The sequence below is a fragment of the Eretmochelys imbricata genome, chromosome 6 (assembly GCF_965152235.1).
Source record: "Eretmochelys imbricata isolate rEreImb1 chromosome 6, rEreImb1.hap1, whole genome shotgun sequence".
NCBI classification, from domain to species: Eukaryota; Metazoa; Chordata; order Testudines; family Cheloniidae; genus Eretmochelys; species Eretmochelys imbricata.
Genome location: NC_135577.1, coordinates 10352519 through 10478609, shown reverse-complemented (window position 1 = coordinate 10478609; position 126091 = coordinate 10352519). Strand labels below are relative to the sequence as shown.

General features: G+C 48.6%; 1 protein-coding gene across 3 annotated transcripts; it reads left to right on the top strand.

Annotated features, from left to right (window-relative positions):
- The first annotated feature begins 18481 nt into the window (after positions 1-18481).
- CTNND1 (catenin delta 1) lies at positions 18482-78790 on the top strand. Of its 3 annotated transcripts, XM_077820777.1 has the most exons (20): positions 18484-18576; positions 18907-18965; positions 47937-48055; positions 49120-49430; positions 51660-51731; positions 52781-52939; positions 53228-53760; positions 61102-61565; positions 61650-61833; positions 62243-62360; positions 63046-63199; positions 63826-63894; positions 65575-65702; positions 73342-73492; positions 73920-74112; positions 74264-74378; positions 75288-75375; positions 75830-75877; positions 76117-76217; positions 76864-78790. In XM_077820777.1, exons 4-20 carry the CDS (start codon positions 49236-49238, stop codon positions 76873-76875), a joined length of 2784 nt encoding a protein of 927 aa, XP_077676903.1. In that variant the 5' UTR covers positions 18484-18576; positions 18907-18965; positions 47937-48055; positions 49120-49235; the 3' UTR covers positions 76876-78790. The 3 variants fall into 3 exon arrangements, with proteins under 3 accessions (XP_077676905.1, XP_077676902.1, XP_077676903.1); XM_077820779.1 differs by having other exon boundaries at positions 18482-18965; positions 76867-78790; XM_077820776.1 differs by having other exon boundaries at positions 18482-18965.
- Positions 78791-126091: the final 47301 nt, after the last annotated feature.

Below are 126091 nucleotides of genomic sequence, written 5' to 3'. Positions count from 1 at the left end.
CAATTATAATGTAGCCCCAAATTAAGTGAGATTGGTTAGTTTTGAGGGAGGGGAGGTCAGAGTAGTGTTAAAGGTGACCTAGTGGTTATAGCACCAGACTAAGACTCTGAAGACCTTGGCCCTATTTCTGGCTCTGGCATTGCCCTGCTGGGTAACTATGGGCAAATCACTTCCCCTCTATGTGCCTCAGTTTCCCCATCTGCAAAATGGGAATAAAAATATTGCCCTTCTTTGTAAACCACTTTGAGATCTACTCATGACAAGCACTACAGAAGAGCTAGGTATTAATTATTATTATTTCACTTCTAGTTCCAGTCTGTCCAAGATTGACTTTCATCCGGATTTAGCCTCCTGTGTGACTTCAAGAGCTTTTGATAGTAGGAAGTAGGAATTAGGCTCCTAAGTCACTTAGGCACCTTAGAAGATGTTACCGTAAGGCCTTGTCTAAACTCCCAAAGTCCTGTCCCCAGATGCTCTGTGTGTATATAATATCTGCTGCAGTTTCCACGGTATGCATCCGATGAAGTGAGCTGTAGCTCACGAAAGCTCATGCTCAAATAAATTGGTTAGTCTCTAAGGTGCCACAAGTACTCCTTTTCTTTTTGCGAATACAGACTAACACGGCTGTTACTCTGAAACCTGTCTCAAAAGAGTAGTGATTGCATGGGACAGGGTAAAAATATGGTAACACACTGGGACTGTGAAAGGGCATACAAAGGAGTCAGTATGGAACAGAGAGGAAAAGGGCACAGGGGTAACCTGGTTTGTTATTCTAAACACATGGTCCCCCTTTTTTCAGATAATGGGATCCAGAGTGTTTCTAGCCAAGGCCCCTGTCTAGACCTGGAACGGACTTTGGAAAAAGGTGCTTTTTAAAACTGAGTTAGCTAAGGACCTGTTTACACAATGAACTTTCACAGGTTTAGTTATGTCTATTTATTAGGGCTGTCAAGCTATTAAAAAAATTAATCACAATTGTGCAATTAAAAAATTAAATCGTGATTAATCACACGATTAATCGCACTGTTCAACACTAATAGAATACCATTTATTTAAATATTTTATTTCTACATTTTTCAAATATATTGATTTCAATTACAACACAGAATACAAAGTGTACAATGCTCACTTTATATTTATTTTTTGTTAAAAGTATTTGCACTGTAAAAACCCCCAAAAGAAATAGTATTTTTCAATTCACCTAATACAAGTACTCTAGTGTGATCTGTTTATCATGAAAGTTGAACTTACAAATGTAGAATTACGTACAAAAAAACTGCATTCAAAAATAAAACAATATAACATTTTAGAGCCTGCAAGTCCACTCAGTCCTACCTCTTGTTCAGCCAATCGCTCAGAGAAAAAAGTTTGTTTACATTTGCATGAGATAATACTGACCACTTCTTGTTTACAATATCACCTGAAAGTGAGAATAGGCGTTCACTGTTGTAGCCGGCGTTGCAAAATAGTTATGTGCCAGATGCGCTAAAGATTCATATGTCCCTTCATACTTCAACTACAATTCCAGGGGCTATGCGTTCATGCTGATGACAGGTTCTGCTTGATAACAATCCAAAGCAGTGCAGACCGATGCATGTTCATTTTCATTATCTGAGTCAGATGCCACCAGCAGAAAGTTGATTTTATTTTTTGGTCGTTCGCTTTCTGTAGTTTCCGCATTGGAATGTTGCTCTTTTAAGGCTTCTGAAAGCATGCTCCACACTTCATCCCTCTCAGATTCTTAAACCTTGGGTCAAGTGCTGCATCTATCTTTAGAAATCTCACACTGGTACCTTCTTTGGGTTTTGTGAAATCTGCAGTGAAAGCGTTCTTAAAATGAACAACATGTGCTGGGTTATCATCCAAGACTTCTATAACATGCAATATATGGCAGTATGTGAGTAAAACTAAGCAGAAGACATACAATTCTCCCCCAAGGAGTTCAGTCACAAATTTAATTAACACATTTTTTTTTAACGAGCGTTATCAGCATGGAAGCATATCCTCTGGAATGGTGGCTAAAGCATGAAGGGGCATACAAATGTTTAACATATCTGGCACATAAATACCTTGCAATGTCAACTACAAAAGAGCGATGTAAATGCCTGTTCTCACTTTCTGGTGACATTGTAAATAAGAAGAGGGCAGCATTATCTCCTGTAAATGTAAATAAACTTGTTTGTCTTAGCGATTGGCTGAACAAGAAGTAGGACTGAGTGGACTTGTGGACTTGTGTTTTTGAGTGCAGTTATGTAACAAAAAAAGTCTACATTTGTAAATTGCACTTTCATGGCAAAGAGATTGCACTACAGTACTTGTATGAGGTGAATTGAAAAATAGTATTTCTTTTATTTATCATTTTTATAGTGCAAATATTTGTAATAAAAAATATACTCTTTGATTTCAATTACAGCACAGAATACAATATATATGAAAATGTAGAAAAAATCCAAAATATTTAATAAATTTCAATTGGTATTCTATTGTTTAACAGCGTGATTAATTTTTTTAATCACAATTAATTTTTTTGAGTTAATCGTGTGAGTTAACTGTGATTAATCGACAGCCGTACTATTTATCTTAAATCAATAACTTACCGATTTAAGCTAAATTGATACAAATCATTTCTAAACAAAACTACTACAAACCTATGCAATTCTGTGTCTGGACAAGCCCTAATTCACATTAGTTATCTTGATTTGAAATACCATTCATGCTGTAAACTGGGGGAAGCCTAAGGCCTGGTCTAAATTAAAACTTAGGTTGACAAAACTACTGCACTCAGGTGTGAAAAATCCATGCCTCTGAGCATCATGGCTATACTGATCTAACCCCTGGTGTAGATGAATCTAGATCGAGGGAAGAATGCTTCTGTTGACCTAGCTACCATCACTCAGGAAGTTGGTGTTGCTACAGCAATGGAAAAATACCACCCATCATTGTAGGCTGCATTTACATACACTACAGTAGCTACTCGCTGTAGTCCCAGTAGTATAGACATGGTATAGATTACAAATGAACCAGATGACACAATTTTAAAGGTGTTAACTTGTTTCTACACCTTTCTGATTGTTTTAAGCTAACTTGATTGACCTAGTTTGACTGAAAAAAGCACTTTTTGTAGACTTAACCCTACATGCCAAGAGGTGTTTCCAATCATGTTAGCTAATTCAAACTCAATTTATAAGCACCTTTTTTCCTAGACTATTCCCTGTCTAGATAGACCCTAGGTAGGGGCCATGCAGCAAATGAATTGTGGGGTCTCAGTCCCTCCTCGAAAGAACGTGCTTGCTTCTGACACACACCTAAGAGATCTGTCTCTTTTACACATTGGTAAACCTTGTATCAGGCCAAAAAACTATGATTTAATTTGTATTTGTCTAATTCTTAGCAGAGATGTGATCACGTCACAAACACCACAATCATATAATTAATTGTACCCCTGGCTGACACTCTAAAGAGGACAAAGATTGAATGGGCCATGGAAACTCAGAGAAGGGTTGAAGCACATTGCCTGAGAAGTAATAATGTGTGCTCTTGTGTATAAATATATGTATAGGTGAAACTTGAACTGCTATTTCCTTTACAATATCTATTCTGGGAACAAATAAACAACTTTAGATTTCAGGGCTGCTGGTCTAGGAACAATCACCAACACTAAAGGATTTTTTTTATTATTAAATGCATAGAGTAAAAAGAAAAATAATTGGGAAAAGGCCAGACTTTTCAGGGATAGATGTAAATTTGTATATTCCAAAAGTCATTGGTGTTCTTAAGCATGACAACAGCATGATGCAATGTTGTGTTCTTCACCACACAGTCTTGCTTGGTGTTTGTTGCTAGACCTTAAATCCATTTGGGTCTTGGGAGTGAAAACTGGGAGTTTCATGGTTAACTGATGCCACTATGAAAAAAATAGAGGAAGGAGGAAGAAGAAGAAAACCAATAGTCAGAGGCAAGTGAAGGTGGTGTTTTTCATTACAGCCTTGGTGCAGCCTGCAGCCTACTCATGCACTTTAACATTTATTTCACCATTTTATAAAACTTCCATTGTAAAAATATCTGCATCAGTCACTCTGTGCATGCGATCAACAATTATAATAATCCCAGCCCAATTGTCTGAAGATAGTAGCTGTTCTTACAAACAACCAAAGTGTGGGAATAATTAAAGAGTTAATGAAGAATGGAAGTTCAAGTGACACTGTAAATTTGAAATCTATTAAGTTTCCAAAAAATAGTTGAAAGTAATTTCATGCCCTTCAGCTTCCCTCCCATTTTTTTGTGGCATTTTCATGTTTTTACACATTTTACACTTTTTGCTGTGTGAGAAACACCTATAATCAAAAGGGGAAACTGACTGACTTCTTTGTCTTAGCATATGCGCAATGTGCCTCAGGTGGCATGTGACCAGGATTCATCACCAAATTTGGTTCACTGGTTGGATCATTAGCTTCCCTAGCCTGGGCCAAGTACTGATGGGGAGTGGATGTGAATGTTAATCCATGCCCCTCACTGACTGACTGTGGGGTTGAAGCAAAGGCCAGAGAGAGACTTTCTGTTGTCCTCAACGGGTTTTGGATCAGGCCCTAACTAACTACATAGGGGAAGCTGTGAATCTCAGGGCTTGTTTACACTTAAAATGCTGCAATTGCGACACTGCAGTGTAGACAATAACTACACTGATGCTAACGGGAGGGATTTTCCCTGTGGCCTACATGTACCACCGGTCTGTTGGCAGGCGGGATTGAACCTGGGACATCTGAAACTTAGTGCATGAGCCTCTACTGCATGAGCTAAAAACTGGCTGGCTGTTAAGCAGACTCATTAACTCTCTCTCTAAGTGGTCTCGGTGCCCCTAGATGGGACACAACACCACACCCATGAGGTGTGTGGGTTACATAGGTAACCCACCTCCCTGGGGGGCAGTAGCTAGGTCAACAGAAGAATTCTTAATTAGCTCTGTCTAAACAGGGAAGTATGTGAGCTTAACTGTGCCCTTCAGGGGTGTAGACTTTTCACACTTCTGACAGATGTCGTTAAACCAACCTAAAGTTCTAGTGCAGACCAGACCTCACTATACACAAAGTGCTGCCATATGCACAAAATAAGCAGTCTGGGAAAAAAAGAGAGAAAACAATATTTTCACCCCGTAATCTCTTTCAGTTATAGTAATCCTAGGCATTACTTCTAACACTGGACTTCACTGGGAGCTGTTGGGTACTCAGCACTTCTGAAAAACAGGCTACTTATTTAGGTGACTAAATGTGGATTTAGGAAACTATCTGCAGGTTACTATTTTTAAAAATCCCAGCCCAAGTCTCCTTACTCACAGTCCCCTGCTCTAACCACAGAATACACTCCTTATGAAACCACCCACTTCCTTTCTATAAAACTCTCCATATAAAATTCTGGATTGTGTCACTGGATTCAGTCTGGGAAGATTTCCCAGGGCTCTGGTAACTTAGAACAATTCCACTAAACAACTCCTCACTATCCTTTTGAGGAGGTCAAATAAAGGTTGTTGGCCTCTTCATGACTCTCGACAGATAATATGATTGAGCTTGCGGTGACTGATCCTTCATTGGCGCTCCAGTCTTCTTCCTAGCTACTCATAGTCCATTAGGCTTATCCACAAACTAAGGTGAGTCTCCAGACCAATTCGCAGGCAGAGGGGGTACTTATATAATGGGGGACAGAAGAGAAGCTGAAAGGAAATCCCAGTCCTGCCTTGCCAATTAATGTTTAGTAAGGAACTTGGAATCATGGGGGCAGTGACCGTGGAAATAATTGTTGAAATGGTACAGCTGAGCTGGAAGGAAAAGTCAAAAGAGAAATTGAACAAGTTAGTTGTATGTTAAGGTAAATGGTTGCAAAGCCCTGATATCACATGGCAGCCCCCTGAGACCAGGTGACTGATTGGCAGGTGCGGTGATATCACTCACTGGAAAAGTATGAACCCTAGTTATGTTTCCCTTGCTGGGAGGACAATTGATTTGCCTTCCTTGCTTTAAGACTGAACCACATGTAATAGAATTGTCCCTATGAGTAAACACCTGTGCAGAACATATTCATGTATTTCCAGCAGGGGCTGCTGTAGGGAAATATTATTAACTCAACTTTCCACACCTCCATTTGTCTGGTTTGTCCATCTATTGCAGTATTCTCAAACTTTTGTACTGGTGACCCCTTTCATATAGCAAGCCTCTGAGTGCGACCCCCCCCCCAATAAATTAAAAACACTTTTTTATATATTTAACACCACTATAAATGATAGAGGCAAAGCAGGGTTTGGGGTGGAGGTTGACAGCTCACAACCCCCCAGGTAATAACCTCGCGACCCCCTGAGGGGTCCCAACCACCAGTTTGAGAACCCCAGATCTATTGCATTCTGTCTGACAGGTAAAATGAGAACTCTTTGGAAGAGGGGTTCTTTTCTTTGTTATTTGTCTGTGCAGGGTCTAGCACAATGAGGCACTACTGCAATAATAATAATTTATTATTATTGTTTTTATTATTATTATACAATGGCTGTAATTAAGATTCCCATGAATATTTTCTCACCACTCTATGAAATAAGAATTTTCTCCTTTTTCATGTGTCTAGCTTTAAGAAGTTCTGTTCCAGTGTAACTGCTGAGGGCTGCTAGATACTCTATGCCACCTAGCCCAGTGCCACGCTTGGAAACTATTTTGTCAATGGTGATGGACAGCAAACCAGTTATATCGCTGCATTCACCCATCTTGGGAGTGGTCCCAGGGTGAGGCATGGCTCATTTTTCTGCTTTGTTTTATATAGCACAGAGCTGCACGCTGTTGCCACTCAAGCAGGAGTACCAGAAGTTGTAATAATAGTAATGAATAATATGGTTAGTCAGGAAAGGGATGGCTAAAAGCCCAATGGAATTGATCTGACACCATCTATTTGCTAGGGCACACCCTTACAATTTGTCCTCCACCTCCAAGCAGCTGGAGTTCTCTGATTTTTGTCTGCATAATGTAGTGATCAGATCATAATCAGACAGATCATCACAATCATCGGGAGGGTTTAATTCTCAATCAAAATAGAGATTAAAAACATACATACATCTTTCTGTGTGCTCCCTGTAGCCACTTGGCACAAATGTTTTGGAGGCCAGAGGCTCTGTAGACTCATGTGATGACAAAGATGTGCTGTTGTCCACATATGGAGGTTGAAGTCTCTCAGAGCCAAAAATGTAGAGGACATAATTACCAAAGCAGATACCATGCTCTGCATTTCCTCTCATTCATGCTATTGCTCATCTTCATGGTCCTGTAGGCCAGTGAACCCGAAGGCCAGGGTTAAAGAGTGGAACCTAGAGTTAGCAGACTGTTCTCATTGCATTAGCTCCTCATAGCCTACAGGGCCACATCTTGGGAAATGCACCTCCTATGTGGCACAGTTCATAAACATTCCTTTTCCTCTGCTTAGATATTCTGTGGCCGTGTAAAGATGAAAGGCAATGAGTGTATTCTTAGCAGAGGTTTTGAGTTATATTGTCCAGACATTGTGTTGGACATGGCATCATGAAGATAACTGTATCGCATGAAATGTTCTACATATCTTATGATGGTTACTAAAACAGGAAGTCCATCAGCTGCTGTGGAGAAACAGGCTCAAAGAGAGAGTAGGAGTACATCTCATGTGACTCTGTTTGTGAAGTGGTCAGGGCTCTAAAGTACGGTGACTGCTCATCCCTAATTGGGCAGGACAGTCCCAAAATGTACATTTCAAGTCCTGGTCCTGGGCTGAATGACTCTGGTATGGCATTTGTCCTGGATTCTCTGTGGCGCCACTCCACATCTGCCCAAGGCTCAGGGGCGGTGCCAGCCTCTTCCCAGTATGGGGTGAGGAGCTCTGAGGTGGGCCTTAGCCCCCCTCACCACCAGGCCTCACCCCCTGCTCCTCTTCTTTCTCCCAAGGCCTTGCCCCTGGCCAGGCCAGAAGCCGGAGTCGGGCACTTAGGGAGCCCAGGACACATGGGGAGCCCCAGACCCTCCACCTGCCATGGATGGCATGCCACGGGGGGCAGGGCCAGGGGCTGCTCTTGGGCACCCCGCCCAGGGCAGGTGAAGGGTCCAGGGCTCTCCACAGTGGACTGGTCTCCCTGGGTTGCTCTTACCACTGCCCAGCTCTCACTTCCGGCCTGGTGAGGGTGTGGGGCCACAGAGTGGGGCGAGGCTCCTGTATGTGTCCCGTTTTTGAATTTTGAAAAGGTGGTCACTCTATTCCCAAGTCAAAAATCCTCCCTGGAATCCCTTCTGGGAAGGCTGGCAGAGTGGGCCTCTTTGGAATCAGTTTCATTATGATCTTTGTCCCCTGCTGGAAAATGACTTAGAGCAGCCTCTTAACATGTCAGTTTCACATGTCCCCTTCTAGGTGACAACAGCCTCCACTGAAAATCCTGGGTGCAAAACAAATGGTGGACCCTTTGGTTGAAGGGGTCTTTGATATTTCCAACAATATGCAGTTCTAATTCTCCTTACCCCAAAGCCCTGGGGATAATGCCTGCTGAACAACAGAAGCAATAGTCAAGGTGTGAACTACAGCTCCCCTCTCCCTCTTCTATTGTGCTAGCTTGCAGGCCTAGAGGGGTTATTAACATTATTATGCAGCCTGAAAGACAATGGCTTGTCTGGAGACAAGACACTTCCTGTTCTTTTGTTATTGTTTAAACTGTTGTCTTTGCTCTCTCTTAGAACCTTGATTTTTCCAGCAATGGTCTTTTTGTTCTTTATCACTAGACTCCCCCATCCTGCTGCTGGAGAAGGAAGGAGATCGCAGAAGGAGGGGGTTCCTCAGCCTCTCCATTCTTGGAATATTTCAGTTTTTTATTTTGCAGCCTCCCTTCCTCTGTTGCAAAGGGAAGATTGAGGGTTGGGGAGAAGGAGGGGGATGGGAATCAGACCCATGGGTAGGAGGACCTGAAAAGGGGGAGAAGAGTTGAATGAAAAAGGGGATGCATTATAGTAGAGTGGAACAGAAAGGGGAAGAGATTTCTGTCAGTCCTGCAGTCAGTTAGGCATTTGAGCTAAAGGTGTGTGAAAGTTTAATAGAAACTTGAGGCCCCATATAAATGGCTGCTGCCAGCTGATGGTCAGATTTCAAAGGGTTAGCACAGACACGCCTGTGTACCAAGAGAACCGAGGGACAGCAGGAGGTGGCACTGGTAGCTCTGTAGGTGGCACTCTTCCCTCTGAGACTGAGTTGATATTGGCCCCTAGGCCTCAGTAAAGGGGTTGGGGCTGCTGAGCTGCAGGAAGGGTGGTCTTTCAGGTAAGACAGCAAGGTAGCGGTTCTTGTTTCTGTGGATACAGAACACGGCTACCCCTCTGGTACTTGACAAGGTAGTGGTGTTGACTTTGGTGTCCTAGCAAAATTCCAGCTCAGAGTGGCAATGTTGGTCTAGAGTTTAGCACAGAGGACTGGAAGTCAGGTAACCTGGATTCTATTCCTTAGTCTAGCATTGACTTTTGCGATGCTGCTGGACAGGTCTTTTAACCTCTCTGTGCAACAGTTTCTCTATCTGCAAAATGAAAATAATATTACATACCGTACATCACCTTGAAAGGTGCTACAGAAGTGCAAAGTTATTATTATTATTATTATTTATTATTTATTAGTACTTTCATCTTCCTAAATCCCCCCTGCCCTCTTTAGGGGATACAGTATTCTTCTTCACTTCCTATCCTAAACTGTTATACAGTATTGCTCTGTTCTATAAACAGTTGCCTTGCTCCCTTCCAGAGGTGGCTGCATTTCAGTGGTGATGAATAATGCTATGTAAATGTAAATTTTTATAAATTGTTATTAAATAGTATTACTACAAAAAGTTGTAAAATCTCCCCATGATACTAACTACATTTCTTCCAACATTTCCAGACTGCAGTGGGATGGTATTTGTCTGCCATGCTGATAGTTCTCTGAAAACATATGCTCAATGTGTTGTGACAGCCAAAAAAGCTAACAGAATATTAGGAACCACTAGATAATAAGACAGAAAATATCATAATGCCACTATATAAATTCATGGTACACCCACACCTTGAATACTGCATGCAGTTTTGGTCACCTCATCCCAAAAATAAAGACATATTAGAATTGAAAATGGTATAGAGAAAGGCAATGAAAATGGTTAGGGATATGGAACAGCTTCCCCGTGAAAACAGATTAAAAGACTGGGACTGTTCAGCCTAGAAAAGAGAAAACTAAGGGGGGGATATGTTAGAGGGCTGTATAATTATGAAAGGTATGGAAAAAGTGGATAGGGAAGTGTTAGTTTCCCCTTCACGTAACATAAAAACTAGGGGCTATCCCAGGGCTGGGCAAACTATAGCCCACGGGCCGGATCTGGCCCATCAGGACTTTGGATCCGGCCTGCGGGATTGCCACCCCCGTGGCGCCATGGGCCCCGCGCCGTTCCTGGAAGCAGCCGGTACCATGTCCCTGCGGCCCCCGCACGCTGCCCTTGCCTGGAGGCACCACCCCCCGCAGCTCCCATTGGCTGGGAACAGGGAACCATGGCCAGTGGGAGCTTCGAGGGAGGTACCCACAGGAGAGGGCAGCAGGCGGAGCCCTCTGCCCCCTCTCCCTCAGGGGCTGCAGGGATGTGGTGCCCTTTCGGGAGCGGCGCGGGGCCAGGGCAGGCAGGGAGCCTGTTTTAGCCCCACTGTGCGCTGCTGCCACCCAGGAGCTGCTCCAGGAGCCACCTGCACCCCGAACCCCTCCTGCACCCCGCACCCCAACCCCCTGCCCTGAGCCCCCTACCTGCACCCCAAACCCCTGCCACACCCCGCACCCCTCCTGCACCCCCTCCCACACTCCACACCCCCTCCTGCACCCCAACCCCTTTCCCTGAGCACCCTCGTACACCCTGCACCCCTCCTCTGTCCCAACCCCTTGCCCTGAGCCCCTTCCCGCTCACCACACCCGCTCCCACACCCGCACTCCTTCCCACACCCCAACCCCCTCCCCCAGCTCTACATTCATGGCCTTGCATGCAATTTCCCCACCCAGATATGGCCCTCGAGCCAAAAAGTTTGCCCACCCCTTGGTTACCCAATAGCAGGCAGCAAGTTTAAAACAGTCATAAGGAAGTACTTCACACAACACACAGTCAACCTGTGGAACTCGTTACCAGGGGATGTTGTGAAGGCCAAAAGTATAACTGGATTCAAAAAAGAATTAGATAAGTTAATGGAGGACAGATCCCCACCAACGGCTATTAACAAAGATGATTAGGAATGCGAGCCCATGCTCTGGGTGTCCCTAAATCTTTGACTACTGGAAATTGAGACCAGATGGGGATAGATCAATTGAAATTGTCCCGTTCTGTTCATTCTCTCTGAAGCATCTGGTATGGGCCACTGTCAGAAGACAGGATAGTAGGCTAGATAGACCCTTTGTCTGACCCAGTGTGGCCATTCTTATGCTCTTAATATGCTTTAAATGGAGGCATGATCTACGGCTGTAAGAACCGGGGACAGAAAGGGTTACAGTGCTATGATCTATCTGACTCTTGAAAGTAAGCTTGAACTGCTCAGAATCCCATTTGGGCAGTGACAGAACACTATGAAATTATAGAAGGTAGAAATGGAAAAACCTAGTAGGTCCTGTCCAATCCATGGGCCTGATTAAAGGCCATCATTGAATTTATTCCTACTGAAGTAAATTACTTTTAGATCAGGCTCCATCTCACAGCCAGTACAGGATTGTTCTCTATAGTACATTTTGTAGGGTTTCATTCTGTCCACTGTTGCTTTAAAGGATAAATAAATTAAGATTGTGCCATCTTTTGCTAATGTTCTATAAAGAAGGCATTTAAAAAAAAAAAAAAAGAGGGATCTGCTTTTTCTTTACCTTAGAAATTCTTAAAACACCAGGACTTCTCTTCCCTATTTTTGCTGGAGGACTCCTTGCAAGAGAATTGGAGTGCAAGCTTCCTCCGCTTGGTAGAAATGGATGGGGTAGAGGTATGCCAAAACTGTCAGAAGGAAATATGTTCTCCCAACTGTTTGTTTGGTGTTTGAATTACATGTGTCAACAACAACAAACAAACACCAAAGGGCCAGAATCGCAGCTGGTGCAAACCAATGTGGATCTAACGTAAATTAAGTTGATTTAGACACACTGAGGAGCTGGCCCAAAGACTTTTAAAATAGTAGGATTGCAAATTATTCTAATTAGTTATATATTCCTGTATTTATTTATACAGCTCCTCCAAAGTGTGTTAAGTGCTCAAAGGGTAGGTCTCAACACTGATGTCACTTTTCTTAAAAATGACCATCAGGGTGAGTAAATGGCCTGTTTTTTTTAAACTTCAGTGATGTAGATGTCAGGGTCCTGAAGGCTGGCTTCCTGTGAAGGAGAAATCAGTAATGCAGAGTCTGGATATGTATCTTAGTGTAGCTTGTTTATTTACGCTATATAACAAGTCCTGAATCAGATGTAGCCACAAATGGCATGTAGGCAAACTCCTCTTTCAGAGATCTTAGCAGAAACACCAATGTCCATATCTTAGGCAGCCACTCTGCTCCCAGGATTGACTCTAGTTACAAGGCAGAGAGAAAACACTGTGTTTGCAACAGTTCACCTGAAAAGAAAAGAGCATCACAAAATGAACAAAATTACAGCATTTCTTCAGACTGCTCCCACACAAAGAAAATGAACTTGTAAGGTTCTGGGTAACAGTGCCATCTGGTGATGCCCGCCATAACAGGAGCTTACTTTTATGTTAATTTTGCATGTTACGGACCCCTGACTGACCCTCTCGTTTCTCTACCTCAGAGATTCTCAACCAGGGGCCCAAAGCCCCCTGGGGGGCCACAAGCAGGATTTAGGGGGTCCTCCAAAATAAACCAGAGAGCAATGCTGGCGTTAGACTTGCTGGGACTCAGGGCAGAAAGCCAAAGCCCAAGCCCTGCCATGCAGGGCTGAAGCCCAAGCAACTTAGCTTTGCAGGCACCTTGTGGGTTGGGGCCTTGGGCAATTGCTCTGCTTTGCGACCCCCAATGTTGCCCCTGGCTTTTAATCTACTGGATATGCAGAAAAACAGTTGTGGCACAGGTGGGCCATGGCGTTTGTGTAGAATGTTGGGGTGGCCTCAGAAGGAAAAGGGTTGAGAACCCCTGCTCTATCTTGTTCAGGCAGAAACTCCACCCAGATAGAATCTTACATCATCACAGGTTGCTGGGGCCAATTAGAGGAGGAACCGCTCCTGTGCAGCAGTCGTAATACACTGGAGGTGGGGAGAAATGAGGGCACACCTCCCTCTTCTAAGGAAAGACATGGGGGCAGAGGTGTGAGTGGCCAGGAGCACCTATCCTCCCCCACCACCAAGGGATGTAGAGTAAACTGGGGGAGCACGGGGAGAAATATCCCTCCCTTCTGAATGGGACCCACAAATTGAGGTGCAGGGACGGAGGAGCATTTGTTATCCCCCACATAAGAAATTGGAAGTGAGGTGGAGAAGCCGCCTGCCAAGAAAAATGGACCGGGTGGACAGCACTGCATGGGAGGGCTGTACTAAACCAATCCCTGATGTGTTGTTCCCTGAACTCTCCCTCTTGGCTTTTTTTCTGTGAGAGGAGTAATGATGAAACAAAAGCCAGCCAGTGTTTACAGACCACAACCCCAGCGAACACCCTTTCTGCGAGTACTGTCAGAGGGGATGGGGGTGACATCCGCAATGCACCCAATCTTCATTCCAGAATGAGCTAGAGCTCTGAGGGCTGAGTGGGCACCAGGTCCAGGAGTCTTGGTTCTATTTCCACCTGTAGCTTGCAGCTTGATGTGAAGGGCAGTGATGCCCAGCTCCTTGCTGCTGCAGAGCTAACAATGGCCTGCTGCACTCCCCTCTTGGTAGCCCTTTGATTTGGTGCTGGAAGAAAAGGAGGAGGAGAAGGGTGTTCTTAGTTCTCCTCCATAGTGGGATGGGGAGGAATTCACAGGCTCAAAGGCCCAGATCCTCATGGAAGTTTGTGAATCTGCAGCAGATTGGAGTGTTGATTTCAAAATCTCACTGTAGGGAAGTTTTTCCAGATAATTATCCTAAATGCTTCCCTTTTTAATGTCATCCCATTCCCCATTGCTATCCCCCTGTGTACCACTCTCTTTCTTACCCTCATTGGGAATTACTCTCTTCAAATGTTTGCAAGCTGTTATTGTTATCACTTGTTCCTTGCTTAACCAAGCTATACATATTCATCTCTTTTAATCTTTCCCCATAAATCAGTCTCCTCTTCATTCCTCATCTCCTCCAGCTTGTCAATATCTTTCTAGTAACATGGTGCCCAGAACAGAATACATTCACCCCTGATTCTTGGAATCTGGCAGACTTGGAACCAGAGGGTGGGGGTCAAAGTAGCTTTATGTCACCTTTATGTCTAGATTCTGAGGCCAGTCAGGCAGGGTGTAACATTGACCTATGTAGGCTTGGGATTCCCCCTAGGCTTGGGGAATTCCTAGGCAGTTTTTTAATCTGGTATTACAACCCCTTTGTGCTGTGGACCCAAGAATCAACTCCAATATTCCAGATGTGGTTACACCCACATCCACAGATAAGGCTGTCACCTTCCTGTCTTGTGAGGTAATGTACTCAGCCCCAAATCACTACAGCTTCTTTTGCTTCCAGCTCATGTCTACCTTCAGTGATAGCTATTGCTCCTAAGTCTCTGGAAGCCGTAATGCTTCCTCAGTTTCTCCCCTTCATGGAGTATTAGACTTCTTCAAGTGCTTGTTCATGTCTATTCCAATCAGGTGTGTGCGCGCCACGTGCAAGGTCATTGGAAACTTTTTCCTTTAGCAGCCCATGTCGGGTCAGCTAGGGAGCCCCCTGGAGCGGAGCCCTCATGGCGCTCAATATATGACCCTGCCGACCCAACCCCTCTTTAGTTCCTTTTTACCGTCCGTGGCGGTGTTGGAACTGCGTTTTGCTTGCTTGCAAGTGTTCCCTTAGCCTATTACCTAGTCCTACCCAGTTTTTGTTTTAGTAGTCAGTTTATTGTTATCTGTAGTTAGTATAGACTTGGTGGGTGGGATTGTTTCTCCCCTCACCCTGCCTTGGGCTTCGGGGCACGCCTGCATTCTACAGTGAGCGCAAGAAGCCTTTCAGGAAGTTGAACCAACTGTTTGTAGCTTTGGCAGACCTGATGAAGGGGCTTCCGGTCTCCTCACAACGCATTTCTTCCTGGATCACAGACAGCATCCATACCTGCTATGACCTGGCCAAGGTCCCAGCCCCCGCTATTACAGCCCACTCGACACGAGCTCAAGCCTCATCCTCCGCTTTCCTGGCCTAGGTGCCCATCCAGGAGATCTGCAGAGTGGCAACCTGGTCCTCAGTGCACACGTTTACCACGCACTATGCCATCACCCAACATGCTAGAGAGGACACAGCTTTCGGCAGAGCGGTTCTCCAATCAGTGATTCCTTAACTCCGACCCCACCCCTGTGGGAGAGCCTGGGAGTCACCTGATTGGAATTGATGTGAACATGCACTCGAAGAAGAAAAGACGGTTACTCACCTTCGTGTAACTGTTGTTCTTCTAGATGTGTTGTTCACGTCCATTGCATTACCCACCCTCCTTCCCCTCTGTTGGAGTAGCCAGCAAGAAGGAACTGAAGGGGGGTCGGGTTGGCAGGGTCATGTATTGAACACCACGAGGGTGCCACTCCAGAGGGCTCCCTAGCCGAACCAACGGGGGCTGCTGAGGGAAAAAGTTTCCCATGACCGTGCATGCGGCGCTCGCACACCAGATTGGAATGGACGTGAACAACACATCTCGAAGAACAACAGTTACAAGAAGGTGAGTAATTGTCTTTTTGGAAATAGGTGTCTTCAGATGGATTAGCTGTAGTTTTCCAAACCAACCTGTTGTTTTTTCCTGCCAATGTCTCTTGTCTCTCTAGATCCCTTTGTAGTATTTCTCTACACTCAGTGCTGTTTTAAACATTCTCCAGTTAGTGCCTAGTCCTACTTCCCTTGAAGCCAATGGGAGCAGGATTAGACCCCTTTGTGTCATCTGTTGATTTAATTGGCATACTATTTACATCTGACCCCTTCCAGATCTTCATGAAAGATATAATTCGCACAGGGCATAACAGAGATCCCTGCAGCATCCCATTAGATGCCTCCCCAGAAATTGATATTCAATTGTTTATCATTTTCTTTGCTTACAGTTCTTCAGTGTACATGGTCTTGTCATAGTGGGGATTTTCTGAAATCCTTCCACCATTGTGCCTAGTACTGGTGACCTCTACTAGGCAGGGTGGGAGTGCCAGTGTAGGTCAACCACCAGTGATTTTACCACTGTGTCTTCTAGACCTGCTCTGAGCAACGTTAGACAGAACAGTGATGAAAATGTAGCAGATGGCCAGTCTACACTGGTGCTTTGATATTACATAAGCAATATAAGTCAGGTTCTCAACCTTTTTCTCTCTGAGGCCCCCCCAACATATTATAAAAACTCCATGGCCCACCTCTGCCACAACACCTGTTTTTCTGCATATAAAACCCAAGGCTGGCATTAGGGGGTAGCAAGCAGGGCAACTGCCCGGGCCCCATGCCACTGGGGAACCCACAAAGCTAAGTTGCTCAGGCTTCAGGTTCAGCTCTGAGTGGCGGGGCTCAGGGCCCTTGGCTTCAGCCTCATGTGGTGGGGTTTCATCTTTCTGCCCTGGGCCCCAGCAAATCTAATGCTGGCCCCACTTGGCACCCCCCTGAAACCTGCTTACGGCCCCCCAGGGGCCCCCAGACTCCTGGTTGAGAACCACTGATATATGTTGCAGCAGGCAGCCAGAGCTTGTAGGAAAGAGATCTTTATTGAGCATGCATAGTGGCCAGGGTTAGGTGCTAAAAGGCCTATGTTTGTCTGGTAGCAGATTGGCCCAGCTTGCATGCCTGAGCCCCTGGTGTCATACCAAATAAATTTGTTAGTCTCTAAGGTGCCACAAGGACTTCTGGTTGTGTTTACACCAAACTAAAAGTTACTCCTGAAACCTGACCCTCTTTTTTCACTTCCATTCATTGTTCTGCACCCACTGTTGCTAGCCTTGGTGGGAGAATTTCAGGAAATCCTCAGTGTAAAGGCAGTCCATGAGATTGGTGTTCCTTAGCCAGGCTAACAGGAAAAAGATCACATGGGAGGAGTGGTAGCTGGTACGGACAGGTCACTGCTATGAGGAAGCTCACATTGCTGGGACCTGAGTCTCCTCTCACTAATACCAATTGTATACAACTACTGCAGTGAAGATGAGGTAAAATGAGAGGAGTATCAGGTCCCTGGGTGTTGATATGGTACTGCTACAAGGAAGTCCTTGCTTCTGGAATCCCAGTTGGCACTGATGGGGGATTTCTGGCAGAAAGCAGTTCTCAGAAGGGAATGTGGAGAACTCCCTTGGTTTAAAAAACAGAATAAAAGAATTTGCTTTAAAATGACAAATGTGTACGATCTGCCCATTGATTCAGATATATGGCCTGATCTTTCTCAAAAGTATTTAGGCACCTAACTTTCCTGGTGCATTAGATAGCATTAGATATCTTCCAGGTTAACACTCTTTTGCAAATGTAATCAGAGTAAACATCCTTTAGGGCCCTGATGAAGGAAAACTTGTTGAAGCTTTTGTCTCTCTCCTGATTGGTGGTTTGGAATTTACAAACTGTAAATTGGATTAAATTAGTAATACAAAGCAAAAGAGCTGTTTTCTTCAGTGATTTGAGAAGGAGGAAAGTAAATTCCTTACCCACTCTAGACTTTTAAATCAGTTGCTTAATTGCTAGCAAAAGCCACTGACTGAAAGAAAACAAGAGCTGATTGCAAATCCCCCAATCTGGGCTCATATAATTAAAACAAAAACAGCAGAATCAAGGTTGAATTTCAAATCCCAAATTCTCCCTAGATCCAAACATTTCCCCACACATCTTTTGTACCATAGTCTTTCCTCCTTTTCACATGATTCTTGCAAAAATGGAAAACATATAAATAAAAAGCACAGGAGACAAATAAAAATGAAGATATTTATTCTCATTTGCAAACAGGCAGAAGAGGTGAGTGGGAGAAAGAAACATACCGATCAAAAGAAATTGGACTGTGAATTGCATATCACATCAATACGTTTATCATTCTGCCAAGCCTGTTTTAATCTTCTTTCTTGCAATTGATATTTGTAATATATTTTTATTTATTTTGTTCCCCCCCCCCCAAAAAAAAGTTATTTTCTGCCCTCTTCCTTTTGTTGGTTTTTCCCCCTTTTTTCTTTTTTTTCGTTCTTTCTTTTTTTAATATTCTACAATAAAGTTTTCTATTGGATAGTGCCGGTTCCCGCATTGATGTCTGCTTCCCATTGGAGCTTCGCAGAAGCTGACATCACTTAGGGAAAGAGGGGTTGGGCGTTGGGCTTGGTTGGAAAGCTTAGTTTATTACCATCAACCCCGCCAGCTTGTCTTTGGCTGGGTCGGGTGCAACTTCCATTTTAGGTGTTGGATCTGAAAGAGGAGGCGAGGGAGGAAAAAAAAAGCCAGAAAGGAAGAAATAGCAGCAGATCCCAGAGGAGAAAGAGGTGGAGGAAAAAAATCACTACGTTGGCTGCTTTGTTTTTTTTTTTTTTTTAAACCAACACCACATTTTGGCAGGGTTTTGCCACATGTTTTGCCTCTTACATTTCCTTTAGAGATTTGTTGGAAAAGTCCACGTTAGAGTTTTGGGCGTGTGTGTTTGCAAAGAGACCGTAAAAAAGAGTCTCACCCAGGGAAATTTTTGCTGGAGACTGACATTGTCATCCTGAGAGATTAGAAGGGAAGTTATAGGGCAGAGGAACAGCCGCACTGACAACTTTTATTTATTTTTGCTTTTATTTCTTCCCCCGGTACTTAAAAAAAAATCCCACAAGGAGGAGAAGCAAACTTATAGATCTCGCCACTGCAGCTCCTGAGAAGGGAGAAAGCCAGGGTAAGAATCGTGTGGTTTTTGGTTTTTTGTTTTTTTTGTAAATTCATCTCATCTCTTGTTTTAACGCTTGTTGTTCACTTTGGTTTTTTGTTCCTTTTGTACTACAAACTAACAACTTCTGGGCTGAGTTGCTGGGAAGCTGTTGTTTTTTGTGGTGTCTTCTGTGCAGGCTGGGGGAGGAATGTGATTGGGGTTGGAAAGTGGGTTTTTGGTTTTATTTGCTCCCTTTAAGATATTAATTTTAAAACTTTGGGAAACTGAGTTGTAGGGAGGTTTTGCAGTTGATAAAGTATTTGTATTAAGCTGTATTCTGGTTGGGAGTGTTGCGGTCTATTCTCTATGTCTCAGATCCACACTTTCTGCTTGGGTGGATCCCATTTTTTCCCCCAGGTGCAGTTGGGTGGGGACCTTTCACCTTTTAGTCTTCTAAAAAGAATCCACGTTGAGCTAGAACCTCTTTTTAATGCTGAATATGGGGGGGGGGAGTGGGTTAAAAGATTTGGAAAAAGGGGATATTTTTCACAGATTCTAAGTTCTAATCAACAAGTTGAGGCGGGTGAGGAATGACTTCGTCTTAAAGCCTCTATTAAGTGTGGAAATCTAAACCCGGTTCACATTCTACGCCCGAGACTTTGCTTATGTTAAAACTTACTGGAAGAAAGCAAAATTAAAAAAAGCTTTAAGCAAACTTATTTTGAAGCAGTACTTTAGGAACTCCGAGTCTAATAGACTTTTTTGTAGTCTAATGTACTTTTTTTTTTAAAAAAAAAAGTTGTTTCCCTGTAACTTTCCTTAGACTCCTATGTTTAGTCTCTTGGAAGCGTGTTGAGGATTGGGGTTTCTAGATGCTACTAAGAAAGTGCTTATGTAGCCAGCTCACTGGGAACTAGGACGTTGGGCTAGTTTCTAGTCCCGAGAGTCGTCATCTGTAAGCTTAACTCCTCCATTCAAAACAAAACAAAAGCCTGGAATTCGATATGGCACTAATTGCAACAAACTGGGGCGGAGAAACAGTCTGTGCTACTGTTAAAAATTATTATAGGAAGTTTAATTTGTCTCCTAAGCATATTTTTAAAAACATACTTTCTCTTCTCTTTCCCTCACTTTGCTGTGCACAGATTGTGATGTCTTGTTTTATTTAAGGCTCTTGTGGCCAGAGATCCTGGGGGAATATTCCAGGTGGGGGGAAAAAAGCGGCAAGCAGTCTAGTTTCTGGAAACTTGTTAAGACCCATGCCCTGCATCTAAGCACCTGTATCTCTTCTCCCCTCACCTGAGGTTTTGGTCTTGGGTGCATCAGAGCAAGAAAAGAGGGTGTTCTATTTAGAGAGTGGCTAGAGGACAGGTTTGGAAATGGTCTGTGGGTTTCAGTGATGGCTCATGTTCTATTTAGTACCCCTCATAATTCTTCTCTCCCCACTCCTTCCCTATCTGGATTATAAAGGGTTGGTGTAAGAGGGTAGCTGCTGTGAACAACTCATGGTGTTGGCTGTAGTAGCCTTTCACAGCCAGGGAGCCCAGAGGAAGTGCTCTGACAGCTGGCAAAAGAACACGGGTTCTGAAAGTAGATTCAGAATGACTTGATGTCTCTGCTGGGTGGCTGTGAGTGGTGCGACTCTTTGCTGGTACTTCCCACCCCCAAAACTGATTGCAATACCCTGTTCCTATTATCAGTCTTGTGGCCTATCTGTAGGGCCCGGAGTGTGGCCTTGGGCTCACTTATTGCCTTACAGCATTGTCTAACCCCCTCATCCTTCTCCTCTCATGCTAGGAGTTATGTTGGCTGGTTTCTGGGGTGTCTGAGATTTGAGTGAAGCATGTAACCTTGACCTCTCATCCCAACCCCCTCCCCCCCCAAAAAAAGAAAGAAAAAGAAAAAAAGAAGTAATCTTTCTGTGCCAATCTCCTAATTCTGAGCAGGAGCAGGAGAGAGAATGCATCTCTCTTTAGACAGGCATTTAATGTTGGAGTAAGGGGCGGCTAGCATTGCAAATGGTATCCTGCTCTTTCCCCCTGCAACATAGTTCCCTTTGTTAAAGTAAGGGAAGTTGCTTATGTGTGTTAGAAGCAGGGAGTATTTTGGGTGTGGAGGCCTTTCCTGGGGGGTATCCGGGCCCAAGGTTATATGCTGTGATGCCTCCCTAAGATTTTGGCCTGTGGAAGGGGAGAAAGAGTTGGGAATTGGGATTAGGTGTGTGTGAGGAACCCTATGCAGACTAGACTAAAGCTGGCCAGGGCAGATCTCAAACTGTTACCTCTTCCTAGACTCTCCTGTTATCTAATTTGCCTCCTCCTTTGTTCTTGTAGGGAAGGGACTGTGCCTCTAGGGAGGGTCAAAACTGCTAGGTGGAACCCATCTAGCATGCGCTCCCCCCCCCCCCCCAAAAAAAAAACCCACAAGGCCACAGACTCCTGGTAATGTGGCAATTTATTTATTATAATTTAATAATAAAAAAAAAACCCTTTTTCTCTGGCTCAGTCTAACCAGTGACATTGAAATGTCTCCAGTAAAGGAAAAATCCCACAGCAGCCCACTCCCAAGCGTGCTGGGTGCAGCTGGCTATTTTTTTCCCTTGTATCAGAGGGGTAGCTGTGTTAGTCTGTATCCACAAAAATAACGAGTCCGGTGGCACCTTAAAGACAGTTAAACTGTTAAACTAACAAACAGTCTTTAAGGTGCCACCGGACTCCTAGTTGTTTTTTTCCTGCTTTCATTGGCAGCTCTTGTCAGATAGCAGTACATCTCTTCCCTCCCCACCCTGCCCCTTCTGTGCCTCTTGTTCTGAGGGACTGTTGCCATTTATCGTACAAAGCCCTCTTATAGAATTGGGGCTGTCATTTTTTTTTTTTTTTTTTTTTGGTGTGTGTGGGGGAAGTAGTCTTGAAGGGATTCTGTTTTAGGTATTTATATGGCCCACATCACCATATATCTGAGCCTCTTACAATTTTCAATGTATTTTTTTTTTCCTCACTCCCAACCCCCCAGTGAGGTATGGCAGTGCTGTTCTCCATGTTTTACAGAGTCTCTCTGTGCCTCAGCTTCCTAAGTCTATGGCAGAGCAGTGACTTGAATCCTGGTCTTCAAAATCTCAGGCTTATGCTCTACCCACAGGACCATCCTTCCCCTCCAGGAAGGAGTCTGTCGGTCCCTTGAGGTGCCAGGATTCAGCATTCAGGCTCGATAATGTCTGAATACCTTGAATTCCATGGGTTCCTTAATAGTAGGATAGAGGCCTTGAACGCTTCTTCCATCCCCCTCTCTTGCTTTGCTTGTAGTTTTTGGCTGTTGATAGGATGGAGCATCACTGGGCACCTCACTGAGCCCAACCGGAAGCGGGATTCTTGGATCCTTTCTGTGCTTCCTGTTCCAAGTGATGAATTGGACTAGATATGGCTGTAATAATACTTAGCCTTTCCCTACTGTCTTCCATCTGAGGCACTCAAAGCATTTTAGAGACACTAAACTTAGTCTAAGCCCCTCCTCAGTGGCAAGAAAACATGATTGTCCCAAATTTACTGATGGAGAAACTTGAAGTACAGTGATTTCACCAAGGTCCCATGGTGAGGTGGTGGCAGAACTGGGAACAAGTTCTGTGAGTCTTGAATTCCAATCCCTTCTAACTATAGGAATATACATTTTCTGTATTGTCCTTTCCTTCAGCTCCCCAAAGAAGTTGCTGCTTTCCTGTTTATGGTGGAGCAGGGGATTAGAACGGATGCAGACTCTAGTTTTCAGGTCCACTTTCAAATTCAGACTGGGCACAAAGATGAACTTGGGGCTCATCCTGTTCATTTCACCCCCTGCCCCCCAATGCACATGGTTGTGTACATAGCCAAACCACAAAACCTGGTGTAACCAGCTTTCTGCTCAGAGGCACAAGTCTGGAATAGCAAAGGGTAATGCAAGGCAGAACTGAGGTGCATTGAAAGAACTGTTGGTGGGTGAGATAGGAGCTGGACTGGAATAACAGGAGTGCTTTAGGGAAGAGTGGGGAAGCCAGCATGCTGTATGCCCTGCATACAGAGCTGGTTCTAAGCAGATAGCAAAGTAGAGGAGACTGTCACAAATACTTTTGCTCACATGCTTAAAAGCAGTTTTGAAGCTTGTCGTCCTCAATGTCTGATTGAACTTGGTTGGGACCCTGTGCATGCAGATGACTGACCTTTCCTTGTGCGGCGCATTCTTGCGGAAATCTTACAAGGAGCCTTTCTGGAAGGGTAGGAAGAGGAAAACAACTGGCTTGGTGTGTGCTGGACAACTTTGCTTGATTCATGCAGGTTTTCTATGATATGACTAGCTGCCTCCCTTCTGGCTCTGATGCTAGGCCTGGATGCTCTTGTGCAGTTGCTGTGGAGCTCAGGAAGCTTGATCTAGAGGACAGGGCTCAGTCATGAGATTCAAGTTTTATTTCTGGCTTTGTGCAGTCTACCCTAAGGGAAATTGAGGCATAATCTGGAAAAGAGGAGTAGCTCCCTACTTTGTGGGGGTTGTGAGGTTTAACTCAATGTTAGTATAGCAGTTTAAGATCCTTGGACAACAAGTACCATTTGTGGCTGCATCAGTAGATGTGAAGCTCGATGGCTTCAGTGAGCCTTTATCCTGGAAGAAAATGACATCCTTTCCCATATAATTTCTTTAACAGCCTCAGTTGCTAACAGTGATAGATGGAATCAGCCAACAGTTTGGGTTTCTAAATGTACAGGTATGTTAGCTAATGAGATGATAAAACTCAAACCCGTTGGCTAAAATGGGTAGCCTCAGTTGTCCAGTGAAACTGCTCTGTGCCTTTCATAGGGCTTGACTCTCTGAGGTACTCAACTATGGCTTGGAGGACAAGAATGTTTTCTGTAAGCATAATGCTATTGAAAAGGTCGGGATTTATAGCCCCTTATAACCAAAGTCTCCTGGATCCACATGGCAGACACAGGCCTGGCATAGCAGTAAAAGCTACTGCCTTTGTGTCTCGATTCTGGGCTTAGATTGGACAATCCCCCTTCACATGTAGGGGGAACTCTTGGCCCAACTAGTCCTTGGTTAGAAGACCCACAACAACTGGGGCAATGGTGACCAGTTTGTGTGGACACCTGTCTCACTAGGAAATGGGCTGACTCCCACCTGCTTTCACATAGGCCACCAATGTCTACTTTCAGCCACTGCCAGATTGGAACCAGAGCTCCAACAGACTTTTCTGGCCTCTTCCCACAGTGATTCACTTGCCAGTAGTGGTTTAGTGAAGATGGTTGATGTTTCTATTGAATTTTGCTGCCAGGGAGACTTGTCCTGAGTAGAATTGTTGATCTTGTTAACCAAAGCATTTACTAAGTTTCTTGTGTTCCCTTGTGACTGTGTGTCTTGGGTGGGGACAAGGCCTGGGGTTAGATGTGGTTATTGACACCACATGGTCATCAAATCTTGGACAACAGCTTTCGGTTCCTCTTAAAGGAGAAGATGAATTTCCCCATTGGTGATATCACTTCTTATTTAGTGGTCTGTGTCAAACCACACAATGAAGAGGGAGGGAACTGAGGGGGTGGCTGTAGAGGAAGAGAATGGTTGCTTGTGCTGCTTAATTATCAGGCAGTGTGCCAGGAGAGAGGAAGAGACACTGAGCTTTTAATGGGGTGCCATCTGTGCTCCCACCCTTGCCCTTGTGCAAGGAATATGGACAGGTGTCTGTACCCTGATGCTCACAGTGGAAATTCTAGGTGTGAACCCTGGAAGCCAAATGTGACCTTGGTCCTTGACCTCTTAGGCCTGGTCTCAACCTAAAACTTAGGCTGACCTAGCTATGTCACGTACGTGTGTGTGTGTGTGTGTGTGTGTAAAAATTCACCCCTCCTGAGAAACCATAGCTAAGCCAACCTGAACCCCAGTGTAGACACCACTAGGTTGATGGAGGAACAGCCTTTCGAGGTGGTGGATTTACTACAGTGATGGAAGAGGCTCTTCTGCTGGTGTAGCAAATGTCTGTGCTACAGCAGTACTATCATAAGCACTTCTATGTAGACCTACAAACTAAGGGTATATCTGTCTGAGCAAGAATGATGGGAGGTATCCCTTCCCTGCTCTTACGGTTGTCTTAGTAGTGTAGGCAGATCTGGCTCCAACACTGTCCCCCTCATGTTGTTAAAAACAACTATTAACCATATCCTCCACCATGATGGCTGGTGTAGAGGGCCTTGTGTTGGCAGACCCTCCTTGGTGCAGAAACTATTGCTGCTCATGTTGCAAAGACTGGAGTGGTGGTGTAGCACAGCCTTGAAGATGGTGTGGTGGGCATACCAGTGCAGGGAAAGAATAGCCTCTCCTCCAGCAACTAGAGCAGTCTGGCAAAACTTGGGAATTAGAGGGATATCTGGGGTTTCCCTTAGAAGGTAGCGCACTAGGAAACCAAACAGCATTTGCCAAAGCTGCAGTGAGACTGTCTTTGCACCTCTTTTAAAATGGCTGTTAATGTTCCAGGACAGGTGAAAAACCACTTCTGGCTTCACGCTTAACTGTATCCAGTTGACTTAATTTGGAAGTCCACGTGTTGGGATGGGAAATGGGGGATGTTGGTGTTAGTCCATTGGCTAAACATGTTTGGACAAGACTTATCTCCATCTCTTCTTTCCCAGCCCTGGCTGCTCTACCCCAATAGAAGTAATACCCATTGTGGCAAACCCTGCTCAAAGTTCACTGGCTTCCCTCCACCAGCAAATCCTGGCTGTAGGAATCTGGAAGTCTGATTGAAGTCTGCTGGCATATATCATTCCCTAGCATGCTCTTTCAGCAGGCAGCTATTTCATAAAAGTGGGGGTTGGGAAGAAATGGTGTGGACACCACTTCTCTGCCCACTTCCTTCCCTTCAGATTTCTCTTCTTCTTGTGGCTGTCGCAACTGCAGAAGGGTTATTGTGAACAGATACCACATGCTTCAGGAACTGGTGTGTGGCTCTCCACCCCCCCACCCCCCCCCGAGCTTAGGTGGCCTATAGTAGAGGAGCTGTGGGTGGCCCAGGAGTACACTAACAACATGGAGGCTGAATTCCCATCCTGAATAGGAGCAGGAAAGTGCCTCTAACCCCAGAACTTGGGAGGATTCTTCACCAACCTCCATCTCACACTGCTTTCCATCTAATCCTTGGGTCTCTCTAATCAATGCAGGGAGCAAAACAAATCTTGTTGCTCCTTGATGAGACTCTTGTCTCATCTTGAACCCTTAACTGGGGAACCTCTGCACCCTATCCTCTCCTCCACTGCTATCCCTACTCCTTTTCTCTTAACTGAGGGCTCTGTCTAAGAGAAAAGTGGGTTATCTCAGCCAGAACGACAGTGTATGGATAACTTCTGCGGGTGGGTGTGTCACATCGACCTGAGAAAATTCATAACTGCAAAGGCCTCTTTCCTTCACTAGATCAGTAGTTCACTGATCTCGTTTGCATGTTTCTGGTATGCCCCTGCCCTGTAGGAGGAGTACATTCCTCAGAGCGTGTTGCTGCATGCAAAGCTGGTGCTACTACCTAGCTATGTGATGTCAGACAGGTTGATTTTTGTCTACGGGGTAAGGGGGAGGGTGAAGCGAGTGACACTTTCCTTTTATGAACTAAAATCCCATATCAGGGGGCCACTCCCTGGAGGGATCCTCTGTGATGTGGAAACAGGCTTGGACTCCAAGCCCCACCTCCTTTGAATGCTCCCTCTTGTGACTTTAATTACCAATGTACTGTTACTGGATGTGGTCCTTGGGAGATTACATCAGGCTGACAACAAACAGGAAACCTTCTCTCCCTCCCCTGAAGCCTCACCCTGTTTCTGTATCCAGTAAATGGCCTGGTTGGAAGGCCTCTGCTGGTCCACAAACACCTGCTCTGTGGCCAGTCTGAGAAGGGCTCACCTCTGTGTGCAAAACAGGAGATGTGGCTACAAGCCAGGTGGGGAGAGGGTAGAAGGAGGAGGGTCTTCATTGTGCCCTTGCTCCCCAAATTTATGCTGTCGGGAACAAGCATAGGCATTCACTTCTTGCAGCTGATCAGCATCCCAGGTTACAACTCCTAGTGCTTCACCGCTAGCATTTTCTACAATGCCTAGTATGGGATTTCTCCTCCCTTCTCTGCCTCCCCCGGGTGTTTGTGAGGTTAAGTGGGAGGTGACACCAAAACTGGGGTCATCCACCAATGATGGTTGGACATGAGGGGCTGCACATCTGAAAGATGCTTTTACTTCAATAAAGTGAGAGGTTTAAGGAGGCTAGTAGTAGGTGGAAGTGGGACATACACTCCCCATTTGTGAGTAACTCCAGTGAGACATACCATGGCACTAAAACCATGTGGGGGCATGGTGCCAGAGAGGATACTCCTGTCTCAGGTGTGAGTGCACTGCTCTAGCAATGCAAGGTGGCTATTTAGTGTGCCCTTTGGAGAGGGGACATTCTCCAGTAAGGGGAGGTGGCCTTGTCTGGCTGCCCATTGTTCTGAGGGCATGGGTGGAGAGTTGGGTAAGTTTGTTGGCACCTGATGTAGTGGGTAAATTAAACCACTCTCACTCCTTCTCCCCTTGTGCAGATACCTTGTGGCAGAGATGGTACTGTCTGTGTTGCAGCCTTGGTTTATAGTTCAATGTCTGTCTTCCCATTGGTTCCAGGGAGTCTCCTCTCTGCACTTTGGGGGATGCAGGGAGCAGCGCTTGGCAGGACGTTGTATTTTGTGCCTTTCCTTTCCCGCAAGGTTCTATGTCACTTCCTGTCTGATCAGGAAATATTGGTTTCCTTCCCTTCTACCTCTGCAGAGGGCAGAGAAAGCTGTTGGGGGTGGGGTGGGTGGGGGATGGATGGGGGAGGGGATATACAGATGCAGTTCTGGAGAAAGGTGTTAGAGCAACGGCCCATGGATAATGGAAGTCCTCCAGCTTTGCTGTGTGCCCTGGGGCAGGTAGAGGTAGGGCAGTGCCAATGCTGTTGGAGGGATGGGAAGCTCTCTACCCTGTTTGCACTGTATTTTTGTTTTCTAGCATTCATAATAATGCCATTCAGTCCTTATTTGACTAGGATAGACAGGTCCTGTTCAGGTCTCCTTCCCTCTGCCCTCATCTCAGTTTGCTGATGCACTTTAATCCTGACGTGTGGCATCCTGTTATTCCAGTCCTCGTCCTTGCTCACAGTCAGTTACATGTAATTGTGAGCTCTGGTCTCAAATACTGTGCCAGATGATATATTCGCCAAGATAGTTCTATTTTTCCTCCCCTCTATGGGAGGGGGTGTGTGGGCATAGGAGCAGTTGTGGATCTCAGCAGGACCCCAAGGTGGTGTGATATCTGGTAGTACATCCATGGTGTGAAGAGCTGTGAGCGCCCACTACAGCTCCACACCCCCAGGGGAAGGTGGCTACTGTTCCAAGTTGGTGAAGTGAATCTTCCCCTTTAGGGGTGATTCAGTCTTTGGCTCTCATATCCTGCTCCTCCAATTGCTTTCCTTACCCAGTCCTTTCTTTCATCAGGATTTCTAAATCTGTCTCTGTGTGTGTACGCATGCTCAGTTGGAACAAGGGGCATCCGATGAGGTCATGCTGAATTGAGCTAGGTTTCTTGTACCATCTCCTTCTGATACCCTTTGTGACTGGAGCTGTGAGTCAGCTTGTGAGCGTACCTGAATGCGGGAGGGTAGGGAGGGAGAGGAGATTTGGCAACCCACAGAACATCCTTGCTTGTATCAAGCACAGCAGCATGGTTTGTGTGGAAGGCAATTACCACCTCACTGTGCAGATTTCCCTTTCCTGAAATGCTGTATTAGACTGATTTCAGCAACTCCCTGCCCACCACTCCCACACACAACATGACTTCAGCCTCTCTAAACCACCTGCCTGTTTGTTCAGAGTGGTGAAACAGGAGCTCAATGAATTAACTGGTAGGGTTTCATTTGAGGAGATGAGGGATGGGCTCAGAGGAGGAGGTGCATGTCTGGGTGAGGGAATGGGTAGAAATCAATTTTGAAAATGTCTTATTTTTCCAGCTGTTCAGCAGTGGAGGGTGTCCCTCTGTGACTGAACTTTGTAAATGGAAAGTAAAACTGTAGGGCTTTCCGAGAGGATCAGTCATCCTTCAGTCAGGATGGTGGCAGAAACGTGCTCCAATTCCTGCAACTGCTGTTCTTCTGGGATCTCACTTAAGATCCTAAGCTAAATCAAAGAAATTCAAAACCCCTCTTCTGGGTGTCTGATATGGACCTTAAAGGCGGATAGGAGCTATGGAAGCTTTACTGTATAAGGCAGTTTGCCAGTGCATCGCAAGCTGTGCAGTGCCCCCTGCAAATCGACTCCCAGTTCATCCTATTTCCCTGTGTGCCTTCATGTGTTCTCTGATCCCTCATCATACCAGATGCAGGGTAGCCCTCTGTATGCAGGGTACAACAGTTGGTCAGATTATCTCTCTTGTGCTGCAGCACCTTATTCTGCTCCATAGCTGTGTGGATTCCCCTATGTCTGCAGCTGTGCTGTCAAAGAGGAAATGGCCTGAGCCCAGTAGGTGGGATGTGCGGAGCACAGAGGGTTGAAGACCAATGGTGGCAAGTGAATGGGGCAGGAGTGAAGTCCATGTAACTTTAGCATCCGCCCACCAGCTGAATCACTTTTCCTTCTGGCTGCTTTGCTCAGACTTCCCATATTGTCCCTATGGCTCAGTGCTAGGCAGCAGTTGTGACTGGCAGAGCTATAGTCTTGGGATGTTGGTGCCATGGGGACATCTTGGTACGTTCTGTCCAGGTGCAGTCCCTCCACTGGCGATGTCCCTTAAACAAGACTGTCCTCATTAACTGGTATTTCCAGTGTGATATGCTACTAGTATTGCAGCATCTGCTGTGGGTCCTCTGCAGAAGAGTCTGCTCTAAATTTCCTCTTAGGTGCTGTGGCTCTGCTAGCCCTTCCCATCTGCTGCACTCTTACTCTCAGTGTGAGAAGGCCACACTCCTGACTGGCGCGGTGTTGTGTTGTCACCAGAGATCAGCCCTCCTCACCCTGAGGGACTTTGCTCCCTTGCAGCTGATAGGAGAGGCCTTATCTGTACGAACTTATGGGGCCTCTGTTTGCTGTAAAGCAGTGCTACGGAGGCTGTGTGGACTTTCCCATTGAGCATCTTTTGAGGGGTGGGGAGAGCAGGGAATGAAGGCAAGGGACATCCTAACCCGTAGGGAGATGGAAATGTTTTTTCAAGGCTGTAGGAGGAAAAGGGCTGAAGAGCCTCAAGGCTCCTCAGGGACAGGGTTCTAACCCAGAGCTGTGCTAGGAGGAGGGGTTTGAGCATGGGATCTGGGGTTTTAACTAGGTTATGTTCTCTGCTGTCTCATAAGGAGTCCCTGTAGGCACAGTGGCAGGAGCTGTTGAGCTGAACTGTAAATCTGTAACCTTCTCCCTGCCAACCCCAGAGTCCCTGATTCTTTACCTGCTATGCCTGTTGTGAAATGGCCTCCTCTCAGGCTGGCCCTAGGGGTGTGCGTGGGGGGGGCAGTGCAGTGGGGAGGGAAAGGCTGTTTTCCTTGACAGGGAGCTGCACTGGGCGAAGTGGGAGTTCTGGCTGGTGATTGGCGAATGGGCCACTCTGGAATGCTCTGGCCCATTTCCCAGAATCCAGCGCTTTCTGTTTGTTTGTTTCTGAGCCCTAGGTCTGGTGCTACTGTGACAGGAAGTGGAAAAGCTGGGAGGGAGGGGGAGAGGGGAGACGTGTGCCTGTGAAATCCCTTTGTCCCCAGAGAGCAGCTCAGCCTCAGCTGCAAATTCCCACAGAGAAGAGAGTTGCCTTTGTGCTGCTAAAGTGTTTCCAACATGTGTGACTCCTGTGCTGGGGTGGGGGCTGGGAGTGTGAATCTTGACATGGGTGCCCATGGCCTGCTATGTGGATCCTGCTATGCTTGGAAGAGAGGCTGGGGTGAATGGTTGCTGGTGTGGGGAGGGCAGGCAGCTCTGGGGTATCAGTCCAGCACTCTAGTGTGTGGCTCCTGCTGGGACGTGGACCCTGGCATTAGTGTCCTGGTACGTGGCTCAGGTTTGAAGGTGTATTCCTCTGCTGTGGTTTAAGTAGAGGAGGAGCTGGCTGGGTGGATCTTGTGCAATGGGATCCACATGCCCTCTAGGGGCTGGGGCTGGATCTGGCTTTACTGCAGGAAGGGGAGAGCTGAGGCTAGTTCCTGTGGCTGTAGTATCTAGAATGCAGTGGTTTGGCTCCTCAGAGCCACTTTTGGTATGGTACTACTCTTTCCTCTCGAAGTGGGGAGCTCTTAAGATACTCTGCTCCAAGCTGCATTGAGCCCTTAGGGAGGAGGGTACAGGGAGAAACAAGAAGCAGTTAGCATGAAACCTGTGACAGGCTGCCCTGCCATGGCCAGTGGGGCCCCCCTCCAATTTGCTGCTGCATACCTACTCTCAAATCTGAATGTGGAGAGGAGTTTCCTCTCCGATCTCTGAGGGGAGTCAGGAAGTGCCTGCACAGGGATAATTCACCTCTGTCTAGACAGAAATGGAATAAATAACTTTTTTATTCTGCATTTTTTTCTCCCACTCTGTATGGGTCCCCAGCTGTGCAGGGAATGGGGGCATCTCAGGCGTTTGCGTAGCTGAGCCCACAGCCTCTTGCCAAGGAGGGCAGCCCTTGAACACACACGCATACAAATCTGCCTTTGACTGCCAGAGAGGACAGCTGCCCTGGAGCCAGATTGCTGACATACCAGTGGAACAATCTTTTCCCTCTGTTCTGCTGCCGACCCGCCCGCCCAGCTTCCTTCCCTTCTGCCATCTCCACTTGGTTCTCTCTTCCCCCTGCAAGTCGAGAGGCGGTGTAACCGAGTTACAGCCTGGGCAGATCAGCGCTCATGTTGTGCTCCTGTTGCAATGGTGTTTCTGAGCAGGGTGGCTAAATTGCCTCGGTCTGGAGGGATAGGGAAATGAGGGCAGAGGAGAGGTTTGTAAAAGCTTCATGTGGAATGAATGTAGAGGTTGAATTTCCTGGGTACCCCAATAGTGTGGGGGAATCCCCACTGTTACTCAGTGGGTCTCTTGTGTATCTAAAGCAAAGGTTCTCAGACTGGGGGTCGGGACCCCTCCGAAGGTTGTGAGGGTATTACATGGTGGGGGGAGGAAGGGTTGTGAGCAGTCAGTCTCCATCCCAAACCCTGCTTTGCTTCCAGCATTTATAATGGTTTTAAATATATAAAAGGTGCTTTTAATTTATAAGGGGGGGTTGCACTCAGAGGCTTCCTATGTGAAAGGGGTCACCAGTACAAAAGTTTGAGAACTACTGATCGAAAGGGATTTCCCCTCTGCAACAGAGATGGATTTAGGGACCTGCAGCAATCTGGCTCAAACTCTCCCATTCCACTTTCCACAGTCTCCCCTGAGAAGCAGAGCTCTCCGCTGGTCTAGTCATTTGTGATCTCTACTTCCAATTCCTTTCCTGACTGCTCAGTCCCCTGTGTGTAGAAACTTATCCTCCAGACCTACTTAGGAGAGTAAAGTCCCATTCTTGAGTCTCTCTTGCTTGGGGGAGGAGGGGTTGCATCTATTGCCCCCCCTCCCCCCAAAATCTGGTTTGTAAGTGCCCTGCCTTTCTTATCTCTACCTCCTTATCAGCCTCTCCTAGTTGCTGAACCTTCCACATATAAGGTTAGGTGAGGCTGTGGTGTTGGTGCAAGCAGGGATGCAGGTAACTCTCTCACAGGAAGCCTTCCTAATTTAGGTATGTAATCCTCATTTCTGGGAGGGGACAGGGAGTGGGGGAGAGGGAAGTAGCCAGACCATTTTGATATCAGTGTGACTAGTTAGACCAGTCCTGTGTGTCTGTGTGTGTGACACATACTAGGGAGCAGCTTTTTCTTTCAGTCCTAGGCCAGTGCTCTGCTCACCATGAGATACACCTTGAATCTAGCCAGAGCCTCCTTGCTGAAGTGTGACTCATTCCAAGGAGGCTGGGCTCTGTGGGGTTTGCATGAGTACATGGTGTCTAAAATGCCTGCATGTGGAGGATCCAGATCTCCCAGTGGGGAAGCAGCTGACTTGGGGGGGCATCAGGGAGTGCAAAGTCCACATTGTGTTTAAAAACTATGCTTGTGGTTTTTCATAACAGCTTTCCTAGGAAAGTCCCTTTTACTTTCCTAGGGGAGGATGTGAGGTCACAACAGTGAGAAACAAAGAAACAAGTGAATGAAACAAAGCAAAGATGAGCTTCAGAAGCACCAAAGTTCACTTGGAGAATCTGAAGGCTGTCAAAGCAGCAGCCATGAAGACCAAAATCCTTGACATCTCCATGGCCCAGGCTCTCCCTGGCATGTCTCCTGACAGTGCAAACAAGAAGGTATTGGTGGCAGCATCTGTCCACTGAGAACTGAGCTGGGAGCCCCAGCTCACTTCACTCAGACCACCAAACAGCCATGGTATAATTTGGTAATAGTAATGGCATGTCTGTCAGTACGAAACTATCTACCTCCTTCTTCCTCCAGGCTATTCCAGAATCTCCTTTAGGAGAGGAAAAGCTAAAGGCCAGGTAGTGTTCTGAGGTGTGTACTCCCTCATTGGTACTTGGTCTCTGGGTGCTGCGTCATTTCTAGATTGAACAGTCAGACTTCAAGCCAAAAAATATTCCTCTTCTAGCAACTTGGCTGGTTCCAGACTTTGAGTGTGTCTTGGTGAATCAAAGCTTCTGATTTGGTGGTGCTTGTGGTCTGTTCTGCCTTTTGGGTTGGGGCTATGCTGCTAGTTGGTCCCCCTCCCCTTATGAAATTGACACTTTTCTTAACCTGAAATTTTGTCTGTTAAACATTTTTTGTGAAAATTTGAGTTTTCTCAGCCATTTTGTTGTGCACCCCTCCCCCAATCTTGACCAGATTAATGGGGACTAGAATTGAGGGCCTCTAGATCTTTCAGGAGGGAAGGGGCAAAACACACTGACTTCATGTGCTACTGTGAACTGAGTGTGGAAATAAGGTTAATTTTTTACCCTCCATCTACTATTACTCTGTCAGCTGGAACTGGGTCAAGACTCCTAGGCTCTCTAACTTGCACAAGTTAGTTTGCCTCTTGATACTAGTTTCTCCGTGGTATGCTAGGGTTAATACTTCCCTCATAGGGGAGTAATGGTTGATTCATGCCTGTAAAAACCTCTTCAGCGCCTCTGTTTGGAAATGGGTAGAAGTCCCAAGGGTGTGTGTGTGTGGGGAGGGGTGTTAAACAAGAAACAACCCCCTACCCCCCCACATCCAAGTCATACTGATGACTTAAAAGCTCTGCTGGATTAGCAGAGGTGAACCAGTGCAAAGTAAGCAAGAGTAATGTGCCACCATGTACTCAATTTATGGACACATACCGTTTTATTTATGCTTAATTTTTACAAAATGTGCCATAGCATATGATTTGAGTCTTGGTAACATGATGCCTCTGCTATTAAAGGGAAGTTCTGGGGTTCATTATTGCGGACCTGAGGGTTATCTCTTTTCTTTTGGGAAGATGGGATGGTAATTGACCTTGTATCAGCTGTTTTAAAAACTATTGCTTGATAACACCCAACCCATAAACACCATGTCTCAAACCACTGGAGGAGGTTATTTGGAAAGAGCTCTTGGAGTAGCTCAGTCCCAAGTTGATGTCATGGGTGTTTCCTGCCTCACCAGCCTGGCTTCAGCTGTTGAGGTGTAACATAAATGTTTCTTGATCTGTGAAGTTCATTGCTGTGTGTGTAAGGTGTCCATTCTTGCTTATGATATTGAAAGCCACTCATAGAATAAGCTCTTCTAACTTGCCTGGGGGTCTTTGAAGGAGAGTTTCTCCAAAGGAAGGAGAAACCCCCGGGGTTGTGACATGAGGTTTTGTAGGGGTGTCTGGTGTCCTGGTATTTGGATGACAAACATCTTGTCCAGGTGTCAGTCTCCTTTAGTTGGGATGGAGCTATTTCTGTGCTCTCAGTACTGAAGTGGGGAAGTTGATGTTCATGGAGGGGAGTTGGTGAGGTCATCTCCCACTGCTGTGTATGACAGACATCTTGCCACTATGGTTCTTGGTCACTGACCCCATTGCTGCATCTCAGTTCTCAGGTAGCAGTTGTGCAGTAGTTCTCTTGCAGCTTTCTGGCCAGCTTTAGACTATTTTCTTCTGAGTCAGACCTTGTCAGAGTGATCCCTGCATTTGGGGCTTCAAGGCTTGGAGCCCCTACGCTCAGGGAACCTAGAAGCTTCATCTCTAGAACACAGTGAACAGCCCATCTTGAGTTGGATGAACTGGTCTGAACGCACAAGTGGCAGGGGCACTGCAGATCCGCTTTAGAACGCGGGCAGGCTTTCACATGTAGAGCCTTTCGTGTGCTGTGGCACCTAGTTATCTGACAGATCTCTGTAATTCACCCTTTCCCTAACTTGTTGTGTAAGCCACAATCTGCTAGGTTAATCTGTAAATTCTTGGGTTTACATTCTCCACTGTAGCATTCTGTGGAAGGCCTGAGTTCTGGAACCCACTCCTTCCAGCAATGTACACTGGAGTCTGAGTGACTAGGCATATCTCTTTAGTTATTCCTCTAAAACACCAGGTTCTTCCTCGAGTGGTTGTTCATGTCAATTCCAATCAGGTGTGTGCGCACGTGCACAGTACTGGGAAGATTTTTTCCCCCTAGCAACAAACATAGGGTTGGGCTGGGCACCCCCTGGAGTCGTGTCTTCATGATGTCCAATATAGAACCCTACCAACCCTGCACACACACACCGCCCCCAACCCCGGTTTCTTCTTACCGCCAGTGATTGTAGCTGGAATTTCCCCTTGCTCTTCTCTTGCTTCAGCAAGTGGATTAGCAGTACTCTGTACGCTGTGCATAATTAGTTTCCACTAGTTAGTATAGTTAGTTTAGTAGCTTCCTTAGAAGTTTTAGTTACGGGGGGTTTCCTCCCCCATTTTGTTGCTGGGGAATACCATGATTCCTGGACTTTAAGACTTGCCAGATCTGTGCTAAGCGCATGCCAAAAAATAATTCCTACACCTCCTGCTTAAGGTGCGTTGGTGAGGGTCACCAGAAAGACCACTGCAAGATCTGTCAGGAGTTCTGACCAAGAGCCATCAAGGAGAGGGAGAGTGCGTTATGGAGGCAGCTCTCCAATCTCATTCGGACCCAGGCACCACGGATCCCAGCATGTTGTCTTCACCGCGGAGCACTCGGGCGCCAAAGAAAGATGCTGGCAGGGAAGCTAGGCACTGTTATGCAACCTCTTCGGGGTCATTTGAGCCTTCAGCACTGGTCCCCAATCGGTGTCACAGAAGAAAGGTCAGAGAGAGGTCGAGCTCCTTCAGCAAAACCGAGGGACCAGCCACCAGTGACACCTCAGTCAGGCCACAACTCAAGGACTCAAAGTGGGGCCACATTGTCTCACTTGGGCAGGAGTCAGTCTAGTCCTGGCCCGTCCTCACCATGCCCATCGGAGCATCTACCGCTCCCATCCACCTCTGAGGCGGCACGGGACCTATTTGAGGCTAACAGTGCCGTTCTCTCCAACAAGACAGGAGAGTGTCCTGGCACTGCAGGTCTCATCTAGACCCCCCCTCATCATCTCTAAGGGAAAGCCAGAAATGATAGCATGCCAATTCCCATCACCTCGGCCAGCTCCACCATAGAATCATAGAATATCAGGGTTGGAAGGGACCTCAGGAGGTCCTCTAGTCCAACCCCCTGCTCAAAGCAGGAGCAAGCCCCAATTTTTGCCCCAGATCCCTAAGTGGCCCTCTCAGAGACTGGCCTACTAAACCCAGGATTGTGAGTTCAATGCTCAAACCACTGAGCTATCCCTCTCCCCATCCAGAGTGTGTAGTTGGTCCCCTGCTTCTTCATGCTCTACATCAGGAGGAGCAGCGCCACCCTGGTCTTCAGAGTCGGACTTGTACAGAAGAGCAGAAGATCCTCCTTGCAGCACCGTAGGCGGTCTCTCCCAATCCAGTGGGCCCTTCAGTGGCAAAATCCACAGCAGTGGCCTTTTTGTACTCCGTGAGCCTTCTATCAAGCCCAGGGTCGGGTGCAGTGTTAGTGGTCTCCATAACGTTCGTCCCAGAACCAGTGCCTCAGGCGTTAATGCCGGCACCTGCAGCACTGTTCTTGGCACTGGTGCTGACTGTGGCACCACAACCAACTGCTTCGGCACTGGAGGTATCAGCGGCCCCCATTGCAGCCTCGGTGCAAGACACACCCTCGGAACCAGCACTGATACCACCTCCGTCATTGGTGCCAGCTGCCATGGTGCCCACAGGAACCCCAGCGCTCATGCCGCACCAGACTCTATGCCAGCACAGACACAGCATGTCTCTTGCACCTGCGGGACCAGGCCAGCCTTCCGCTTTTCCCACTGGGTCAAGAGATCCCTCTGGTGGGTCCGATAGGGAACAACCACCTACCCTGGTGGTTTCCTCTTCCTCTTCACCAGTTGAGAGCCTAGTAGGCACATTGGAGCCTTCTAGACCTGGGACTACTAGAGTGTTGCAGGAGCTGCTGCGCCGAGTTGCCCAGGGTCTGGGCATTAAGGCAGAGGAAGTTGTGGATGATGCGGACCCTATGGTGGACATCCTGGCTCCCTCTGGCCCCACCCATATCGCTTTACCACTAATAAAAACAATAACGGACATGAACAAGACCCTTTGGCAGACCCCAGCCTCACTGCCACCTACGGCCAAGCGCAATGAGCACTAGTACTTTGTGCCCTTCAAGGGCTATGAACATCTCTCTTATCATAGAATATCAGGGTTGGAAGGGACCTCAGGAGGTCATCTAGTCCAACCCCGCGCTCAAAAGCAGGACCCATCCCCAATTAAATCATCCCAGCCAGGGCTTTGTCAAGCCTGACCTTAAAAACCTTTAAGGAAGGAGATTCTACCACCTCCCTAGACAACGCATTCCAGTGTTTCACCACCCTCCTAGTGAAAAAAGTTTTTCCTAATATCCAACCTAAACCTCCCCCACTGCAACTTGAGACCATTACTCCTTGTCCTGTCCTCTTCCACCACTGAGAATAGTCTAGAACCATCCTCTCTGGAACCACCTCTCAGGTAGTTGAAAGCAGCTATCAAATCCCCCCTCATTCTTCTCTTCTGCAGACTAAACAATCCCAGTTCCCTCAGCCTCTCCTCATAAGTCATGTGTTCCAGACCCCTAATCATTTTTGTTGCCCTTCACTGGACTCTCTCCAATTTATCCACATCCTTCTTGTAGTGTGGGGCCCAAAACTGGACACAGTACTCCAGATGAGGCCTCACCAATGTCGAATAGAGGGGGACGATCACGTCCCTCTATCTGCTGGCTATGCCCCTACTTATACATCCCAAAATGCCATTAGCCTTCTTGGCAACAAGGGCACACTGCTGACTCAACAAGGGCACACTGCTGACTCAACAAGGGCACACGCCCAGCCTGTTTCCCTGGAGGTGGACTCTGCTAACCAGCAGGAGAGACATTCAAGACCCTTTGCCCAAGAATAGGGACGCCAAAAAATTAGACCTTTTTGGGCAAAAGGTTTACTGCACAGGGGGACTGCAACTCTGTATATCCAATCAACAGACCATCGTCAGCAGATACTCCTACAATGCCTGCTTGGCGATGGCTAAATTTATGGAGTTGTTCCCCCTCAGACTCCTGCACTGAATTTTCAGCTTTGGTTGAGGAAGGGAGACTGATCTCCAGAGCCTCCTTTCAGGCAGCACTGGACAGGGCAGATGCAGCAACCAGGGTTATGGCTACTGGTGTGGCCATGAGAAGGGGCGCATGGCTCCCGGTTTCTGGCCTCCCCTATGAGGTACAGCAAACTATTCAAGACCTGCCCTTTGAGGGTGAGACGCTCTCTTTTCTCAGAAAAGTCTGACCAGTGTCTGAACAGTCTTAAAGATTCCAGAGCCACCCTCAGGTCCCTGGGCCTCTATACTCGCTCAACACAAAGGAGACATTTCCACCCACAGCCCCAGCAGCAGTTTGGTCACAAAACAGCCAACACAGGTCTAGAAGGAGGAATCTTAACGCCAGGGGAAGGTCATGCCAACCTTCTGGACAGGGCTCAGGACAACTCTAGCCATCTTCAGGGTCCAAGCTGGCCTTTTGAAGGCCTGCTTGAGGACGGTGTAGCACACCTAACAGTGGATACGCCCCATCTTACCTTCTCATCCCCAAAACCCCCTTTCTACCGTGCATGGTATAGTATCATCTTGGACTGATGGGTGCTCTGCATGGTAGAGGGGATACTCCATCAAATTCTGTGCCCTTCCTCCCTTCCACCCCCCTTTCCCCGTCCCTCTTCAAGGATGCTTCTCACAAGCAGCTCCTTAGGAGCAACTGCACCTCCTTGATCTCTTTAGGGGTAGTGGAGGAGGTTCCTCAGGAACACTGGGGCAAAGGCTTCTATTTCTGGTATTCCCTAATACCAAAGGCGGCTTCAGACCCATCGTGGATCGCAAGAACGCAACAAGTTTGAAGAAACTCAAGTTCTGTATGGTCTCTTTGGCCTGACATCATTCCCTCATTGGATCCAGCAGACTGGTATGTCGCCCTCAACTTGACGGATGTATACTTTCATATCGCGGTCATCCAACCCCACAAGAAGTACCTCAGGTTTGTGGTGTGGTAGCAATTTACAGTCCTTCCGTTGGGCATGTCAGCAGTACCTCTTGTCTTCATCAAATGCATGGCAGTCATCGCTGCATTTCTGCGCAGGCACTGGGTACAGGTGTATCCTTACCTCGACGACTGGCTGATCAAGGGCCGCTCCAAGACTCAAGTGGAAACTCAAGTCGGATTCATCAGAGCCACCTTCGCCAACCTGGGTCTTCTAAACGAAGCGAAATCCACTCTGTCCCCAGTCCAGAGGATGGAATTTATAGGGGCAATATTGGACTCGACCCAGGCCAGGGCATACCTACCGCAAGCAAGGTTTCAGGCCCTGATTTGAGACCTCAGATGGTTTCCCACCACCACAGCAAGAAACTGCCTGAGGCATCTTGGTCATATGGCTACATGTACCTGTGTAGTGCAGCATGCTAGGCTTGGGCTTCGACCACTTCAGTTGCGGCTTGCGTCCGTGTACTGCCTGGCCAGAGACAGCCTGGACAGGATAGTGACCCTGCCTCGCCTGGTCCTCAACTCCCTCCTGTGGTGGCTTGACCCTGGGGAGGTATGCTCAGGCATCTCCTTCACCAGTTCACAGCCATCTCCGTCACTAGTGACGGACACATCAGACTTGGGCTGGGGTGCATATCTGGGAGACCACAGGACTCGAGGCCTCAGGCAGATCTGGCTCTCCACATCAGTGTCAGAGAGCTGAGAGTGGTGCTTCTGGCGTGCCAGACCTTCCGAGCATGCTTAATGGGACAATGTATATCGGTCATGACCGGCAATGTTCTATATCAACAAATGGGGTTGGGGGGAGGGGTGCACGCTTCTCTCCTATGCCAGGAAGCTCTCATGCTGTGGGACGTCTGTGTCGAACATTCAGTACACCTGCAGGCATTGTACCTCCCCGGAGTACAGAATGAGCTGGCGGACCACCTCAGCCCACTGTGTCCTTATTCCTGTGCTATACCCAGTCATGTTGGGCTTCTCCAAGACTCAGCCAGGCACCCTTCTGACCAAAATTACAATCCCAGTGTTTTCCACATAGTAGCCCACACAAGAGAAAAGGGTCAGACCTGCCATTACATTGAGGGAAAGGGCTATGACACCCTGAAATCTATGATCCCACCTCCCCTCAGGGGGAGAACCAGTACTGTAGAGAGATCAGTGTTCCCCAGGCAGCCAGAGGGCAATTAACAAGATGGTGCCTTTGCTTCCCTCTACCCACAGTGGAACATATCTGTGTGAGCAGCACTCCAGACCATGCAGACGCCCACATGTCAGTCTGGTTCACTTGTTCAGGCTCTGACTCAAGGACCAGACTGCATCAAACACTCAGTCCACCAGATCAGGCCTATCAAGTATCCATGACTAATGGATAAAAACACCCTCACGCTGGCACAAGTACTCCCCAATCAGAAAAAAGGTACAATCTTCCTCCAGAGGAGTGTGTAACATGGAACCCTGGCATAGCTACGGGTGGTTCCTTTGCCTGGCTGTTGAGATTTCAATCTTCCAGAGGCGGGGCTTTCCCTAGATAGGTCTATTTGCCACTCAGTAGAACAGGAAGTGCCAGCAGTTCTGCTTCTAAAATTGCAGCCCGGGCTCCAGTGCAGATGCGTTCCTCCTCCATTGGGGAGGTTGCCTCCTATACGCCTTTCCACCCATACCATTCGTTTACAGGGTACTCCTCAAGATCTGGAGGGAACGAGCTCAGGTCATATTGATAGGGCCATGCTGGTGCTCTCAGCACTGGTACACCTCTCTCCTAGACATGTCCGTAGAAGCCCTGATCACCCTTCCACTCTGCCCGGACCTTCTGTCGCAAGATCACAGTTGTCTTCAACATCCAAACCTCGAGTTGTTTCACCTCATGGTGTGGAAGCTCCATGGTTAAATCTGATGGAGCTTTCCTGTTCAGGCCAGGTTAGGCAAGTACTCCTTGGCAGCAGAAAACCCTCTACAAGAGCCACATACCTTGCCAAGTGGAAGAGCTTTTCAGTCTGGTCAGTGCAGCACCATTCGCCCCTGACATTAGCCTCAGTGCCACTTATTCAGGACTACCTCCTCCATCTGAAGCAGCAGGGCTTTCATTATCAATAAGGGTGTACTTAGCTGTCATCTCGGCCTTTTACCCGGGTGAGGAGAGCCGCTCTGTTTGCTAACCAGATGGTCAGCCAGTTCTTAAAAGGACTCGACAGGCTATACCCTAATGTCTGTCAGCCTATCCCTGCCTGGGACCTCAACTTGGCCCTCTCTAGACTCATGGGAGGGGGGGGTCCACCTTTGAACCGTTAGTGACATGCTTCCTGCTCTACCTCTTACAAGGTGGCGTTCCTGGTAGCAATAACCTCAGCCAGGACAGTGTCTGAGCTCAGGTCCCTAACATCAGAGCCTCCTTACACCGTGTTCTGTAAGGACAAGGTTCAGCTCAGGCCCCATCCTGCTTTCTTCCTGAAGGTTATTTTGCAATTTCACATCAACCAGGACATCTTTCTCCTGGTATTCTACCCTAATCCATATTCTAGTGGCAGGGAGCAGAGGCTTCACTCACTAGAAGTTCGCGAAGCGCTACCTTTCTACATCGAAAGAACAAAGCCATTTAGAAAATCAGTCCAGCTTTTCGTGGCAGTGGCAAACAGAATGAAGGGCCTACCTGTGTCCTCACAACGCATCTCCTCCTGTAGCACTCGTGTATGCAGAACGTGATCCAACCTTGCAGGGGTTCCCACACCCCCGATCACCACACACTCCACCAGGGCGCAGGCTTCGTCAACAGCCTTCCTGGCCCAGATCCCTACTCAGGAAATCTGCAGAGCAGCGATGTGGTGGTCCTCCATCCACACCTTTACCATGCACTATACCATTACCCAGCAGGCCAGAGACATGTGGCCTTCTGACGAGCAGTGCTCCAATCAGTGGAAGATTCTGTCCCCACCACCTGAACTTGGGCTTGTGAGTCATCTGGTTGGAATTGACATGGACAAGCACTTGAACAGAAAACTCTTACTCACCTTCTCGTAACTGCGGGGTCGGCAGGGCTCTATACTGGATGCTATGAAGACACGACTCCAGGGGGTGCCCAGACCAACCCTACGGTTGTTGCTAGGGAAAAATCTTCTGGCTACTGTACACATGTGCACCTGATTGGAATGGACATGAACAACACCTCTCTAACGACAAGAGTTACGAGAAGGTGAATAACTGTTTTTTGTCACAAAAAATTTTTTTTGGTGGCCTCAAATTTCAGCCACCAGCTCTTGCTGGTGGCTGCTCTGACAATTTTTCGTAAAATACTTAACTCTAGGAAAAACAAATATGCCCACATACATGCTCAAATTGTAACTCATTTATGTAGGGTTTTGGTTTTTTTGCAGACTCAATAAAAATAATGTATACTTTACTGGACCAAAACTGAATAGAAACACAATTAAGGTGCTTTGCATGTTTTTCCTGTTGCGCTTTTTTTTTTTTTAAAAAAGACTTGCTAGCTACTAAGTCTGTTGTTAAAAGTGATATAAACGTATCAGTTTTCACAGCAGACTTAATCAATTCTGGGAAGATGGGGGACAAATTAAGTTCTGGATGGGGCTGTGGGTAGGGAGGCAGCAGAGGTATGTATAGGAGGCAGCAGGGGGATGGAGCCTGCTGCCCACCACCCCAGGGCTGAAGCCCAAGACTCACTGAACCCGGGAAGGTGGGGAACTTCCACCCAGCTGCCTACTTCTCTGGCATTTGTGGCTCCAGGGGAGAGGCTTTGGCCACAATAAAAGCCCCTGGTAGCGGCATTTGAGAAACTCTGCTCTAAAGTACTCAGGCCATGTCTACACTGGCACTTTACAGTACTGAAACTTGCATCTCTTAGGGGTGTTTTTCACACCCCTGAGCAAGAAAGTTTCAGCGCTGTAAAGTGGCAGTGTAGACAGTGCTGAGAGCTGCTCCCCTCATGGGGGTGGCTTGCTTCACACCCCCCCCACACACCCACACACTGGGAGAGCTCTCTCCTAGCGCTGGTGCCGCGACTATGCAGCTGCATTAAAGCACTGCACTTCAACTTTGGTAGTGAAGATATAGTCTCAGTGTTTAGCTTCTCAGTAGGGATTATATATGGAGCAGAGGGGGTCTTGATGTTAGCCCTGAAAGATGCTAAGCCCTTATCTTACTCAGTTTGCATTTATAAATCCGAAGATTCTTGCTACCTGTGCAAAATAAACCATTGTGGAGATGTACCTTGGGGGTGAGGGGTAGTGTGTCTGTGGGGGTGGGGGGGGGATGTGCGCGGTTGGTTGTTTTTTGTTTTAAGGCTGACGTGTTTCCAGGTAAATGTTTTGTTTTGGGTCCAAGTGTGTCATAAGCCATTTTTAGGGGATCACAAGGCTGTGGAAGAGGAAGGTTTTGCTGCATTTCCTAAAAATACTCAGACTCTGGGTTTGCCGGTTTCCTCGGGAAGTTAGTTCGACCCCATAGCTCTTCCATGCTTTGTGATCCACATCCACATCTTTGTGGAAGAGCACAGCTGTCAGTGGTTCATAGATCAAAATTTGGTCCGATGGAGCTGAGGCTTGATTTTGCTACTGCTTTGAAGATTAGGACCAAGTCTTCATACTATCATCAGAAGCTGAGGGCTTGTCTACACTGGCAATTTATAGTGTTGCAACTTTCTTGCTCAGGGGTGTGAAAAAACACACCCCTGAGTGCAGCAAGTTTCAGTGCCATAAAGCACCAGTATAGACAGTGCCCCAGCCCTGGGAGCCGTGCCCCTTGTGGAGGTGGGGTGGGTGGTTTGTGTTTGTTTTTGTTTGTTTAAAAAAAAAAAAGTGTTGGGAGAGAGTTCCCAGTGTAGACTAGCAGCCATTGGAGAGACTGCATGAGGTGCTGCTTCACTGTATGAATTAAGGGTAATGAGGTACTACTATTCATGGGTGCATCTCAGAAAACTGCTCTCTTCAGATACACTCGAGGGGTATTGGAGAGTGGGTGTGGGGAAGGGTGAGTGGGGTGTTCTTGGTGTTTGAAAAGTGGGAGAGACGTAAGGCTGAAGGAGCTGCTTCAGCCTTGCATGCAAACAAAGTTTAAGGGCATCTGTCTGAAAATTTCAACCTCTGAGTGCTGAATATGGTAGGATGCTGCTATACTGTGGCGTGAATGGTGTCTGGCATTAAGGTGTTCTGCATGTAATCTATTCTAGAACTGCTACTGCTTAGTGCTAATGAAAACCTAGATCTTTGAAGCCTATACAGAAGGAGACATCAAAAGAAGCAATATTCTCTAGTGGCTAAGCCTTAGCATGGGACTCAGGAGGGTCTTTTCCCCAGCTCTCCCACTGACCTGCTGGGAAGCCTTGCACATGTTGCTTTGCCTGTTTCACCTCCCTGCCCTTTGTCTTGCCTTTTTTAGATAGCTCTTGACCTGAAGGGCTTATACAACTCGGCGTATATACAGCACCTAGCACAACAGGACTCCAAGGTGCAACTGTGATAAAGGGGTAATAACCACGAACGCTTGGTTTGCCAAGGTTCCATGTTACACACGCTCCTCTGGAGGAAGATTGTACCTTTTTTCTGATTGGGGAGTACTTGTGCCAGCGTGGGGCTGTTTGTATCCATTAGTCATGGATACTTGACAGGCCTGATCTGGTGGACTTGAGTATTTGATGCAGTTTGGTCCTCAAGGCAGAGCCTGAACAAGTGAACCAGACTGACATGTGGGTGTCTGCTTGGTCTGGAGTGCTGCTCACACAGACTTGTTCTACCGTGGGTAGAGGGAAGCAAAAGCACCATCTTGTTAAGTGCTCTCTGGCTGACTGGGAACACTGATCTCTCTACAGTGCTGGTCCTTCCCCTGAGGGGAGATGGGAGCATAGATTTCAGGGTGTCATAGCCCTTTCCCTTCATGTAATGGCAGGTCTGTCCCTTTTCTCTTGCGTGGAAAACACTGGGATTGTAATTTTGGTCAGAAGGGTGCCTGGCTGAGTCTTGGAGAAGCCCAACATGACTGGGTATAGCACAGGAATAAGGACACAGTGGGCAAGGAACTGAATTCTTGCCCCTTCTCTTTGTGTCTCGCAGCCTCTAATGTGAAGGAGACAGGAAGGAAACTGCCTCATTACTGCTACATTCCCATATCTTGTACATCATACTCCTAACCATTCTGTTCATTGCATTAAGTTAGGAACTAAAGAACTGGCTAAATACACCTGTTAAAACCAGATTCCCAAAGGGCATGGGCTTGCTAAGTATTCTGTTGTGCAGATCCGTGCCAGTGACAACAGATGCCCATTCAGTTGGGCCTAAGCTGGCAGCTAGGCAGAAGGTTGCAATATCTTTTAGGTATCTCTTACCATAGTATTATGAGCACCTCACAATCTTTTAAATACTTATCCTTGCAACATCTCTGTGAGGCAGGATGGAGCTATTAGCTGCTCTCTGCCTCAATTCCCTCCTGTACAATACAGATAAATGACTCACCAGGGTCCGTACAGGAAGTCTGTGGCAGAGTAGGGACTCGAACGCAGGGCTCCCAAGTCCTAGGCTCATCCTCTTCTCTCTGCTTTGAAAACTACCTATTCCACATGGCTAACAGGGCAGCTGATACCAAGGGGGAGAGGATTGGGAGCTGTTACCACAAATGTGCTATGAAGAGACAAGAGTAGCTGTCTAATAACGACTCTGCTAGGATTGGGAGGCAGACACCATAAAAAAAAAGTCTTTGGGGAGGGGGTGGCTTTTCTCTAGGGTGGAGCACAGGGCAAAATTCTGCTCTGAAAACTAACATTGGAGAAAAATAGGCCAAAGGTTCTGGCAATGGCTTTCAGAAGCCCCTTTGCTGATGAGACCCAAGGGGTGTGATTTATGCTCAATCCTTGGAGAAGGAGCTGGTTGTCTGTGTTTCACTGGCTAATAGATAGTGAAGGGGGAGGAGGTTTCTGTCTGTCAAGTCAGCAGTGCTGCCCTGTCTCAAAGTTTTGGCTTGCAGTCTCTCTAACTACAAGTCTGTGTCCTCCTCCCCTGTGCCCCAGTACCCCATAAATGCTGGAGCCCATGGGCAGCCTGGGGCCCAGCCCTCACCCTTGCTTAGAGTGGCAGTAGAAAGTCACTCTCACCAACCATTTGGGGCTAGCAGGCAGCCTGCAATCACTTCTCTCTGAACAGACTTCCTTCTTTCTCACCCCAGAACCATGGTGCTGGAAGATAAAGCAAATTGATTTGTGCGTTGGGAGAAGAGGCACGTGCTGGTGGGGATAGGTGTGTGCGTGCCTATCACGGTCTCTTCTGCTCATGCTTCGTATGTGCCCAGCAGTAGAACTGGATTTTTTTTATTGGTGAAGGAAGATTACAGGGCGGAGGCCACCAGATGTTAAAATGCAGTTCAGACTGTCTCCAAAGCAAATTGAAAATCTCTTGCTGGGCTCAAAGTCCTCTCTGTGCTGTAGTGCCTGATAAGAACTGAAGCCAAGAAGGCTATTGTATGTCTGAAGAGGTCTTGGACAATGAAGGAATAAGACCTGCTAAAAGGGGCAAGCCTGGTTTGGTTTTACTGTTACAAGTAAAATGACTGGAAGGCCTCTGCTTTAGAGATCCGTGCGTTGGAGTAACTGGGTTTGCTGTATATTAGGTTTGAGGGGCATAGGTGGAGCCCAGGGTTGGAATAGCAGGGTGCAGTGGGCTGGGGGACATCAGCAAGAATGGGGCAGGGCATGCTTTGGAGGGGAAGAAATACAGCACAGACTTCCCTGTCCCTGCACCCTGTGTCTGTTTTTCAAACAGTGCCTATGTCTTCCTTGTAACTTTGGTGCACAGCCCACTCTCCACACACTGGTGTCTTGCTGGGGAGAGTGGGAAAGTGAGCCAAGGCAGCTGGTGCAGAGGCCAGACTAGCCCTGTCATGGTTGTATCTGTTGCTAAAATATCTTAGCAGACATGCTGGGACGTGGTCTGAGATGGGTGAAGGAGGGGCCCACCCCTCTACATCAGTGTAGGTTTCTTAGGAGAGTGGGTGCTGAGGGTGCCAGTGAAAGGCTACCTTGTCCTGGTAAACTAGTGGGAATGCATCTGGATGACCGTATGAAGTAGTGGGGACCAGCAACCTTTGGAATCGGGTAGGCAGCACTGGGGCAGGTTTGGTTATCACCAGTTTGCAGGAGGAAGTAAAGATCTGCTGTGTTGGATGCTGCACAAGATGTGTACAGCTGACCCCGAGGAGCCCCCACTGATGAGAGGCATTCTCTTCTCCCATGACCATCCCCATCCCTTGCAGAAGGGGTTGGAAATGGTACTTGAGGTCACGTTGAGCAATTCCATGTCCCTCCCATAATCCCCTTCACTACTGTTCAGTTCTAGCCTGCCATCTGTTGCCTCCCTCCCTGCGTTACGTTCACTCTGGTTTTCCCTGACTGTCTCTACAGCTCTCTTACCTCCTGCTTCCTCACTGGTGGTGGCTGGGCTGCTTCTCCCATGATTTTTTGCATCTAGACCTGGCTGTGCTGTGCCTTAGCCAATCAAATCCGACCTTCCTTCCTTACAGGTGTGTATGGAAAACTATTTAAATATTTAATTAAACTCTTTGATTTCTTCCTTTTTTCACTATATGTAATGTAATTCTCTGCAAATACAGAAGGTGGGTCAGAGGGCAGTGCGACTCCTGCCCCTTTAGGACTTAGGGTCACAGATGTTCCTCACAGGTTGTCTGACTGTCATAGGCCTCACTGGGTTGAGATTCATAAAGTTAATGTGGAAGCTGCATGTTCTTCATGGGGCAGGGACCCATTAGGGGAGCAGTGTCTAATGGGGTTTGTGAAACTCTGGACTGAATTAGCATGGACTGGGTTGGGTCTCACAGGTCAAGTAGGTAATCCTCTAAACTGCAGCACTCTGCCTCCATCAAAGAATGGGGTGGCAAGAAGCCTCTCCCCTTACCAGAGCAGATACCCACCAAAACTCTAGTCAAAACACCTCCCTAGAGGGCCTCTTCTCACCTGGAGCTGGTGAAGGAGCCTATGATTCCTCTCTCCCTTCCAGCCAGACTTATCACCACCTGTCCTATGACTGTCTCACTCACCCTTCCTTCCACCAGGTCGTGAGAGGGGAGTGTTAGATGCCCCTCAAATAAAATGGGAGTGTTTTAAGCACTACTGGCTTTAGAGATTTCCCTCTGGGCTACTTACTCATGCTTCTCTCTTGGTCAGGGTTGGCTCCCTTCCTATCCATCAGGGGATCCTTTCAGATGAGAGAAGATTGGCTCTGGCAAGACTGCACTGGGGCAAGGGGGTATAGAACTGCCTTGCCTGTACAGATCCTACCCTGGTGAGGCCTTTGTGAGAAGGGAGACTGAAAAGTCTAATTCCTAGACTTGAAGGCGGGAGCTGCTGAGAGCACAGATCAGGGTTTCCTGTAGTAGAGGTGACACTACTGCCATGTATGGCAGGACAGTTGCCCTGGCCAGCCACTGCTATTGTCCCATGGGAAGGGTGGCAGAATTGACACTTGCTCTTTCTTTGAGTGCTGAGAGAACCTGGCCTTGGGATTGATATTTCATCTGTCTCCTCTGATCTCTTCTCTCCTTCCTTCCCTCAACTGTATGTCGTGAAGTGAGGGGCTCCTTCCCCTCTTTCTTCCCCTCCAACCCGTCTGACGCTGGTTTTCTCACACGCCCCGTGCCCTACACCCTCCCTCCTCCCCACCCCCTGTGTGGGGCCCTCGTCACCATGGACGACTCGGAAGTGGAGTCAACTGCCAGCATCCTGGCCTCCGTCAAGGAGCAGGAGGCCCAGTTTGAGAAGCTGACCCGGGCGCTGGAGGAGGAGCGGCGCCACGTCTCGGCGCAGCTGGAGCGCGTCCGGGTCTCCCCGCAGGATGCCAGCCAGACGATGGCCAACGGCACCCTCACCCGCCGGCATCAGGTAAACCCCCTTGGGGGAGAGGTGGGCTCGGCAGAGCCCTTTTTGGCTGCTCCTGCATGAACTGTGGTGGACGCGGGAGGAGTATTTGGCAGTCTGGCTCCTATCAGAGTTGCCCTGCCCCCTCCCAACTGGCACCAACTGGCTCACAGAGGAGCTGTCTCTGCACCTAATAGATTTGAGTAACTGCTGTAAGAACTTACCAGATGAACTGCAGGTCTGGGGGCGTGAGGTGGCATTGCTTGACCTCTCACTGAGGCACAGAGGGCCCTCCATACATCTGAGTGTAGGATTAGTGTGCTGGGGAACAGCTGCATGGGCCAGCCTCCATAGTGCTGTAGACTTGTGGATTGGGACTCCATGACAGATGCAGCCCTGCCCAGAAAACCAGGGGCCTCTGGCTCCCTTGCCCCAGAAGCCCTATAACTAGTTGTGAGGCCAGAGGTACTGGCGTCTCTGCTCTTCTGGGGTGCTTGCCTGGTACCCTCTATAACCTGATGACGTGACGCCTGTTGTACAAAGTGCCCACCCTGGGGACGTGGCAGGCAGAGCCCAGGAACTCTCACAGGTGGCTTTGAGTGGCACTCTGGGCTCTAGCTAAGTGCCACTTCTCCCCCCCCCCCCCCTGGAAAAAAAGAAATCTGCTGCTGCACCAGTCTAGAGGCCACGTTGTATTTGTGGCCCCCACGGTCTCAGTATCTGAGTACCTCATAATTTTCAATGTACTTATTCACCCCCTAGTGTTTGGTGTGGCAGGCAGAGCTGCTGTTATCCCCATAACTCCAGATTGGGAACTGAGACAAAAAGATCAAATTACTTTCCCAGGCTCCCGCAAGTGTAGTGTGGCAGAGACCTGGGTTCAATACCCTACTCTGAAGTCCCAGGCTAGCACCTTTAAACACTGAGTAGTCAGATGGGACAGGCCAAGTGCCAGGAGGGGATGAGGGAAGAGTCTGCCTGAGTCTCCAGGGCTCTTAACTTACACTGCAGCAGGCAGTGTATCTGGCTTGATCTCCTTTCTCTTCTTGTGGCTATTTTACGCTCTGTACTGTTGGGGTTTTGTTAAGGGGTAGAAGTCAAGACCTTCTGTGCCCTGTTTTAAAGGGCAAGAGGACAGCTGCACTGGCAATGCACAGAGGGTTTGGTTGTCTAGCTGAGGATACTGGTGCTACTGACAGGTTTCAGAGTAACAGCCGTGTTAATCTGTCTTTGCAAAAAGAAAAGGAGGACTTGTGGCACCTTAGAGACTAACCAATTTATTTGAGCATGAGCTTTCGTGAGCTACAGCTCACTTCATTGGATGCATACCGTGGAAACTGCAGTAGACATTATACTGCTGTTTCCACGGTATGCATCCGATGAAGTGAGCTGTAGCTCACGAAAGCTCATGCTCAAATAAATTGGTTAGTCTCTAAGGTGCCACAACTCCTTTTCTTGGTGCTACTGAGAAACTTCCCAGGCCACATTGGAGTTAGACAAGTGGATTTTTATTCTTCAAAGTGGCGGGGTGGGGGAGGAGAACAGTTCTCTGGGCTGTAAGTGGGAGGAGAAGTGAACGTATATGAATATTATAGGCAGTGAAAAGCCATTACGCTCTGTGGTCTGCTTTTGACTCTCCACGCTGTTCCCTCTAATTTCCCTGAAATGCTGGTATGTCTCATCTGGTGGCCTGTGGCTTCCACATCAAAAGAAGATGTGAAATGTCTTGTGTCTCTCTCTCTCTGTCTCTGATGGAGTTGGGGTGTGTGTACCCAGAAGGGGGCCTTAGCCCTTCTGGTAGGAGGTACATGGAATTCTGAAGAGTCTGGCCCACCATGTGGAGCACTGGGATGTCTGGAGGGTGGAGCACTAGAAATGGCTGCTTTTAACCCCTCTTGGGGACTCCCCAGGCTGCACTGGGGAATAGCATCGGTCTCCTGCTTGGCTGTGTAGCACAATCTCTGCAGCACCATGCCCTTCACCTAAGAGATTGAGATCTCAGGGCATGGAATCGCCCTGGCTGCTCTTTACCACCTCTACCTGCTGCTAACCTCTGGGGCACTGGAATTGGATGCTGCTGAGTCTGGAACTGAGACTAGGGTGTGAGGCTGTCAGTACTGTCCTTACAAGGTGGAGTGGGGCACTAATCCCAAGGGCATGAGGCCTGGCCTTTCTTGCTTGGAGGCAACAGGACGATGCATCCTAGGCGATGGACTAGGAAGCATTATAATGAGCTGATGTGGCTTGTTTCAGAACGGCCGTTTCCTGGGCGATGCTGACTTGGAGAGGCAGAAATTTCCAGATCTGAAACTCAACGGACCACCGGTAAAGGACTTCTGGGAGGAGCTGGGATCTCTTGTTGGGGGCAAGGCCTGAGTTCAGGGGCACAGTGGCTGGTTTTTCTTCCTTGTGGAAGGGACCCATCTTCTTAGGTGTTGCTGGCAAGGCTTCCCCACCCTTATCTGTGCCATAGTGCATTCTCTGCAGCCACCAGCAAGCAACAGTGATGCCAGGGAAGCCTCTCTCCTTTGGGTAGATGTTTTCTGGCTTTCGGCAGAAAGCCCTACCACAAATCCCTTCATCCTGGGCACTCCTCCCATTTCACTGCTAGGGCATATGCCCTGTAGTAGAAGCTGGAGGGATGGGGCTTGGCCTGTGTGGTGGAGAACTGGGCTCTGCAGGCAACCACATACGTGAGGGGCAGTGTCAGCACAGGGCCAGTCTCCTCTTGTAGCTAGTGGTTTCCATTTAAAGTGTGTGTGGTGGGGGAGATCCTCCCCACTGTGGTGTGGGTAGAAAACTCTAATAAAGGGCTCCTGCTACACCCAGGTAGTTTGTTATCACTCCTTTAAATGAGAATGGAAGACAGGATCCTACAGGAAACACAGAACAGTCCTCCAGGCTCTGAGATCCTCTTATTTCCTTTATGCGCCACCTCCCAAATGACACCGATCTCCCTCCCAACAAGGGGACCATGCAATCTGTCTTCCTCCTGCATCAAGCTGAAGAGAGCACCCTGCTTGGCTTCCCCCCACCCCCTGGTCTGGCCACCATTGCTGCCAGGCTGCTGCTCCCCAGATGCTACTGCCTACTGTGCCAGCCTAGCACAGTGAGAATTGGGTCGGGGGAGCATCTGGGGCCTGTGAGGGTGGGGGGGCAATGACAGGTGACCCACCTAGATCCTTCCCCCAACCCACTGGTGGGTTGGGACCCACTGTTTTGGAAATGCTGCTCTAGCCAGGAGATGGCTCAGTGCATCCTTGCCTAGATGGTACAGATAGAGAGCTAAGGTCGTGGAAATGCTGTCTCCTGTGGGTGGGATCTGGCACTGTTCACAATCTGGGCTGACTTGGTGTGCTCTTCCCTCATCCCAGGACCGCAGCCACCTCCTCTACAGCACGATCCCCAGGATGCAGGACCCAGGCCAGATTGTGGAGGAGACGTATACCATGGAGGAGGACCCAGAGGGTGCCATGTCAGTTGTCTCAGTGGAGACATCTGATGATGGGACCACCCGGCGCACAGAGACCACGGTGAGGGACAGTAAAAGAAAGGGGACTGTCTTGTCTTCAGTAGTGTTGATCTGGCCTGCCCTCCCCCAGGGTTGGTGAGATGGCCTGTACACTAAACTCTCTATCCTACGTGTTTCTGTAGCACTGTTAACTGAAGCTGGGGATGAGGGCTACTGGTCAAGATGGAGGGGCACAAGCAGAGCTGGGGGAGTTCAGGCCTGAGACAGCAGGGGGGTTTGGATGATTAGGGGACATCAACAGCCCTTGCATTTGTGATCTGAGAGCATATCCTTCTCCCTATCTCTTCAGGTGAAGAAGGTGGTGAAGACTGTGACCACGCGGACAGTACAGCAGGTCCCCGTTGGGCCAGATGGGTTACCTGTGGAGGGTTCTCCTGTCTCCAATAACTACATCCAGACAGTGGACAGAAACTTCCGTAAAAATGGTAATGGGGGGCCTGGCAGCTACATGAGCCAGCCTGGTACTGCCACGCTCCCCCGCAACTATCACTATTCAGATGGCTACGGTCGCCCTTATGAGGATGGCTACCCTGGCAGCGACCACAGCTATGGCAGCCTGTCCCGTGTGACCCGTATCGATGAACGTTATCGTCCCACCATGGATGGCTACCGGGCCCCCAGCCGTCAGGATATCTATGGTCCCCAGCCACAGGTGCGGGTAGGGGGGAGCAACGTGGACCTGAACCGCTTTCACCCAGAACCGTATGGGCTGGAGGACGACCAGCGCAGCATTGGCTACGAAGACCTGGACTATGGGATGATGCCGGACTATGGCACGGCCAGGCGGGCGGGGACTCCCTCAGACCCCAGGCGGCGACTCAGGTAGGAACAGCAGGCTTTACACACTGTAGCTGAACACTTTTTCCTCTGAGTATTATTCCCCTCTTCTCTCTCCTCCTCCTCCTCCCCCTCCCCCCCCCCGTGCCCAGCAGTGGGTGATTCCAACAAAGGTGTGAACCTCCATAAGGCAACTATTAATAGCTTGTGTATGTGTTGGGGCTGTGGTGATTACTCCTGAATGTCTGAGCCTAATTGTCATAGCTGTGGCATCTAGTTGACTCTCAAATTATGCAGCTGCGGCATTTAACCTCCCTGCAGCAATGAGTACTAGAGTTATCGTGCACTGTCTGGAGGCTTTTGTTCTGGACATACTGTCTCTTGATCGCGTGCCCCATGGTTTTGATGTTCGGCAAAGTTTAATGAGGGAGACAAGGACCGATTGTGAGTCCTAAGATGCCTTGATCTCTCTCTCCTTCCCCAGCCCCCCTTTGCATTGTGTCAAGATGCGCCCTGCCAGTTTGGCAGGGGTTTCTGTTCCTGTAAGCCTGGCCCTATAGCAGGGGTGGGCAAATTTTTGGCCCGAGAGCCACATCAGAGTGCGAAACTGTATGGAGGGCCAGGTAGGGAAGGCTGTGCCTCCCCAAACAGCTTGGCTACTGCCCCCTGACCGCCTCCACCCCATCCAACCACCCCATCTCCTGACTGCCCCTTATCCAATGCCCCGGCCCCCTTACCATGCTGCTCAGAGCAGCATATCTGGCCGCTGCGCTGCCTGGCCGGAGCCAGACACACTACTGCGCTGCCCTGTATGAGCAGGCAGCCCTGCCACCCAGAGTGCTGGCTGTGGGAGAGGGGGGACAGCGGGGGAGGGGCTGGGGGCTAGCCTCCTGGGCCAGGAGATCAGGGGCTGGGCAGGGCAGTCCCGTGGGCCGGATGTGGTCCACGGGCTGTAATTTGCCCACCTGTGCCCTATAGCCTGAGTCTGCTTGGGTTGGACAAAATAAGTTTGCTGTCAAAGGCTGCATTTTGGTTAATGCCACTGCACAGCAGCATCAAATCTGTTGTTGTTGCACATTGATGCAAAGACGTGAACGTCTCCGCAGAGTGTTGACTTAAACTTGCAGCTACTGCTGAACTGGGATTCTAGGGTGTGAGGGGTCAGGCTGGAGGAGGATTGATTCCTGGGCAGGTGGCTGACTTGGGGTGCACAGCGTCTTGAAGGAACACACTGGGGAGGAGAAGTGATCAAATCTAACAATAGCAATTGGATCCTCTGTGCCTTGTGCAAATCAGTCACTTCCCTAGCTGATTAGCCAAGTGCAGCTTTGACGGGATGACTGCACTCTGGGGTCCTATAAAAGTCTGGCATTGCTGCTTCTGTGACACTGTATTGTCCTAGGAGTGCTGCTAATGTACTATTTACACAGAATAAACTGAGGAGCCAATGTGAGGAAGGGAACCAGACAGGAACATCCCCACAGGAAGTTGTTGCCTGTACTTCGATGCTATCTAAGTATTTGATGCTCCAACCTGCTCCAGCATGTGTGGTTTAAAAAAAATAAAAATAAAAAATCTGTGGAAAGACTTTGGCTTTGTGCAAGGGACTTGGCTCCTTTTAGCTGAGAAGCTCTAGGTTTACTCACTGCCTTGGTGCTGCTGTGTCTGAGGGGGTCTGAGCCCCGAAGCTGAATGCTCAGTAACTCTAGCTCTACAACAACATGCATGCTAGTCTTTGATTGTAGAGAATGAAACTATAAAGGCCTGGTTCAGCATCCAGCTAACCCCACTCGCATCTCTCTGAGTCCTGAAGGTCACTTAGTTCTGGCTCTGGGCTGCCAAGGGGAACAAATTCCAAAGGCTAGAAGCCCTGCCACTCAGCGCCATAGAGAGATCAAATTTGCGAGTCCTGAGTCTGGACTAGGGATGAGAAATCTTTTCTGAGTAACCTGCTCTGCAGCCATTCTGGACTCTGGCATCTTGATGCCTTCTTATCTAGGCTGAGCAACAGCCCCTCTTCCATCCAGGTCCCCCACTCTGGCAGTCTGGGAGGAGTGGAAGGCTGTAAGATCCATACTCAGTGAAAGGAATGATACAGACAAGTGTTCTGGGGTTGCTGCAGCACTTGCAAAGGGCTCTCAAGCTCCCTGGTGGCTTTATGCAGACACCAAACAGGAAGGGGCACTGGATGAACTCTGTGGGGCCTGATCTGGGGAGAAGAAGCAGTGTCCTAGCACAGCCCCATGGGCTCTCATCTGGGAAGAACTGAACTCACTGAAGGGTCACGCCACGTCAGCATCCTTGCACCTGGCAGCTAGCAGTACTCTGTCATCACTGGTGTCACAAACTGCAGAATCTGTGTGGCTGTCATGCCCTTGTCCTCCAGCTCCCCAGCTGTGGAACAGGCTCTGTTTTTTATCCGCAGACTGGCTGATAAAGATCACAGAAATTCATGGAATCCAAGCGTTGTTGGAGTTGGCTCATCACCACTATCTCAATTACCTTTTTGTCTTGAATCTCCTGGTTTTGGGGATGGTTCCTGGCAAGATTAACAACCCCAAGATGTTTTTTTGAGCAAGGTCCTAAACATTACTTACTTTGAAGCGTGCTTGGCAAATTGCCGGCCTGAAGGAAGTCATTAACAATCCATCTTTCTCCCACCCCCGGTGTGCCTAGTGTCTCTACCGGCTATAATCAGCCATGACGGACATGGGTCCATCTTGCATGTCTAGTTGTAACTTGTTAAGCATGCACAAAACCTCAGGACATGAAACTGAATGAGATCAAAGCACTGTAGATGAATTCTTTTGTCCTTCGCTTTCCCATGGAAACACTTGGACTGTCCTGAGTCAATAGAAACAAGTTGACCTTTCACTGTAGCAAGAGGCATTCAGAACTGCCAGTGTCCTGATGCAGCCCAGCTTAGTGTGGATGCTTAATACTGAGCTGAACTGGAGTTAGATGTAACAGTTAAGGAGTACTCCGTCTTGACCACAGCCATGGCATAGGAACCAACTGTCTTCAGTGTGGCGTGTTACTGAGATCAGGTCTTGTGGAGCTAGAGCTTCAGCCTTTTGTCACAGACTGCAGAGGGTGACATGGCAGTCAGTCTGTACACCCTGTCACCATGGCACATGGCTGTGGGGCACTGGATTGCAGGGTAACCACTGATGGTGGCGAAGCAGCAAAATCTCCATTGCCCCAGAACTTGCCAATCAAAATGGCTTCCGAGGGTGACTCAAACAGAATTGCCACCCCAACAGGAGTAACTGGTCTGACCTGAAGCTGTACCACTGATCAGACCGTTACTCCTTTTGTCTAATACATATCCAGCATGCTCACCAGTGAGTGGAATCAGAAACCCTTCAGATAATCCATGGTTGTAATGTAAGAGTGGGCATGTCCTACGCTTGATCTGATGCAAAGAGACAACTGCATGATCAGTCAAAAACTCCTGTAGGCAAAGCTGATCCAAGGTACAGGACCTAGCTGGGGTCTTGTCCATACTAGAAAAGTTTTTGCAGGCGTAGCTATACCAGCAAGCCCTCCTAGTGTAGATGCAGCTTGTACAGCCTGGCATAAAGTGGTTTCTACTGGCATAATTTACACTAGTTCTCTGACAAAGTATATTGGCATAAAAGTTCTTGTCAGTATATAGGTATATCTGTACTAGTGCTTACACTGATATAACTGTGCTGGCATGTTCCAGGCCTGGTCAACACCTGTGTGAACACTGCATTGTATGAGTTTTGCACATGCAAGGCTTTTTAAGCAGCCTCTTACTGCAATGCCTCTTTCTTAAGACTGGCTTTACTTTTAAATTAGGCTGCTTAGATCTGCAATTCAAAGTACAAAAGGGCAAATCTTTTTTTTTTTTTTTTTTTGGACAAATACCTTTTCTGTTCTCCTAATAAGGGCAGGCAAGTAGGAGGATATTTTTGTGCCTGGGATGATAGATTTAATTTCATCATTGTAGGGATTGAAATAAACCAGGGCTGTCGCGCGATTAAACAGAATAGAATACCATTTATTTAAATATTTTTGCGTGTTTTCTACTTTTTCAAATATATTGATTTCAATTACAACACAGAATACAATATGTACAGTGCTCACTTTATATTTTTGATTACAAGTATTTGCACTGTAAAAATTTTCAGTGGCACTATAGTACTTGTATTAGATTTTCTTTATCGTGAAAATTGAACTTACAAATGTAGAATTGTGTGTGGAAAAAAACAAGACAAAACTGTGTTCGAAAATAAAACAGTGTAAAATTTTAGAGCCGGGCAAGTCCACTCAGTCCTCCTACTTGTTCAGCCAATCGCTCAGACAAACAAGTTTGTTTACATTTGCAGGAGATAATGCTGCCTGCTTCTTGTTGAAAGTGAGAATAGGTGTTCTTATGGCACTGTTGTTGCTGGTGTCGCAAGATATTTACGTGCCAGATATGCTAAAGATTCATATGTCGCTTCAACCACCATTCCAGGGGCCATGCATCCATTCTGATGATGGGTTCTGCTCGATAGCTATCTAAAGGCATGTGGACTGATGCATGTTCATTTTCATAATATGAGTCAGATGCCACTAGCAGAAAGTTGATTTTCTTTTTTGGTGGTTTGGGTTCTGTAGTTTCCGCATTGGAGTGTTGCTCTTTTAAGACTTCTGAAAGCATGCTCCACACCTTATCCCTCTCCGATTTTGGAAGGCATGTCAGATTCTTAAATTTTGGGTCATGTGCTGTAGTTATCTTTAGAAGTCTCACATTGGTACCTTCTTTGTGTTTTGTGAAATCTTGTATAACATGAAATATATAGCACAATGTGGGTAAAACAGCAGGGGACATACAGTTCTCCCCCAAGGAGTTCAGTCACAAATTTAATTAACGCTTTTTTTCATTTTTTTTTTTTTTAAATGAGCGCCATCAGCATGGAAGCATGTCCTCTAGAATGGTGGCTGAAGCATGAAGGGGCATACGAATGTTTAGCACATCTGGCATGTAAATATCTTGTGACACCGGCAACAACAGTGCCATAGAAATAGCTGTTATCACTTTCTGGTGACATAAATAAGAAGAGGACAGCATTATCTCCTGTAAATGTAAACAAACTTGTTTTGTTTTAGCGATTGGCTGAACAAGAAGTAGGACTGTGTGGACTTGTAGGCTCTGAAGTTTTTACATTGTTTTTTGAGTGCAGTTATGTAACAAATCTCCATTTGTAAGTCACACTTTCACAACAAATTATACTACAGTTCTTGTATGAGGTAAATTGAAAAATACTATTTTTACAGTGCAAATAGTTATAATAAATAAACACTTTGATTTCAATTATAACACAGAATACAATATATAAAAATGTAGAAAAACTGCCAAAATTTTTAATTTCAGTTTTAATTGCACTGTTAATTGCAGTTGATTAATCCAGATTAATTTTTTTCAGTTAATCATGTGAGTTAACTGCGATTAATTGACAGTCCTAAAACAAACCCAACGCAGTTGAGAAGGTTAACAGAACGGACTCGTCAGCATGTGTGCTATTTTTTACTCTGTCTGCGTCCAGCAAAAAGTGACATTAGACTTAGTCAGTATTGCTACTGGTTACCTAGGGCCCCATTGTGCTAGGCACCACATGTACAATGGAGATAGCCCCTGCCTCAAAGAGCATACAGCCCTGAATAGACCAGTCAAAGTATGAGGGAGAAGTATTGTTTCTCCACTCTGCAGAAGAGGGGTAGCCAAGATGTAGAGACTTGGCCAGGGTGACAGTGTCTGTGTCAGGACTGGGAACTGACGTGAAATCTCCAGAGTCACACTCCAGTGCTGTAACCACAAGCTGACATTCGTATAGGCTTTTCCCTTGCTAGTCTCCATGTAGGAAGACAGTAATTTTGTTTGTATTGCATTAGCCCCTAGGCCAGGATCAGCACCACATTCTGTTCAGGGAGAATGTTTTTTTTTGTTTTGCTTTTTAAGTGTGTGTGGCTCTCTCTCGCTCTCTCTCGCTCTCTCTTCAAAAAGAAAAGGAGTACTTGTGGCACATTAGAGGCTAACAATTTTATTTGAGCATAAGCTTTCGTGAGCTACATACAGCTCACTTCATCAGATGTAAGTGAGTTGTAGCTCACAAAAGCTTATGCTCAAATAAATGCGTTAGTCTCTAAGGTGCCACAAGTCTTCCTTTTCTTTTTGCAGATACAGACTATCACGGCTGCTACTCTGAAACCTTTTCTTTCTTCTCTCCCCCCCCATCCCCATCCCCACCCCCTCCGCCAGGGCGAACCCCTCTGATATTTGACTTCAAAATTAGTTATGTGAAAACAACTCTGTCCATATTTGGCTTCTCAAAGCATTTTGTGAAAAGCAATTTTGCACTTAAACTGTGTGTGTTTTGGTATCTTCAACGTCATTACATGACGACTCCTGGCAAAGGGAGGAATTGACTGTCTTGATGCAGCAGCAGCAGCAGTATTGACATTTTATTGTATCCCATAGGAATTGGGTATTCTTGAAATCTGATCCAGCTACCTAACAGGAGGCTGTACCCACTTAATGACTCTGTAATCGTCCTCTTTGCATGAAACATTTGGAACCAGCCTGGCAGAGGCTCTGGAGAACACTAAATAGGAATGATCCTTCGCTAGGGTGGGGAGAGCAGGCTTGATGACCTAATAGGTTGTTTCCGTCTCTGACTTATCTGGATTTACACTGGTGGCATCAGCTTGCCCTCTAGCGGCCAGAAGGTGGAACTGTTTCGCAGGCCGTTCTCTGTCTTAAAGTAGAGCTGCTGCTTCTGTGGTTCTAGGGTCTCTGGGGATAATCCCGACATGCTGATGTAACACCCAGGTGCCCTGACTTACTGTTGTCAGGTGCTCTAAGCCTAGTAAGATGCTGCCCCAAAGGGCACACAGGAAAGAGTAGCTGCCATTGCCCTGGGCATGGTCCTGCTATTGTACATTTATCTGTCCAGGCAAAGGAAGCTGCTAACCATTACATGGCTTAGGTTGAAGGGCTGAGGGGAAGAGGGTGTAGACCTGGCTGGCCACAGTCCAGCTCCAATCAGACAGAAACCCACATCTGGCCCCCTTCACCGCAATTGCCAATGGCTTCTACAATGAATAGTCTCCAAGAACCATAAAGACAGAATTACCCTTCTGTAGAGGGAAAGAGCTCTCTAGTCCTGGGGGCCTGTATGAAGGGATGCTGATGCTACCTGTGCAGAGGCGCATGGTTTCTAGTGTTCTCAGAGTCCCATTCTCACAATGGAACTTCTGTTAGCCTCTCTGGTTCTGCTGTTTCCCAGCGCTAGGGGATGGAGACTGAGGTCCACTCCCCTTCATGGAGCTCAAGCTCTGTTTCCCTTTCTAACTCCATTCCTCTCTCCTCTGCAGGAGTTATGAGGATATGCTGGTGGATGAGGTGGTCCCTGATCAGTACTACTGGGCCCCACTGGCCCAGCACGAGCGGGGCAGCCTGGCAAGCCTGGACAGCCTGCGGAAGGGAGGGACCCTGCCAGCCAATTGGCGCCAGCCAGAGCTGCCTGAGGTGATTGCCATGCTGAACTTCCGTCTGGACGCTGTTAAATCCAACGCGGCCGCTTACCTGCAGCACCTGTGCTACCGCAACGACAAGGTGAAGACGGAGGTGCGAAAGCTGAAGGGCATCCCAGTGCTGGTGGGGCTGCTGGACCACCCCAAGAAGGAGGTACACTACGGGGCTTGTGGGGCCCTCAAGAATATCTCCTTTGGCCGAGACCAGGACAACAAGATTGCCATCAAGAACTGTGATGGTGTCCCTGCCCTGGTGCGGCTGCTGCGCAAGGCCCGTGACATGGACCTCACTGAGGTCATCACAGGTAATGGGTGGTCTGGGAGTGGTTGCTGGGAAGGGGGACCTGTGTAGTGCCTTGGTCTCACTGGCTGCATGTGCTCTGTCTCAGGGACATTGTGGAATCTCTCCTCTCATGACTCTATAAAGATGGCCATTGTGGACCACGCGCTGCATGCCCTCACTGACGAGGTCATCATCCCACGCTCCGGCTGGGAAAGAGAGCCCAACGAGGACTCCAAGCCACGCCACATAGAGTGGGGGTCGGTGCTCACCAACACCGCTGGCTGCCTTAGGTATATGCTGGAGAGGTGACAGGAGGGTGGCATCTGAGCCTGTGGCACCTCAGGCTGAGCTTGTGCTGTAACTGGAATTCCCCTCCCACCTTCGGGAGGCTGGTGGCTTTTTCTTCATCATAGCTCTTTGGGGAAGGGGAGATTTCTAGACTTGGTATCTGGATGACTAGAGGCACTGCATGGCAGTGGTAGTGCTGGTGATGGGAAGATATTAATTGCCTCTCCAATGCATGATCAGTCCCTGGCGTGCCTTTTATGGCTTGTCTAGCTCATCCTTCTCTAGGTCAGGGAGAGACTTGGGTCGTTCAGCTTGGTGGGGAGCAGGAACATGAGAGCAATCTAGTCCTTCATATGCTCCGAGGTGCTGCCACTACGGCCGTCTCACCCTCCAATCTCTATCCCCCTCTAGAAATGTGAGCTCTGAGCGCAGCGAGGCTCGTCGGAAACTGCGTGAGTGCGATGGGTTGGTGGATGCCTTGATATACGTTGTCCAGTCAGAGATTGGCCAGAAAGACTGCAACAGCAAGGTAATGGAGCAACACTTTCCATCCCCAGTAGATGGGAGCATGTTGCGGGGGCCAAACCAGTGACTGTTCTGGCATCTGGCTCTGCTTTTGTTTCTGACAGTGCCTGTAGGAAGAGATGTAGTACTGACCTCTCTTCAGTCACTGCCTTTCCTTCCTGTGACTCTCCTTCCTCCTTTTCAGCATCAGTTCCCTTCTAGGGCCAGGAGGGGAAGAGATTCTGGACCCACCTGACGTTTTAAAGGTGGGGACGGGACAGGACTGAGTTTTTCAGAATGGTTTGCAGCCTGGGTGATCTTTCTGTGCTTGGAAGTAGAGGCTGCTCTGAATTAATGGTATCCAAACGTTGGTCCATGGGTTGATCACCAGCAGGTGACCAAGCCTTGGTGCCCACAGAGAAGAGCATGATCTGAGGATCAAGCACCAGGCTGGGGGATCTGAGGCTGGGAAGGAGAGGTAATGATGGAATTATCATCTTAAGCAGTAGCCTGAAGCATGGAAGTGCTGGAGAGCTACTGCCCTAAGCCAAGTAACAGTTGCCCCTTCCTCCCTGTGACCTCTGAACCTTCACACTATCCCTTATGACTCTGAAGTATCAGGTGACCGGTAAGCCAGCTGTGTCTCTTTGTGAATGACACTCCCTCCCTTCTCTCTCCCGCCCTCCCTCTCTCCTCCCCCCGCCCTTCAGCTGGTGGAGAATTGTGTCTGCCTGCTGCGGAACCTATCATATCAAGTCCACCGTGAGATCCCGCACGCCGAGCGCTACCAGGAGACGCCCCTTAACCCCGTCAACAATGCTGGGCCCCACGCTGCCAGCTGCTTTGGTGCCAAGAAAGGCAAAGGTAATGCCTGTCTTAGTGGGGAGGAAAATGAGGCTTCTTACCATCATGCGCTAACAATCTCTAGCAAGAAGGCTAAATCACTGTTTTCCCCAAGACCTCTTGTAACAACAGTGAGACTGCCCCTGCCTGCATCTCTAGCCCTTGGTGTTCAGGGCCCTGTGGTGGGTTGATGTGCTGTGTTGTCAGGGAAATGACAGAAGGATCTCCACTAACTTCAGGCCTTTCCCATCTCCTTTTTTCCCCTCTCCCTTCTTGCTTTCCTGCCAAACCACCCTGTGATCCTGTTGGTACCTATCCTCTCCTGTTTCCTCTCTCTCCTGTCCTCCTCTCCGCTTCACCAATAGACGAGTGGTTCACCAGAGGTGAGTACTCTCTTGTCTTTTTCCCTCATGTTAGTTTGGGTTCTCTCCTCTGCCCACTTCCCAGTGAGTGCATGTGGGGTGGATGTTCACAACGCTGGCTAAGGAATGCTCTCTGTAGGAGATGCCCATGCTATCCCAACAGCACCTGAAGATTTATTCTGATACACTTGCTCCAATTAGTGAGAGAAATAAGGGATATGGCTGGGAGGTGGTGGAATAAGCTATGCTAATACCTTGTACTCACTACTTTCATTCTTTCTGAAGGCAAAAAGCCTCTAGAAGAGCCTGGTGCCGATACAGTGGACTTTCCCAAAAGAACAAGCCCTGCAAAAGGTATACTCCCCAGTGCATTTGCTCTACCCTTCTCCTCCCCCAGCTCCTGGTGATATTATCTCAAACTCCATTAAATAGAAGCCAGTTAAACAAAGACCGGTTTTAGAAGGGGTGGAGATACAGACAACTAAATTACATGAAAATAAATGCTGCCTAGTGTAATAAATCCATGACACACAGGAGTTTTGGGAAGAGCCACTCCTGCTTGGCTTATAAGGAGGAGGATGGTGCAGTGGTCAGGGCACTAGCCTAGGACTTGGGGTCAATTTCTTGCTATGCCATACTGTGACCTTGGGAAAATAACTTAGCCTCAGTCCCCAATCTGTACAGGGATAACAACACTACCCTGCCTCCCAAGGGGTGTTGAGTATAAATACATTAAAGATTATGAGGTACTCAGATACTACAGTGATTTGGGGTGTGTGGGGGGAGAGCAGATAAGCACCATGGGTGACTGGAGCTACACATGACCAAGGTAAGGGCAATAACAGGTATACCATTGTCATGGCAAGTGTCTAGTAGCTACTGTTGACTTTAACTTTCCTGCTGTGCAGAACAAGTGCAGCAGTGGTATTGGCAAATGTCCTGGATTCTTTTGAAACCAGGACGAGACTGTGCATATTACACCGTTTGGTAAAACAAAGAGTGAGTGTTAAACTCCAGGAGCTGCAGGCGTTCAGAACTAGAACTGGTTGGGAAAGGTACAGGGTTTGAAATTCAAAGGGCTCTCTTCAAACATCTGTGATTTTTGGCTCTCTCTCTCTCTGTTTCTCCACTGGAAAATGAGGCGTGGAGAAGAAATAAACCTAAAAACTCAATTTTTGACAAAATGAGAAAATTCAGAAAACTCTTGCAGAATCTTGGGTTTTAAAAATGAAAATTTCAAATGAAACTTTACCGGCCCTAGTCCAAACAAAGGAACAGGTGCTCATGAGACTTTTCACCCTAATCAGTATGTAGACTAGTCTTTTTCAGTAAAGCACTTCGCAGGACCGGAGACCAAACCCCTCTGCCTAATGTCACCTGGATGTCACTGCAACCCCAGCACTTCCAGCTGATCTGGTTTGAAGACCTGTTCTGTGCAGTTGTGGCTGTGAACACTGTTGAAGTGTTCCTGCTGTGCTCATGTGTTGGCGGGAAAGGCTTCTGTAAACATTACAGTTGCTTGAACTAGTTCTGTAGGTGCCAAGAGTATCTACTGGTGATGAGGCTTGAGTCCTCCCTCTTCTCCCTGTATCAAGCTTTTGGACACTGCTGTGGTTGGCTGCTGTGACCATTACCTCCCCTAAATCTGGCCTGGTGTAAGAGGAATGGCACAAAGGGGCATGCCGCATCAAATAGCTAAACCTTACCCTTTCTTAGTAACACCTTAGATTTTAAAAATTATTCTAGCACCTGTCTGAGTGCTCTGCTGCTTCATTGACTGAAGTAACTGTCTGGGCTAGTGCAGGAGTGCTGGCCACAGTGCTGTGCTATCCGGGTTTCCAGTGCTATGGGGCAATGTTTTAAAAACTAAATTGTTTTGATCTAGTTCTTATACTTCTAGTCACTTGGGAAGGGGAGAAGCAAAAATGCACCTTGTGTCAATTGTCTAACCTACTGGATAGGCCATTGCTTACTCTGCTACTTAATGAACCTCTCGGATAAGCCCTACCTGTTACTCCCTGTCTCACTTTCTAGGGTATGAACTCCTCTTCCAACCAGAAGTAGTCCGGATATATATCTCCTTGCTGAAGGAGAGCAAGACCCCTGCCATCCTAGAGGCCTCAGCAGGAGCCATCCAGAACCTGTGTGCTGGTCGCTGGACGGTGAGTCACTTCCAAGGAGAGACAGACTGGGAACCTGATCTTAAAAATGAGGAGAGAATGAAGCCGTGGGGCTGGGGCACATCAGAAAGGAGGGATCACCCATCCAGTACTGGCATAGGGGGTCCAGGCACCCAGAGGCAGATTAAGGTTTCCTGGGTTCCTGGGCCAGAACAAGTGAGCCCTTCTTTCTGCCCCTTACTGGGGCCAACCCCTGTTCCACCCAGGATCCACCCCTGACTGCAGCCCCAAGAAGCTCTATCCTTGTGTCTTGGCCCTAGGGCTGCAGTGGTGAGAGAGCTCCTCCAGGGCTGCAGGGGGTGTCCAGGTGCTGGGGCTTCCCCCTGCCACCCCTGCGCTTCTGCCAGGGATGGTGTGGGGGTATGTAGGGCGATCAGGCTTCCCCTGCTGCCCCAAGGCTTCTTTCTGGGACAGGGCATGGGTGGGCAGTGCAGGGGGTGGGGAGCACTGGGGTTTCCCTTGGCACCCCAAAGCTTCTGCCCAGGACGAGGCATGGGTGGGGGATGTGGGGGCTTGTCAGGTGGGGGGAGGGGCTCTGGGGGCTGCCCCCAGGCTGCTGGGGACCAGGGGTGGGCGCTGCTGCTGGAGCTTCCCCTTCTGCAATAGATTTCCGCTGCGCGGGGTGAGGGGGGTGGTCTGTCTTGGTCCCCTGGGCATTGGTGTAACTGATTTCCAGCATTACCGTGACATCAAAGCTGCTGTAGGAGCCATGTCCCACTCCCAGACTCATTACTTGGACCAACCCGAAGTCAAAGACACGGGTAATCTCGTGGAGAGATACTAATTCTAATTCTAGCACATACCCCTCCCTCCAGAGCCATGCGTGGGCACTCCTTCAGTATAAATGCCAACATCTTCAGCCATCTGTGCCCTGGGCATCGACTCTGTATTAGTGTGCAATATAACTGGTTGCACAAGCTGGTGGTGGGTTGTCTCTGAGGTTAAGCCTCATGCAGGAGTGCTGAGCAGATCCTGCTGTAAGAGGAGAGAGACAGGAGAAATGACAGAGGGTGATGTTGCAGGGAAGACCAATCAGGAGCTCTTATTTCTTCTTCAAGTATGTCCCTGTGGGTGCTCCGCTTTAGGTGTTGGTGCGTCCCTGCGCTGGAAATCAGAGATTTTAGGTAGCAGTGCTCGTTCGGGGCATGCGCAGCAGCTGTCTCGCGGTGTCATTGGCGCCTCTTGTAGCGTGCATGCAAACTGACCCCCTCCGTTCCTTCTCTATCATCCTCTGCTGCAGACGGAGCTCAATGGCAGTGCTGCCTCTTCAAAAATCTTTAGGAAAAAAATCATTTACATCATAGTTCTAGCTTAGTTTGATTAGACTTGACTTAGGCAGTTATTTGCGGGGAGGGGTGGAATTTTTCTTTTTCTTTTTCTTTCTCTTTAGTTTTAGTTTCTTAGATTAGCAGTAGAAATAGTTTTTTGTTTAACCGATTTCTACATTTTTCTTCACATTTCCTGACCCAGTTGCAGGGAAAAAGCATAGGACACAATATGCCTGGCTCACCTGGTTTTCAGAGATGCGACTCCTGCCCCAAGGCAGTGCCCGTCTCTGACAGCCACGCATCTTCTGTCTGCTGCCCGGGGGAAACTCGTATCCCCCAGAAATGTATTCACTGTACAAGTCTAAAAGCGAGGGCATGGCAAGACAAAGATCTCTGCATTAAAATGATTCCTGAGATGGCTGCAGGGACTTTTCCATCATAGACACCAACAACTCAGTCACAGACCAGCAAAACTTCTGACAAGGGCAATACTCAGCCTTCCAAAATGTCAAGGAAGTGAGATTTGACCTCCTGAAACAGGACACTTACTTAAAGAGGAGTTCCCCAGTGAGGTCCTTGCCCTCAGTGCCGAGCTCATCCAAAGAGAGCTCCTATGACACCCCAGGCACCTCCAGCACTGTCCCCTCGCGGACCTCTGCCAAGTCTGATGCACCAGCTCGGAATAGAGGCACCAAGTCTCCTCCATAGCACTGACTACCCTGGTGCAGAAGCTGGTGCCGAAAGCTCCTCTGACTCCCATGCTGCTGCTACCAGCACTGACTCATTTGTAGGCACTGACAGATCGACCTTCAACAGCACCAACTACCTCCACGAAAGCTGACCGCAATACCAACGTGTCACTGGCCACAGCAGAACCGGTGCTATTTTTACACCAGAGGGACATAACTGACTCCTCAGCACCGCAATTGCTCCTATTTGACACAGTGCAATCTCCGAGCCAGAGAATGGTACACAGCCCAACTCCCTAGTGGTGGAAGCTGTCAATCACAGCAGCAAGCAACAAGCAACCCCAGTTCCATTCTACACAGAACAAGGAACATAGAGACCTCTTTGGTTGTAAAATATACTCCTCAGCCCCACTCCAATTCAGGGTGGTGAACTATTCTGCCCTCTTGGCAAATTATGACTTCTTTAATTATGGCAAACTGCAGGAATTCTTAGAGGATCTTCCTGAAGAAAAACATCCCCAGCTCAAGGCCATCATGACCGAAGGACAGATAATAGCCCGCACAGCTCTACAGGCCTCAATGGATGTGGCAGACACAGCCGCATGAACAACTGCCACAGGAATGGTGATGCACAGAGCATCCTGGTTGCAGGCGTCGGGAATCCCGAAAGAACTACAGCTAAAGGTGAAGACCTTCCTTTTGACCGTGAAAAGCTTTTAGTCTAAAACAGATGAGGTCTTACATACTATGAAGCACTCTCAGGCCACATTACGTACCGTAGGTACATACACCCTGCCTAACAAATGATGTCGTTTCACACCATATCAAAGAACAAGACACATCTTTCCACCCCCAACAACAGCGGCATTTTGACCATAATCGGAATAAACAACATCCTCAAAGACGTAGAGCCCTGCAACATCAGGCCTAGTCTTCTCAACCATCCACAACCAAGCCTCAATTTTGAAGTCTAGGTCAAGGGTCTGAATGACCTCCCCCAGATTATAGCACTATCAGACACTTATGCACATTTTACCACACTTGGGCAGCAAAAACAAAGGACCAGTGGGTACTGGAAATCATAAGATCTGGTTATGCTATCCCCTTCCTCTCCATACCACCCACTCTTCCCCTTTCCCCATCCCTCTTCAAAGACCCCCTCTCACGAGCACCTCCTACAACAGGAGGTGGACCACCTCCTGGATCTGGGTGCTGTGGAACGAGTTCCAAATCAATACGAAGGGAAGGATTTCTACTCAAACTACTTCCTCACCAAAAAGAAAAGCGGTGGATGGAGACCCATCTTAGATCTCCGGAAGGTAAACAAATTTGTCCGCAGCCACAGTTCAAAATGGTTACATTAGCCATAATCATACCAGCACTAGATGGGGAGGAGGAACTGGTTTTCAGCCCTCAACCTTCAAGGTGCATATTTTCATATCGCCATACATCCGGCCCACAGACAATTCTTGAGGTTCACAGTAGGATCCAACCAATACTGAGTCCTGCCCTTTGGCCTCTCCACTGCCCCTCAAGTTGTGTTTTTTTTTTTTTAAAAAAGCTCTCTCGGTAATAGCTGCACACTTACAACCCAGAGGGGTGCTGATCTTCCCGTACTTGGACGACTGCCTATTGAAACATACGACCCGGGAGGAGGCGACACACATGGTACAAATAACCATAGAGCTGTTCCATAAGCTAGGGTTTCAGATAAATTCAAAGAAACCAACTCTAACCCCGACACAACGCCTGGAGTTCATAGGCGCCTACCTCGACTCTGTACAAACCAAGGCAATACTATCAAACCACAGGTTCATGACAATGAACACACTCATTTCGACTATCACCATGAATCCATAAACCTCTGTGAGGGCTTGCCTTCAGCTCCTGGGACATATGACGGGCATGACCTTCATTGTAAAGTACAGAAGATTCCACATGCGCTGTCTTCAGGGCTGGCTGAGCGCTGTGTATATGCCCAGTGCAAACAGCCTAAGCAAAAGAATCACATTGCCTCCAAAGGCCCTCACATCTTTACACTGGTGGATGAAACCAGAAAATGTTCGTATGGGCATCCCCTTTCAACAGGACCCTCCATCGCTCACTATCACGACAGACGCGTCCCTGATGGGTTGGGGCGCTCATTTGGACCACCACATCATATAGGGCAAGTGGTTGGTGATGGAAACTCAACTTCACATCAACCTCTTAGAGCTCAGAGCAGTACGCAATGCATGTCATCACTTCCTGCCAATAATACAGAACAAATCAATTTGCATACTAACGGACAACATCACATGTATATTCTATATTAATTGACAAGGATGCCTTTATTATATTGTGGAACACATCACTCCTGTATGCATTCCTGCCGATACCTTTAATCTCACGACTGATTCACAAGATATGGACCGACAGAGTGCACACCATTCTGATTGTCCCCACCTGGCTCAGACAGACTTGGTTCCCCTACCTTTCACACCTGGCAGTGTGTGCTCCACACACCCTTTCCTTGTGGGTGGATCTTCTGTCACAGAACAAGGGCCAAACACTCCATCCCCATCTGGAGAAGTTCCACCTCAAAGCATGGCTCCTACATGGTTTCAAAATGGAGAACTAGACTGTTCAGAAAGAGTGAAACAGAGATTACTAAACAGCAGACGATCTACCACTAGAAATGTGCTATGGCTACATCAATAGCCTTCCTAAACAATGTCCCTTTAATGGTGTGTGAGAGAGAGAGAGAGACGGACGGACGCGCCGAAGCCCCTACCATCCACAGGGGGGCAGTATTCTACAGACAGCTAAAGTGGAGCACCCACAGGGACACTACTCAAAGTAGTCACTCACCTTGTGCAGTAACGATGGTTCTTCAAGATGTGTCCCCTCATGGGTGCTCCACTACTCGCCCTCCCCCACTCTGCTTTGGAGGTTTTGCTGTCTGACTCCGCGGTGGTGAAGGAACGGAGGGGCTCGGGTTGTGCGCACGCTACAAGAGGTGCCAGGGACACTGAGACAGCTGCTGTGTGCGCATGCCCCAACCGCACACTGCTGCCTAAAATCTCCAGTCTGCAGCGCAGGGACGCACAGACCTAGACCTAAAGTGGAGCATCCACAACTACTTCTGTGCCCTACAAAGGGGTGCTTAGTGTCTTGAGTCCCACAGCTGTGAGTCAGATGCCGAAGTCCAGCTAAACTAGTTGTCGTCTGTGCCTTTGAAGCGGCGTCTTGCATGTGCTGTGCAAGCTGTCTGAATAACATGCTTATTATGGGGCCTAGCTTCTTGGGGAACCTCTGCTTTCCTTTTTCAGACTGACCCTGCATTAAATGCAACTTCTTTAGTCAATGGTTGAGTTGCCCATAACTGCATAGTGAATTGTATTTTTGGTTCAAACTCTCTGGGATGGGAACTGTCCCTTGCCACTTCTAGCACAATGGACTCCTGAGTTGGTTGAGACCTCTACCCATGCTCCTGCAAATGTCAGGCAATGGTCTCTCCAGCAGTGTATCCTGTCTCTGATGTGGTCAGGCCAGCTGTCAGATGAAGGTGTGAGACGTGCCATAATGGACAACTGTTAATGACTGGTCCCATATGCAGTTTCTTCCTGACCCTGGGCAGTAAGTCCATGGCTCATGCTCTGATGTATGACCACTTAACCTTCTGTCTTAGTGGTACTTGCAGCACAGCTCTGGTTCATAGAATCATAGAATATCAGGGTTGGAAGGGACCCCTGAAGGTCATCTAGTCCAACCCCCTGCTCGAAGCAGGACCAATTCCCAGTTAAATCATCCCAGCCAGGGCTTTGTCAAGCCTGACCTTAACCTCTAAGGAAGGAGATTCTACCACCTCCCTAGGTAACGCATTCCAGTGTTTCACCACCCTCTTAGTGAAAAAGTTTTTCCTAATATCCAATCTAAACCTCCCCCACTGCAACTTGAGACCATTACTCCTCGTTCTGTCATCTGCTACCATTGAGAACAGTCTAGAGCCATCCTCTTTGGAACCCCCTTTCAGGTAGTTGAAAGCAGCTATCAAATCCCCCCTCATTCTTCTCTTCTGCAGACTAAACAATCCCAGCTCCCTCAGCCTCTCCTCATAAGTCATGTGTTCTAGACCCCTAATCATTTTTGTTGCCCTTCGCTGGACTCTCTCCAATTTATCCACATCCTTCTTGTAGTGTGGGGCCCAAAACTGGACACAGTACTCCAGATGAGGCCTCACCAATGTCGAATAGAGGGGAACGATCACGTCCCTCGATCTGCTCGCTATGCCCCTACTTATACATCCCAAAATGCCATTGGCCTTCTTGGCAACAAGGGCACACTGCTGACTCATATCCAGCTTCTCGTCCACTGTCACCCCTAGGTCCTTTTCCGCAGAACTGCTGCCTAGCCATTCGGTCCCTAGTCTGTAGCGGTGCATTGGATTCTTCCATCCTAAGTGCAGGACCCTGCACTTATCCTTATTGAACCTCATCAGATTTCTTTTGGCCCAATCCTCCAATTTGTCTAGGTCCTTCTGTATCCTATCCCTCCCCTCCAGCGTATCTACCACTCCTCCCAGTTTAGTATCATCCGCAAATTTGCTGAGAGTGCAATCCACACCATCCTCCAGATCATTTATGAAGATATTGAACAAAACCGGCCCCAGGACCGACCCTTGGGGCACTCCACTTGACACCGGCTGCCAACTAGACATGGAGCCATTGATCACTACCCGTTGAGCCCGACAATCTAGCCAGCTTTCTACCCACCTTATAGTGCATTCATCCAGCCCATACTTCCTTAACTTGCTGACAAGAATACTGTGGGAGACCGTGTCAAAAGCTTTGCTAAAGTCAAGAAACAATACATCCACTGCTTTCCCTTCATCCACAGAACCAGTAATCTCATCATGAAAGGCTATTAGATTAGTCAGGCATGACCTTCCCTTGGTGAATCCATGCTGGCTGTTCCTGATCACTTTCCTCTCATGCAAGTGCATCAGGATTGATTCTTTGAGGACCTGCTCCATGATTTTTCCGGGGACTGAGGTGAGGCTGACTGGCCTGTAGTTCCCAGGATCCTCCTTCTTCCCTTTTTTAAAGATGGTTCCTGTGTTGTGGCTGAACACATGGTTAATTTGCGCTATTTAAGTCCATCAAAGCAGAACCAGGTCTCTCCTGTGCTGTTTAATCTAAGGGACTCATGTACTGCTAGTTTCCAGACAAGGTTACCCAAGTCTCTCTACTGTGGTGATTCAGCCATTATTTGAGTACCTCATTCATTCCCTGAATGACCGCAGCTTCCTAGTTCAAATACTCCCATGGACTGCCTGAGGTGCACAGACCTGCCAGAAACTGTTCACTAGCTGGGGTCAGGGAAACCTTCCCACTTCCGTTCTGCTGTAGTATTGCATTGATTAGGCTGTTAGGGGGCATTGCCCACCTTGGTAGCATGTAGTGTTAGCTGTTCAATACCAGCCTGCTGGAGTGGGATGATTCCTGTAGTCGTCCTGGGCAGGACCCTCCTTGCTTCCACTGAACCCCCCCCCCTCAATTCATGTATGGGGCTGGGTGCCAGCCCTAGTTATGGAAGTGGGGGGAAGGCACAATGCTGTCAGTGAGGACCCATTACCTGCCTTCCCTTGTAACCCCATGGCACCCTGCTCTCATCCTCCTGCAGTATGGCCGGTATATCCGTTCAGCGCTGCGCCAGGAGAAGGGGCTTTCTGCTGTCGCCGACCTCCTGACCCATGACAGTGAGCGGGTGGTGAAAGCAGCATCTGGAGCCTTGCGTAACCTGGCAGTGGATTCCCGCAACAAAGAACTGATAGGTAAGAGCTGTGAAGGCAATGTCTGCTCTGTAGCTGCTTCCCCCGCCCCGTTACACTCCACTCAACCAAGAGGGCATGTCTTTTCTCTGCATCAGCCAGGAGTTGTCATGGTTCTTGCTTGCTGCCCTTGCCACCTCAAGGGTACTGTGATGCCCCTCATTCCTCTGGGAACTGCTGACTTCTGTTCCATTCGTCTGACCCCAATCATGTCTAACATGGGTGCTGTGCTATCTTCCAGAATGCCTCCAGTAGGCTTTGTGGAGAGAGGGGGAAAGGCATCAGAACTAAGCATGGCCAAACACTTCTGTCCATCCATGATGATCCTCTTGACTCATCTTCCCTCCTGCATGGCTTCCCCCAATTCATCTGGCTGCTTAGTGTTCCTCATGCCTTCTGATCCAGTTGTTAATTCTCCCACCTGCTCCAGGTAAACATGCCATCCCCAACCTAGTGAAGAACCTGCCAGGCGGGCAGCAGACCCCAGCCAAGAACCTGTCTGAGGACACAGTGGTGTCGATCCTCAACACTATCAATGAGGTCATTGTGGACAACCTGGAGGCCGCAAAAAAATTGCGTGAGACTCAGGGCATCGAGAAGCTGGTGCTGATCAACAAATCTGGGTAGGTGTGTCCCAGGGGAAGGGTATGCTGGAATCTTGCCTGAGACTTCCTGCCCCCTTTTTCCCCACCCTCTGTCTTTCCATGCATGACTCAGAGGGGGCTGGATATTACCCCGTACTGCATCTTCACATTCATGTCTTGCTCTTTCCAGGAACAGATCAGAGAGGGAAGTCCGAGCTGCTGCCCTAGTCTTGCAGACAATCTGGGGGTATAAGGAACTGCGGAAGCCACTGGAGAAGGAAGGATGGAAGAAATCTGACTTCCAGGTACCTGAGGTGACTGGGAGGTTGTTGGTGTGGGGTCATTGGCTTTCAGAGGAGAGAAAAGGTTTGTATTTGGGGAGGGGAACTCCACTGGACCTTCTAGCATGTTTCTAATAATGCTTCATGTTTAGACTCCTTCCCTGTTTGCTGAAGAGCAATGGCCAGCCTTCTGACACAAGCTGGCCAGTAGCCCTGCTGCCTCATGGTGGGCTAAAATCCCAGCTGTGTTTATATGAAATCCTGGGGAGGAAGGTCATCCTGTGGCTAAGGTGCTGGCCTGGGACTCTGGACGTCTGGGTTTGGTTCCCAGCTCCCCCTGTGTGACCTTGGGCAAGTCACGTGGGGCCAGATACTCGGAAGCCAGCAGCTCCCATTCTCAGTGGAGAATTCTCAGCTTGTTTTGAATAGATACTGTTGGGTGCTGAGAACTCCAGACAATCTGGCTACTTCTCTAGGAACAGATCTTAGAATTCTGGCTTGAATCCCTGTCAGATTCCCATTTGACAGATGGGGATGGGCATTTCCTGCCTTTCTGTGGGGCTTCATGATTAGCATGAGATCAGTATCTGAGGTGCTCAGATACTGGATCCCACATACATATGCAAGTTCCTAGATGGCACCCTTGCAGAAGAGTCAAAATGCAAAGAAGCTTATTCACCAGGCCAAATCGTGTCTTCCACTGCATATTGAACCTCTCGTGTCAGCGGTTCCTAGCCTTCCCTGGAATGGGCTTGACCTCTCTTCAGACACTAGAGGGCAGCACACTTGGATCAGTCTGGATTCTGCCATTGCTGAGCTCCAGCTGTAGAGGCCTGGGTATCTTGGTGTGGCAGGCTAAGGGACCTATTTCTGTGTGATCTAGAAACTGGGATGTGTGGGTCATGGATGTTACAGGCCCCCCTCCTGTTTCAGGTGAATCTAAACAATGCCTCTCGGAGCCAGGGAGGTAACTCGTTTGATGACAGCACCTTGCCCCTCATTGACAGGAACCAAAAAGCAGGTATGTCACGCCACTCCCTGTAGACAGCCATGCAGCCCTCACAAGTCCAGTCATACCTACTGACCCCCTACGTTCAGATTGCTTCAGTTGCTCTTTCTGCAAAACCCAGACTGTTGTCCAGTGCAGTTAGTGGGCTCCATGTTCTAAGAGCTGCCTCTGCACCTCACTCTTGGTGGTTTCACTGGGAGCTGTTTGCTCAGCACCTCTGACAGCGTCTATGCTCCAAACTTAACAGTCCATGGGTTAGACTGAGAATGTAGCTGGTGTTTATAAAGGCCGTACAGCATCTTGCATTGAGTTTGTGAGCCATCTGACTTCACTGCAGGTTTAGGTAATTCTTGCTTACCTGAGTGAGCCCAAACAATGAACCAGCTTATCTGCTGCCTGAGAGTTTGCCTGGCTGGGTGAGTACCCTTGAGGTCTGGAGTCTGAAACTCCCATCCTCTTTCTCTAGATAAGAAATCCTCCCGAGAGGAGATCCAGATGAGCAACATGGGACCAGGTAAGAAATGGGCAGCTGGCTTACGGCACAGACACGCAGACTAGAGTATGTGGGGATCTGCCTAGAACATGTCCTGCTGCTTAGATCAGAGCCAACATTGGAGAGGGAGGAAATATGTAAAGGGTCAGGAAAGTCACTATAAATAACTCTTGACTGGCACTACCAGCTTCTTGCGGCCTAAGCTCCCAGTTCCTGGTTGGAGGGGTCTGTCTCACTTGCCATGTGTCCTTCTAATCCAGACAACAACTACTCCACGCTGGACGAGAGAGACCACAACAGGACCCTAGACCGGTCTGGAGACCTGGGTGATGTGGAGCCGCTGAAGGGAGCACCACTGATGGTATGACCTGCTACCCCTCTCGAGTCTCTTTAGTCCCCTGCTACTTCTGCTCTACTGAATCCTGGAAACCTGGGGCAGGTGGGGAGGGAAGGGCTCTGGACCTAGGTCACTAGGACAGGCAAACTGGAAGAAGGATACTTGTTGGCCTCTGTGTTGGAAGGAGCCAAGGAGAGGATCCAGGCTTTGTCAGGTGACTCTGCTTTTCTGCTCTGCCCTATCTGCTGCCTGGACAGTCCCCGTCTTCCCTCTCAACCCATCAAGCTCAGCCTCTCTTTTCCCCTTCCTTTGTCTTGCATCCTTCCCCACACCCCACTAACAATATGTGTCTGCAGGAGGATGAAGGGCAGGAATCCCTGCATGAGGAGGATGACGACTTGTTGGCTTATCCCCCTATGGTATGTCCCAGACTTTTGAGTCTCCTGCTCATGTACACCAGGAAGCTGGAGGATAACCTTCTTGGGCAATCTGGTGGTGCTTGGCCAGTCAAATCATACTCTATTCCAGATCCCAATCGCTTGCTGATCTGTGACCATAATCTACCTTGATTTGTTTTGCTTGGTGTGCATTGTGCTCCTGCTTGATGACAACTCCTCCCCCCTGGTGCTAACCAGTTCTCATTTCTCTCTCTCTCTCTCTCTCTCCACAGCAGAAGATCTAGTCTCCTCCCTGCCTCCGCTCAGTGTGGGCTTATAGTATGTTATATACAACTCTTTGTGGTGGAATGGACTGATTTTTACCTTACTTTTGCTGGACTCTTTGTGCCAACTACCCAGCCAAATGATTCTGCCTGGGGGTGGGGGACATCCGGATGGGGCCCTCCACTCCCTTCTGTAGACGGCTGCCCCTCGATCCTTGGACGCCTTTTATCTTTCCTTCCAAGAGCAACTCCTGCAGACCAAATACTTCCGATGGATCTCACTGGAGCGACTAAGGCAGGCTCTTCAAGGAACTCTTCCCCTGACGCCACAATCTCCTGCTGCACTCTCGGCGCAAGGTGGATCTCAGTGGAGCCCTGTTGTACTGGGTCTGCTTTTCCTTTAAGAGACATCAGCTCTGCTCGTGGAGGCAGGGGTTAAAGCTCACTGCCTCCTCTTAGCCTATAGAATATATTTTTGTGTGTGATCACTTTGCAACAAAGGATGCTGGGAATACGGGAACATTCCAGGCAGTGGTGATGGGAGGGGTAGGGACTGGCAATTGTGGGGAGGGGGAAATCACAATACTCCTGTCTCATGATTGATTGCATTTGGATGCCAGATAATTGTTTGGGGGAAAGTCTGTCCTGAGCTGAGTTCTGTTTAGTTGGCCTATCGCCTCTTATATGGGGGAGGAGAGGTGTGTAAATGGATGTGGAAGGGTGGGGATTGGAACACTTTGCTTCCCACTCTCTAGTGGGGCCTGGGTGAGCGTTCATCCGGATGGGTTGTTCGGGGCAGGTATTTGAGAGAGGAGCCAGCTTGGAAGAAAGTGGCGAGGGATGTGAGGGAGAAGATCCTGGTATGTAGCAAGGGCAGGGCTGGCTCTCAGATGGGAAGAGGATGTCAAGTTTTTTAGGAGGTGCACTGTTTCGTTAACTGTCTTAAGTCTGAGAGTGCCATGGCTTAGGGTATACCGGGAGGAGGGGGTGATAGGAAGCAAAAACTGACTTGTAACTACTATCCCCATCCCATACACCTTGGGTGAATGCAGCAGTGTCTGTCGGTCTCTCGACATGTGCCTTTCTTTGCCACTGTGAAACAGTTTCTTCCAACTCGTAGGCTCTCTTGCCTGGTAGAGGAGGAGTGTGTTTTGGATTCAAGGGGTTGGGGATCTCTGGCATAGACTAGCTTCTGCTCTCCTCCCCACTTGGGGCTCTAGTCTTACTGTGTTGATACCTCCCCTTGACACAAGGGGTAGCTGGATTCCCAGGAATGTTTGGGTTGTGGGGATAAATAAGGGCTTCTCTGTCCTACCTAAATCCTCATTGGAGTGAGGTGGGGAAGGGAGAGCATTGTCAACCTGTGACTGGGAAGCTTCATGGACTTAAGTGGGAACACCAAGTGGTCTTGGCCTTCTCACACCATTCAGCCAGGTGGAAGAGGAAACCATGGGTGCTCTGATGATGGGGGTGTCTTTGCCTCCCCATGGAAGACATTCCTAGCCCCTCTTCTGCATACAGTGCAACTGGAAACCTCCCCTTAAGGCCACAAACTGGACCTGGATTGCTCTAGTCTTGCATGCTCAAATGGGATTCTCATTTTGCCCCCCCACTGTGCATGCACTACACAAGGGGGAAGGTCTGGGCTGGGAGATCTCTGTGCCTCTCTAACCCCACCTCTGTCGCTTCCAGCCTCTTTCCCTTGGAAGAGACTGAAGTACAAATCCAAGCTGTCTTTCTGGGGTCTAACTCTTATGTATGTAAAACACTAATTCCTTTTTTAATTCCAGATGAACCAAAAACTCCTCCTTTCCCCCACAGACTGCTTTAGCGCCTGCAGTGGGGAACCAATAACTAACTATTTTGCTCTCTTCTGTACCCCTTGTTCTGGGGTGCCGGGAACCTGTTCTTTGTCTGATTCCTGCGCGCTCTCTTGTAATGCTTTTAAAACAAAATGATTTTTTATATAAATAAAGTTTTTAAAGTGTGAATCTGGGGAAAGTGGAGTTGCTCCTTCAGAACAGGCTGGAGCCATGTGCCAGAGTAAGGCAAACCAGTGTGGGGCTGGTCCTCTGGTAGGACTATGGAAGGGGTTTATCCAATATTCTGACTCCTAATTACATTTGACTGAGAAGCTCAGATGCTACAGTATTTTATCCTCACGCACCTCTGTGAGGTAGGGCAATACTGTTTATCCCCATTGTACAGGTGAGAGAACTGAGGAATGGACTAAGGGACTTGCCTAAGATCACATGAGGAGGCTGTGGCAGATAAGGGAATTGAACTGGGGTCTCTAAGTCCTAGGGTAGTGCCCTAAGCACTGGGCCTACCCTTTGCTTGTATCTGCTACTGTAGAGGGTGAATTCATGTTGCTTTCTAGGGTATATGAGCCCAGCATAGGTTGGCTTGTGGCCATTACTGGGGTTGTAGGCCACTACATTGAGCACCACTGGCTCATAGTGAGACACTTCATAAGAACACTCCCTCTTGGCTACAGAAGAAGCACTTGTCAGCCCAGCCCAGTAGTATGGGTTGTTTTTTATCCCAGATTCCCATAGCAGCCGACCATTCCACTACATCCCCCTTACACTGCTCCTTGTTTCACCCTAAACCCTGTAATCTAGTTGGCTGGGGTGGCTCCCCTCGCCAATAGCAGCAGTGCCCGTGATCTGAGGCCTTTGGTGCCAGCAGTCTTGACCGTGAGCTGGCCCTTGTAATTCGCCTGCCCACTTCCTGGATCCCAATAAGGCCAGTCCCAATTCTTGGCTCACCATGCCTCTTCCTCCATCCACAACCCTTCTGCTCTCCAATTTCCACAGATTGCCCCTAGATGGGGCGAACGCTTCCATGCACAGGAACAATATAGTAACTGGAGTTCTGAACAGCACAACTCAGTTGCTCTTAATCCCCTGAGTCTCTGAATAGTAGGCAACTGCCCCCAGTGGGTTGTTTAAACAAATATATTACAAAAATGTCATTTGCAGTCACAGTGCTGTTCTGCAATAGGCTTCTGCGACGGCCTCTGTTGGAAAACCAGCATTATGGAAAACACTATTTTAAATCCAGTTCAGGGGCCCCTGACCTTGCTGCCCTGTAGCAACTGTGCTGGCCTCTACTGTGATGTGAGCTGACAGGGAGCCAGACCTGCAGTCTCTCTTAGCTGGCTCCATTATCAACTTCCATGGTAAAATATTTAACTTAGAGCTGCTTCAGTGGTTAAGCTGTTATTGCACCAACAGGGTTGGGGAGCTAAAAGCAAGGTCTAGCTTTGCAGCTGCATTGGAATACCTTGGAGAGCAGTGACATGCTGAGTATGGAAGGTACCACTGCAGAACTCGAGGTTTGGCCTGAGCAGTTACGGTTCCTCCTTGTCTGACTGCATGTTAGGGAGCACAAAAGGTGGTGGCACACGTCCAGACTCCACGCTCAAACACAGGCCTTGCTCACTGGCCTGAAAGGTGGTGGTTACCTACAGCAGTGGTCTCCAAACTTTTTTGATCGCCCACCCCAGGGCCAGCTCTAGGGAAGCGTGCAAAAAAAAAAAAAAAACAGCTGCCGAAGACGGAGCAGGGAGAGCCGAGCGGCCGCCGGTGGGCTGCCGAAGACGGAGCAGGGAGAGCCGAGCGGCCGCCGGTGGGCTGCCGAAGACGGAGCTGCCATGGCAGTGGCGCTCCTTCGGCGGCACCGCTCCTGCTGTGCACCCCCAGGCATGGTCTTGCTCACCCCCTGAGGTGCGCAAACCCCACTTTGGAGACCACTGGCCTGCAGGCGTGATTGTGACCTGATTACATTCACTATCGGTGGACTGCAGACAGTTCCAACTGCTAATGTACTTGGTGCTGCCAAAGAGCCAGCTTCCCAAAGCAGAAGACTATTGGCTTTGTGAACAAAAATTCAGATGGAAAAATGTGAATCAAAATTGGGAGTTAAGAATTTACTAGATGCCCAAAAAGTCACAATAGCCAGAGAACAACCCTGGTTAAAAGCCCATCCACATTGAGAACTGAAGATCACAATTAGAATTTTAATTTCTACATAACAAATGGGATCTGGGAGGAAAGTGATGTGGATGGCAATCACTACAAACTAGAAGTTAAAGTGTAGACAATTGATAATTGGAGGGGGCTAAAATATTGGGGGTGGGGAACAATGGGAATCTTAGTGGTCCTTTTTAAATGTCTATTAACAGATGGAGACAGTAAATGGTTGTTTAACACATCTGCATTTTCTGCATCACTATATATTTTTTGTCTGTATGTGGAAAGAAAGTTGTCTTCATCACAAGTAAGGATAATGAACTACTTTCCAGTTCATTTGTAATAAGGCTGGGTGTGAAAAAGTTCCCCCTCCCACCCCATATAAGGACAGTCTTTAAAAAACAAAATACCCCTCCCCCCCAAATACTTGGTTTTGTATCAACCAAAACATTGTTTGATTTTCTGAAATGATTGACCATGGCTTTTGAAATTTTTACTCTGCTTAATTTTTTAAAGTCATTTTAAATCAGAAAACTTTTTGTTTGCTTTGAAAATATTAAATGGAGGCATTTTGACAATGCTGAAACGTCTTCAATTTTTAAGTCTAGATGTTAGAATCATAAGACTGGAAGGGACCTCGAGGCCATTTAGTCCAGTCCCCTGCACTTTTGGCAGGACTAACTATTATCTAGACCATCCCTGACAGGTTTTTTGTTCAACCTGCTCTTAAAAATCTCCAGTGGTGGAGTTTCTTCTTCGAGTGATTGCTCATGTGTGTTCCACAATAGGTGTGCGTGCTCGCCACGTGCACTGGTGTCAGAAGTTTTCCCCTAACAGTACCCATAGGGGAGCACCCGAGTGACCCTTTGAGTGGACCCCTATGGTGCGGTATAAGGGGCACTGTGTGCTCCCCCTACCCTCATAAGAATGGCCATACTGGGTCAGACCAAAGGTTGGTCCAGCCCAGTATCGTGTCTGCCGACAGTGGCCAATGCCAGGTGCCCCAGAGGGAGTGAACCTAACAGGTAATGATCAAGTGATCTCTCTCCTGCCATCCATCTCCACCCTCTGACAATCGGAGGCTAGGGACACCATTCCTTACCCATCCTGGCTAATAGCCATTAATGGACTTAACCTCCATGAATTTATCTAGTTCTCTTTTAAACCCTGTTATAGTCCTAGCCTTCACAACCTCCTCAGGCAAGGAGTTCCACAGGTTGACTGTGCACTGTGTGAAGAACTTCCTTTTATTTGTGTTAAGCCTGCTGCCCATTAATTTCATTGGGTGGCCTCTAGTTCTTATATTATGGGAACAAGTAAATAACTTTTCCTTATTCACTTTCTCCACACCACTCATGATTTTATATACCTCTGTCATATCCCCCCTTAGTCTCCTTTTTTACGAGCTGAAAAGTCCTAGTCTCTTTAATCTCTCCTCATGGGACCCATTCCAACCCCCTAATCGTTTTAGTTGCCCTTCTCTGAACCTTGTCTAACACCCGTGTATCTTTTTTGAGATGAGGAGACCACATCTGTATGCAGTATTCAAGATGTGGGCGTACCATGGATTTATATAAGGGCAATAAGAGATTATCCCTTTCTAAATTATTCCTAACATCCTGTTTGCTTTTTTTTGACTGCCACTGCACACTGCGTGGATGTCTTCAGAGAACTATCCACAATGACTCCAAGATCTCTTTCCTGATTAGTTGTAGCCCACATCATATTGTATGTATAGTTGGGGTTATTTTTTCCAATGTGCATTGCTTTACATTTATCCACATTAAATTTCATTTGCCATTTTGTTGCCCAATCACTTAGTTTTGTGAGATCTTTTTGAAGCTAGTAGCAGGGTCAGGCCAGATGGCTACAGGAGACTGATCCTATTGGGATCCAGAAAGACTCTCTCCCCCCGAGCCTAAGGGGAGTATCCACAGGACCAGGATACCAAGCAAGTATGGGGGACAACTAAAGATAAAACAGGGACAAGAGTGAGGTCAGAGAGCTGAATGAGGGGAACCTGACTGGGATACCGAGCAGAGAACCTCGGACAGCACCCACTCTTCCTCGCAGATGTCAAGGGAGCCAGCGGACCCCAGACAGAGGAACTCTGCCTGGATGTGTGAGCAGACGGAGGATCAGAAATAGGCCCCACAGTCACGAGAGACCGCATCGGCCAACCTCCTCTCCCTGGTTTTGTAAATGGCCATTTTGGCCAGGGCTAGGAGGAGGTTGACAAGGAGGTCCCGTGACTTCATGGGGCCACGGATAGGGAGTGCATAGATGAGAAGGTGAGGGGGAAAAGTGCAGCCAAAAATATAACATGATGTTCAAGAGGAGCTGGAGTGGGGGCTGCAACCTGGCGCAGTCCAGGTAAATGTCCACCGGGGTCTCCCTCCTGCCGTAGAAGGGGCAGGTGTCTGGGACAGGGGTGAACTGGGCCACGTATATGCCCATGCGCACGGCTCGGTGAAGGAGCCACCAGCTGATGGCCCTGGTGGGCCTTGAGACCAGGATGGAATATAGGCTGGCCCACCAGGGCTCCTCACCCTTCAGAGGTGGCAGGAGGTCCCGCCGCTTCGTGTCTGGGCAGGACAAGAGGGTGAGGACGTGAAAAGTGTGGAGCATGAGCGTGTACAGATGTTTCCTTGATGCGGTCTGGAATCGAACCGGCTGCAAGTTATGCAGCTGGCTTGTGGTAAAGGGGTGGGATGGCTGGGTAGGTCCACGGGGCAGGGACCCGATGAAAAGGTCCGGAGGGCCTGAGATGGAGGGTGAGCGGGGTGTGCCCTCTCGCAGGACCCAGTTGAGGTAGGCCCGAGCAGTAGGCAGTAAAGCGGCCCTCACCTCCTGAAGTACGCGCCAGGGAGTACGAGGCCTGGAGAGCCCCATGCGCCGAGCAAGTGTCAGGGGATCCAGCCAGTCTTCTCGGTCACAGTTCAAGAGGTCTCCGACTCTGGTGACTTTCACCAGGACCAACCTCTGGTGCACCCAGGGGGTCTCCACCACCTGCACACGGAATTGGGGATTGTGTAGCAGGGGCTCCAAGAGGAGATCCGCCCCCTTGGTGGCCGCCATGGACCTGGTCACCGAGAGCAGTTTCCAGGGCCGGAGGAGGTCCTGGTAGAAGACCGGCAGCCTGGAGTGGTCTTGCGGAAGACCTCTTGGATGGAGATGAAGGAGCTGCCAGTCGTATCGGAGCCCTAGGAAGTGGTGCAGGAAGGCGTGCGCCAGTGTGCTCCACACGGACTACCTGCACCATAAAGGAGCCTCTGCAGGGCCTGGAGGTGGAAGACCTGGACCTGAGTGCGTAGGCACTTCAAGCCCTGCCTTCCCTCCTCCAGGGGCAGGTGGAGGACCCCTGCAGAGACCCAGTGCAGTTCTGGCTAGAATAACTCCAGAATCGACACCCGAAGGTTGGCCAGGAAACCCGGGACCAGGACCAGAGTGTTGAGCCAGTGCCAGAGCATGGACAGGACTAGCTGGTTCAGCACCAGTACCCTCCCTCACAGGGAGAGGCACTGGAGTAGTCCTGTCCATCTCCGGAGCCGCTCTGTCACCCTGCCCTCTAAACCTTGCCAGTTCTCTGGCAGAGACGGATGCGTGGCAGAAAGGTAAACGCTGAGAGAGAGCAGCGGACCCACGCTCCACCGGATGGCCTGAAGCGTGGGTGGGAGGGAGTTCACCTGCCACCTGTTCCTGACCACCAGGCCAGAGCTCTTGACCCAGCTGACCCGGGCAGAGGAGGCCGGCGAGTAGATGGTCTGGCAAGCCTCCACCCACACCAAGTCACCCGGGTCCTGGACCATGAGGAGCACGTCGTCGGCGTACACGAACAGGACCAGCCGCAGCTCCAGCTCTAGCAGCATCAACCCCTTCAGCTTCCAGCAGAGGAGACAGAGGAAGGGCTTGATCACCAGACAGTACAGATGGCCCGCACCCATGCTGTACTCCCCCACCTGAAGCTGACCGGTTCGGTCAGGGTCCAGTTGAGCATGATCAGACCCCGTTCCTCCATGTCAGCGTCGCAGTCTTGGGATCGGCATCGCTCCCGGCGCTGCTGATCCTCCCGGTCCAGGTCGTACATGAACCTGGCCTCCCTTCATAACTGTCCATCGGTGGGTGAGGCCAGCCAGGCCGAACTGCCTGCTCAGCTGGTGCCCCCCAGCAGGTGCAGTGGCACCAAGCCCCGTGGCTGGCCCAATGGTGCCAGTGGGCGCTGTGGCCCCTGATGCAGCCCCTGGTGGGGGCTCGCTTGGTAGCCGGAGCCTTGGAACAGCCGTCAGCCTCCCTCTCCCAACCTCCAAGGGAGGAGCCGGTGGGACGTACATCCTTGGTGCTGTGCCCAGAGACCGAGCAGGTGATGGATCCCCCAGTGCCGGTGGACACTCAAAGTACCATGCCTGCCTTCTCGCCCCCCCTGATGAGGCGATTACGGCCTCTCCTTCCTCCATTCTGCAGGAGGACTGTAAAGCCCACCAAGAGCTATTGAAAAGGGTGGCATCAAACCTCCTCCTTCAGGCAGAGGAGGTGGAGGAGCCCTTGGACTCCCTTTTTAACGTCCTGTCTGCCTCAGTACCGGGCAGGGTGGCCTTGTCTCTCCATGAAGGGGTGGCAAAAATTTCAAATGCCCTGTGGCAAACCCCTGCCTCATTGGGCCCCCATCTCTAAGAGTGGAACGCACGTATTTTGTGCCCACCAGAGGGCATGAATACATATACAACCACCCTGCTCCTAACTCCCTGGTGGTCGAGGTGGTCAACCACAGGGAATGGCAGGGCCAACCAGCCCCTACTCTGAAAAATAAGGATTCAAGGAGGCTGGATTCATTTGGCAGGAAAATGTATTCATCCTTGAGCTTCCAGTTATGGGTGGCAAACCATCAGGCTCTCCTGGGCCCGTATGAGTTCAATCTGTGGGGCGCTCTGCCCAAGTTTGAGGCCTCCCTCCAGGAGCATGACAGGAAGGAGTTCAAAACGCTGGTGGAGGAGGGTACAGCAGCTGCCAGGGCTACCCTGCAGGCAGTGTCGGATGCTGTGAACAAGGCCGCATGGTCTATGGCCTCCGCAGTGTCCATGAGAAGGGCGTTGTGGCTGCTGATCTCTGGGCTGTCCAGTGAGGCGCAGACCTCCTTGCAGGACCTCCCGTTTGACAGCAAGACTCTGTTTGCGGAACAATATAAAACCTGCATTGCCTGAAGGACTCCTGCACCACTCTTCAGACTCTGGGCCTCTATGTTCCGGCTCCGGCTAAACCTAAGTTTAAGTTGCAGCAGGCTCCTGCCCAGGCCACCCACTCTCCAAATATGAGCCCCCTTATAAAAAGTCACAGGACTATAAGAAGCACCTGCAGAGGCAGTCTCTGCCTGCCCCCCAGCCTGGGTCCTCCAAGGGCAAACAGGCAGGGAAACGGCGATTTTGACTGGACGCCTGGGGGCGACCTACCAGTTCTCATCAGGGATCCACTATCAGTAAAGCTTCCCTTCTCCAACTGGTTGTGTGCTTTCCTCCTGGAATGGTTTGCGGCTGACCTCGGACCGATGGATCCTCAACACTATCTCCTAGGGTTACACCCTACAGTTTACCTCCACCCCGCCCAACCACCCTCCTTTGGGACCCCTCTCACGAGGCTCTGCTCGAGCAGGAGGTGAGGCAGCTCACTGGACTAAGAGCAGTGAAAACGGTGCCAGTGGAGTTTGAACACAAGGGGTACTACTCCCGCTATTTCCTTATCCCAAAGACTGGGGGGCGGCACAGGTCCATTCTGGACCTGTGAGGCCTGAATCAGTACATGGTCAAGCTCAAGTTCTGCATGGTCTCCCTGGCCTCCATCGTCCTCTCCCTGGATCCCGGGGATTGGTACACCACCCTCGATCTGCAGGACACTTACTTCCATGTTCACATACTCGAGGGGCACAGGTGATTTCTCCGCAGAACTCTTGTTCATTGTGTGTACTCCCTGCAGTTAGTAGTTTTAGTTTTAGCTAGTGCGTCTGGGCCGGGTTGGGCAGGAGCACTACCAATTTACGGTCCTCCTGTTTGGCCTGTCCAGTCCCCCAAGGTATTTACAAAGTGTATGTTGGTGGTGGCAGCCTACCTCAGGCGCCGTGGGGTCCAGATCTTCCCCTATCTGGACAACTGGCTGGTCAAGGGCAGCTTCCGGTCGCTGGTGCAGGATCACGTGGAGCTCCTCCTGTCCAAGTGCACCACTCTGGGCCTGTTGGTAAATTACACCAATTCCACATTAGTCCCAGTACAACACATAGAGTTTATTGGGGCAATCCTGGACACCACGTTGGCTAGAGCCTCCCTCCCACCAGACAGATCTGAGACCCTGAAAGGGCTCATAGACATGCTCACAAGGTTTCTGGTGACAACAGCCAGAGCGTGTCTCCAGCTATTGGGTCACATGTTGGTGTGCACGTATGTGGTCTGCCACGTCAGGCTCAGATGAGGCCCCTCCAGCTATGGTTGGCCTTGGTGTTCTCCTAGGCCAGAGACAGGATGGACAAAGTCCTCATTGTGCCTGAACCACTGACCGCCTCCCTAAAATGGTGGTCCTCCCTAGTGAACTTGCTCCATGGGGTCCCGTTCAGAGGCAGGCCCCAATCGATGGAGCTGGTATCTGATGTATTGGACGTGGTGGGGGGGGAGCCCACCCAAGGTCTGTTGTCTGTGCAGGACCTGGCCCTCCACATAAAAGTAAAGGAGCTCAGGGCTGTCCGGCTGGCATGCATGGCCTTCCGCTCGCACCTGAAGGGCTGCGTGGTCAGGGTTCTCACTGACAACATGGCCTCAATATTTTACATCAACAGGCAAGGTGGGCCTGGCCCTCTGCCAGGAAGCCCTCAGGCTGTGGCACTTCTGTATAGTCCTCATACTTGCCTACAGGCCTACCACCTACTAGGCGCATGGAACTTGCAGGTGGATCGCTTGAGCAGGGACTTCTCCTCTCAGAGACAAGTGGCCTCTTCACCCAGAGGTGGTACATAGACTTTTCCAAGAGTGGGGAATTCCCCAGGTGGACCTGTTCGTGACTCATCAGAACCGTCACTGTCCCCGGTTCTGCTCCAGGGGGTGGGGTGGAGGCTGGGACAGGGTGCCATCTCGATGCCTTCCTCCTGTCCTGGTCAGGCCAGTTCCTCTATGCCTTCCCCCCAATTCCTGCTGATAGGCAAGGTCCTGGAGAAAATAAAGACGGACAGGGCCCAGGTCCTCCTGATTGCTTCTGTGTGGCCCAGGCAGCATTAGCACAGGACCCTCATGAGCCTGGCACTCGCCTTGCCGTGGCTGTTGCTGTCCAACCCGGACCTGCTCTCTCAGGACCAGGGCCACCTCCTCCACCCCAACCTAGCAGTGCTTCACCTCATGGCGTGGCTGCTCAACGGTTAGGCCGGGAGGAATGGATGTGCTCAGAAGGGGTTCAGCGCATCCTCTTGGAAAGCAGGCAACCCTCCACGCTCCGAGCCTACTTGGCTACGTGGTTTCGGTTTTCCCAATGGGCGGATGAATGGGATGTTTCCCCCGTGGCTGCCCCAATCCAGCTCATTTTGGATTATCTCCTTCACCTTAGAGCCCTTGTCCATTAAGGTGCACCTGGTGGCCATATTGGCCTTTCACCTGCTGGTGCAGGGGCACACGGTATTCTCCCATGCCATGACTGGCTGATTCCTGAAGGGGTTGGATCGTCTCTTCCCGTACGGAAGGCCCCCTATACTGCAGTGGGACCTGAACTTGGTGCTGGCCTGGCTGACGGGGGGGCCCCCCATTCAAGCCGCTAGCTATGTGCTCCTGGTCACACCTCTCGTGGAAGGTGGCCTTCCTGGTGGCAATCATGTCGGCTAGACGGGTCTCAGAACTCAGGGGCCTGACCTCTGAGCTCCCGTACATGGTGTTCTGTAAGGGTAAGGCCCAGCTCCGCTCACACCCCTCATTCCTCCCAAAGTCTCCGCCTACCACATGGGTCAGGACATCTTCCTGCTGGTCCTCTGCCCCAAGCCCCATGCCTCCAGCGAGGAGCACCGTCTCCACACGTTGGATGTGAGACGGGCTCTGGCTTTTTACCTGGAATGGACTAAGTCATTCAGGAAGTCTTTGCAGCTGTTCATCGCCTCAGCTGCAAGCACGAGGGATCGGCCGATCTCCACTCAATGGCTCTCCAACTGGATCACCTTGTGCATCTGTACCTGTTATGACCTGGCGGGAATCCGTCCACCGCCAATTGTGAGGACACACTGGACTAGGGCGCAGGCCTTGTCGGCTGCCTTTTTGGCCCATGTCCCCATTCAGGACATTTTCAGGGCTGCCACATGGTCTTTGGTTCACACGTTCGCTTTGCATTACGTGATTGTCTCCCAGACCAGAGAAGACGCCGGGTTTGGCAGGGCTGTGCTCCCCACAGAGAGATTGTGAGCTCCTACACACCTCCAATGGATATAGCTTAGAATCACTTATTCTGGAATACACATGAGCAATCACTCGAAGAAAAGACAGTTACCTTTTTCATAACTGGTGTTCTTCGAGATGTGTTGCTCATGGTCTATTCCACATCCCGCCCTCCTTCCCCTCTGTTCGAGTTGTCTGGCAAGAAGGAACTGAGGGTGGGGGGAGTGCACAGGGCCCCTCATACCGCGCCACTCCACGGTTTGCTAGGGGTGCTCCCCTAAGGGCATTGCTACGGGGAAAAACTTCTGACACCTGTGCACGTGGTGAGCACGCACACCTATTGTGGAATAGACATGAGCAACACATCTCGAAGAACACCAGTTACGGAAAAGGTAAGTCTTTTCCAAAACCTCCATAGGCAGTCTTATTCCAGTGCTTAACTACCCTGACAGAAATATCCAACCTAAACTCCCTTGCTGCAATTTAAGCCCCATTTCTTCTTGTCCTATCCTCAGAGGTTAAGAACAATAATTTTTTCCCCTCAACCATTTTCAAATACATAAAAGGTTACAAGGTGATCATGTCCCCTCTAAGTCTTCTCTTTTTTCCAGACTAAACAAACTCAATTTTTTCAATCTTCCTTCATAGGTCATGTTTTCTAGACCTTTAATCATTTTTGTTACTCTTCTCTGAACTTTCTCCAATTTGTCCACATCTTTCCTGAAATGTGGTGCCCAGAACTGGACACCATACACTCAGTTGAGGCCTAATCAGAGTGGAGTAGAGCGGAATAATTACTTGTCGTATCTTGCTTACAATACTCCTGCTAATACATCCCAGAATGACGTTTGCTTTTTTTGCAACAGCGTTATTGTTGACTCATATTTGGCTTGTGATCCACTATGACCCCCAGATCCCTTTCCTCAGTGCTCCTTCCTCGGCAGTCATTTCCCATTTTGTATGTGTGCAACTGATTTCTTCCTTCCCAAGTGGAGTCCTTTGCATTGTCCTTACTGAATTTCATCCTATTTACCTCAGACCATTTCTCCAGTTTGCCCAGATCATTTTGAATTTTCATCCTATCCTCCCCAGCACTGGCAACCCCTCCCAGCTTGGTACCGTCCGCAGACTTTGTAAGTGTCCTCGCTGTGAGGCCATGATCTAAACCAGGGGTTCTCAACCTTTTTCTTTGAGTCCCCCCTCACATGCTATTTAAAGCTCCACGGCTCACCCTGTTTTCTATATATAAAAGCCAGGGCCGGTGTCAGGGTAGCAAGCAGGGCAATTCCCTGGGACCCCATGCCCAGAGGCCCCCATGAAGCTAAGCTGCTCAGGCTTTGGCTTCAGCCCCAGGTGGTGGGGCTTCAGCTTTCTGACCTGTGCCCCAGCGAGTCTAATGCTGGCTGTGCTTGGTGGACCCCCTGAAACCTCCTCGTGGCCCATATGGAGCCCTGGACCCTGGGTTGAGAACCATTGATCTAAGTCATTGATGAAGATATTGAACAGACCCAGAAGATCTAGACCCAGAACTGATCTCTGAGGGACCGTACTTGTTATGCCCTTCCAGCATACTGTGAACCACTGATAAATTCTCTCTGGAAATGGTTTTCCAACCCAGTTAAGCACCTACCTTGTCGTAGCTCCATCTAGGGTGCATTTCCCTAGTTTATGAGAAAGTCATGAGAGACCGTATAAAAAGCGTTACTAAAGTCAAGATACACCAAGTCTACTGCTTTTTCTCCACCCCATCCCCTCCAAAAGGCTTGTTACCCTGTCAGAGAAAGCTATCAGGTTGGTTTGACATGATTTGTTCTTGACAAATCCATGCTGATCATTACTTATCACCTTATTCTAGATGTTTGTAAATGGAGTCCTTAATTATTTGGTCCATTAACTTACCAGGTACAGAAGTAAAGCTGACTGGTCTGTAATTCCCTGGGTTTGTCTTTATTTCCCTTTTTATAGATGGGCACTATATTTGCCCTTTTCCAGTCTTCCATGACTTTTCAAATATAATTGCTAATGACTCCGATATCTTCTCAGTCAGCTCCTTGAATATTCTAGGATGCATTTCATCAGACCCTGGTGACTTGAAGGCATCTAACTTGTCTAAAGAAAAGGAGTAGTTGCAGCACCTTAGAGGCTAACAAATTTATTTGAGCATAAGCTTTCGTGAGCTACAGCTCACTTCATCGGATGCATGCAGTAGAAAATACAGTGGGGAGATTTTAAATATACAAAGAACATGAAACAATGGGTGTTACCATACACACTGTAACGAGAGTGATCAGGTAAGATGAGCTATTACCAGCAGGAGAGAGGGAACAAAAAACCTTTTGTAGTGATAATCAGGGTGGTCCATTTCCAGCAGTTGACAAGAACGTGTGAGGAACAGTAGCAGGGGAAAATAAACATGGAGAAATAGTTTTACTTTGTGTAATGACACATCCACTCCCAGTCTTTATTCAAGCCTAATGTAAAGGTGTCCAGTTTGCAAATTAATTCCAATTCAGCATGATACAGTTCTGTGGTGACCTAGAATCGTATTTTTGATGCCTCCAACTCAAGGAACATTTCCAACACACCTCTGAACAGCATATTAACCCACAGAGACCTTTCTACCAACATTACAAAAAGAAGGATTCTGGGTGGACTCCTCCTGAAGGTCAAAACAACAGAGTGGACTTCTACGTAGAGTGCTTCCGCCGATGTGCACAGGCTGAAATTGTGGAAAAGCAGCATCACTTGCCCCATAAACTCAGCCGTGCAGAACACAGTGCCATCCACAGCCTCAGAAACAACTCTGGCATCATAATCAAAAAGGCTGACAAAGGAGGTGCTGTAGTCATCATGAATAGGTCAGAATATGAACAAGAGGCTGCTAGGCAGCTCTCCAACACCACCTTCTACAAGCCACTACCCTCTGATCCCACTGAGGGTTACCAAAAGAAACTACACCATCTGCTCAAGAAACTCCCTGAAAACGCACTAGAACAAATCTGCACAGACACACCCCTGGAACCCCGACCTGGGGCATTCTATCTGCTACCCAAGATCCATAAACCTGGAAATCCTGGACGCCCCATCATCTCAGGCATTGGCACCCTGACAGCAGGATTGTCTGGCTATGTAGACTCCCTTCTCAGGCCCTACACTACCATCACTCCCAGCTATCTTCGAGACACCACTGACTTCCTGAGGAAACTACAATCCATCGGTGATCTTCCTGAAAACACCATCCTGGCCACTATGGATGTAGAAGCCCTCTACACCAACATTCCACACAAAGATGGACTACTAGCCGTCAGGAACAGTATCCCCGATAATGTCATGGCAAACCTGGTGGCTGAACTTTTTCATAGAATCATAGAATATCAGGGTTGGAAGGGACCTCAGGAGGTCATCTAGTCCAACCCCCTGCTCAAAGCAGGACCAATCCCCAACTAAATCATCCCAGCCAGGGCTTTGTCAAGCCTGACCTTAACTTTGACTTTGTCCTCACCCACAACTATTTCACATTTGGGGACAATGTATACCTTCAAATCAGCAGCACTATTATGGGTACCCGCATGGCCCCACAGTATGCCAACATTTTTATGGCTAACTTAAAACAACGTTTCCTCAGCTCTCTTCCCCTAATGCCCCTACTCTACTTGTGCTACACTGATGACATCATCATCATCATCATCTGGACCCATGGAAAAGAAGCCCTTGAGGAATTCCACCATGATTTCAACAATTTCCATCCCACCATCAACCTCAGCCTGGACCAGTCCACACAAGAGATCCACTTCCTGGACACAGTAGTGCTAATAAGCGATGGTCACATGAACACCACCCTATACCGGAAACCTACTGACCGCTATACTTACTTACATGCCTCCAGCTTTCATCTAGTCCACACCACACGATCCATCATCTACAGCCAAGCTCTAAGATACAACTACATTTGCTCCAACCCCTCAGACAGAGACAAACCCCTACAAGATCTCTATCAAGCATTCTTACAACTACAATACCCACCTGCTGAAGTGAAGAAACAGACTGACAGAGGCAGAAGAGTACCCAGAAGTCACCTACTACAGGACAGGCCCAACAAAGAAAATAACAGAACGCCACTAGCCATCACCTCCAGCCCCCAACTAAAACCTCTCCAACACATTATCAAGGATCTACAACCTATCCTGAAGGACGACCCATCACTCTCACAGATCTTGGGAGACAGACCAGTCCTCGCTTACAGACAGCCCCCCAACCTGAAGCAAATACTCACCAGCAACCACACACCACACAACAGAACCACTAACCCAGGAACCTATCCTTGCAACAAAGCCCGTTGCCAACTGTGTCCACATATCTATTCAGGGACACCGTCATTGGGCCTAATCACATCAGCCACGCTATCAGAGGCTCGTTCACCTGCACATCTACCAATGTGATATGCCATCATGTGCCAGCAATGCCCTTCTGCCATGTACATTGGCCAAACTGGACAGTCTTTATGTAAAAGAATAAATGGACACAAATCATACGTCAAGAATTATAACATTGAAAAACCAGTCGGAGAACACTTCAATCTCTCTGGTCACTCAATTACAGACCTAAAAGTGGCAATACTTCAACAAAAAAACTTCAAAAACAGACTCCAACGAGAGACTGCTGAATTGGAATTAATTTGAAAACTGGACACCATTACATTAGATTGGCTAAGGAGACGCCTGGAGTGGCGTCTTCATGGCACTCAATATATGACCCTGCCGACCAACCCCCCCCCCCCACCCCCTTCAGTTCCTTCTTACCATCCGTGGCAGCCGTTGAACTGCGTTCACTTGCTTGCACGTGCTCCCTTAGCCTCCTGTCTAGTTCTTCTTAGTTTTAGTCTAGTTAGTAGTAGTGATTGGTGACCAGGATCATTTTTATCCCTTCACGCTGCCTTGGGATGTGGGGCATGCCGCAAGCCCCAGGGTTTAAGTCTTGCAATGTTTGCCAGAAGGCTATCCCCAGTACTGTCCCCCACGACTTGTGCCTTTTAGGTGCTTTGGGGAGGCGCATTAGTCGGAGCGCAGTAAGAGGCTTGACAAAGCACTAGCTGGGATAATTTGGTTGGGGATTGGTCCTGCTTTGAGCAGGGGGTTGGACTAGATGATCTTCTGAGGCCCCTTCCAACCCTGATATTCTGTGATTCTAAGGAGCAGTGCCCTGGCACTGCTCCACGTACCCGGTGCCAAACAAGTGGCATAAGAAAACAGATAGGGGGCGCTTTCTTCAGAGGGCTGTGAGATCTTCGGGGATGCTGTGTGGCTCCAAAGGAAAGACTTGGACACCAAGCAGCATGAGCCTGTGCCTTTGACTCTGGTGCCCCAGGCACCATTGAGTCTGGCACTTAGTGACTCTCTGGCCAGGCAGTAGGGTGACCAGATGTCCTGATTTTATAGGGACAGTCGAGATTTTTGGGTCTTTTCTTATATAGGCTTCTATAAACCCTCACCCGCTGTCCCAATTTTTCACACTTGCTGTCTGGCCAACTTATGGGGCAGTGCCTGGTGGAGGTGCTAGAGCCACCCTCCACCCCGGACACTTCTGAGGCTCTAAGGACCTTTTTGAAATTACAGCGCTTCAGCCCTCGACTGTCCGAGAGAAGCCTCTGGCACCGCCTAGACTGGTACCATGTAGAGGCAAGCCCGCGATGATGCGGTGCTCCTTGACACTGGACCGCTGGTTCCTGGTACTGTTCCCAGTCTGCATCCCCACAAAACCACTCCCCAGCACTGCCCACAGTACATGTTTTCACAGCACTGGGGGAGAGGGGACCTACATCTCCAGCACTGAGGGGTCGGCACCGATCTAGGACACCCTCAGAGGATCAGCACCGGAGCACAACAACCACTCCCTGGCACCATACATGCGGCACCGGTCTCAATCAAGGGACAGCTGTCACCAATCCTTGACTCGGTCGTCGCGACACGATCCCCCAACTTCTTCTTCGTGGCACCGACTGCAGGCACACGGGTTGTCGGCACCACCTTGGTCAGCACCCTCGGGTTCCTCAGACTCCAGGGCTGAATTGTTGCGTTCAAGGCACAGTAGGCATAGGTCAGGGAAGCGCTGGAGAGATGTCCAAATGGCCCTTTGAGAGCTTCCAGGTCTGTGTCCTCGGGATGTCACTCCTCCCACTCACAAATGGCTAGACCTGCCCCCCGGGTGACAGAAGTGACCTTTGCCAGACTGTCCCCTCAAACTGCAGAACAGTCAGGGGATGCAGCTCCAGTGCCACGGGTATCCCAGGACACTCCCAACCAGCCTGGAACAACATGGGAGCCTAGCACAGCCCAGGAACAGCTAGGGCTTCATGGCCCTCTATCGGCCTGTTCTCCTGCTTGCCACCTCCATCATCCTCGCCTGATGAGCAATGGCAGGAGTGTAAGCCTCAGATCCTCTGCCCATTGGCCACAGGGCTCACCAGGACCTACTCTGCCGCATTGGCCTTAATATGGGTCTACAGGCAGAGGAGGTAACTGAATCAGAGGACCCAATGATGAACATCCTCGCTCCAGAGGGTCCTTCCAGAGTGGCACTGCCAATAATTAAAACGATCCAGAATAAGAAGACGACCCTGTGGCAGACTCCAGCCTCCATTCCACCCACTGCCAGGGGTGTGGAGAGAAAGTACTTTGTCCCCTCCAAACAGGGCCAGATTAAGACTTTTAGAGGCCCTAAGAACTGAAAAGATTATGGTGCCCCCTATATGTAATTCAAAATAAAAACTCTAATATATATACAGTAAAATAAAATTTTATTTTTTGAAATGACACAAAACTTACATGTATGCTGAAATTAAAACAGCTTCTTTCTAGATTTTTCTGATTGCAAAATTCTGGATAACTAGGTTCACCGGGGGAAGGAGACCAAAGCCCTGAGGTAAGTGGGAAAGCGGGATACCGGGAGGAAGCACAGGCAGGAACATCTGTGAGGGGAGGGCTCCTACCTCATACTGAGAGGGAGGGGTGATCAGCAGGTTATCTCAAGTGCCTATATACAAATGCACAAAGCCTTGGAAACAAGCAGGGAAAACTGGAGGTCCTGGTGATGTCAAGGAATTATGACGTGATTGGAATAACAGAGACTTGGTGGGATAACTCACATGACTGGAGTACTGTCATGGATGGTTATAAACTGTTCAGGAAGGACTGGCAGGGCAGAAAAGGTGGGGGAGTAGCACTGTATGTAAGGGAGCAGTAGGACTGCTCAGAGCTCTGGTATGAAACTGCAGAAAAACCTGAGAGTCTCTGGATTAAGTTTAGAAGTGTGAGCAACAAGAGTGATGTAGTGGTGGGAGTCTGCTATAGACCACTGGACCAGGGGTTGAGGTGGATGAGGCTTTCTACCGGCAACTCGCAGAAGCTACTAGATCGCACGCCCTGGTTCTCATGGGTGACTTTAATCTTCCTGATATCTGCTGGGAGAGCACTACAGCGGTGCATAGACAATCCAGGAAGTTTTTGGATAATGTAGGGGACAATTTCCTGGTGCAAGTGCTAGAGGAACCAACTGGGGGAGCTTTTCTTGACCTGCTGCTCACAAACTGGGAAGAATTAGTGGGGGAAGCAAAAGTGGATGGGAATCTGGGAGGCAGTGACCATGAGTTGGTTGAATTCAGGATCCTCACACAGGGAAGAAAGGTAAGCAGCAGGATACGGACCCTGGACTTCAGGAAAGCAGACTTCGACTCCCTCAGGGAATGGATAGGTAGGATCCCCTGGGGGACTAACATGAAGGGGAAAGGAGTCCAGGAGAGCTGGCTGTATTTCAAGGAATCCCTATTGAGGTTACAGGGACAAACCATCCCGATGTGTCGAAAGAATAGTAAATATGGCAGGCGACCAGCTTGGCTTAATGGTGAAATCCTTGCGGATCTTAAACATAAAAAAGAAGCTTACAAGAAGTGGAAGATAGGACAACTGACCAGGGAAGAGTATAATATTATTGCTCGGGCATGTAGGAATGAAATCAGGAAGGCCAAATCACACCTGGAGTTGCAGCTAGCAAGAGATGTTAAGAGGAAGGGTTTCTTCAGGTATGTTAGCAACAGGAAGGGCAAGGAAAGTGTTGGCCCCTTACTGAATGAGGGAGGCAACCTCGTGAGAGAGGATTTGGGAAAAGCTAATGTACTCAATGCTTTTTTTGCCTCCATCTTCACGAACAAGGTCAGCTCCCAGACTGCTGCGCTGGGCATCACAGCATGGGGAGGAGGTGACCAGCCCTCTGTGGAGAAAGAAGTGGTTAGGGACTATTTAGAAAAGCTGGACATGCACAAGTCTATGGGGCTGGACGCGTTGCATCCGAGAGTGCTAAAGGAATTGGCGGCTGTGATTGCAGAGCCATTGGCCATTATCTTTGAAAACTCGTGGCGAATGGGGGAAGTCCCGGATGACTGGAAAAAGGCTAATGTAATGCCAATCTTTAAAAAAGGGAAGAAGGAGGATCCTGGGAACTACAGGCCAGTCAGCCTCACCTCAGTCCCCGGAAAAACCATGGAGCAGGTCCTCAAGGAATCAATCCTGAAGCACTTACATGAGAGGAAAGTGATCAGGAACAGTCAGCATGGATTCACCAAGGGAAGGTCATGCCTGACTAATCTAATCGCCTTCTATGATGAGATTACTGGTTCTGTGGATGAAGAGAAAGCAGTGGATGTATTGTTTCTTGACTTTAGCAAAGCTTTTGACACGGTCTCCCACAGTATTCTTGTCAGCAAGTTAAAGAAGTATGGGCTGGATGAATGCACTATAAGGTGGATAGAAAGTTGGCTACATTGTCGGGCTCAACGGGTAGTGATCAATGGCTCCATGTCTAGTTGGCAGCCGGTATCAAGTGGAGTGCCCCAAGGATAGGTCCTGGGGCCGGTTTTGTTCAATATCTTCATAAATGATCTGGAAGATGGTGTGGATTGCACTCTCAGCAAATTTGCGGATGATACTAAACTGGGAGGAGTGGTAGATACGCTGGAGGGCAGGGATAGAATACAGAGGGACCTAGACAAATTGGAGGATTGGGCCAAAAGAAATCTGATGAGGTTCAACAAGGGTAAGTGCAGAGTCCTGCACTTAGGACGGAAGAACCCAATGCACCGCTACAGACTAGGGACCGAATGGCTAGGCAGCAGTTCTGCGGAAAAGGACCTAGGGGTGACAGTGGACGAGAAGCTGGATATGAGTCAACAGTGTGCCCTTGTTGCCAAGAAAGCCAATGGCATTTTGGGTTGTATAAGTAGGGGCATAGCCAGCAGATTGAGGGATGTGATCGTTCCCCTCTATTCGACATTGGTGAGGCCTCATCTGGACTACTGTGTCCAGTTTTGGGCCCCACACTACAAGAAGGATGTGGATAAATTGGAGAGAGTCCAGCGAAGGGCAACAAAAATGATTAGGGGTCTGGAACACATGAGTTATGAGGAGAGGCTGAGGGAACTGGGATTGTTTAGTCTGCAGAAGAGAAGAATGAGGGGGGATTTGATAGCTGCTTTCAACTACCTGAGAGGTGGTTCCAAAGAGGATGGTTCTAGACTATTCTCAGTGGTAGAAGAGGACAGGACAAGGAGTAATGGTCTCAAGTTGCAGTGGGGGAGGTTTAGGTTGGATATTAGGAAAAACTTTTTCACTAGGAGGGTGGTGAAACACTGGAATGCGTTACCTAGGGAGGCGGTGGAATCTCCTTCCTTAGAAGTTTTTAAGGTCAGGCTTGACAAAGCCCTAGCTGGGATGATTTAATTGGGGATTGGTCCTGCTTCGAGCAGGGGGTTGGACTAGATGACCTCCTGAGGTCCCTTCCAACCCTGATATTCTATGATTCTAAGTTCATTGAAGCTGACCCTACAAAGCATGTCCCCTTCCATACAATAGGGAAAGTGAATCAAGTGGTGTTCTCTGGGGGTTTTTTATTTTTATTCTGAGGTTTTTTTTATTCTTTTCAACTGAGAAAAAGAGCGTTTTGCGGAGCAGTTAGTAATCATCGTTAGAAAAATACGTTGTGCGATCTCTACATTTGGAAATACACATTGTTATTCCCTCTTTCAATATTGTCATGAAGATCAATGTGACTGAATTTCATTTTTCCTGTTTTGTTAAACTTTGCGCGCATATAACCATGGAACTGCTGTACTTCTCCACAGAGAGTCATGTTCAAGTCAACAGGGTATGAGTCAACTAGCTTTTGGGAACTTTGTGAATATTGGTTGTCAGATAAGTCCATATTGTTTAGAAAAGAAAATCTACTTGATACTACTTTGTACACTTCACGTCTCCTTTTCATATGAGCTTCAAGTGTATCAATTATAGTGTGGTAAAGTAGATATGTGAAATTTCTCTCTAGGTTTCAAAGCTGTTTCTGTTGCACTGCTCTCATTTGCTTGTTTTTTCCTGATTTGCTTGCAGGACTGGGCTTCTTTGTAGTTAGTATCAGGCAAGATATCTTTTGATATGTCTTCAAATCTTTCGAAATCATTCCTCAAAGTGTGTAAGTGGTCTGCTAATGATTGACAGAGGTCTGCACATGTTTTCAAATCCAATTCCTTTTCTTCAAGAGCTCGACTTGTGTGGTAAGTGTTGTAAAATTTCTTTCCACATGGTCAACATGAATACAAACTCTAGTTCTTGCATCTTGTTTGCAATGTTTTCTGCCTCTCTTCTAGTTTCTCCCTTTTGTGATTGGTCTTCAGCTCTACTTTCTAATGCATTCACAATCTTTGAGTACGACTCCAGAATTGCACTTGTGCCTCCCAGCGAGTATTAGAAAGAGATTTCAACACACGATCATTGCCCAAATATGTTTTAAGAACTGGGGGGAGGGATAGCTCAGTGGTTTGAGCACTGGCCTGTTAAACCCAGGGTTGTGAGCTCAATCCTTGAGGGGGCCATTTGGGATCTGGGGCAAAAATTTGGGCTTGGCCCTACTTTGAGCAGGGGGTTGGACTAGATGACCTCCCGAGGTCCCTTCCAGCCCTGGTATTCTATGATTCTATGAACTGCCCATCAGTGTGTTGAGGCAGAGAAAAATGTATAAAGTAAATGGACTGTTGAGAAAAAACTTACTGCCACCAGACAACAATCAACAGCACTGTGGCCAACAACACAGAGAGTGTGCAGCACATGGTATGAATATGGCATATTTGTTCTGTTCTAAAAGCTTCTTCTGCATTCCTTGATAACACCCTCACATGTTGGCAGTAAGATTGACCTCTGCACTTTGAGAAATCTATTTTGCAAACTTGGCACAGATAATGCAGTACTTTGCCATTTCTTCACCAGTGTGGCTTTTCAAATTGAGAAATGTTATAAATCGTTCAACTGGTTTTCCATCTGTGGGAGACACATATCTTAGTACAATACTCAATTGATCAATATGTGAAAGATCAGGTGTAGAGTTGACAGAGAAACTGAAGTACCCAGCAGTACTTATTTCATACACAATAGCTGAACGACCTTTGTCACTCATTAGACCAATGAGTTCATCACATATTGTCTTAGATAAGTATGATGGGTTACCTTTGCCAGCATTCCCATATTTTGAGATATGGCATGCTAAAAATGGGTCAGACTGAGCCACAAGCTCCAACAATACCAAGAAATGTCCGTTCTGCAATGATCCAAATGTGTCATTTGATCCCCGGAAAGGCAGACCACATTCAGCTAATGTTTGAATAACAGCTATAACATGCTGCAAGACCATGTTGCCAGTATTCATACTCCCCTTTAATTTGTTCTTCCAATTTTTGTGTCAATCCAAAGCTGTCTTTGATTGAAATATGTCAACATGGAATCTCTGTGAGTAGTGCTATTTTCATGTTGTTCAATTAAAACAGTATTCCACCAGTCACTAAATCCATCTGCAGCAAACTGGGATGTGGAAGGTTTATATGCAAAAAGTTTCCAAACAAAACAGTACACAGACCCTGTTGATGGTGAATACAGTAGCCATTCTTGAGTGTATTTCTTACCATTTGTTTTCATGCCGAAAAATATTTTTTGTGGACAATATCTTGTTTTTTTGCCGTTGGTAAAAGTCTGACGTTATTTCTCAAATGGCCCAGTGTGGTGTTGAGTCATTTGGTCCACGATCTATCCAGTAAGCTACATCATCGGTTCTGAAAGCAACCCACATACCAGGATCATTTCTCCTATTATTTATAGCATGAGCAGATTCAGTATCTGACACACCCACACCTTCTAGAACAATGTCTGTTTTACCACCAGGAGTAGGATGATCAGTTAGTCTCTGACACATCCACATATTCTAGAATGGTGTTTGTTTCACCAATAGAAGGGTCAGTCTCAAACACCTACAGGTTTTGGAACGATGTCTGTGCTACTGAGAGAAGATGTTGCTTCTGATGGATTCGCTTAGGAAAAATGTCAGCTTTGGAAGATTTTGGAAAATTTCACTAGTTTTTTGTTTCTTTTCTTCCACTGGTTTTACATTTCTGTGCTCCACTTGGTTACGTTTCATCCTACCCCTTATCTCAGTTATCTGAACTTAAAAAAAAAAAATTACACAATGTACACTATTTGTGTGTGTGTTTATATATATTTTCTTTATATATAAAGAAAAAAACTAACCAAGTATGTATAACTCTGAAGAATATATTAATAAAACATACATTTATTGCAATATATGACAGGATCTGAGTTCCTCGCATTATTTTGATCTACGTTAGTAGGACGCCCCCCTGGTTTAGGTAGGGATAAGTAATAAAAAGAGTACAGGAAAAATGGGGGAAGAGTGTGTAGTGGAGTGTAAGGAAGTCTAACAAAGTTCTGATTTTTCCCCTAATGACTACTTCGATGCTGCTTTTTTTTTTTTAAATATCAAATAAAAAAAAATTATTTATTTTTTTGGTGCCCCCTGCTTTGCTGGTGCCCTAAGCACGTTCTTCGTCTGCCTATTGCATAATCCAACTTGTCTCCAAGGGATATGAGTTCTTATTCTCTTACCCACACCCTTGCTCCCTGGTGGTCTAGGCGATAAATGAGAAGGAACGCCAGGGGCAACAGGTGCTGGCTCTTAAGGCTAAGGAGGCCAAACATATGGACCTCATTGGCAGGGAAGTGTATGCTGCTGGGGCCCTACAGCTGAAGATAGTCAACCAGCAAGCATAACTTTAACTCTTGGGACACTATGTCCAAATACAAAGAGATGCTTCCTGCAGAATCAAGAGGGAGTTCTTAGCTCTGGTTGAGGAGGGGAAGGTGGTTGCCAGGACATCCCTTCAGGCCCCCCTTGACATGGCTGACTCAGCGGCATGAACCATCTCCTAAAACGGCTGTTACTCTGAAACATCTCCTCAGAGGCGGTCATGAGGAGAACCTCCTGGTTTCAGGTCTTCCCCCAGAGGTCCAACAGACCTGGCAGGCCCTTCTCTTTGAGAGTGCAAGGCCTTTTTCAGACCAGACAGACTCGAGGCTCCATAGCTTCAAAGATTCAAGGGCAACAATGAAGTCTCCGGGGATGCACATGCCTGCTACCCAGAGAAAACCTTTCAAGCCTCCACCCCGCTCAAGGCAGGGCCCTTAGCGCTGTAGGGCCAGGAACAATAGCCTGGAATCGTAGAATATTAGGGGTGGAAGGGTCCTCAGGAGGCCATCTAGTCCAACCCTCTGCTCAAAGCAGGACCAATCCCCAATTTTTGCCCCACATCCCTAAATGGCCCCTCAAGGATTGAACTCACAACCCTGGGTTCGGAAGGAGATTCTACCACCTCTCTAGGTAACCCATTCCGGTGCTTCACCACCCTCCTAGTGAAAAAGTTTTTTCTCATATTCAACCTAAACCTCCCCCATTGCAACTTGAGACCATTACTCCTTGTTCTGTCATCTGGTACCACTGAGAACAGTCTAGATCCATCCTCTTTGGAACCCCCTTTCAGATAGTTAAAAGCAGCTATCAACCCCCCCTCTCCTTCTCTTCTGCAGACTAAATAATCCCAGTTCATAGAATCATAGAATATCAGGGTTGGAAGGGACCCCTGAAGGTCATCTAGTCCAACCCCCTGCTCGAAGCAGGACCAATTCCCAGTTAAATCATCCCAGCCAGGGCTTTGTCAAGCCTGACCTTAAAAACCTCTAAGGAAGGAGATTCTACCACCTCCCTAGGTAACGCATTCCAGTGTTTCACCACCCTCTTAGGGAAAAAGTTTTTCCTAATATCCAATCGAAACCTCCCCCACTGCAACTTGAGACCATTACTCCTCGTTCTGTCATCTGCTACCATTGAGAACAGTCTAGAGCCATCCTCTTTGGAACCCCCTTTCAGGTAGTTGAAAGCAGCTATCAAATCCCCCCTCATTCTTCTCTTCTGCAGGCTAAACAATCCCAGCTCCCTCAGCCTCTCCTCATAAGTCATGTGTTCCAGCCCCCGAATCATTTTTGTTGCCCTCTGCTGGAAGTTTTCCAATTTTTCCACTTCCTTCTTGTAGTGTGAGGCCCAAAATTGGACACAGTACTCCAGATGAGGCCTCACCAATGTCGAACAGAAGTGAACGATCACTTCCCTCGATCTGCTGGCAATGCCCCTACTTATACATCCCAAAATGCTATTGGCCTTCTTAGCAACAAGGGCACACTGTTGACTCATATCCAGCTTCTTGTCCACTGTAACCCCTAGTTCCTTTTCTGCAGAACTGCTGCCGAGCCATTCGGTCCCTAGTCTGTAGCGGTGCATGGGATTCTTCTGTCCTAAGTGCAGGACTCTATACTTGTGCTTGTTTTCTTTTGGCCCAATCCTCTAATTTGTCTAGGTCCCTCTGTATTCTACCCCTATCCTCCAGCATATTTTACCACTCCTCCCAGTTTAGTGTCATCTGCAAACTTGCTGAGGGTGCAATCCACGCCATCCTCCAGATCATTAATGAAGATATTGAACAAAACCGGCCCCAGGACTGACCCTTGGGGTGCTCCGCTTGATACCAGCTGCCAACTAGACATGGAGCCATTGATCACTACCCATTGAGTTCGACAATCTAGCCAGCTTTCTATCCACCTTATAGTCCATTCATCCAGCCCATACTTCTTTAACTTGCTGGCAAGAATACTGTGGGAGACCATATCAAAATCTTTGCTAAAGTCAAGGAATAACATGTCCACTGCTAATTGGCATAAGCCATCTAACCAGTCGTCGGGGTAGGGCCAGACTAAGCCACAGTCGGGATCCAAACAAGGGTTTTGAAGGGACGCCCAAGGACGGCATGCCAGACTCTGTACTGGATTCTTCCCCCTGTTTTCTGAACCATTTATCCCACTTCTACTGTGCGTGGTCCCTTTATAAATTTAGACTGTTGGGTCCTTCGCATTGTAGAGGTGGGATATTCTCTCCAATTCTGCTCCTCCCTTCCCTTTCAGCCCCCTTCCCCATCCCTCTTCAGGGACCCTTCTCATAAGCAACTCCTTGTACAGGAGGTGCAATCACTTCTCCCCTTAGGGGCAGTGGAGGAGGTTCCTCAGGAATGAAGGGGTCTACTCCCGTTACTTCCTCATCCCCAAGGCAAAGGGGAGTCTCAGACCCATCTTAGATCTGCGAGGACTCAACCAGTTTATGGTAAAGTTGAAGTTCCACATGGTCTCCCTGAGCTCGTTCTTTCCTTTCCTGGGTCTAGGGGACTGGTACGCTGCCCTGGACATGAAAGATGTATACTTCCGCATAGCCATTTGTCCGGCCTACAGAAGTTTCCTGAGATTTGTGGTTGATCACAAGCACTACCAGTTCACGGTGCTCCCCTTCAGTTTATCGACTGTCCCCTGAGCGTTCACCAAGTGCATATCGTGGCCTTTCTCTGCAAGAGGCAGGTACAGGTGTATGCCTACCTTGACGACTGGCTGCTGCGGGGACGCTCCAGGGAGCAGGTGGAGTCCCAAGTCCGGTTAGTCACAAATACTTTCCAAAGACTGGGTCTCCTCCTCAAAATGGACAAGTCGACCCTATCACTGATCCAAAGAATAGAATTCATTGGGGCGGTGCTAGACTTGGTTCATGCAAGAGTGATACTACCGGGGTCCAGATTCCAAGCACTAACAGAAATCATTCAGACTCTCAAGCAATACCCCACCGTGACTACAAGGGTTTGCCCAAGTCTCCTCGGACACATGGCAGCATGCACCTATGTGGTTAGACGTGCCAGACTGAGACTCAGGCCACACCAGGCTTGGCTTGCCTCAGTTTATCATCCAGGCTGACACAGTTTGGACACAGTAGTAACAGTGTCGCGATGAGTCCTGGACACCCTACACTCATGGCTGGACCCTTGCATGGTTTGTGAAGGAGTCTCATTCAGCACTCCTCAGCTGTCCATGACCTTGGTCATGGATGCATCAGACATGGGTTGGGAGGCCCACCTAGGAGATCTACAGATGCAGTCCGAGATCCCACTCCACATCAATATAAAAGAACTCAGAGTGGTGAGACTAGCCTGGAGACCTTCAAGGACAGACTTCAAGGTCACTGCATGGCTGTGTTGACTGACAAATACCACTGCCATGTTTTATATAAACAGGGCAGAGCCAGCTCCTCCCCTCTCTGTCAGGAAGCTCTCCAGCTTTGGAATCTCTGTATAGCCCACTCTATTCACCTGGAGGCATCCTATCTTCCAGGCCTGCAGAATGAGATTGCAGACCATCTCAGCAGGTCGTTTCTCAACCACGAGTGGTCAGTCCATCAGGACATCTTACATTCCATACTCCAAAGGTGGGGCTTTCCCCAGGTGGACCTATTCACCACCAGGAGCAACAGGAAGTGTCTAGCATTCTGCTCCTTCCAGAAACACAGTCCGGGCTCCATCTCGGATGTGTTCCGGCAACCTTGGAGGGACCACCTTGTGTATGCCTTCCCGCTGGTCCCACTCATCCACAAGGTGCTGCTCAAGATCTGCCGAGACAGAGCCGACGTGATCATGCTGGCCCCAGAGTGGGCACAAGAACATTGGTACTCCATGCTTCTGGAGATGTCAGTGGACACCACTTTACCCAGATCTGATCACACAGGACTATGGTCGCCTCTTTCACCCAGACCTCCAATCCCTTCATCTGATGGCTTGGAAGCTTCATGGTTAAACCCAATAGAGCTCCAATGCTTGGATTCAGGGAAGGAGGTGTTGCGAATAAAGACTCTGCTAGATGGCTGGAGAGCGCTAGCGTTCTACATTGCACGCACTAAACCTTTTAGGAAATTGAGCCAACTGTTCATAGTGGTGGCAGACCAGATGAAAGGGCTTCAGGGCTCCTCACAGCACATTTTGTCACGGATCACAGACTGCATTCGTACTTGCTACGACCTCCCCAAGGTTCCATCTCCGCCTATTATGGCCTACTCGATGAGGGTTCAAGCCTCATCCTCTGCTTTCCTGGACCAAGTGCTCATCCAGGAGATCTGCAGAGCAGTGACCTGGTCATCCATACACACATTTACTACTCACCATGCCATCACATAGCATGCCAGAGAGGACGCAGCTTTTGGCAGGGAAGTTCTCCAATCAGTGGTTCCTTAACTCCGACCCCACCTCCAGGGGAGAGCTTGGGAGTCACCTGATTGGAATTGACGTGAACAAGCACTCGAAGAAAAATGGTTACTCACCTTCTTGTAGCTGTTTGTTCTTTGGGTATGTCTACACTATGAAATTAAGTTGAATTTATAGAAGTCAGTTTTGTAGAAAGCGTTTTTATACAGTTGATTGTGTGTGTCCCCACACAAATGCTCTAAGTGCATGTAGTCGGCGGAGTGTGTCCACAGTACCGAGGCAACCGTCGACTTCCGGAGCATTGCACTGTGGGTAGCTATCTCACAGTTCCCGCAGTCTCCACTGCCCATTTGAATTCTGGGTAGAAATCCCAGTGCCTGATGGGGCTAAAACATTGTCGTGGGTGGTTCTGGGTACATATCGTCAGGCCCCCCTTCTCTCCCTCCCTCCCTCCCTCCGTGAAAGCAAGGGCAGACAATCGTTTCGCGCCTTTTTTCCTGAGTTACTTGTGCAGACGCCATACCACGGAAAGCATGGAGCCCACTCAGCTAACCATCACCGTATGTCTCCTAGGTGCTGGCAGACGCGGTACTGCATTGCTACACAGCAGCAGTTTATTGCCTTTTGGCAGCAGACAGTGCAGTATGACTGGTAGCCGTCATCGACGTAGTCCTGGGTGCTCTTTTAACCGACCTCAATGAGGTCAAGGGCGCCTGGGCAAACATGGGAGTGACTCAGCCAGGTCATTTCCCTTTTAAGTTTTGTCTCATGGTGATTGAGTCCTACCGGCAGTGCACAGTCTTTTAATCAGTAGCCAGCAGAAGATGATGGGCAGTAGTCATACTGCACCGTCTTCTGCTGAGCACCCAGGAGACGATGATGGCTAGCGGTCGTACTGCACAGTCTGCTGCCAGCAAGATGTATAAAGATAGATGAAGTAGCTCAAAACAAGAAATAGACCAGATTTGTTTTGTATTCATTTTCTCCTCCCTCCCTCCGTGAAATCAATGGCCTGCTAAATCCAGTTTTGAGTTTCAAGTTGCAGTGGGGGAGGTTTAGATTGGATATTAGGAAAAACTTTTTCACTAAGAGGGTGGTGAAACACTGGAATGCGTTGCCTAGGGAGGTGGTGGAATCTCCTTCCTTGGAAGTTTTTAAGGTCAGGCTTGACAAAGCCCTGGCTGGGATGATTTAACTGGGAATTGGTCCTGCTTCGAGTAGGGGGTTGGACTAGATGACCTTCAGGGGTCCCTTCCAACCCTGATATTCTATGATTCTATGATTCTAACCTTGAGGGGGCCATTCAGTTCCTTGCAAAGCCACTCCCTTTCTTGATTTTAATTCCCTGTAAGCCAACCCTGTAAGCCATGTCGTCAGTTGCCCCTCCCTCCGTCAGGGCAATGGCAGCCAATCGTTCCGCGCCTTTTTTCTGTGCGGACACCATACCAAGGCAAGCATGGAGGCCGCTCAGCTCACTTTGGCAATTAGGAGCACATTAAACACCACGCGCATTATCCAGCAGTATATGCAGCGCCAGAACCTGGCAAAGTGAAACCGGGTGAGTAGGCGACGGCAGCGTGGTGACGAGAGTGATGAGGACATGGACACAGACTTCTCTCAAAGCACGGGCCCTGGCAATGTGGGCATCATGGTGCTAATGGGGCAGGTTCATGTGGTGGAATACCGATTCTGGGCTCGGGAAACAAGCACAGACTGGTGGGATCGCATAGTGTTGCAGGTCTGGGACGATTCCCAGGGGCTGCGAAACTTTCGCATGCATAAGGGCACTTTCATGGAACTTTGTGACTTGCTTTTCCCTGCCCTGAAGCGCAATAATATCAAGATGAGAGCAGTCCTCACAGTTGAGAAGCGAGTGGCAATAACCCTGTGGAAGCTTGCAACACCAGACAGCTACTGGTCAGTCAGGAATCAATTTGGAGTGGGCAAATCTACTGTGGGGGCTGCTGTGATGCAAGTAGCCAATGCAATCAAAGATCTGCTGATATCAAGGGTAGTGACCCTGGGAAACGTGCAGGTCATAGTGGATGGCTTTGCTGCAATGGGATTTCCTAACTGTGGTGTGGCCATAGATGGAACCTATATCCCTATCTTGGCACCAGAGCATCAAGCCGGCGAGTACATAAACTGCCTAGGGTACTTTTCAATAGTGCTGCAAGCTCTGGAGGATCACAAGGGACGTTTCACCAACATCAACGTGGGATGGCCAGGAAAGGTATATGACCCTCGCATCTTCAGGAACTCTGGTCTGTTTCAAAAGCTGTAGGAAGGGACTTTCTTCCCAGACCAGAAAATAACCGTTGGAGATGTTGAAATGCCTATAGTTCTCCTTGGGGACCCAGCCTACCCCTTAATGCCACGGCTTATGAAGCCATACACAGGCAGCCTGGACAGTAGTCAGGAGCTGTTCAACTACAGGCTGAGCAAGTGCAGAATGGTGGTAGAATGTGCATTTGGATGTTTAAAAGCGCGCTGGCGCAGTTTACTGACTCGGTTAGACCTCAGCGAAACCAATATTCCCACTGTTATTGTGGAGCACACAGCAAGCAGTAATATCTGTGAGAGTAAGGGGGAGACGTTTATGGTGGGATGGGAGGTTGAGGCAAATTGCCTGGCTGCTGGTTACACACAGCCAGACACCAGGGCGGTTAGAAGAGCACAGGAGAGCGTGGTGCGCATGAGAGAAGCTTTGAAAACCAGTTTCATGACTGGCCAGGCTACGCTGTGAAAGTTTTGTTTGTTTCTCCTTGATGAAACCCCCTGCCCCTTGGTTCACTCTACTTTCCTGTAAGCTAACCACCCTCCCCTCCCCTCCTCCCTTCGATCACCGCTTGCAGAGGCAATAAAGTCATTGTTGCTTCACATTCATGCATTCTTTATTAATTCATCACACAAATAGGGGGATAACTAGCAAGGTAGCCCAGGAGGGGTGGTGGAGGAGGGAAGGACAAGGCCACACAGCACTTTAAAGGTTTAAAACTTATTGAATGCCAGCCTTCTGTTGCTTGGGCAGTCCTCTGGGGTGGAGTGGCTGGGTGGCCAGAGGCCCCCCCACCGCGTTCTTGGGTGTCTGGGTTAGGAGGCTATGGAACTTGGGGAGGAGGGCGGTTGGTTACACAGGGGCTGTAGCAGCGGTCTGTGCTCCTGCTGCCTTTCCTACAGCTCAACCATACGCTGGAGCATATTACTTTGATCCTCCAGCATCCTCAGCATTGAGTCCTGCCTCCTTTCATCATGCTGCCGCCACTTTTCAGCTTCAGCCCTTGCTTCAGCCTGCCACCTCTCCTCCCGGCCATTTTGTGCTTTCCTGCACTCTGACATTGTCTGCCTCCACGCATTCGTCTGTGCTCTGTCAGTGTGGGAGGACAGCATGAGCTCAGTGTGTTTTTTTTCGCCTTCAGATCTTCACTAGCCTCTGGGAAGGAGAAGATCCTGTGATCCTGGAAACACATGCAGCTGGTGGAGACAGTGGTATTTGAAAAGGGACAGCGGTATTTAAAAAGACATTTTCTAGAACAGTGGGTACACTCTTTCATGGTAAACCTTGCTGTTAACATTACATAAATAGCACATTTGCTTTTGTTCCAAGGTTGCATTTTGCTTCCCCCCAGTACGTGGCTAGCCCCTCCACCCTCCCCATAGCTAACAGTGGGGAACATTTCTGTTCAGCCACAGGCAAACAGCCCAGCAGGAACAGGCACCTCTGAATGTCCCCTTAAGAAAAGCACTCTATTTCAACCAGGTGACCATGACTGATATCACTCTCCTGAGGATAACAGAGATAAAGAACAGATGTTGTTTGAATACCAGCAAACATACTTTGTTCTACAATGATTCCAGAGTATGTGCTACTGGCCTGGAGTGGTAAAGTGTCCTACCATGGTGGACAGAATAAGGCTGCCCTCCCCAGAAACCTTTTGCAAAGGCTTTGGGAGTACATCCAGGAGAGCCGCAAATGCCAGGGCAAATTAATCATTAAACGTGCTTGCTTTTAAATCATGTATAGTATTTTAAAAGGTACACTCACCAGAGGTCCCTTCTCATGGGTGACTTTAATTTTCCTGATATCTGCTGGGAGAGCAATACTGTGGTGCATAGACAATCCAGGAAGTTTTTGGAAAGCGTAGGGGACAATTTCCTGGCGCAAGTGCTAGAGGAGCCAACTGGGGGGGCGCTTTTCTTGACCTGCTGCTCACAAACCGGGTAGAATTAGTGGGGGAAGCAAAAGTGGATGGGAATCTGAGAGGCAGTGACCATGAGTTGGTTGAGTTCAGGATCCTGACGCAGGGAAGAAAGGTAAGCAGCAGGATACGGACCCTGGACTTCAGGAAAGCAGACTTCGACTCCCTCAGGGAAGGGATGGCCAGGATCCCCTGGGGGACTAACTTGAAGGGGAAAGACAGCCAGCTCTCCTAGACTCATTTCAAGGAATCCCTGTTGAGGTTACAGGGACAAACCATCCCAATGAGTCGAAAGAATAGTAAATATGGCAGGCGACCAGCTTGGCTTAATAGTGAAATCCTAGCGGATCTTAAACATAAAAAAGAAGCTTACAAGAAGTGGAAGGTTGGACATATGACCAGGGAAGAGTATAAAAATATTGCTCGGGCATGTAGGAATGAAATCAGGAGGGCCAAATCGCACCTGGAGCTGCAGCTAGCGAGAGATGTCAAGAGTAACGAGAAGGGTTTCTTCAGGTATGTTAGCAACAAGAAGAAAATCAAGGAAAGTGTTGGCCCCTTACTGAATGAGGGAGGCAACCTCGTGACAGAGGATGTGGAAAAAGCTAATGTACTCAATGCTTTGTTTTGCCTCTGTCTTCACGAACAAGGTCAGCTCCCAGACTACTGCACTGGGCAGCACAGCATAGGGAGGAGGTGACCAGCCCTCTGTGGAGAAAGAAGTGGTTCGGGACTATTTAGAAAAGCTGGATGAGCACAAGTCCATGGGGCCGGATGCGTTGCATCCGAGAGTGCTGAAGGAGTTGGCGGATGTGATTGCAGAGCCATTGGCCATTATCTTTGAAAACTCATGGCGATCGGGGGAGGTCCCAGATGACTGGAAAAAGGCTAATGTAGTGCCAATCTTTAAAAAAGGGAAGGAGGAGGATCCTGGGAACTACAGGCCAGTCAGCCTCACCTCAGTCCCTGGAAAAATCCTGGAGCAGGTCCTCAAAGAATCAATCCTGATGTACTTGCATGAGAGGAAAGTGATCAGGAACAATCAGCATGGATTCACCAAGGGAAGGTCATGCCTGACTAATCTAATCGCCTTTTATGATGAGATTACTGGTTCTGTGGATGAAGGGAAAGCAGTGGATGTATTGTTTCTTGACTTTAGCAAAGCTTTTGACACGGTCTCCCACAGTATTCTTGTCAGCAAGTTAAGGAAGTATGGGCTGGATGAATGCACTATAAGGTGGGTAGAAAGCTGGCTAGATTGTCGGGCTCAACGGGTAGTGATCAATGGCTCCATGTCTAGTTGGCAGCCGGTATCAAGTGGAGTGCCCCAAGGGTCGGTCCTGGGGCCGGTTTTGTTCAATATCTTCATAAATGATCTGGAGGATGGTGTGGATTGCACTCAGCAAATTTGTGGATGATACTAAACTGGGAGGAGTGGTAGATACGCTGGAGGGGAGGGATAGGATACAGAAGGACCTAGACAAATTGGAGGATTGGGCCAAAAGAAATCTGATGAGGTTCAATAAGGATAAGTGCAGGGTCCTGCACTTAGGATGGAAGAATCCAATGCACCGTTACAGACTAGGGACCGAATGGCTAGGCAGCAGTTCTGCGGAAAAGGACCTAGGGGTGACAGTGGACGAGAAGCTGGATATGAGTCCGCAGTGTGCCCTTGTTGCCAAGAAGGCCAATGGCATTTTGGGATGTATAAGTAGGGGCATAGCGAGCAGATCGAGGGACGTGATCGTTCCCCTCTATTCGACATTGGTGAGGCCTCATCTGGAGTACTGTGTCCAGTTTTGGGCCCCACACTACAAGAAGGATGTGGATAAATTGGAGAGAGTCCAGCGAAGGGCAACAAAAATGATTAGGGGTCTAGAACACATGACTTATGAGGAGAGGCTCAGGGAACTGGGATTGTTTAGCCTGCAGAAGAGAAGAATGAGGGGGGATTTGATAGCTGCTTTCAACTACCTGAAAGGGGGTTCCAAAGAGGATGGCTCTAGACTGTTCTCAATGGTAGCAGATGACAGAACGAGGAGTAATGGTCTCAAGTTGCAGTGGGGGAGGTTTAGATTGGATATTAGGAAAAACTTTCACTAAGAGGGTGGTGAAACACTGGAATGCGTTACCTAGGGAGGTGGTAGAATCTCCTTCCTTCGAGGTTTTTAAGGTCAGGCTTGACAAAGCCCTGGCTGGGATGATTTAACTGGGAATTGGTCCTGCTTCGAGCAGGGGGTTGGACTAGATGACCTTCAGGGGTCCCTTCCAACCCTGATATTCTATGATTCTATGATTCTCCACGTGGCGGGTCTGGGAGGCAGCTTTGGGTGAATTCGGGGGGTACTGGCTCCAGGTCCAGGGTGAGAAACAGTTCCTGGCTGTTGGGAAAACTGGTTTCTCTGCTTGCTTGCTGTGAGCTATCTACAACCTCATCATCTTCCTCGTCCCCAAAACTTGCTTCCGTGTTGCCTCCATCTCCACTGAAGAAGTCAAACAACACGGCTGGGGTAGTGGTGGTTGAATCCCCTAAAATGGCATGCAGCTCATCATAGAAGTGACATGTTTGGGGCTCTGACCCAGAGCAGCCGTTCGCCTCTCTGGTTTTCTGGTGGGCTTGCCTCAGCTCCTTAAGTTTCATGCGGCACTGCTTCGGGTCCCTGTTATGGCCTCTGTCCTTCACGCCCTGGGAGATTTTGACAAATGTTTTGGCATTTCGAAAAATGGAATGGAATTCTGATAGCACGGATTCCTCTCCCCATACAGCGATCAGATCCTGTACCTCCCGTTCGGTCCATGCTGGAGCTCTTTTGCGATTCTGGGACTCCATCATGGTCACCACTGCTGATGAGCTCTGCGCTCACCTGCAGCTTGCCACGCTGGCCAAACAGGAAATTGAAATTCAAAAGTTTGCGGGCCTTTTCCTGTCTACCTGGCCAGTGCATCTGAGTTGAGAGTGCTGTCCAGAGCAGTCACAATGGAGCACTCTGGGATAGCTCACGGAGGCCAATACTGTCTAATTGCATCCACAGTACCCCAAATTCGACCCAGCAAGGCCGATTTCAGCACAGGGGGGAGTAAGGAAAACCGATTTTAAGAGCCCTTTAAGTTGAAAAAAGGGCTTCGTCGTGTGGACGGTGTTAGCCGACGGCCAAGGATGTTTGGTGAGGTGCCAGCTATGCCCGTTTATACCATCCGTGACTTTAACTGCTAGGACGCACTGTCCCTTCGCAGCGGGCAGCCCGGGCTAGGCTGACGGATGCCCCAAGGTCCTAACCACCCGTGACTTTAACTGCTAGAGCTCAGAGCTCCTTCGCAGCGGGCAGTCAATACTGACTGACAGGTGCCCCAATGGCAGCACTAAGAGCCTCTCCACACCCGTGACTTTAACTGCTAGAGCTCAGAGCTCCTTCGCAGCGGGCAGCCAGGATTGACTGACAGGTGCCCCAAGAGTTTGCCCCGTGGAGGCGGCACAACTCAACGCTAGGCTCTTAGTACTCTCACCTAATGGCCAGGCTTTAGAGCCAAAACGGCTGAGGCTCTTTAATTGTGTTGGCTGCTTTACAGTAAACCAGAGAAAACAAGTCAGGCTTATGCATAAATGGTTACCAAAATTTATTAAGCTAGATTCTAATCATGTGGTTACAAAATTGCTAGTGCCTACTTATTTAAATGTAGAGATGTTACACACACAGACAAGTTACAAAACTGAAGCCACAATCCCAAAGAAAGAAAACAAAGTATAGAGCTCTATTTCAAAATATGTGTACACTAAAGATAGGAGATCAGGTGTGGGTGCTTCTTACCCTCCTTGCATCTCTCGATTCCAGCGGTGCCAAGCCAGGATCGGTCACTCAATTCCGCGGAAAGACGAATAAGGGACAAGGCTTAGGGACCCTCTTAGCTGCAGAAGCCTTGGGAGGCTGTCACTTATCTGACCAGCAGATAGATAGTGAAAAGCACTCAAAAATCATGGTGCTGTAGGTCCCCTACTTATACCTCTGTACTCCTTTATTCTCTTTCTCCTTTCTTATGCCAAATTGAGGCTGGTCTGTCTGGGTGACGCCAGCTTTCGCAAGAGTAGTTTACACTTGCAAGGGAGAGAAACAATAAGTGTCGACTACTGGACATTTCTTTTATCAGGGTAAATATTTTCCCACCTAGGATGTTGGTGTTTGTGCATCACGCTATTTAGTAGGGGCTAAGAGCCATGTCTGTCACAGGGCCTCTGCCTGCTGTGAGCTTAATCGTCGTATCTGTTCCCAGAGGCACATTGTAGCAGCACACCTGTGCTTTCATAGCTTCAAAGGCTGTGCTGGAATATATGTTAAGTGCCCTGTTCCGGCTTCCTCCTGTGTTTCCAGCAATGCTGGTCTGAGGAGGGGGGGGGCTGGCTGTCTGGCTACAGATGGGTGCAGGGTTAAATCGATTTAACGCTGCTAAATTCGACCTCAACTCCTTGTGTAGACCAGGGCTTAAAGATGTTGTTCATGTTCATTCCAATACCCACCCTCCTTCCCTTCTGTCAGAGTTGCTGGGAAGAAGGAACTGGGGAGGGACAGGGTCATATATTGAGTGCCAGGAAGGCGCCACTCCAAGGGGCTCCCTAGCTGACCTGACGGGAGCAGCTAAGGGAAAAGTTTCCGATGACTGTGAACGCGGCGTGCACACCCGATTGGAATGGATGTGAACAGCACATCTTGAAGCACAACAGTTACAACGCTTCCTCAGCTCTTGTCCCCTAATGCCCCTACTCTAATTGCACTACATTGATGACATCATCATCATCTGGACCCATGGAAAAGAAGCCCTTGAGGAATTCCACCATGATTTCAACAATTTCCATACCACCATCAAGCTCAGCCTGGACCAGTCCACACAAGAGATCGACTTCCTGGACACTACGGTGCTAATAAGCGATGGTCACATAAACACCACCCTATACTGGAAACCTACTGACCGCTATGCCTACCTACATACCTCCAGCTTTCATCCAGACCACACCACACGATCCATTGTCTACAGACAAGCTCTACGATACAACCGCATTTGCTCCAACCCCTCAGACAGAGACAAACCCCTACAAGATCTCTATCAAGCGTTCTTACAACTACAGTACCCACCTGCTGAAGTGAAGAAACAGATTGAGAGAGTCAGAAGAGTACCCAGAAGTCACCTACTATAGGACAGGCCCAGCAAAGAAAATAATAGAACTCCACTAGCCGTCACCTTCAATCCCCAGCTAAAACCTCTCCAACGCATCATCAAGGATCTACAACCTATCATGAAGGATGACCCATCACTCTCACAGATCTTGGGAGACAGGCCAGTCCTCGCTTACAGACAGCCCCCCAACCTGAAGCAAATACCCACCAGCAACCACACACCACACAACAAAAACGCTAATCCAGGAACCTATCCTTGCAACAAAGCCCATTGCCAACTGTGTCCACATATCTATTTAGGGGACACTATCATAGGGCCTAATCTATAGAATCATAGAATAACAGGGGTGGAAGGGACCTCAGGAGGTCATCTAGTCCAACCCCCTGCTCAAAGCAGGACCAACATCAACTAAATCATCCCAGCTAGGGCTTTGTCAAGCCTGACCTTAAAAACTTCTAGGGAAGGAGATTCCATCACCTCCCGAGGTAACGCATTTCAGTGTTTCACCACCCTTGAGGTGAAAAAGTTTTTCCTAATATCCAACCTAAATCGCCCCCACTGCAACTTGAGACCATTACTCCTTGTTCTGTCATCTGCTACCACTGAGAACAGTCTAGAGCCATCCTCTTTGGAACCCCCTTTCAGGTAGTTGAAAGCAGCTATCAAATCCCCCCTCATTCTTCTCTTCTGCAGACTAAATAATCCCAGTTCCCTCAGCCTCTCCTCATAAGTCATGTGTTCCAGTCCCCTAATCATTTTTGTTGCCCTCCGCTGGACTCTTTCCAATTTTTCCACATCCTTCTTGTAGTGTGGGGCCCAAAACTGGACACAGTACTCCAGATGAGGCCTCACCAATGTTGAATAGAGGGGAACGATCACTTCCCTCAATCTGCAGGCAATGCCCCTACTTATACATCCCAAAATGCCATTGGCCTCCTTAGCAACAAGGGCACACTGTTGACTTATATCCAGCTTCTCGTCCACTGTAACCCCTAGGTCCTTTTCTGCAGAACTGCTGCCTACCCATTCGGTCCCTAGTCTGTAGCGGTGCATTGGATTCTTCCGTCCTCAGTGCAGGACTCTGCACTTGTCCTTGTTGAACCTCATCAGATTTCTTTTGGCCCAATCCTCCAATTTGTCTAGGTCCCTCCTTATCCTATCCCTAGCCTCCAACGTATCTACCTCTCCTCCCAGTTTAGTGTCATCTGCAAACTTGCTGAGGGTGCAATCCACACCATCCTCCAGAGCATTTATGACGATATTGAACAAAACCGGCCCCAGAACTGACCCTTGGGGCCCTCCACTTGATACCGGCTGCCAACTAGACATGGAGCCGTGATCACTACCAGTTGAGTTCGACAATCTAGACAGCTTTCTATCCACCTTATAGTCCATTCATCCAGCCCATACTTCTTTAACTTGCTGGCAAGAATACTGTGGGAGACAGTGTCAAAAGCTTTGCTAAAGTCAAGGAACAACACATCCACTGCTTTCCCTTCATCCACAGAGCCAGTTATCTCATCATAGAAGGCAATTAGATTAGTCAGGCATGACTTGCCCTTGTGAATCCATGCTGACTGTTCCTGTTCACTTTCCTCTCCTCTAAGTGCTTCAGAATTGATTCCTTGAGGACCTGCTCCATGATTTTTCCAGGGACTGAGGTGAGACTGACTGGCCTGTAGTTCCCAGGATCCTCCTTCTTCCCTTTTTTAAAGATTGGCACTACATTAGCCTTTTTCCAGTCATCTGGGACCTCCCCCGATCGCCATGAGTTTTCAAAGATAATGGCCAATGGCTCTGCAATCACATCCGCCAGCTCCTTCAGCACTCTCGGATGCAACGCATCCGGCCCCATGGACTTGTGCTCATCCAGCTTTTCTAAATAGTCCCGAACCACTTCTTTCTCCATAGAGGGCTGGTCACCAACTCGCCATGCTGTGCTGCCCAGTGCAGTAGTCTGGGAGCTGACCTTGTTCGTGAAGACAGAGGAAAAACAAAGCATTGAGTACATTAGCTTTTTCCACATCCTCTGTCATGAGGTTGCCTCCCTCATTCAGTAAGGGGCCAACACTTTCCTTGATTTTCTTCTTGTTGCTAACATACCTGAAGAAACCCTTCTCGTTACTCTTAACATCTCTTGCTAGCTGCAACTCCAGGTGTGATTTGGCCTTCCTGATTTCACTCCTGCATGCCCGAGCAATATTTTTATACTCATCCCTGGTCATTTGTCCAATCTTCCACTTCTTATAAGCTTCTTTTTTGTGTTTAAGATCAGCAAGGATTTCACTGTTAAGCCAAGCTGGTCGCCTGCCATATTTACTATTCTTTCTACACATCGGGATGGTTTGTCCCTGTAACCTTAATAAGGATTCTTTAAAATACAGCCAGCTCTCCTGGACTCCTTTCCCCCTCATGTTATTCTCCCAGGGGATCTTGCCCATCAGTTCCCTGAGGGAGTCAAAGTCTGCTTTTCTGAAGGGTTTGTATTCTGCTGCTCTCCTTTCCTCCTTGTGTTAGGATCCTGAACTCGACCATTTCATGGTCATTGCCTCCCAGGTTCCCATCCACTTTTGCTTCCCCTACTAATTCTTCCCAGTTTGTGAGCAGCAGGTCAAGTAGAGCTTTGCCCCTAGTTGGTTCCTCCAGCACTTGCACCAGGAAATTTTCCTAAAACTTCCTGGATTGCCTGTGCACAGCTGTATTGCTCTCCCAGCAGATATCAGGGTGATTGAAGTCTCCTAAGAGAACCAGGGCCTGCCATCTAGTAACTTCTGTTAGTTGCCGGAAGAAAGCCTCATTCACCTCATCCCCCTGGTCTGGTGGTCTATAGCAGACTCCAACCACGACATCACTCTTGTTGCTCACACTTTTAAACTTAATCCAGAGACTCTCAAGTTTTTCTGCAGTTTCATACTTGAGCTCTGAGCAGTCATACTGCTCTCTTACATACAGTGCAACTCCCCCACCTTTTCTGCCCTTCCTGTCCTTTCTGAACAGCTTATATCCATCCATGACAGTACTTCAGTCATGTGAGTTATCCCACCAAGTCTCTGTTATTCCAATCACATCATAATTCCTTGACTGTGCGAGGACTTCCAGTTCTCCCTGCTTGTTTCCCAGGCTTCGTGTATTTGTATATCGGCACTTGAGGTAACCTGCTGATCTCCCTTCTTTCTCAGTATGAGGCAGGAGCCCTCCCCTCTCACGCGCTCCTGCTCGTGCCTCCTCCCGGTATCCTACTTCCCCACTTACCTCAGGGCTTTCGTCTCCTTTCCCTGGTGAACCTAGTTTAAAGCCCTCCTCACTAGGTTAGCCAGCCTACTTGCGAAGATGCTCTTCCCTCTCTTCGTTAGGAGGAGCCGTCTCTGCCTAGCACTTCTTCTTGGAACACCATCTCATGGTCAAAGAATCCAAAGCCTTCTCTCCGACACCACCTGCATAGCCATTCGTTGACTTCCACGATTCAACGGTCTCTACCCCGGTCTTTTCCTTCCACGGGGAGGATGGACAAGAACACCACTTGCGCCTCAAACTCCTTTATCCTTCTTCCCAGAGCCACGTAGTCCGCAGTGATCGCTCAAGGTCATTCTTCACAGTATCATTGGTGCCCACGTGGAGAAGCAGGAAGGGGTAGCGATCCAAGGGCTTGATGAGTCTCGGCAGTCTCTCCGTCACATCGCGAATCTTAGCTCCTGGCAAGCAGCAGACTTCTTGGTTTTCCCGGTCGGGGCGGCAGATCGATGACTCAGTCCCCCTGAGGAGAGAGTCCCCGACCACCACCACCCGCCTCCTTTTCTTGGGAGCGGTGGTCGTGGAACCCCCAACCCTAGGACAGTGCATCCCATGCCTTCCAGTCGGCGGAGTCTCCTTCTGTTCCCTTCCTTCAGATGTATCATCTGGTCCACTCTCCGCCTTAGTACCTGTGGAGAGAACATGAAAACGGTTTCTTACCTGTATCTGCCCTGCTGGTACATGGACGTTCCCCTTTTTTCTTCTGGATGTCACATGATGCCAAATTTCTTCACCATCCTCCTGTCCCCGCTGCGCAGCCTGCTCTGAATCTTCAGAACCTTGTGCCTGTAGAAGCCTATCCTGACATCCGCCCAGGAAATCTTCAGTTTCTCTTATGCAATGCAGGGTTGATACCTGTTGCTCCAGACCTTGAACCTTCTCTTCCAGTATGGAGACCAGCTTGCACTTTGTACAGATAAAGTCACATCTGTCCTGTGGAAGAAAGACAAACACAGCACATCCAGTGCAGGTCACAACAGCTGAACACCCCCCTCCATATTACCTTCCTTCTACGAGCTTCCTCAGGAGTTGTAGTAATTACTCAGAGAATCTGGCAAGATGTAAGCCTCAGTGGGCTCTCCCTAGGCAAACTCCCAGGCAAACTCCTTTTGGTAGCTGCTCTGCTGTTCGCTGCTCAGCTGGTTCGCAACTGGCTGGCTTTGTATGCAGTCAGGCCCACTTAAGGCTCACCTGGAACAAAGCACACCCAGTTCCCGCCCTTTTCAAACAACCAATCAAGCACACAGCACACAATATATTATATTTTATTGTACCTGTTGTGATGAAGTGGGAATGTTCTTAATGTTTTCTCTGAATACTGTGTGGGTGCCTCAGTTTCTCCTATGCATTTCTTAAGGATCTAGGTGGCAGGATAAGGGTTTGTGATTGTTGTAGAGCCCTAGAGGGTCAGTGTGATGCTGTCTGCCACACCGTGTGCTTCCCGCAGCAAGTCTGCCTGGGTGGGACTCCTGGGGAAGCTAGAGAGCCCTGCACTCCAACTCCACAGTCAGACGTGACTCTCAGCCAGCTGGTAAAACAGAAGGAACACAGTCTAAAACAGAGCTTGTAGGTACAGAAAACAGGACCCCTCAGTCAGGTCCATCCTGGGGGGTGGGGAGCCCAGACCCAAGTTCTGGGCCTCTCCCTGTTTCATAAGAACGGCCATACTGGATCAGACCAAAGGTCCATCCAGCCCAGTATCCTGTCTACTGACAGTGACCAATGCCAAGTGCCCCAGAGTGAGTGAACTTAACAGATAACGATCAAGTGATCTCTCTCCTGCCATCCATCTCCACCCTCTGACAGTCGAAGGCTAGGGACACCATTTCTTACCCATCCTGGCTAATAGCCATTAATGGACTTAACCTTAACATTAATGGACTTAACTGGGTTAATGAATTTATCCAGTTGTCTTTTAAACCCTGTTATAGTCCTGGCCTTCACAACCTCTTCAGGCAAGGAGTTCCACAGGTTGACTGTGCGCTGTGTGAAGAACTTCCTTTTATTTGTGTTAAGCCTGCTGCCCATTAATTTCATTTGGTAGCCCCTAGTTCTTATATTATGGGAACAAGTAAATACCTTTTCCTTATTCACTTTCTCCACACCACTCATGATTTTATATACCTCTGTCATATCTCCCTTAGTTTCCTCTTTTCCAAGCTGAAAAGTCCTAGCCTCTTTAATCTCTCCTCATATGGGACCTGATCCAAACCCTAATCATTTTAGTTGCCCTTTTCTGAACCTTTTCTAATGCCAGTATACCTTTTTTGAGACAAGGAGACCACATCTGTAAGCAGTATTCAGGATGTGGGCGTACCATGGATTTATATAAGGGCAGTAAGATATTCTCCGTCTTATTCTCTATCCCTTGTTTAATGATTCCTAACATCCCGTTCGCTTTTTTGACTGCTGCTGCACACTGTGTGGATGTCTTCAGAGAACTATCCACGATGACTCCAAGATCTTTTTCCTGATTAATTGTAGCTAAATTAGCTCCCATCATATTATATGTATAGTTGGGGTTATTTTTTCCAATGTGCGTTACTTTACGTTTATCTACATTACATTTCATTTGCCATTTTGTTGCCCAGTCACTTAGTTTTGTGAGAACTTTTTGAAGTTCTTCACAGTCTGCTTTGGTCTTAACTATCTTGAGCAGTTTAGTATCCCCAGTCAGCTCCAAACTGACACTCCCTTCAGCCTCTCCTCTGGCCTTTGTCTCTTTTCGGGACAAGGAGGCCACCTGATCTCTTTGTTTTCCAACACCTTCAGTTGGCACCTTGCAGGGGAGGAGCCCAGGCCATCAGTTGCCAGGAAACAGGGTGTTGGCCATTCTCTATGCAGACAGCATCACACTGGCCCTCTAGGGCTCTACAACAATCACACACACTTATCCCACTACCTAGATCCTTAAGAAATGCATAGGGGAAACTGAGGCACCCACACAGTATTCAGAGAAAAAATTAAGAACATTCCCACTTCGTAACACCTGTATACAACCTATTATATACTTTGAAGGTTGTAAAATAATCAAGTATTGTGCTAAACACGATCATACCCCAAACTGACAGCCAAATTTAAGTTGCATGTTTTCCCCCTCAGGTGAGGGCTCTGGGGTGGGGCTGGGGATGAGTGGTTCACAGTGCAGGAGGGGGCTCAGGGATGGGGCTGGGGTGCTGGGGGTGCAGGCTCTGGGGTGGAGGAGAGCTGGGGATGAGGAGCTTGGGGTGCAGACAGGGTGCCCCAGGGCTAGGGTCAGAGAGGACCCCCCCCACCCTTCACCTCCCTGCTGGCAGCAGCGAGCTCTGGGTGAGGGACCCCTCCTTTCCCCTGCTGCCCCTCACTGTAGTCTCACTGGGAGTGAGGATGGGGCTGCCCCTTGCCCAGCATGGGGCAGGAGTGGTGGCTGTGGGGGAGGGCAGGGTGTCACAAAATTCACCCAAATCCCAGCTGCTCAGGTCCAGGAAGCCCCCAACCCCGTCTCCCCTGCAGTGGGTGAGTGGGTGCTGGGGGGAAGGGGACTGCCATCACATGTGGCTTCCTTCCTCCCCTGTTGCCCATCACCATAACCTCACTGGGGGTGTGGGATAGGGCTGCCCCTTGCCCAGCGTGGGGCAGGAGTGGTGGCTGTGGATCACGGGGTCAAACACTCACTGAAGCCCCAACAGCTGCTCAGGTGAGTGAGGTATACTCCAGAAGATCATACGTCCCAGAAGCCCCTCTGCATCTCCTCCTGGTGGGTGCTGGGGCGGGGAGGGGAGGGCTGGCAAGCATGTGTGTGCCTGTGCCCCTGCCCCCTCCCCCTCCTGAGGTGCAGCAGCCAGCTGCCCCAGAGGCATCTATTGTGCTGTTGCCATAGGCACTGTCATAAATATAAAGGGAAGGGTAAACACCTTTAAAATCCCTCCTGCCCAGAGGAAAAACCCTTTTACCTGTAAAGGGTTAAGAAGCTAAAGGTAACCTCGCTGGCACCTGACCAAAATGACCAATGAGGGGACAAGATACTTTCAAAGCTGGAGGAGGGAGAAACAAAGGGTCTGGGTCTGTCTGTGTGATGCTTTTGCCGGAGACAGAACAGGAATGGAGTCTTAGAACTTAGTAAGTAATCTAGCTAGATATGCGTTAGATTCTGTTTTCTTTAAATGGCTGAGAAAATAAGCTGTGCCGAATGGAATGTATATTCCTATCTTTGTGTCTTTTTGTAACTTAAGGTTTTGCCTAGAGGGATTCTCTATGTTTTGAATCTGATTACCCTGTAAGGTATTTACCATCCTGATTTTACAGAGGGTGATTCTTTTACTTTTTCTTCTATTAAAATTCTTCTTTTAAGAAACTGAATGCTTTTTCATTGTTCTTAAGATCCAAGGGTTTGGGTCTGTGGTCACCTATGCAAATTGGTGAGGATTTTTATCAAACCTTCCCCAAGAAAGGGGGTGTAAGATTTGGGAGGATTTTGGGGGGAAAGACTTTTCCAAACAGACTCTTTCCTAATAATACTGGTTAGACATTTGGTGGTGACAGTGGAAGTCTAAGGGCAAAGGGTAAAATAGTTTGTACCTTGCGGAAGTTTTAACCTAAGCTAGTAAAAGTAAGCTTAGGAGGTTTTCATGCAGGTCCCCACATCTGTACCCTAGAGTTCAGAGTGGGGAAGGAACCTTGACAGCAGCAGCGCCTGGCAGTGCAGGCAGACAAGGGGGAGCCCTGCGCTGCCGCTTTCATTCAGGCAGGGACGCTCTGGGGTGGGGAGGGGCTCAGGGTGCTCTGGGGCTGGGGGTGGCAGGAGAGCTGGGGGAGGCAAGGCAGGGCTGGGGGAGAGTCCCAGATCCAAATATTGGTGGAGCAGGGTCCCCGGCATTAAATATTCCTGGAGCCTGGGCACCATGAGAGAATATAACTCACTGCCCAGGGAAGTGGGCAAAGCTACTGTGGGGACTGCTGTGATCCAAGTAGCCAATGAAGTCACTGATGTTCTGCTATCAAGGGTAGTGATTCTGGGAAATGTGCAGGTCACAGTGGATGGCTTTGCTGCTATGGGTTTCCCTAACTGTGGTGGAGTGATGGACGGAACCCATATCCCTATCTTGGCACCGGATCACCTTGCCAACCAGTATATAAACTGCAAGGGGTACTTCTCAATGGTGCTGCAAGCACTGGTGGATCACAAGGGATGTTTCACCAACATCAGCGTGGGATGGCCAGGGAAGGTGCATGACACTTGCATCTTTAGGAACTCCTGCCTGTTTGAGCAGCTGGAAAAAGGGACTTACTTCCCAGACCAGAAAATTACTATTGGGGATGTTGAAATGCCTATAGTTATCCTTGGGGATGCAGCCTACCCCTTAATGCCATGGCTCATGAAGCCATACACAGGCAGCCTGGACGTAGTAAGGAGCAGTTCAACTATAGGCAGAGCAAGTGCAGAATGGTGGTAGAATGTGCCTTTGGACGTTTAAAAGCTCGCTGTTGCTGTTTGCTGACTAGGTTAGACCTCAGCGCAACCAATATTTCCATTGTTATTGCTGCTTGCTGTGTGCTCCATAATATCTGTGAGAGTAGGGGGGAGACATTTATGGCAGGGTGGGAGATTGAGGCAAATCACCTGGCTGCCAATTTTGAGCAGCCAGACACCAGGGCGATTAGAAGAGCACAGCTAGGTGCACTGCACATCAGAGAAGCTTTGAAAACCAGTTTCATGACTGGCCAGGCTACGGTGTGACAGTTGTGTGTATTTCTCCTTGCTGCAAACCCACCCCCTTTGTTGATTTTAATTCCCTCTAAGCCAACCACCCTCCCTCCTACGATCACAGCTGGCAAAGGAAATAAAGTCACTATTGTTTTGAAACCATACATTCTTTCTTTATTAATTAAAAAAAAGGGAGATAACTGATAAGGTAGCCCAAGTAGGGTGGGGTGGGGGAGGAGGGCAGGACAAGGGCACATTGCTTATTGTAGCCACAGTACAAATCAAAACTGTTTGAATGACAGCCTTCTGTTGCTTGGACCATCCTCTGGAGTGGAGTGGGTGGGTGCCTGGAGCCTCTTCTCCCCCACCCCCCCGCAGTTCTTGGGCATCTGGATGAGGAAGATATGGAACTTGGGGAGGAGGGCAGGCGGTTGCACAGTGGATGCAGCGGCAGTCTGTGCTCTTGTTGGCTTTCCTGCAACTCCACCAGACACCTGAGCATGTCCGTTTGCTCCACTATTAGCCTCAGCATTGCATCCTGCCTCTTCTCATTGTGCTCACTGAATGCTTTCCTGGCCTCTGCCACTGAATGCCTCCATGCATTCAGCTGTGCCCTATCAGTGTGGCAGGACTGCATGAGCTTGGAAAACATGTCAGTGCGAGTGCTTTTTTTTCACCTTCTAATCTGCGATAACCTCAGGGACAGAGATGATAGGGGGAGCATGGAAACATTTGCACCTGCAGAGGGATAAAAAGGGAGAGTAAAATTTAAGATGATACATATCTGAGAACAAAAGGGAGACTCTTTCACAGTGAATCAAGCAATTCACAGAAGACAGCACATGTTCTTTAGGTACAAGGTTGCATTTTGCCTTTTATATTGAGTTCCTGCCAATATGGTGACACATCACACATGGCTGGGCAACAGAATTCGGTTTCCAGGCAGCCATGGTAAGCCAAAGGGTACGCGGGTTTAGCTTCTAACACCTTCATAACATGTGCGAATGTTTTCAGATTGCAGCGCCCTCCTTTCCCATAGC

Coding starts and splice junctions, on each gene's coding strand:
- CTNND1 (XM_077820776.1), top strand. CDS start 49,236: ATGGACGACTCGGAAGTGGAGTCAACTGCCAGCATCCTGGCCTCCGTC. Junction 51,732..52,780: donor TGAAACTCAACGGACCACCG/GTAAAGGACTTC, acceptor CCCTCATCCCAG/GACCGCAGCCACCTCCTCTA. Junction 52,940..53,227: donor CCCGGCGCACAGAGACCACG/GTGAGGGACAGT, acceptor CTATCTCTTCAG/GTGAAGAAGGTGGTGAAGAC.